The following is a 127,968-nucleotide window of genomic DNA, read 5'->3' as shown; positions in this document are numbered from 1 at the left end:
CTGGCAAGGGGTCCTGGTGGCACTTGAGGAGCAAGTCCATGATGGGACACGTATGGTTCCTTAAAGCCCTGCCGGAGCCAGTCCTGCTGGGGTGAGCTCCCCAAAATCAAAGCAGGGTGTTCCAGGTCCCAGTCCAGCCAAGATACTGTTCTCTTGACATGGAATGAAGAGCATCACTGTTCTGTCAGAGCAGTCAGTCACCGTTTCATGATGTTAATCCATGCACATCCATAGGAGAGTACAGCATTCTAGAGCATGTCACCCTGGAATGCTTTGGCATCCAGTGACCATCAGAGAGGAGATGACTAGCCAACACCACTGCTGTTTTAGGAACACGCAGCTCCTAGCACACTGAGATGTAGGGCTTTGCTTTGGGTCTTCTGCATTCTGTCATGTGGCCTCTTGCAGACAGAGGTGTATATAAAGGTTTTTTGGCCTTATTAGTTCTTTGCAGAACTCTCAGATGTTCCTCAGCCATGGGTCCACGTCTCCAGTTCCTGACCCCTCGTTGGGTCTCAGGAAGAGAGATCCTGCATATTTTTTATTCCACTTCTTTCACTCTAAGGAGTCTTCAGTGCTGTCCACTCCCTTCCTCTCTGCCACGTGTGTTCTTTGCCGTGCGCTCTGTGGGCTGGTGGACTGTGGCTGTTTTGGAGCAGAGGGGAGCTGAGGATTGCTGATGGAGCAGCCTGGTGTCTCTGGCAGTAGCCTCCTCTCCTCTGGTCCTGCAGCAGCTCTTTCACTGCCCAGGTCTGCTGAATTCTTGTTAATGTCCCGATAGCGAGGTAAGAGCTGGGGGGCCAAGGACAATTGAAATTTGTCCTGAAAATTCATGCTTTGGAATTAACCTGCGGAGGCACGGCTCGCGGGGAGTGTGACGTGGGTTGGGATTGCAGCCAGGGACTATCCCAGCTGCAAACCCAGCGGTGCGGCTGGGGTGAAAGAAGGGGGATGCTGTGAGCAGTATTACTCAGGACCCAGCACAGGGCAGCTGCTGGCGAGGGAGTGCCCAGGGCTTCATGCAATCCCTCTGCGTGTTAAGCGCCACGTACTGCCCATCAGCTCTCAGATGTGGCTTCGTAACCCCCCAGGGGACACCCTGGGGACATCATTGTCTCTTGCAGTTTTTGCTGCCGAGTTGCGGGCGTCCTCCCACTGGGTCAGTGGGCAGCACCGCTGCGCAGATGTAAGAGGAGATCTTGTTTCTCTCAACCTGAAACCATTTCCTTTCCCCCACTGCCCTCCCTCCACTCGCCCCCTAATTCATCCCTCGGGGTTTAATATCTATTTCTCCAAGTGCCACGGGCCAAATTTACTGCTCGCATAACTCCACCGACTTCAATGGAGAAGAGCGTTTAGGGTGCTCCAAGGAGGCGTAAGTAGGAGTGATGTGATGGAATTGAGTAAAGGAAAATATAGTCTGACTGTCAAGAAGAGTTTCCTACCAGTGAAATCTATGGACTGTAGAAGTTTCCCATGGGAACAAGCAGAAACCAAGTTGCTGAAGTCATTTTAAAACAGCACAAGAGAATAGGAAATCAGCCCGGTGACTGGCCAAAAGGAAAGGCGAGATGACATAATGCTACTTCTCTTTCTCTAATTTCTGTGCCTGCATTTCTTTGTCCATGCAATTATTTTCATGCAACTGGAATTCTCCTTGGCTTTTACCATTGCGATGGCCCTTGCTGCTTCTGAAGAGGCTAAATCGTGTCCTGGATTATAGCGATGCTGCAGCCCCCATTATTCCTGCTGCTCGCAAACCTATTCTGGGCTCCTTTCAAGCTCCTTCTTTGATTTACCTGAGTCTTTGGCTCCGGTTCTGCCCTGATGTAACTGTACAGGATGAGTTGGCCTACTTTGGGAACAGCGACCGGGCTCATCCAGGCCAATGCGGAGCCGTGCCGGGCTGCAGAAGCGGTCGGACACGGACCTGTAACACTCCGGCAAGCAGGACAGAGACCAGGGATAGAAACCTTCCTGTCTGCAGGGATCCTTCAGGCAGATTCCTGATAGATCATCTACTGGAAAAATCATAAAGGCCACTGGGCTGTGGTTAAATGCTGCTTTCCCTGTTGGTTCTGATCCTACGCTGCCTATCCCGAGCTTGGTACCTAAAGCCGGGGCCGCACGCTGGCTTTGGCAACCCCTTGCCCACAGAACCTCCTCATATATTTATGAATGACTTAACATTTGCTTGCTCTCTCACCATTAGCAACTTAAAGCTCTACTGCTAGCAACCTCCTGCCTTGCACAGTTCCCAGATAATTACAGATTAGAACCGGCTAATTTTTATTTTTGTAAAGCTGTCAGAGATCTATGTTTGTTATTATTGTCTCCTAGGCTGCCAGTTGCATAAATACATATGTAAAACCTGCTTTGATCTCTAAGTATAATGACACAGATTTATCAAATGTTTGCCTTTTTCTGTCTCTTTGAAAAGGCTGATTTATGGAGTGCAGTCCCTACCTCCCTTCCTCTCTTGAAATATGAAGTGTTTGTGAGCAGCCAAGGTAATATTTAATATCCTGCCAAGAATCCTTTGCACTTCCTAACAAATGAACTACAACCTAACCAAATGGTTCACATCTGTTTAGCCTCTTCTCCTTTTTAACTAAACAAATTAGCATTAGAATACCTGGGAGGCGCACAAAGTCCCTTTCTAGATGACAGAACACAGACAATTATTAGCAAGGGGAGTAACTGTACTGAAAGGAGCAGGCACGGACCTAGCAGATGTTTTCACATCTCCTGTAGTGGCCTTGAATGGCTCACGCCCAGCGGACACGCTGCCTTGGCTTTTGAAGAGGGTGAGGAGTCCATTCACAGTCCCCTCTGAATGAAATTAAGGGCAGCGGCCTCAGCTAGTTAAAAGTTGCGTTTAAACTGCTTCCAGAGAACTTTGGCTGGGGTTGGGGTTTCCCTTCCCCCATAAATGGCTAAAATCAAGCTTTTTGCCCCATGCACGGCAGCTTGGAGGCAGCATGTGGGCACGAGCACGGGTGCAGCCTCACCCCGGGCCATACACACCCAGGAGTGTCCTGGGAATCACAGCATCATGGAATTGTTAAGGCTGGAAAAGACCTCTGAGCTCATCCAGTCCAGCCGTCAGCCCAACTGTGCCTGCTAAACCATGTCCCAAAATGCCAGCGCTACACGTTGTTTGAACCCCTCCAGGGATGGAGACTCCTCTCCTGCCCTGGGCAGCCTCTGCCAGGGCTTCACCACTCTGTCAGTAAAGAGATTTTTTTCCTGATATCCAGTGCAACCCTGCTGCTCAGGAGACAGCGGGCAGCTCTGGCTTTATTTCTGGTTTCAACAGTGGTTTCTCACCCCAAGAGCATCAAACTACTCAGCCTCGTTGCCCTTTCTCTCCGTGAAACAAGGTATAAGGGGTTATTTGGGGTTTAGGGGAATCACAAGGCAAAAACTAACATCTGCAAAGCATATTTGGATTATTACAGACCAGTCTGCACACAGGCAATTACAAACTCACACCCCTTCGACCACGTGGGGCCTTTCAAGCACCTCTGCTCCCGCTGGAGCCTCCAACACCTTTGAATCAGAGGTTGAGGAGGGATTTTGGGGCTGTGACGGGACGGGACCGGCTGAGAGGGGCTCTCTGCTGAGCGCTGCTTTAATTGGATTCATCACGGGAGGAGGGAGCCAAAGGCAGCACTGGCTTTATTTGGGCTAACACAGCTTTGTGGTAAATGCTGTGAAAAAGAAAACCCCCCAAAGCCTAACAGAGATACCGCTACTGATACATCATCTGAATAACGAGTGATTAAACCAACAACAGCTACTATGAAAATGTGGCTTTGTAGTGCTGGACCGCATGGGATGCAGCGGGGAAAATCATTATGAACACACCAGCAGGGTGCAGTTATAAATAAAACCAGCTCAGTGCAGGCTCCAAAAGCAGCAATAATCAGCACAGTCTGAGTTTAGTGTGAGCATAAGACGTTTAGGGAAGGTGTTATTTGTTACCAGGGCCAGGGGCACTGCTGGGTGAAGGGGTGCAACTTCAGGATAAGTCAACAGAGGGAGTTCATTGCCATCCCGGCCAAGGGAGACACAGCCTGTGCATCCGTGCCAGAGGCCTGGATCGCTGCCTGTCTGTCTGTCCATCTGTCCAGCGTGGCTTTCTGCAATCCCCACTATAAGCAAAGCATCCGAAGGGCCACTGGTGCTGGAGCAGGCTCCTTGGCTCTGAGCTGTGGAATCACACAGCATCTTTCATCGAATCATAGAATCCCTAGGTTGAAAAAGACCTTTGAGATCATCAAGTCCAACCGTACTTATCCACTACTAAATCATATCCCTAAGCACTTCATCCCCCGTCTTTTAAACAGCTCCAGGGATGGAGCTCCTCCATGGGCAGCCTCTACCAGTGCCTATGAACAGTTTCAGTGAGGAAGTTTTTCCTAATGCCCAACCTGAACCTCCCCTGGTGGAGCTTGAGGCCATTCCCTCTCGTCCTGTCCCCTGTCACTTGGGAGAAGAGCCCAGCTCCCTCCTCTCCACAACCTCTTTTCAGGCACTTGTAGACAGTAATAAAATCTCCCCTCAGGAGCCCCTGTGAGAATGTGGGCTTGGAGATGCTTCAGCTACGCCCTTCCCACTGCCCATTTCGGAAGCCAGGAGGGTAAATCAGCCTCCTTCCCAATACATTGCCTGCTCCTGCTGCTCCTTGTTCCCTCTGACAGCCAAGTTCATGTAACAAGCATCCCTTGCCTGAAGCATCAGGCAAGGGATATTGGGTGGGGAGAAGAGATCTAAATAATGTTCGTCTCTCTGCTGCAGGGTGACCAGATGGCCTCAGGTGCCCTGCATCCCCTCCGCTTGCCTCAGCTTCCCGTCCACACTGGCTGGGAGTGGATCGGTGCAGGGATGTTCAAGGAGCAGCACATTGGTCACCAAGCCCTCTGGCTGCTCTGCAGTGCGAGGATCAGAATGAACCTCTGAGTTCAGCTGATAAACTCAGCCTGTTCCCTTCCCCGGTCTGGATGCCGTCCAGCAGCTCCCCTGGAAGCACAGCGGAAATTCTTTAATCACCTCGTTTGCAACTCTGTTTCAAGTTTAATTTGATATAGGGCCTGTTCTCCCCAGCTAAACAAAAAAATCCCAAACATCTCCCAGCCTTTCTCCGCAACACAAATCCCGATCTTTCTCATTGCTCAGAACACAAAAGACAAGTTCCAGTGCCAGCCACTTCTTTGTGAATGAGCATCGACTGCCGTGAGCCTGTCTGCATCTGGGCAGGTGGTTCCCATGCATGGGGATGCGATGATCGATGGTGGAGCCCATCCTGCCCAGCTGGAAGCTCTGAGCTCCCCTGGCACCATGGTGTGATCTCTACCCCACCCCACCTGCAGGGATGCCCCTTTCCCACTGGTGGAGGAGGAGGATCATAGAACCAGAGAATAGTTTGTGTTGGAAGGAACCTTGAAGATCATCCAGTTCCACCCCTGCCATGGGCAGGGACACCTCCCACTGCATCAGGGGCTCCAAGCCCCATCCAACCTGGCCTTGAACCCCTCCAGGGATGGGGCAGCCACCACTGCTCTGGGCAACCTGGGCCAGGGCCTCCCAACACTCATTGTGAAGAATTTCTTCCTAATGTGTAGTCTAAATCTTCCTCCCTCCAACATAAACCCATTCCCCCTCATCCCATCACTCCATGCCCTTGTAAAAGGTCCCTCCCCACCTTTCCTGGAGCCCGTTTCTGTACTGGAAGCTGCTCTAAGGTCTCTCTGCAGCCTTCTCTTCTCTAGGCTGAACAACCCCAACTCTCGCAGCCTGGCCTCGTATGGATAGAGCAGAGCCCTTCTGTCTCCTGTTGCTCCGGGCAATTTCCCACAATCTGTGTTTCTGTTTAAGAAAAGTCCAGTTACAGCTGCAGCTCGGGTGTACAAGCAATGTGTTTTTGTAGCACGTATTTAAGGAAAAAACTGCATCAAAGGGAAGCTGTAGCTACAAGAGAAAGTGTTAAAAAGGGGAGTAGGGAACAGGAAGGACCTTGGCATCGGTCTTGGACAGCAAATCCAGGGGAAAAATCCTCAGCCACCAACATGCCCCGGTCTCTGGGCCACACATGCCCTGAGACACAAGAACACCTCCCTTCGGGCATTGCGCTCTGCCTCGAGCAACAGGCAGGACTGTGCACAGCTTTGAGAAAAATGGTAACACAGGTATGAATTTGGGGTGACTTTTCCAGCTCCAGTGGGAATGACCTGGCATCCTCCTTTCCAGGCACCTCTACTAGTCCTTGTGCTCCCTTAAAGGATCGCGGCAGCAGCTCCCCAGGAGCACCCCAGTGCAGTCAGTGCCTACTGTGCTCAGAGCATCCCTTCGGAGGCGTCAGCAGCAATATTCCAAGAAGCATTTGGGAGCCATAACCTTTCAGGGATGCAGGGAAACACGTGGCGTCTTCCCAGCACGGATAAATGCACCAACCTGAACCCACATGAGCCTGCTGCCAAGCCGTCAGTTCTTGCTCCAAGGCCTGGAGGTGCCAGAACTGGTTAGGAGCAGTAGGAAAAACATCTCCGCATTGTGGGAAAAAAAGCTTGTTTTGCCAACCTTGTTCTGTGAAACGGCTGAACTGTGCCTTTGTGAAGCACTGGAAACGATACCCAAGCCTGAGGCGCTGACCCGGGCTGGAAAATCTTCAACACGAACAGTTAAAGTCTGGAAGCAGAAAAGCAGAGGTGACAGAAAGCACACAAGTAAGAGTTGAAGCAAGATGTTCCTGCCAGCTCTTTTAAACAGACATCCTGATGGTGGTCTAAGTGGCTTCGGGACACTGGACACACGTTGTGCTCAACAGACGCCCTTGGATCAGAGAGAATTTGACTGCTCTGGACCCAGCAATGCCATTTGGAGGTGTGGGAATCCTTGCGACATGGCAATCCAGACCAACGCAAGCTCCAGCAGAGCACAGGAGCTCTCATGTTCAAGGAACACTCCAGGCTCAGCCAACAGAAGGGTTAGGGAGGCAGCTCCAAAGCTTGCTCAGCTTTGTGTTGAAGCCCTAAATGCCTGGAATATTTTCATTTCAGAGGGGACTAAAAACCTTCAATGTGAACTGCCCTGTATGTCACAGTCTGAAGGGGTCTCACAGGATGGTCTTCACCAATGACACTTGGAATCATAGAATCATGGAATGGTTTGGGTTGGAAGAGACCTCAAAGCCCATCCAGTTCCACTCCTGCCATGGGCAGGGACATCTCCCGCTGGATCAGGGGCTCCAAGCCCCATCCAACCTGGCCTTGAACCCCTCCAGGGATGGGGCAGCCACCACTGCTCTGGGCAACCTGGGCCAGGGCCTCCCCACCCTCACAGCAAAACATTTCTCCCTAAGATCTCATCTCAATCTCCCCTCTTTCAGCTGAAAACCATTCCCCCTCGCCCTATCCCTGCACTCTGGTAAAAAGCCCCTCAACAGTTTGCCTCACAGCTCCGTTGTCATCTTTGACTGCAAATTAACAACACGTTGCTTGGGAGACAATGAACTTTGGGACCAGACTGTCCCGGGCAGCGCCCAGTGCTGGACACGCACCTACGAGAGACGAGCCCTGCAGGACTGACCTCCTCCACGCCTGGGAGAAGGCAGAGCAATCCCAAGAGGAGAAGAACCGACCCACGGGCACCTCGGCAGCGCGAGGGCATCCTGCGTCCCACAAGCCCTTCCTGTGGCTGGCGCTTTGCCTGCTTATAAAATACCATGACTAGAAATGCCATCAGGGACAGCCTGTGATGGAGCCTCTGGTATTACCACCTCCTGCAGAGCTGCTTGGTAGAAAAACAGCGCTGATATTTCTGTTTTGAAAGCAAAGTGTTCTGTAGACAGCCTGTATTTCCAAGGAAAAGGGAATATCTAATCACCTCTGGAGAGCAACTGGGACAACGTGCTTTCTAGCTGTAATGATAATGATTTCTAACAGTATCACACTGTTTCCATTCCTGCTCTCGTGGGATTGTTGGAATGGAGATGGATGTGTGTGTTTTGTGTAAGCCTTGAAATGCCGTGGCCTGGTGGAGTGGGAAACGCTGCTGGAGCCAGGAGAGTGTGAATGTGTGACTCTGCTGGGGCAGATTATATCGGAGTTTGATACAGGAAGTGAGAAAAAACACCCCAGCAGGGGAAAATGAGAAGGGAAAGAGCTGTGTGTGCAGGGATTGGGTTTCCTCATCGATGCTGGAACAAGGCGCGGAGCCTCTCCAACTGCCTGGTTCCACTGAGGCACCACCAGTGGCTTCACACAGGACCTGGGGGCTCCTCGCCATGGCCGGAGAGTGGGGTGGTTCATGGTTGCAAAGCTCAGCTCCTCCACAATGCCGGAGATCAGGGTGATTCACAGTCACATGCCTGAGCTCCTCACCAAGGGCAGAACTTGGGGCAGTTCAGTCACACAGCCCAGCTCCTCGCCAGTGCCCGAACTGGGGCAGTTCAGGGTCTCACAGCTCAGATCCTCACAAGGGCCAAAGCTCAAGGTGATTCACAGGCGCGCAGCTCATCTCCTCGCCAATGCCAGAGCTCAGGGTGGTTCACAGTCACGCGTCTCGGCTCCCCACGCGAGGCCAGCCCTGGGCTGAGATGAAGAGACGTGCTGAAGGTCAGAACAAAGAGCAGACGCAGGGTGCAATCTAATCACCAGCCTCCGCTCTCTTTTCAGGGTCGTGCAGAACATAGGGTGCAGGGCTCACAAAAACACGATCTGTTTACTCATCTAACAAGGTGAAATGTCCTCATCCCTATTTACAGATGGAGCGCGTTTCTTCCATGGGGATCTGGAAAGAATGAAGCTCCCCTGGGCATTAGGGCGCTGTTCTAGTCTTCAGACCCTAGGCAGGAGGGTGGGGAGGCCCTGGCCCAGGTTGCCCAGAGCAGGGGTGGCTGCCCCATCCCTGGAGGGGTTCAAGGCCAGGGTGGATGGGGCTTGGAGTCCCCTGATCCAGTGGGAGGTGTCCCTGCCCGGGGCACGGGGTGGAACTGGATGGGCTTTAAGGTCCCTTCCCACCCAAACCATTCCATGATTCTGTGATTCTACGAAAATCACACAAAAAGTTTAAAGCCCAAACAGACTAAACTCAGGTTTGTCTTCTTGAGCTGCTGGCTCAGATTCGTCTGTGAGCTTCAGTGCAAACTTCTGGTGGTGCAGAGCTGCCCACTGAGACAGCAGCACCTCCATGGGACCCGCAGACCCAGGGGCTGGGGGCACCCGGCACAGTGCTGATGCTTTTTCACTGCCACATAAACAGCAGGTATTCTCCAGGAGATCCCGAGTAATAGAGACAACAGAATCATAGAATCATAGAATCACAGAATAACCAGGTTGGAAGAGACCCACCAGATCATCGCGTCCAACCATTCCTATCAAACACTAAACCATGTCCCTTAGCACCTCGTCCACCCATCCCTTAAACACCTCCAGGGAAGGTGACTCAACCCCCTCCCTGGGCAGCCTCTGCCACTGCCCAGTGACCCTTTCTGTGAAGAATTTTTTCCTAATGTCCAGCCTAAACCTCCCCTGGCAGAGCTTGAGGCCATTCCCTCTCGTCCTGTCCCCTGTCACTTGGGAGAAGAGCCCAGCTCCCTCCTCTCTACAACCTCCTTTCAGGTACTTATAGAGAGCAATGAGGTCTCCCCTCAGCCTCCTCTTCTCCAGGCTAAACAGGATGGCAAACAACCTATACTCACATTCTCCAAACCAGAAAAGGGAAAATACATGACAATTTGATGCAGGAACCACTGTTTCAGATTCATGGAGCCCAGGGCAGAGAGGCAGGAGGCCCAGGTTTCACTCCCAGCAGTGCGATGCCAGCCGGACGCCGTCGGGCGTGGGCAGTGGTGTCCCCAGCGCTGCAGCGGGGACGGCTGGTGTGAGCCCACACGTGCTCCACAAACATCTCTGGATGAAGGCAGGCCAGAGGTTTCTTTTTCATTTCCATAGTGGCACCAGGATAGTGAAAAGGGCACCCAGGAGCACCTTCTGTACTGTCCGTCCGCAGCCAAGGTGCCCACTTGGCCAAGTTTTTATTCTCAAACCACAGGCAACAGCAGGAATTCTTAAAGGCAGTAAAATGACAGTGGGTGGACTCAGTCTGTACCTGATACCTGGCTATTGTGGAGCACAGCAAACGCCTTCTAGGTGAAAAAAGCTCTTTTTAAAAATTGTTATTTTTAAAAAAAGAGCATTTCTTACCTTTAAATCCCATCTCTGCTCATTCTAAACCATGCTCCCTCTCCAGACCAGAGCAACTGGGTGTGGAGCTGTTGGTGCAACTCTGTGACCTGCCCTTTGCAGACACTTGGTGATGATTACAAAGCTCCTGCCTGGCCCTAAACCCTGTGAGTGTGATATGTTATGGCCCAAGAAATGAAGATGGCCCTTCAAAACTGAACCACAGGCATTTCCCCTGGGCCCTTTAATCAGAATTGACTCTGCCAGGACAGCGCCCCGTGCTTGCAGGCCATCCCAGAGCCTGCAGTGACTCAGGAGAAACCCACAGACCTCCTGCTTCACCGCCGCTTTCTACCTCTGAGCAACACGCGAGGGTTTCGGTGAGTGATTCGCTCTTTTCAGGTTCCTCTCCCAGCTAAAGGTTGACCAAATGCTTTCCTTCTGCACAAACACTTCCCACTCACCCGTAACTTTTGCACAATAAACCAGCATTGCACAAGCTGCCCCTGCTCTTACAGCTTTCGAGAACATCATCGTTGCTGTGAGAAATGCCACAAAACTCTCCGATACCTTTGCAATGAGCTGAACTGCACCAGAGCTGCCGTCGTAAGCAAATTGGTTAAAACAGATGCTGAGCACTCACCTCGGGGTTTGTACAGAACACTCTTTATTGCAGAGCAGACTGGATGCGGTTTGAAAACAAATTCAGGAGTTGCACAGTTTCCAGACAGTTCTGCGAGGTGTTGCCCACAGTAACTTGAGTACAACGGCGTCCGTCAGACAGTGAAGAGGGAGCTCAACCCTGACATCTGCAATTACTTGAGGGAGGCAGAAAGCCTTGCAACTGGTTATTTTAGAGCTGGGTAAACCAGGAGGCTTGGCTCCTGCGAGCACCTCTGCCAGCAGAGCAGAGGTTAACCGTGTCCCTCCTGATCTACACCAGAGTAACCAAGACCAGAAGCTGAGCTTGGAGCATGAAAGCAGCCAGTGAAGATTTTATGTCAGCGTGATACACGCGTGGTGGCAGATCCATGACGTTTCCTGATGGGCTTTACTGGGGATCAGATGAGAGAGAGTCTCCATTTCAGGTATCACCGTTTCTTTGGATCGATGCAGAACCGTGCTGCCCAGTCCCTCTCCACGTGGGAAAGGAATCTTGGCATGAAAACACATCAAGTCCTAACGGGCACCACAATAACTGAAACACTCGTCTGCCCTGGATGTTGCTGTGTTTGGATTCATCCCAGCGGGACAGAACCAGCCCCAGGCAGGCTGAGGGGCAGCCACAGCCCCTGGGGGGGTCACAGGCACAGCAGATTATGGCTAGAGCTGTTCCTCAGTGAATCAGTTAACAAAGATAAAGTGTTCCCCTAGTGAGACCATCCTCAATAACTGCTTTTGAGAGACACTGGCTGCATCAGCAATTTGAACATTACAATATTAGATAAAAATCCCAACATTTCTATTCCGTAAAATGTGTTTCCTTACCTATTACACGGCGCGAGCGATACCCCACCCATGGTGTGATACCAAACACAGTTCAAACTGTTGATGCAAGCCCAGAGCTCATCTGGGGACACCAAGACCTAATGGGCTGCCACAAGACACATCAGCCTTAAAACGCCTTAAAACTCCCAGACTGAGATCTGCTTCTCACCTCCTGCGCCTTTTCAAAGCCGTGCTGACATAAGCAGCGATGGCAACTCCTACCAGCTGAGGATCTGATCCCCAGGGCTCCAATTCCAATGACATGAAACCATCTGGGAGCCAGAAACTCCCCATGATGGATGCGCAGCAGAACAGCTCCGAGCGTGGTCAGGGTTTGTGCTGCAGGAGAGCCAGTCAGCTGGATGCTGCTTGAATGCTGATGGGCTGAAAGAGTGTTTTATTTACTCTAGAGTTGGGCCAGCTGCATGAAAGCTAAAAATCTACTGGGGTGAAAGGGACCCTTGGGAAAAGCAACTGATTGGGAAAAGCTTCAGCCATTGAAGGCTTCTGTGTAATATCAGGGCAGGAACGGCACGGATTGAGACCAGAGGGTTTCACCCAGCCCACCGCGTGCCTCAAAGCTTAATTTGGGAAGGATGCTTGGGGAGCAGGGCGTATAAATCATTCATTTGTCGCTTCCTGATATTTTGCCAAGGCTACCAGTGCTGGCGGTCAGTGAGTGTGCGCATGTGACATGCTGAGTGAACACCTATCCACGAGAGGAGGGACCGACTCCCGGAGGCTTTGGAAGGCCATCCCAAAGTGATGTGCTTCTGACATAGGGTAAAGTTTAACCCTTGAAGAACACGTGACCCAGAGGCCCGTGAATGCTTTAGGCTCTCCAGTCTATTCCCTTTCAGAAGGAAAGAACAGAAAATTATCGCATGAAGTGGTCGCTAGGCACAAATGATTCTTCTTCAAACAGACCCCCACAGGTTTCCCCCTTGTAATTACTAAACCACGCTACCTTGTCACGAGGACGACAAGTAACTGACATTTAAGGCAATCTCATTTCCATAGCCCTCCCGTGACTTCCACTGAGCAGCTCGCCTTTGTCCTCCTTCTCTAGGAACGATTTCTTGCAGGAGAACATGACGAGCAGCAGCATTGGCAAATGCCACAGGCTGCAGAAGAAGAGCTTCCTGGAGCTGCTGCGGTCCGCATCCCTGTAGAACCGAAAGCCGAGGTAGGAGATGTAGAGGTTGATAGGGAGTGAAATGATGGGGAAAGTCCACGTGGTGATGTCGAGAATGGGAGCCGCGGTTGAGAGTCCGATTAAGGCCAAGCAGTGACGCAGAGCCACCCGCCGGCACAGTGCCGGGTGGGTGACGGACATCATACAGTATCCTCCTCGGGAGTAATCTTCCCGCAGACCCCAGCTCAGGGCATTGAAGTGAGGGAACTGCCAGGAGTAGAGGATTCCTCCTAACAGTAATGCACCTGCAGAGGAAGAAAGAGAAGGAAACACGCATTAGAAGGCCAACTCTATGTAAAGATCTCTGTGGATTCCAGCTGTATTTGCTGGAGAGCAGCGCTAGGAATCTTTTACACCACACAAGGGGGAAGATGAGGAATGCTCTGTAAGATAAGGCAGGCTCTGTTCTTAATGGCATATACAGAGGGTTGTGCATGGCGGTTCTTCTGGTTTTGAAGCGCTTAATTTGAACAGTGTTTCAACAAGTCATGTCCTCTTAATGAACCCTTGCTAATGCGTTTCTGCACCAACCCAGTCTCTACCTGAGGGAAGATGGGTGGAAATGAAGCAAAGTTGGGTAAGAGAGTTGAGGGTTTGAGCAACCTGATCACCTGAGGGAAGGTGTCCCTGCCCATGGCCAGGGGGGCTGGAACTAGATGAGATTTAAGGTCCCTTCCAACCCAAAACATTCCCTGATTCTGTGATTCTAAGAGACTGTTTTTCTGGAAGCCTTGAGCTGCCGGTCCCAGAAGCGTCCAGAGCAGTGTCACAGACACAAGGAGCTCTGCTCAATGACAGCAAACAAGGAAGACAAGCTGTTTTCGCCTGAGAACTGGGAAAACGCCAGCAGCCTGGAGCATGGCTGAGCTCTCTTTGCCCTTTGCGTGAAGGGAGGTCACTGCTGACTGCACGGGAGCACCTGGATCATGGGCAGCAGGCCGGCGGCAGAACTGACAGAAGCTGCTGCTGAGGTTACAGAAGATGAAGAACTTTTTACTCCTTCAAACCAATTCTAGGAACCTGTAACTAGTTTGATGGAGTAGTTCTGTTCACACCAATTTGCTTCTTCTACATTTAAAAAGAAGCTACGGAAGCACAGTTTTCACAGCTATCCTCAGGACACGGTACAGGGCTTCTCCAGCTTACATGCTGATCTTGGCGAGCTTCAAGGAGGCCCTCAGATGAAACTCCCTTCACTAATTTCGTCTGATGACACAATAATCCCTCAAGGCTGCTGCATATTATGAGCATTCCTGGATTTTCCTTTTGTTTCTCCAGCTCCCAAACACTGTGCTCAGGCATTAACACTTTCTTTGCATCTCCCTGTCTCCACAAGCTCATTCTTTATGAAAACGACTTCCCAGTTGGAGCCAAGAGTCTATCATTTTCTTAATGACTTGATAGAGACAGAAACACTGACGCTTATCTGCACACAGGTTAATGTATTTAAATTCTTCCCCAAATGCTCCCTTCTTCCCCAGCAACTGCTCAGGCTCTAACAAAGACCCAGTCACCATCTCCTTTGAACTGATTCATGGTTTAGAGCAGCCCTGAAGAAGACTTGAGGGTGTTGGTTGATAAGAAGCTCCACATGAGCCAGCAACGTGTGCTCGCAGCCCAGAAAACCAACTGTGTCCTGGCTGCATCCAAAGCCATGGGACCAGCAGGGTGAGGGAGGGGATTCTGCAATTCTGCTCTGGTGAGACCTCACCTGGAGCCCTGTGTCCAGTTCTGGAATCCTCAGCACAGGAAGGACATGGAGCTGTTGGAACGAGTCCAGAGGAGCCCATGGAGATGATCCAAAGGCTGGAGCATCTCCCAGGCTGAGAGAGTTGGGGTTGTTCAGCCTGGAGGGTAGAAGGCTGCTGGGAGGCCTTAGAGCAGCCTCCAGTACTGAAAGGGTCTCCAGGAAAGCTGGGGAGGGGCTCTTGATCAGGGAGTGCAGGGAGCGGATGAGGGGGAACGGTTTTCATCTGAAAGAGGGGAGATTGAGATGAGATCTTAGGCAGAAATGTTTTGCTGTGAGAATTGAGAGGCCCTGACCCAGGCTGCTTGGAAGAGTCGTGGCTGCCCCATCCCTGGAGGGGTTCAAGGCCAGGTTGGATGGGGCTTGAAGCCCCTGATCCAGTGGGAGGTGTCCCTGCCCATGGCAGGAGGGTGGAACTAGATGGGCTTCAAGGTCTCTTCCAACTCAGAGCATTACATGATTTTGCGGCTCACGTTTTCCCTCCATCTGCTGTGGCCGTGCCCTCCTTACGGCAGCCCATGTCCAGTCTTGTCTCAAACAGCAGCCCCTGCACTGCTGTTGTCACACAAATATCAATAATCTAAGTTTGCAACAGAGACTTTTTATTGCCCTGCCCCATCACCCAGAGAAGGACTGGCCTGCTGGACTTCACGCGAGTTTCCAGTTGCTCTTATGATACAGCAATGATACAGAATTCTTTCTCATTACTTATTAGAATGAGTAACAAACACCCCGGTAGGTGAGCACCTGCCTCTGAAAGGTGCTTACACGAAGCGTGGAGGCAAACTCTCATCGTTCTAACATGCAGCCTTCAGAGCAACCTTGCCTGTTATGAATTACAGGCCATTTCCTGGACTACAGCCCAAGGCACTTGCAAATCCTGCCATTCGATCCCGCTAAAGTCAACTTTCAGGGCGTGGATGCATAGCACCTTCTCTAAATGGTGCACCCCAAAATTGCCATTAATTTCAGAAAATTGTGGCAACATAAGCAATTTTAGCCCTGACAAACCAGGATTTGATTCAGTTCTGCTGAAACCCAAGTGAGCAACTCTACTGGAACAAACTGAAATAAAAGTTAATTGAGGAGCTGTGCTCCCTGCACCAGAAGGAACAATGGAAAATGTCCCTGTAATAAGATATTCCTTAGCTTTTTCCCCTTGTGAAACACCTCCCTGGAGGCGAGAGCCTGGCTGTGATCAACCTGAGGCAGGAATAGCTTTCAAGTTTCACATCTGAAGTGTTCAAAGACGTTACCCTGCCATGTTGCAGGACGTTGGAGAGGGCAGCCACAATCATCCATCCCCTAAGGAACCTTCAGGAGATGGAGCCAGGGCTGGGATGCAGAATCACAGAATGTCCTGAGTTGGAAGGGACCCAAGGATTACTAAGTCCAGCTCCCATACCTGCACAGGACACCCCAACATTCACACCATGGGGCTGAGGGCCTTGGCCAAATGCTTCATGGAATATTGCCAGGCTGTGACTCCTTCCCTGGGAGCTGTTCCAGTGCTCTACCACCCTCTGGGAGGAAGAACCTTTTCCTGATTTCCAATCTAACCCTCCCCTGACATCTTCCTGCCATTCTCTCGGGTCCTGTCATTGGTCACCAGAGAGAAGAGCTCAGCGCCTGCTCCTCCTCCTCCCCTTGGAGGGAGCTGTAACTGCAATGAGGTCTCCCCTCAGTCTCCTTTTCTCCAGGCTGAACAGACCAAGTGACTTCAACCACTCCTCATACAACTTGCCCTCTACACCCTTCACCAACCACATAGAGCAGAGCTGTCCCTGCTCCCCACTGCTGTGGACCAGTTGGCTTTTCAGGTGCGTCTCTGTGTTTTAGATGTTACACAGGCTTCAGTTACTCAATTGTTCAAATGCTGAGTGCAGCCAAGCTGAAAACACACCTGAAACCTCAAACACACAAAGCCCTTTAACAGTTCCCTAACCATAATACCAGGAAAGAGAAAAAGTCATCTGGAGAAACTCTTGAACACAAACAGACCAACCAAAGCACTCCAGGCTGGATTCCCACTGACAAAGCTCTGGTTTTTACATGCAAGCCTTTGGAATTTAATTACTTTGATTACATTACAGCCATTGAGATAATTGATATTTTACAGAGAAGCTGAACAGTAAACAGCCCATTACGAGGGTTTTAACTGACCTGACCTGGTGGGTTGTTTCCCGCGTGCCCTGGCCATCCTGCGGTTTCCTCTGTCCCGGCTGCCGGGTTGCCTGGGATTTTTGAGTCCCATACGGCTGACGACGGGCAAAGCCCAGCACATGGTGCAGTGTAATCTGGCATCACACAGGCGTGGTGATACTCATTCATTACTAGGTGGACGTTAATTATGTCATAATTAGGTCAGCAGCGTTTTTAAGCAACGTTACAGTGAGACTGACCCCGGAGAAAGACCTGCTTGAAAATCATAGAACGAGGGAATTGTTTGCGTTGGAAGGGACCTCAAAGCCCATCCAGTTCCAACCCCCACTGGACCAGGCTGCTCGAAGTCCCATCCAACCTGGCCTTGAACCCCTCCAGGGATGGGGCAGCCACCACTGCTCTGGGCAACCTGTTATCCAACTTAAATCTCCCCTCTTTCAGCTGAAAACAGGACCCAGGTCTCCATTCTTTCACTCTTGAGTGCAAAATAGGTATAAAATGTTTTCTTGTTGAGTTCCTATTGTTTAATCACGTAAATCCTCTCAAAATTACAGGATTGCAGAGAGCCAGGTAGGTCCTGCTGCATCCAGAGTTAAGGATAACTAATAGGTTTTATTGTTCATCATTGTAAGGTTAAGCTATTATTTCTTTTCTTAAATTCTTCTAGAAGTGTTTAAATAGCAATATATCTTCTTTTTAATAAGCCAGAACAAGCTGAGGTTTTCATTTTATTTTAATACCTAAGATAAAGCTAAAATGTCAACAGGCATTGAAGGGGGCCGAAATTGGTTCTTTCTCTCTGTAAATACATTTTTATCTAGTGACACAGCAAAGCCTTATAAACTACACTTTTCCTAAAACAAACAAGACACTGAATTCCCCAGCCATTTGGAAACTGGCAAAATGTTTTGAGGTTCAACAGATTTGGGTAAGACTTTGAAATGATTGTGAGATGAGACTTCCCAGAGCAACGAGCGGCTCTGTGCTGGCAATCACAGCAGCTGGCAGGCTGATGTTCAGAATTACAAGAGCGAGGAGCATCCCCCTAGGGAGTATTGCTGTTCACGGTGTGAAGAAAAAGAGAGTTGGGGTTGTTCAGCATGGAAAAGAGAAGGATCCGTGGAGACCTCAGAGCAGCTTCCAGTACCGAACGAGACTTGAGGAAAGCTGGGGAGGGGCTCTTGATCAGGGAGTGCAGGGAGAGGTTGAAGGGAATGGTTTTCAGCTGAAAGAGGGGAGATTGAGATGAGATCTCAGGAAGAAATGTTTTCCTGTGAGGCTGGGGAGGCCCTGGCCCAGGCTGCTGCGAGCAGCGGTGGCTGCTCCATCTCTGGAGGGGTTCAAGGCCAGGTGGGATGGGGCTTGAAGCCCCTGATCCAGTGGGAGGTGTCCCCGCCCATGGCAGGAGGGTGGAACTGGATGGGCTTTAAGGTTCCTTCCAACCCAAACCATCATATGATTCTATGAATGCCATGTGGTACATCTAAATTTAAATTAAAATTTCATGGTTTATTCCTTTTGAGGCAATTTGTGATGGAGCAATCTCAGCACCTGAGCCCTTTGAATCCTCGCCTCTCTGCTAAGAAGGGCAACCAAGAGCAGGAAATGAGTGGAAGCCCTTGCAGGGTATGAACTCAGAGAGGAGAACAGAGCTCAGGTAGCAACAGCTTCCTGTACATTCTGGGCTTGTGCTGGGATCAATGATCAGGGATGAAATGCTCCAGACCCCAGTATGAGTCCTCAAACTCCTCGTGTCCTCTAAAGGATAAAGTGTCTATGCAAGTCTATACATTGCCCACTCAAGAAAGCGTGGGCACGTTCAGCTGCTGAGCTATCAGTGCCAACAGAAATCATGCCTGTAGCACCGTTCTGAGCAGAATGTTTCATTCATTTGTAGCAATCTGAGGACTGCAAGCCTATTTTCTCACTCACTAAAGGGCAGAAGCAATGTTTGGATCCTGCTTGACTGTCTCATGATGACAATGCCGCTCTCTGAAGCAGCGATTTGCAATGCACCTCTCCTGTTGGCACCTCATCATCAAAGCCCTTTATGGCTTGCACTGTTGGCACATGGAGCAGTGCTGCAGATTCCACCTGTAGCTGAATTATTTCAGCTCTCTGCTTTAAACAAAGCACAAGTAGTTTGGGATGATCCAATTGAAACTCTCCAAAGAAACTGTGAAGGCAAGTTCCTCCAGGGCATAAAAGGCTGCGAGCTACAAGAGGGCACAAGCTGGAGCACAGCACGGGTGGGTGGGAGCTCCAGCCTGCAGAGCAAAGCCAGATGGAGTCCAACCAGCGCGGACTGGCAGCTGGACGTGGACCTGTCGGCACAAGTGGAGGCAAAGAGCTCCAAGGTTATTTATAGAGCCTGCTGCATCAACATGGTGTTCCTGAAAACACACTGCAGATGAACAGCTTATTATTTCTTCTTACCCTTCCAACAGAACTGCAGGCACCACACAGCACCTTCCCTCTACAGTGTTCCACAAGTGTCCGGTATCACTTCCCAGCTCCAGACAGGACAAACACCTTTCGGCTTCAGTAGGAAAACAACAAAAGGAAGGGGGAGCTGCTGTGCAGCACCAGTTCAAGAACGGACTCGCTCCTTCTGCCTTTGCTTTGGGGCTGCTTACAAATGACTGGGAAGTGGCCAAGCAGGCATTAAAATAAACATGGAATGGTTAAAATATCAGCTCCGAAACAGATGCTGAAATCGTCCTGCATTTCCCAAAGCCGGTGTTTACTGCCTTGGCAGCCTCCAAATGCTGTTTTGCTTAAAGCACAATTTTAGTAATTCCTCTGCCTTGAATAATGTGTAGGAATCTTAAAATTACTTCCAGACCCTGGTAGCTCCCTGGCTCTCAGCAGCGAGCACCGGCCTTTGTCTCTAGGAGACGGGCAGGAGCTTGGCTGCTGTCAGCAGGGGAAGGCTTTGGTAGTCTAAGCTCAGGCTTTAATGGATCCGAGTCAGGAAACAACCACACACCGTTCTACTTGATAGCACACAACTGGCTCTCCTCCCTGGAAAGATGTTGAACAAATTACTCCTCTCTAATCCAGACAAGGTAGATTAGAGCTCAGAGACTTGACTTGGGCCAGCTGTATCCACCTGCTTGTGAGCAACTGCACTGGCTCAGACCGTGTTCTTCACCTTTCCTACAGGAAATTCAACACAGCCAGCGCAGGACTTTTCACCGTGGCTCGACACTTTTACAGGATGTCATGCCTGCAGGAAATGCACTGGATACGTCTCCAGAGCTTTTATTTTCTAGCTTTTCTTTTGTACTTGTCCACAAAAAGTTTAGCATGGTATTCTTCTCGGGGGGTTTCTAACTATGCACCAGTTATGGGGTAAAGAAAGATTTGGAATTCTTATCCCAGCCCTGTTGCCCATGAAAGATTCAACAGCAGCCACTGGATTATTTGCAGGAGTTAGAATCATAGAACAGAATCATGGAATGGTTTGGGTTGGAAGGGACCCCAAAGCCCATCCAGTTCCAACCCCCTCCCATGGACACCTCCCACTGGATCAGGAGCTCAAACCGTGTGTTCAACACCTCCAGGGATGGAGCAGCCACCACTGCTCTGGGCAACCTGGGCCAGGGCCTCCCCACCCTCACGGCAAAACATTTCTCCCTAAGATCTCATCTCAATCTCCCCTCTTTCAGATGAAAACTGTTGCCCCTCATCCTCTACCTGTGCACACCTGATCAAGGGCCCCTCCCCAGCTTTCCTGGAGCTCCTTTCAGTACTGGAAGCTGCCCTAAGGTCTCCCTGCAGCCTCCTCTTCACCAGGACGAACAATCCCAATTCTCTCAGCCTGGCTTAGTACGGGAGGTGCTCCAGCCCTCAGATCATCTCCGTGGCCTCCTCTAGACTCACTCCAACAGCTCCATGTCCTTCCTGTGCTGAGGACTCCAGAGCTGGATGCAGAACTCCAGGTGGAGTCTCACCAGAGCGGAGCAGAGGGGCAGAATCCCCTCCCTCACCCTGCTCGTCCCACTACTTTGGATGCAATTGGTACCAGTATGCAGAGTGGCTTGGAAAGTCACGTCCATAACACAGCCGTACTGTCCAGATGTGTAAAGGCTGGTTTGTTAAGCCAGTGGTGGTGCTTTCTGGCTGTGAAGGAGAGCTGGAAGGTGCCATGACTTCTACCTTTCCTTCAGCTTCTTCCAGTGATGGAAGATGACTGTTTGGGTACATGAATCGACCTCTGGTTCCAAGCGCTCAAGTTACTGCCCTGATCACTCCTGAGCAAAAATATTACATACTATTTAATTTCTCCTGTTGTCTTTAGGAGTAGAAAAGGGATTAACACCACAAAACGTAAACATCAGTTTGTGACTATGAAGCCTTCTCAGACACAAAGGCGTTTGGGAAGTCATGAACGTTAACCAAACTGATGGACTTGCTCTTCTCCTCTCTTTTACCACTGGCGCATTTCCTACATTAGCACCACAGCACGACAACACCCGGTACTTCTGCTTCCCCTGGAAAGCAAAAGCAGATGCTACCACTTGTGTCGGATGCCACGTGAGTGGCTGAGCAGCCTTGAGAGGGAGAAAAGGAAAAGTATCGCTTCTAAAGCTTTGCACAAGGTCTCGAGGCTGCAAACAATGGTCCCGGCTGTCAGCGTGGGCAGCACGGCCCCGCACGGCCCTGAGCGTGCGCTGTCAAGGTTACGCAGTCATGTCAGTGAAGGGCGAGGAGGAAAACACTGGAAAGCTCAAAAGCTTCATGGTCATGGGTTTCAATGGCCAGTTCTTTTGAAGGACGGTACAAAAGGCTCGTGGAACAGGAGCGTCTGGGGCTGCGATAGACTCCTCTGTGGCAGCGCATAAAGGGAAGGGGATGTTGGCCGTGTGTAGGGCTTGTCTGCCAAACAAAAGGATGCTCCTGGGTGTCCACCATGAAAGGGAAATGAAGTTGGCAGTGGGTTTTTCACCTCAAAGGAGCATTCCTGGCCACTGCCTTTGGCAGGAGGAAACCAGATGTCCTCAGGTACACTCATCACGTGGAGAAAAGCTGTGTGCATATGGATACACACAGGCATGCACACTTTGGTATGACACACAACAGGTTATCACAGCCACAACCTGCACAGGGAAACACCTTCCACTATACAGGCGAGGCAGAGAAAAACAACAATGCCGTGCATCATTCATCTGAGCTCATCCAAGCTACAGATGCCATAAAAAAACCCCAAGCCTGTTGGGTAAGATGAAAAAGATTGTCTCTGCAGAGACCATTTGTTATGTGCAAATATGTTTAGAAAGCTTTTGGCAAAGAACCAGATTCAGCAGAGGATTGAAACCTGCAGTGCCACGCAGGGGCTCCTCATCCACTGCCTCTTCCAGGCTCCCCCTGGGGCTCTGGCAGAGCACAGAGGTGGGAGATCCTCCTGCAGATGCTCCTGCGGGTGCTGTGTCGCACATCCAGGGTGTGGGTTCTGCTGCACAGCCCCATCTCCCTCCAGGCCCCAGAGTGCCATGTGCAGGGCAGGCCACCAGGTATGGGCCATTTCCCTGTGGATTCATGGACCTAGCCCCACAGGGGTCCCAGCGGTGGCACTGCCATTTCTTTTGTCTCTTCTGAAGACAGAAATGGGGAAAAACGTCCCCCACTGGCTTTTGTCCTAAATGCAGACCAGCTGCTTACTGGCGTTGTCCCTTGCCCTGGGTTTTTACAGTTTTCAGCCCCCCAAATCCCACTCCTGGGCCCCAGCTTCCAACGCTCACATGTCAGTGACATGAATACCTCTGCTTCCTCTGGAATAACCACAAATTCTGCTGGCTTTCATCAGGACAGTGAACCCCCGACGAGTGGAGTTCACCAACAAGAGCTGATGGCTGGAGTCCCTGTGCTCCCCAGCAGGGTGCCCCCTCGAACCCCCCACCCCTACTTGTACCCCAAGGGGCTCTGAAAGCTTCACTGGAAGGGGCACAAAGATCTCCAAGCTCATTTTGCTTGTGATTAAGCTGTTGCTCTGCTCTCCCCACCCCTGGCCGCCAAGTGCTCCATCAGGGATGGAGTGAGAGCCTCCAGCCCGACAGGTTGGGGGCAGCCCCCCTTTTCCCCATCCCCCCTTTTTTTTTAACTTGTTACTGATCCCATCCATCTGCCCAATGTCACCACCTGATAAGAACTGCCCGGCTTTAAATCCCCATTTGTAAATAGATGTTGGTGACATAATTAATGTCTCCCATACAACACAATTTGAATTACAAAGTAAAGGCAATTCAGCAATGAGCCTCCCCACATCACAACTGATACTCAGGCTATAAATTCCATAACCCCAGGAATTACTTAAATTTCCGGAAAATGAATGAAAATCAGTCCAAGATGTCTTTCAGGAAAGTGAGACCAGAAGTGGAGCATCTGAGATAAACTAAATGGGCTCTTGAGATAAACACTCTTTGGAGCACTAATACCTACGGCTCCAGGCCACCGGGGCTGGGATGTCGGCTGTGCCGTTATCGGCTCTGCCACCACCGAATAAATCCCCTTGGCTGATAAGCATGTTAAGTTGAGGAGCCCTTCTTGTCACTTCCATCTAACTGGTGGTTTATCCCAACACCAGACACTGAATCGCTCCGTTCCGGGACACCGACACCGCTTGCCGGCTGGGATAGAGCCTGCGATGGAGCCGTCCGTGCACTGGGAGGTCGGCGGGAGAAGTGCTGAACTAGTCAGGCAGAATACGGGCTACGGCACTGGGGAACATTCATCCCCGATTCATTTTTCCTACTAATAATGAGTTTAAACAGACAACAAACATGGCTAATGAGCATTAGATGGGGAGAACGACCAGCAAATTATGAGCAATTACAGCACGTACATGTTGTGCCTCTTCACGCCAAAATAAACAGGTCTGTTCCTTCCCAACATGGGCTCAGGAGCAGAGTGCAGGGCCAGGAGCTCGCCTGCACATGGATCCTGCTCAGGAGGATCCAGCACAGAACAGGACACGGCCCAGCTTTAGGCCATTAAGGCTTTAAGTGAATTTCCTTATTTTCCCACTAGTCCTTCCTTAGCAAAATCAGGAGAAATCATTTGAGGGTGTCTAGATTTACTAGAAAAACAAACTTCTTCAGAAAAAAATCGGCCCACGAAGGAGGAATGAAATGTGCTTTCAAGGAAGCAAACGTGTTGCTGCGAATCACAGGCTGGCAGTTCACTTCATACCCAGATCCGGGCAGTGATACCCGTGATAGATCACATTTATCATGCACCTCTGACCAGCTCACCTGCACTTGCTCCCCCGCGAGGACCCTGGAACATTCCCCATCTTTCACCAGCTTCAAACAGCTGCCAGAAAAAAAAAAAACCAACACAAAACCCGCCAAACCCACAACAAAGAATTCCACATCGTCCTGGAGATAACCTTATCTTTCCCTTTTGAACGGTGAGGTCTTCCCTAAATTACGTGTGCACAAAATCTAGGGCTGGGGGCAGGATGTTCAATCAGGCTTATGAGCATTTAATTAAAGTTACGAATCAGGGCAGAAATGGAAGCAAAGAATCGCTGTAAGACCTGCGAAGGATGTGTAGTGTGAGAAATACCAGTGGTGTTTGCATCACTGGGAATGCAAGGGGCCCAGATTTTTGCCTGCAAATACATGAGACTTGGTTCTTATCCAAGAAACTGTCAAGGAGTTAATTTTTATAAATAAGAAAGTTATAAACAAAATGAGGACAAGTACATGGAATCCTGCAATGGTTTGGATTGGAAGGGATCTCAAAGCCATCCACTTCCAACCGCCTGCCGTGGGCAGGGACACCTCCCTCTGGATCAGGGGGCTCAAAACCCCATCCAACCTGGCCTTGAACACCTCCAGGAATGGGGCAGCCACCACTGCTCTGGGCAACCTGGGCCAGGGCCTCCCCACCAACACAGGAAAACATTTCTTCCCAAAATCTCATCTCAATCTCCCCTCTCTCAGCTGAAAATTTTTTCCCTTAGTCCTGTCCCTGCACTTTCTGATCAAGAGCCCCTTCCCAGCTTTCCTGGAACCCTTTTCAGCACTGGAAGCTGCTCTAAGGTCTCCCCAGAGCCTTCTCTTCTCCAGGCTAAAGAACACCAACTCTCTCAGCCTGGCCTCGTACGGGAAGTGCTCCAGCCCTCAGTTCATCTCTGTGGTTTCCTTCTTCTAAGGGCTGCTCCTAATCCACTCTCCACCCAGCCTGTGTTTTTGCTTGGGATTGCCCCAACCTTACACTTGGTCTTGCTGAACTCCATGGGGTTCGCACGCACTCACCTCTGAAGCCTGTCCCGTTCCCTCTGGAGGGCATCCCTACACTTTCCGGGGTTCCACACAGTATGGCGTCATGCCTGGTACCCTCTCAAATGGGAATGCAAGCTCCACACCTAGATGTTGTTTTCCTTACAGCCAGAAACAGGTACAACTACACGGCTGCTGCAGGAAGATTACAAGGAGAGAAAACCCACAGGAAAACGTAAACCCGAGGAAACAGCAGTGAAGCAGTGAGAAGCTTCCTCCTCCTTGGTTTTCTCCCTCTCTTTGTTACTGGGTGGAGGGAACAATCTTTTTTTTTTCTTTAAATGAGGTGCAAATGCATTTTCACACCTCTACTTAAAACCAGGCTAAGTCTCTAAGCTAATTACACGTTATTAATGAATTCATCAACTGTGGTAGAGCAGGTGTGGGTCTGCACTCGGACGCACGCTTGTCCTGTCCGTGGGTCTGATGCTGCCAGTGAACTCTCCTTCTCCTTTGTGAGGGTTCAACACTCAAAATCATAGTTTACAATGCAATCCTCTCCTTTTATTTCTTTTTTCAATTTTTAAAGATGTTCATGATGAATGGGTTTTATTAATACTGAATGCACTACGATATTCCACTCAAGTCAGCATTTTCCCAACGCTCTCCAGGTCGGCTCATCACGAAGGGCAGTATCAGCCCAACAACAGGGCTTTTGCTGCTCATCAGCTGCCTGGCCTCCCTGACACAGAGCGGGAGGTGACTGTTCAAAGTTTCAGTTCCCCACCCCAAACAGTACAACACCAGGTTCTGCACCAGTGCAGACCATTGTGTTCTGGCCAAGTCTGCTCAGCTGGTTTGAAGTTCTCATCTTCCACTGACGGCATCGCTGCCAGGACTATCCCCTCCACAGGAAAGGGATGTGTAAATGTGTCTCAGTTGGAAATTAGATCGGAAGATCTTACTCGGGACAAAGAGGCTGCTCTCTGCCATCTGCCCTGCTGCCTCGCAGGCCAGCTGAGCGCTGTGTGAAACGAGTCTCAACGAGCAAGCTGTAACTCCACAAATTAGGGATAATGCAAACCAGTGCCGGTTCACTTTCCTGTGCTGGGCTTTCACTGCAGCAGCACGGTTGTCATTGTAAAACCAGGGGTGAAGATTTGAAGTGTGACAGCCTCTATAGCAAGGGCTCTTGGTGGGAGGGAGCTCTTCACCCCAGCTCCTCCAGGCTGGATTTTGCAACACGGGCACACAAGAGCCATCTTACAGCACCAACTCTGCAATAAGGAGCCAAAACCAACACAGACATCCCCACATAAGATCCACGGGCTAAACATCAGCAACCAGAATGATAAAGTTCTTGAAAATACACAATTTGTGTTTTTAACTACTTCTTTTCTCTTTAGAAATACAGAGCTTCTAACAACATCTGGCACGCATGCGTTAATGTGAGATACACACACAGAGATATCATTTAGGGGCCTAGATAAAAGAAAACCTCTCAGAGATGTAAATGTTTGTACTGAAGTAGCACACACAATTAAAAACTCCCAGCTCCAGATTAGAGCTGAACACATGCACACAAAGCCAATTCCAACTGCCTGTTCCAGGAGCCCGTGGCACGAATGAAGAACTGCACTGTGGCCTCTGCACAGACCCCGATAACTTCTGGTTAAAAGCCCTGTCGTGGAAAGTCTTATTCAAGCCTTAAACATGCCAGACAGTGGGGTGAGTGTGTGCTAAAAAGATTCCTAACGGATCTGTTAATTGAACTTCATGGGCTTCTTCAGAAAACGACCGTGTGGAGTCACTTGGGTTCTGAAGTTTCAAGCTGGCAGGAAAACCAAGGCCCTAACTGTATCAGAGCTGCTGAGGAGATCAGTGTTTTATGAGGGGTGTAAAAATGGTTCACAGTCACTAAAATAGAACCCTTTGTTTGCTTTTCACGAGGACGGGAAGGAATATTTATAACTTAGGAGTTAAGAATCGGGCAATTAAAAAATGCACCAGTAAATTTCTCTTCCTGGGATATTTTCTGGCTTATGGAGAGACACTAACAACCACATCAGGGGATTCTCTGGAGATTCTCTTGACTTGGAAGCTGGATCTTAGTGGGTATGGTTTTAACCCTGAAATTACATCACTCTCTTCCACAGGAATCCCAAAGACATTATTTTCCTTTTAGATTGCTTTTTAAGATGGCCTAAACACACATTCAATAGGATAAGGTGTTTTATCAGTTCATGTTTGGTCCTGAAAGGCCCCTGTAATGGGAATGATCAAATCATACAATCATAGAATCATGGAATGGTTTGGATTGGAAAGCACCTCAAAGCCCATCCAGTTCCAACCTCCCTGCCATGGGCAGGGACACCTCCCACTGGATCTGCTTGCTCAAAGCTCCATCCAATCTGGCCTTGAACACCTCCAGGGATGGGGCAGCCACCACTGCTCTGGGCAACCTGGGCCAGGGCTGCCCCACCTGCACAGCAAAACATTTCTTCTTGAGATCTCATCCCAGTCTCCCCTCTTTCAGCTGAAAATCATTCCCCCTCATCCTATCCCTGCCCTCCCTGATCAAGAGCCCCTCCCCAGCTTTCCTGGAGCCCCTTTCAGTACTGGAAGCTGCTCTAAGGTCTCCCCAGAGCCTTCTCTTCTCCAGGCTGAACAACGCCAACTCTCTTAGCCTGGCCTCGTACAGGAGGTGCTCCAGCCCTCGGATCATCTCCATCTCGGAGATCTACTTCTTCAGTTCTTATCATACCCCACTCTAACAGAGGCTGACATCACATATCTACCTGCATTTGAAGCAGTGTCAGGTCAACACACCTAAAGAACAAGTTTTGCTGCCTTTTGAGTAGGTGCTTTTCACCATCCCGAAGGCAGCGCTGCCCTCCACTCACGCAGCCGCCCACGCTCCACACTCACCAGCGTCGAGACTGCCTGTGGCCGCAGTCCAGCCCATGACGGGCGGGATCGCCCCGACAACAGCTCCCACCCACGTGTTGGCGATGCTCATTCTCTTCATGGGCGTGTAACAGCACGTGTACAGGAAGATGTTGAAGGCTCCCAGGGCGCCAGTGAGAGGATTTACTCCGAGCGTCAGCAGGGCGATTCCAGGGACTCCACAAGAAGCAGCGAAGCAGACGGCGAGCAGGGGGCTGCGGGGAGAGCAAGAGGCAAGGCTGAGACATAATCTGCCTGAAAGAATGAACCCCACCTGCTCTTTTCAAGTCCTCCCAAAAATTCAGATTGGATTTTTATTGTTTTCACTTGTCTAATGTTCCCAAATGTTCCCATCTGAGCCCCCATCCCAAGAAAAGCTGTTCTAAAAAGTTAAGACAGTCCTAGTACAGGTGTGGAACAATCACGATCCTGGATCTGGTGAACACTGAGTCCACCAGAGCAATTCAGCTTCTGCAGGCCAAGAGCCCTTCAGAGATCTGGTGCTGCCGGAAGACCCTTCTTGTTCATTTTAATCTCAACAAATTTTGATCTCTGGACAAAGCTCTAATGGTTCAGAGCAAATGAGAATGGCAGTAGCTTGTCACGTTTTTAATTATTTACAATCATCCAAAGGATTGCTTGATTGAAACGCAAGAGACATAAAATTCAGAAGCATTTACAAGCAAAAGAGTACATTCATTTGTTTTGAAATCAGGTCAACAATACCAAAGTATTTTCAGGCTTTACGGAAAAAAAAAGGCTGAATTTTCTACATTCCCCTTAACTCATTCTCTGCTTCAAGCAGGGGTTGCACAACAGTAATGCTGAATCAAATTTAAAGCTTATTATCTTCTAAGTATGATTGGAATGAACTGAACTTATTTTGGGTTTGGCCAAAAGCAGCAAACACCAAAGATGCAAAATTATTTCTGTTGATTTCTACTGTCCATCAGCTATGAGCTCGGGGCAGGCTAGGAACTCCTGTCAAGATATGTAAGAAAGTGGTTGAAGCCATGTAAATAAATGCCTGCTAACATATTCCACAACTAACATCCAAATACGATGAACAAGCATTTTTTGTTTGGTGACCAAACCCACACTGTCACAGAATCACAGAAACATTAAAGCTGAAAAGGACCTCTAAGCTCATCCAGGCCAACCGCCAGCCCAGTCCCACCATGCCTGCTAAACCATGTCCCCAAGTGCCATGGCCACGGGTTCTTTGAACCCCTCCACGGACGGACACTCCACCCCTGCCCTGGGCAGCTTCTGCCAGTGCTTCACCACTCTTTGGGTAAAGGAATTTTTCCTAATATCCAACCCTTGGTGCAACCTGAGCCCAATTCCTCTTGTCCTGTCACCTATTACTTGGGAGAAGAGCCCAGCACCCACCTCACCACAACCTCCTTTCTGGGAGCTGGGAGAGCGATGAGGTCTCCCCTCAGCCTCCTCTGAGGTCCAGGTGTCTCCTCCTCCTGCACTTCACAGGCAGCACTGTGAGGCAACCCGCAGGAGGCTTTATTTGTGACCCCTGACACAAGATCAATGTGCAGAGATCTCTTCACATGTGCTTCTTTGAGGGTGTTCAGTGCAGTGGGGAGAGAAAACGAAATGCCACTACTAGACGTGGTGTGCGGGACCTCTGGATGGGAGGAAATTTGTCGGTTGGGCTGCATGATCTTACAGGTCTTTTCCACCTTCAGTGATCCCATGATTCTATGAAAATAGCTTTCACTGAGTTGCCCAGGGAGGTGGTTGAGTCACCTTCCCTGGAGGTGTTTAAGGCACGGGTGGATGAGGTGCTGAGGGACATGGTTTAGTGTTTGATAGGAACGGTTGGACTCGATGATCTGGTGGGTCTCTTCCAACCTGGTTATTCTGTGATTCTGTGATTTAAAAACCCCTATGGCTCAATACACACTTGTGGTTGTCCATGTCAGTGCAGAACATGTGAGCCAGCAACAAACGCCTCTGTGTGAAGTGCAGCTTTACACGTTTTTCTAATTGAAAACTACTCTGCTTTTGTATTCCACAACCACTCTGACCTCTGGGCAAAGCCTTAACCCCAAAGTATGTGTTGCAAGCACAGCTCCAAACCTCTTAAGAAAAATTTGCTGGTGGGGATGAATTTTATGGGAGTTTTATCAGCAAAAAATCCCACCATTCAGATACAGTTTTTTAAGACTTTTGTTGGACCAATAGGGTATGGAGATCCGAAAGAACTGGAAGAAATAAAAATGAGCAAATCTCACACCCAAGATCTGCCTTCAATTTAAATTAAAATGACTAAGGCATTTCATCCAGCTTTTCAAAGCCCACAGCAGATTTTGGGTTACGAGGCGTGCGCAGAGCAAGCTCACACGCCAGCATCGCCAGCATCGCTGGGAGAGCAAAGTCCTCCTTGATGTTGGAGTGAGTCCAACAGAGGCCACAGAGATGATCCAAGGGCTGCAGCACCTCCCATATGAGGACAGGCTGAGAGTTGTTCAGCCAGAAGAGAAAGCTATGGGGAGATCTTAGAGCAGCTTCCAGCATGGAAAGGGACTACAGGAAAGCTGAGGAGGGGCTCGTGATCAAGGAGTGCACCGATAGGATGAGGGGGATGGATTTTGAGCTGAAAGAGCGGAGATAGAGATGAGATCTTAAGAAGAAATGTTTTTCCTGTGAGGGTGGGGAGGGAGTGGCCCAGGTTTCCCAGAGAAGTGGTGGCTGCCTCATCCCTGGAGGTGTTCAAGGCCAGGTTGGATGGGGCTTTGATCACCCTGATCAGGGCTGGAACTGGATGGGCTTTGGAACTGGGGGTTGGAACTGGATGGGCCTTGAGGTCCCTTCCAACCCAAACCATTCCGTGGTTCTATGATTAGGTCTGTCAAAATTCAGGCATGTGGTATGAGGCTCATCGATTTGATGAACTCTTTGCCGGGCTGCCTGTATATCATCAAAGGAGCACAGGAGATCCAGATCTCTTTCTGGAGCAGGAGAAAGGCTGTGATGCTATCACTGGATTTACTCCATCACCAATGTCCATGCAGTTCGTCCCAATAAAGCCTTGTCCTATCACATAGTCCAGCGTGCAACACAGGAGCATCAGTCATGGGTAACGCAACGCCAGGGAATTCTCACGTGGTGGTCAGACTGTGGGGTCTCAGCTGGTTTCCTTCACCCTTAAACCATCCCATGCACTAAGTGCAGGCTGGTGACAGATGCTGGTACATAAACCTCATTTCAGGTGGGCGTTCACTTCTGCTAAGGGAATCGCTCCCATGGGAAAAAAAGGGCAATATTCTGTTAGAAAACTGGCCAAGGAGCTAGCTCAGAAAGCAAACACTGAGTAAGAACCTAGGGTTTATGAGGGATTCTTCGGAGGAGTTGGTTTCAGTTACTTGGCTGATTAAAATCAGACTTTGGAAAAATACTGCAAGTGCCAAATGAGTTCTCTTCAAATTTCAGCTCTAAAACACCCAATATGTCAGCACATCAGACACCTCCTCAAGGAGAACCAAAAACCGGTAGTTCTGCCTTGCTGGCCTTCTCTCCTTCACTGAGAGTCCACATGCCAGAGTCTGCTTGGTGATGCTGCTAAAAGACGTTCACAGTCAGCTTAAAGCTGCTGAAAGAACTTCAGCATGGAGAGTGAATAACCAAACCTCTCAGGATCCAGAGACAACGTGCTGACATTTCTCTCCCACAGAGTTCACCCTAGACGGGCCCTCCCCAGTTACGCTATGCTGAGAGCATCCAAGAGGAGGAGGAGGAGGAGAAGAGACACTCAGGTTTCTTGTTCACTTCAAAGCTTTTGCTGACAGAAGTTTCTGGGGAGATGGAAGAGGGGAGATTGAGATGAGACCTTAGAGAGAAATGTTTTGCTGTGAGAGTTGGGAGGCCCTGGCCCAGGTTGCCCTGAGCAGTGGTGGCTGCCCCATCCCTGGAGGGGTTCAAGGCCAGGTTGGATGGGGCTTGGATCCAGTGGGAGGTGTCCCTGCCCATGGCAGTGGGGGTGGAACTGGATGGGCTTTGAGGTCCCTTCCAACCCAAACCATTCCATGACTCTGTGCTGCCAGTCAGGCTGGGGAGGGCTCCTCAAGGACAGCCCCAAACTGTCAGGAGGGAACGGGGAGCAGGCAGGAGGAATCCCACAAGGCTGATACTCAGAGATGCCTTGCACACACGACCATGAAGTGTCCCTGTGGACCCTCATGCATCATAGCATTCACAGCAACTCTGGACAACACAGCAGCCTTTTAATTCCTGTGCAATCACACAATCTCTGAAACCAGTTGCCCTTTACAGCTGAGCTGGTTACACGTATAGAATGATCTTACACATGTGTGCATGACCTTACACATGTGTGTATTTATCTAATTGGCTCCACAGCCATGGATAACAGCACTGATTGACTCACAGCGTTACCTGGAAAAACTGAGAGAGGAAAATGAATTAATGCATTTGCCCATCTATATAACTAATGAATTATTGCATCTATTCCTCAGCAGCAGCTTTAATGCCTGTAAGGATCAACAGCACCACTGCCACATATGATTCTCTATGGCCTCTTCGGCAAAACACTTTGTGAAGACAACCATCGCAGCACAGTTCCAACCACAATATAAAACTATTGTGAAAAAGGGGAAAAACTTTAAAGATAATTTTGTTTGGAAAAAAAAATGAAGAAGCTGGACAAAAGTCCCTCTGCTGTGGTCTGAGCTAGAGTAAAATCAGTTCCCCACTTCAGCTCAGCCTCATCCGAGTAACTTTATTTTATGAGTGTTATCTGCATGTTTTTTCACAGTGATCCTGGCAGAGATCACACGTGGCACTGGGATGCAGAAAGGTCATTGCTTACACTTATCCCTACGGAAACCAAGGCCATCCTGGAGCTGGGGGAGGGGTAAGGGAAAGGGGTGGAAAAGGGAGGCACCTGCAGGGATGGGGGACAGGAGAGGAGACCCCAGAGTGACCAACAGAGGATTCCATCCCATATGATCACAGTTGGTATAGAACTGAGAGATCACGAGGGTATCCTCTCTCTTCTTTGATGGCCAATATCCAGTGAGGACCTCATCCACCTGGTTGTCCCTGCTCATGGACCCATCTGTTCCTGAATCCAGTTCCCAAGCCCAGCTCCCTCCTGGCTTCTGTCCGTCTCCCTGTGCCTGTTCTGCAGTGTCTGTGGGTGTGGGGTGGGATTTCTTATAATTGAATAAATTTTAGTATTTAATTATTATTATTATTTCAATAAAACTGGACTTCTAGTTTCCAACCCACAGATCTTTTTTCCTCTTATTTCCCTTTCCCCAGAGGTGGAAGGAAGGTAACTGGGAGCTCAACAGCTCAGTTTTAGGTGCCGAAATTGCCTGGGCTGGGGCTGAACTGTGACAGCACCAGAAAACATTCCACATTTCAAAATATGCAGAATTGCTGTATAGGCATCACATGCTCTGACCTCTGTGTGACTGTGCTGACCCTCACACAGACAGAGCCCACCCGAACCCTGAACAGGCACATTCACACAATCCACACTTGGATACAATTCACGTTCCCACATTCTGTAAATACATAAGAAACTTAATTTGTGACCTTGTGTTAATGGGAAACAGGGCTCACAAACCGTATTTACATACAAGCGTAAGCGTGACTCTAAGTGGCCACTTAAGACCGCCAGTGTTGTTTTCAGGTGTAGCGTAAGTACTTACATTTGAAAATTAGATTCAAAGCCCAATACAAAAGGTAACAAAACAAATTCTGTCTTCTCCCTGTCTGTCAAAATCCTTTTATAGAAACATCAACTACCTCTCAAAGTGCAAACTAAAAAATAACCCAACCAACGAACAATGCTCTTTTGTTTCGCTGCAGCACGCACAGAAAACCTTAATGGGATTGGAACGTGGAAATTACTGGTTGATTATTTTGTGCTAGATCTTATTATTATTGACGACTGTCCCTCAGGCCCCAAGGCCGGGGATGCACTCTGCCAGATGCAGGGTGAGGACCAAAAAGGGGCAGGATGGGGCAGAGGGAGAGCAAAGTGCGGAGGCTGAACCTCCCCTAATCTCATCCTCCACAGCCAGGATTTGGGGGAAAAAGAGAGTTGGAAGAGAAGGAGCTTACTTAGAGTCATTTCCACTTCCAAATAAAGCCAAGTTGCGCATTCTTGCTTTCCTCTGCAAGGGATTTAATAATGGCAAATATTCTGCACGGACTAACCTTTAACTGCAATTTTATCTATTTTTTGATGATTTTGGTTCTATTTGGTGAGATTTCTGTTTCCTTCAAGACACAGGTTCAGCAAGACCACAACACTTCCTCCCCACACTCTGCTGCTGCTGCCCACAGAAATGGTCCTAAATTATCCCCAACTCCAGCATCTCCCATGTCCAGGTAAACAGTTCTGAGACAATACAGGTGAGATTGATGGTGCAGATCAATCCCAATATTGCTAATTTAGGCACAAATTCCACCTGCATACAGGGTCAAAACCATCTGTCACAACAATAAGAAGAGCAACCTGGGCCAGCTCGCACACAGATGGGCTGAAAACAGTGGGAGCTTAGAAGGTGCCTGGCAGACAAAGGACATGAGTGTGATTCCCATCCCTGCAATCTGATTCTGCCATTGTGGGCTTAGACACGAGTCCAGTGCATGAACACTGTTCCAAAGCTATAATTAAAATCAGATTTTGGGAGTAAGCATCATACGTTGTTTATTATTTCTGGAATCAGTAGGTACTAAAAATGTCTCCAGACTCCTTGCTTGTACAAGTCTGCAGGAGGAAGCCCTCTCCACTTCCTAATTTTTTCCAGGTCATCAGTAAGTTATTCGGACTTCTGAAGCTACTAACAAACTCAGACAAAAACATCAGCCCAAGTTTTTGACATTTTTCCAGCAGCAACAAGAGGTTACACAAACTTAAGTGCAAGTCACATACCTTTGAAGGGCTCTATGGCCATGAAAGCCCACGGCCATTCCAAGAGGGGAGGATCCATGGAGATCCGCAACAGAAACGCACCCAACCTACCGTTTGCACAGCTGCTGAGTTACAGGTTTGCTCATCTCCCAGAATCTTCTCAATTACTGCAGCCAGGAAACACTAGGAGTTGCTGAAAACCAGTCCCAGGGTCAGAGTTGAGCCTGGGATCACCATGAGTGTCATACCATGTCACATCATGAGCTATGCCTTGGTCACCTCCTTCAGCTCGAGGAGCATCACTCAAGTGATTTTGTTTAACTTTGATATATTTTTTTAAAGATCAGCACCCAAGATCTACTGAACCCTCCTCAGCAGCTTTTAGAGACCCACCAAGCAAACCAGGAAAGTCCACCAACCCTGGAACTCACACCAAGCAATCCCATCCCTTTTGGAAGACTCTCAAGGAGCTGAGGACATTACACACTGCAGCAACGTATGTACATATGGAAGCCCTTCCTGCTCCTGCAATTTAAGCCATGGGGAAGAAAACCCCTCTCCTCCAAGCAGACATCTGGATTGCACTGGTGTAGTTTCCAGCCCTGTTTCCCCCGATGGACAGATGCCTGATGGCAGCGGCAAGGTCAGCTCCTGGCCCAAGTGCCAGAGAGTTCACTGGCTGTGACAAATGAGCCAGAAGGCTGCAAAATGCACATTTAGCCCCAAACAGCAACAGTAGCATCCCCAAAATTATATTTGGAAGGTTAAGAAAACTACTTGTACAGCTTTGAAGCTCAACGTAAGGCACACAGTGTTTAAACTCAATCAGTAATCACGGCAGACAACGGGATGATGGCAATCTACCAGCAGTGAAATGAAATTCTAGCTTTCCACAAGAAGCCTTTCAGGCTGCGTACGTACATATCCACTAATGAAAAACATATTCATGATCACTGTAAAATCTCTGCAGCAGCAGCAGCAACATCATGAATGGAAACTGCAATTGCAACGGCACCGTCTGCACACGGAGCTGCACTGCTGATGACTTTTAGAAAAGGAGCCTGTGTCCTCGGCTGCACCAAAGCAGAGGGACCAGCAGGGAGGGAGGGGATTCTGCCCCACTGCTCCACTCTGGCGAGACCCCACCTGGAGCCCTGTGCGCAGTTCTGGGGTCCTCAGCGCAGGAAGGACATGGAGCTGTTGGAGTGAGTCTAGAGGAAACCACAGAGATGAACTGAGGGCTGGAGCACCTCCCATACAAAGACAGGCTGAGAGAGTTGGGGTTGTTCAGCTTGGAGAAGAGAAGGCTCTGGCGAGACCTTAGAGCAGCTTCCAGTACTGAAAAGGGTTCCAGGAAAGCTGAGGAGGGGCTCTTGATCAGAGAATGCAGGGATAGGACTAGGGGGAAAATTTTCAGCTGAAAGAGGGGAGATTGAGATGAGATTTCGGGAAGAAACCTAAACCTTTCCATGATTCTATGACCTTCCACTGGTGCCCTGTGACTGCACATTAGGGAAAGCCCAAGAACCTGCTGGTTGAGGCCAAATCCTGCCAATCACCAGAATTCTATTTCTACTAATGAGCTAAACTGGTGCTCTTTTTAAGGAAAATTGTACTGAAATAACTTAATATATATTCATTTATTCTCTCTCAGTCACATAAGGAAGATCAGGATTCCTGGCGAGGATGAAAGATGAGGTATTTTAAAACTAAAACGTGAAGCTAAATTACACTTTTAATTGGGAATTCATTTTTTTCCCCATCAACTCCAAATACTAGAATCCACGGTTGTCCATCATTCCCCACTGATGACTAACAGTAGGTCTTAAGGAAGCACAAAAAAATAGGAAGCTATGTCAAGACTTCTGGGTATTTTTTTTAATGAATTCTTTGACTTTGCCTTCCCAGGTTAAGAAGCATCCACATTCTGTCAGCGTCCAGTATCTTGTCCTCAAAAAATGTGTTGCTGGGGCAGATCGGGCTCTGCATGCCCTAGAAGTACTGAATTTGGTATCAAGTTCCCTTTAACTGAGCGTAACACAGTTTCTCAGCACCAGAACACACTCACTGCAGTTCTGCCTGCTTACAGCTTTGTAACTGGCTTTTTGTGATTTGCTTTCTGGTAAGAAAGAAGTCAAAGGTGTTGATGATCTCACACTGGGCACTACTTTTCCACAAATTTAAAACAAAATAGTGTGGAAAATAGTGGAAAAGTTCTAAACGCAAATTGTTGCACAAAATGGGAGCTGAGGGGGAACTCTGTGCTAGGATGGGGCGCGAGACTTCTTGGTGCTCCTAAAAACCCTTTGGAGATGGATTAATGGGCAGAATTTAGGCACATTTAAATCAGGAGCTCATCGCCAGGCAAAATGTTTACAGTCCTGAACCTCAATAAACCTCTTTAAAATGCAAATCTGTGAAAGAAGTCATCCCAAACACCTTTCCTTTGCCCGCAGGGCTCAGCCAGGCCCAACATCACCAACCTGGCTGTGGTTTCCAATGACATCCAGACCATCAGCAGGGAAATGGAGTGGTGTCTGAATCTCTCAAGGAATGTCAGACAGTGAGAACCTCACATGTATGGAGCTCAGCAAAGGAGAAACACCGCATCTCATCATGGAGTTGCCTTCTGCCACTGAATTGCCAGCCCACCTCTCACTTTGCTACCTAACAGACTCGTTTAGAAGTGTAAATAAATGCAGACAGGGATAAAATATTCTGTGTCAGTGTCAATTAATTTCTCTCCCAAGGAAGAAACAGCCCATGTGTGGAGCCCAAGCCACCCTGCCATAGTTGTGTTGTATAAAATGATCACCAATACAGCATTTTAACCAAACTGGAGGCAATTCATGCCCCTTGCTGCTCCAGAACTTGAGCTGCAGATGTTCTGCCTCCCCTGTCAGAGCGAAGGGCTTTAAAACCATCATAAACAAACATGGCTTATTTAAAAGACTCATTTCATCTTGAGAGGGACACATCCCTCATTTTTACGCTTTCGTAAATCAAAATTGGCTTGATCAATTTTGCTGCAAGTTTCCACAAAGACACGACAGGAATGTTGAGATGAGGCAAGAGAAATTCCAACTCCACTGGAAACAGAAGAATTGGGTGTCCTGCTCTCAGCATAGAGCTTTCTCCTAAACAGATCCTGCCCTCATTTTTTCCAGCCTAACTTCACAGAAACAATGCCAGGATCTGGTCTTCATTGTTCATGGGTTCAAGAGTCTGCTGAGACCAAAGCGACTACAGGTTTGGGGTGAGACAGCTCAGCAAACCCTGGAACTTGCAGTTAGAAACACAGAATCATGGAATGCTTCAGGCTGGAAGACACTTTTACAGGTCATCTGGTTCCACCTCCCTGCCATGGGCAGGGACACCTCCCACTGGATCAGGAGCCCCAAGCCCCATCCAGCCTGGCCTTGAACACCTCCAGGGAGTGGGCAGCCACCACTGCCCTGGGCAACCTGGGCCAGGTCCTCCCTCACCCTCACTGTAAAAAATCCTTCCTTATATCCAGTCTAAATCTCCCCTCCCTTAGTTTAAAACCTCCTTGTCCTGTCACAATAGGCCTTGCAACAAAGTCCCTCCCCACCTTTCCAGGAGCCCCTTTCAGTACTGGAAGCTGCTCTAAGGTCTCCCCACAGCCTTCTCTCCTCCAGGCTGAACAACTCCAACTCTCTCAGCCTGTCCTCATGCAGGAGATGTTCCAGACCTTGGATCATCTCCGTGGCCTCCTCTAGTCTCACTCCAGCATATCCGCGTCCTTTCTTTGTTGAGAACACCAGAACTGGACTCAGGGCTCCAGGTGGGTCTCACCAGAGCAGAGCAGAGGAGCAGAATCCCCTCCCTCCCTGCTGGTCCCTCTGCTTTGGGTGCAGCCGAGGATCCAAGTCTAGGACCTTACACTTGGCCTCATTGTACCTCCTGAGGTTAACGTGGGCTCATTTCTCCAGCTTGTCCAGGTCCCTCTGGATGACATCCCAGCCTTCTCACGTGTCAAGTGCACCACTCAGCTTGGAGTCATCTGCCCCATGTTCACAAACAACGTGTTGAAACAGAAACAAAACATTTTAGGATGCTCTTTGGTATTGAACAGCAGCTCCAACTGGGCCTTGTCACTGTGCTCGATGTGAGAGATTAAAAATGCTCCCTTACAAACGGTTTCTGCTCTTCTTGCCCTCGCTGTCCACCCCAGGCTGCTGACCCTACCAGCCCCAACAGCCCCGCGGTGTGAGCGCGCTCCCTGTCGTACGGCTTTGTTAGGCAGGAGAGAGGGATGAACGATTGCCTTCACAGTCACCAAATGTAAATATTTTTCTGAAGTGCTTACAGGACAAACCCACAGTAAATGTGAAAGATGTGCCCTGTCATATTTAAAGTAAATCTTTCTCTTTAACCTAACACACCCCTAGAGCACAGCAGTTAAGTGAGCCATCCATTTGATTAAAAATCCCAGTCGTCCCTCTGTTTAAGAACCAGGGATCAACAGACAAACAGGACGGATAATACGGCATCTCCAGAAACATCTTTCCATAACCGACAGTGATCCATTCTCACAGGGGATTCTGCAGAGCCCCCGGCCAGCGTGTGGAGAGCAGTGGGTAAAGAAGTCTCAGGCCAGTTCTCGATCTCATTAAGAGGGAGAAAACTGAAGTCCTGGAGGATTTATCAAACAATTCAAAAGTAGAAAAGAGAAAAGAGAGTCCAGCCACTCCTGGGACAGGACCACTGACTCCAACTATGTTCTCAGGAGCAATGGCAGTGGGAGGAACAAAGTTATTCCTTACACTCACAGACAGCAGGACAAGAAGCAGTGGTCTGCAGTAAGGTCACAAAATTCCAGAACGGTTGGGGTTGGAAGGACCCCCTGGAGCTCATCCAGTCCAACCCCTGCTAAAGCAGGGTCACCTTGAGCAGGTTGCACAGGAACATGTCCAGGCGGGTTTGAATATCTCAAGAGAAGGCGACTCCACACATCCCTGGGCAGCCGGTTCCAGGGTTCCATCAACTGCACACGGAAGAAATTTGTTCTTATGTCCAGGTGGAGCATCCCAGACTCCAGTTTGTGCCCAGTGCCCCCTGTCCTGTTGCTGGGCTCCCCTAAGCAGAGTCTGGTCCCATCCTCCTAACCCCTACCTTTCAGAAATGGATCAGTGCTGATGTGCTGGAAGGAGGGCCAGGCTCTGGACACCATGAAGTGGAAGAGCAATTGCACAGACGAACCGATCACATTGCGATTGAAGTCACCTCCCTCCTGCCCATCTGCAGACTCCTCCGCCACACTGCAAGCACCCATTCGATATTCAGGTCATTTGAACATTCTATAGAGTTGCTATGTTTCACCTGAGAGGTGAAGCAGATGAGGATGCTTGTGTTTGGGGATTTCTGCATTATTATTTGTTAGTTTATCCCCAATCAGCATCTGGAGTTATATTTTACAGAAGTTTGGCAGAAAAGAAACCAAAACCTAGAAAAATCCCTTCATGTACCGTCAAAGTGCACAAGTACAACATAATCACTGTCACACGCGGGCAGGAATACAAGTTGCCATGGCTCACAGTCCCCTTTACAGAGTGATTTATAACACAATATTCCTTGTGATTCCAGTCCCTAGCAAAATCTTAAAGATATCAAAGAGGTTCTCCATGTATCTCAGCCCCAGGAATGCGGATTTTCCAGTCATAAAGCAAGCATCTGTGTTAGCACAGCTAATTAAACTGCAAGGAAAACCTCTTTCATATCTCACTTGTGAAGCTGATAACATGTAAGTTATAACTTGCATAAGGCCTGATAAACTCTGTCCTTTGCAGGAGGAAATGCACCTCCAACACCACTCACTGTAAACAGATCTCAGGGCGTAGCAGCTTTCCATCAGAGGCAGCTCTGTAATGGACTTGTTGAGTGGTGACATTGCCTACAACACTTTGCTCGTGTTGAATAATGATTCTGCTGTAGTTAAACCAGATAAGGTTCAATACTCATCCAGGGAACAAAGTGTGGGGATTTTGATCGCATTAAGCCAAAATTTACAAACACCGACCTGAAATGTTTGACACACAAGGGAGGAAGAGCCACCAGGAGAATACAGCACTCGGCTGGGGAAAGGATCCCAGGCTTTGAGCTTTAATTGTGCTGTTAGCGCAGCGTAAGGGGAAAAACTCACTTCAACATCACCTTTGAAGAAAACAACTCATCACCAGTCAGTTAAAAAAGAAAGGAGTCAATGGCTACAACTGATGTCCAAGGGGCCGTTGATACCAGACACAAAGATGGACGGATTAGTGTACAAAGGCTGAGCTGCCTCCAGCGCGCGGGGCTCTACCCCCCGGCGAGGAGCTGACATGAGCGGATAAGACAACTCCATTAGGAGCCCATATCGCCACTCCACAGTGCTTCCCGCAAGCAGATGGAGCTCCTCTTTAACCAAATGCACCGTGACTCCGGCTTTATACAGGAGCATCTGGGATGGTTCCTGACCGGGGCGATGTACAATGCACTTTGATTTATCAACTGTCCCACGTGCAATTAAAGATTTGGCTAAATAACTCGTCGGTAAAGGCTCCTCGGGTGAAAGGCAGCAAGGCAGGAGGGGTCAAGTGTTCCTGCAGGATTTGTGTTTACCAAACAGAAACGCCTGCTAAGGAATGGCTCCACGGAGCTGCGGCAGAACTGGGTCCAGGCAGGAGGAGGGAGTTGAAGGCGCAAGCTGGAGAGCCAGCAATTCCTTCGTTTCGATTGAAACGAATCTGAATGTAATGTCAGAGTTATTAAAGCAACCCTCTTTATTGCCCAGAGAAACAAAATATATGTGCAGTTAGAGCTGTATAATTCCCTGCTAATACGCATTTTGATCGCAGGATAATGTGCAGCATCCCCATTCCTCAGCGGATTCTACAGAATGACTCTAATACCTCCGAACCATTTAATCAACAACCCGTGCAGGCAGCGAAGAGATAATTGAAATATAAGTACTGTCATCCATATCCCCTTTGGGAAAGCAACACAGTAAGCATTGTATCATTCCATTAGTCCATCCTTTGATGTGGGTTTTATCCTCATTAAACTCTGTTTTAGCCTCAAGGTTTCAAACCCCCCCACCTCTCCCTGATGTGGCCGTGCCAGGAAGAAAATAAAGAATATTCTACTGTTTGAAAGGCAAGAATTGCATTTTTACACGCAATTGTACACATCCAGAATATAAAGCTGCCTTTTTAATTTCTTGTTTACCAAATACAGTTAATGACAGCTTCTGGAAAACACAGGGCAGGAAAAAAAAGGCAGGCAGGAGGGTGGTGGTGGGGAAGGAATGCATTGACTTGTTTTCAAATAATAAAGCCTGAATACAAGCAGGATAAAAAACTGCTTGAAAAGGCTGCGGTGGTGAGGTCTGCTTTGAATTATGCCCTGTTTAAACAAGAGGAAAGGCTCCTGCTGAAAAAAAAAAACATTTTTATCATTCAGAAAGATCTCAGGGCAGCCCCTCTAAAATAAGGTATTTTCTAAACAAGATATTGGAATGTTTCCCTGCAGGGAATGCAGATCTGATCCCTTCACAACGATTATTCCTGTAGCACCGTCACTTTACGGAGGTTTTGTTTGATTTGTTTTACCTTAAGTTGAATGAAACCTGTCCAAAATGACCACCCAGGGGAGCAGAGCCACCACCTTAGAGGAGCCTGATCCCTGAGTGGGAATCATGGTCATTCCAGAACGAATTGGGAGGGTTAAACCACAGGCTGTCACAGGGGCTGGCCAAATGCTTTCTGCAGGTTCAGCAAGAGATGAGTACATAGGTTTCCTCTCACTCACATCAGTGTTGCTCTGCTCACACCAACAGAAATGCTCCTGATTTACATCAGTGTCAGCACACGGAGCATCAAGCTCATGACAAACAGGTTGCCCAGACAAGTGGTGGCTGCCCCATCCCTGGAGGTGTCCAAAGCCAGGTTGGATGGGGCTTGGAGCCCCTGATCCAGTGGGAGGTGTCCCTGCCTATGGCAAGGGGTTGGAACTGTATGGGCTTTACGGTCCCGTCCAGTCCAAACCATTCCATGATTCCATAATTCTAGGTATTATCAATGATTATTGGGGCATTTCTTCTAAGTGCACATGAAGATTCTCAGCACGGATCGGTTTCACTACAGTTTGTAGTAGAAGGTCAATCACAGTGGAAAACTCAGCTTACGTTGAAATAATCTTGAACCACAACGTGTTTGTGAATCACCACGGGAAGTCGGACGTGTTGCTATTTTCTATCAGTTTATGAACATCCAAGATACATTTGCAATTCTAACTACAATTCATAGTCATAAGCAATCTACGGAGCCATTTCTAACCTAGGAGCTCTTTTTGGTCTGATTCTTCATGAGTTTGGCTCACAGTTTAACCTGACCAAAGACAGCGCTCCACTCTGAAATGTCAACAGTAGGGAGAGCGCTGCTGTCTCCATTAATTGCAATCACTATCAACTGTAACTATAAGAACTGAGAAGCTCATCTACAGAGCACAGCTCCTTCTGCACTGCTCCATAAGGAGGTTAATGGGATTCTAGGAATAAATATTTACCAAACAACACAACAAACTATTTCTTCTGAAGTACCCCAGGTTAAAGCACCCAGTTACCTGTGTGACTATGTGTGACATAAACCACCTTCTGCCAAGTTAATGGACTTCAGCTTCTCAAATGCGCAATGAAAAGCAAGACTGAGAGCATATTCTGCATCAGGAAAATATCATTAAATCCCACAGCTTTTTTTCTTATATTGAAGGTTCTTGAGACAAGCCTGGACAAAGGCTGGAGCAGCCAGGCCTGACTTCAGAGCTTCCCCTGGCATCCCTTCCAGCTGAAGCCAACCTCCGATGCTGCCTGTACAATGCCTCATGGCCCGAGTGACATGAATCCCAGAGGTAACGCAAGGGGGAGATCCCAGCTGTGCTCCCAGGTCACTCTGCAGCCCTGCTAAGACCAAAGACAAAGGAGCTGGCACAGAAAACAGCTACAAACCAGCTACAACGGGAGCAGAACGGCAAGGTGTCTACATGGTCGTGAACAAGTTCTTTTGCACATAGTGTTTGATGAATTAGCTGTTCCTGTACAATCACTAAGTGTTTTATGAGTGCCCAGCACAGCAGATCCATCAGGACTGCAAGTTCATAAACCAGCCGCTCTCTAACGAGAGTGCGTGCAGCTCTGGGTAGGGGGCATCAAACCCACCACTACACAACACAACGGAGCAGGACACTTGTCACCCTCAAGGCCAAGCTCATGCAGATAATGCAGAGATTTATTTAAACTCACCTGCAGGAAAATTAAATGCATTATATTAAAAAGCAAGGGAATAACTCATACCAAACAGGAAAGTGGGAAAAGCTGCGTAATCTCAGTAAAATCTAAGATTGTGTGGGCACATGAAATTTCTCCTCAACAATGATACCAAAACAATTCCTAGCAGGAAAAATAACATCAGCTGTTGTTCTAATGCAAAATGCAAACACTCTCGATGAGTTCAACCGTGCAGCCAAAGTATGAGGAACATCTCAAGCTGTTTGCATTTCCAAACACGACTGGAGGGGTCAGAGTGGGGAGCAGGACACGTGGGCAGGCTGGAATGATGGGTGGCATTTGGTACATGCTGCGTTTGGGTCTACTCAGGTTATTTTTGTGACAGGATGTCTCTGATTATTCTCTGAACAGAGAATAAGGATGGTTACACCTCACTGCTCAAAGGGAAAGCTTTTTCCAAGCCTTACAAATTAATCAGGACATCACAAAGCAAGTGGTCACTGCACAATCAGGTGCTGTTTGCCACAAAGCTAGCAACAGGGGCAGGAGATTCCCTGAGAGCATCAGCGGTGGGTTTGGGGCTGGCAGATGAGGTGTATGTCCTCCTGTGCTATGTTCAGCAGTCCCTGCTCAGCAGAGCCCTCTGTGTCACTGCCAGTGTGGTTTGGTCCAAGCCAAATGACATAAAGTACACACAGGAGAGGCACGCTGAGCCTCTAGAGAACTAGTTCAGCTTTAAAGTTAACAAAGTATGGAGAGGACTTCACAAAGCACAGAAGACAACTGCTTTACCGAATCCCATCCTTCCAGAGATCGCTGTGGAACTGGCTCCTGGCTCATAGGTGCTGACCGCAGGGATGGTTGGGCTAAAGCCACCCAACTTATACATTCCTTGAGTGCCACTAGGAAGACAACAATGTCTTGTATGTCACCCTGGACCTCAGCAGCCATGATAATCTCCACAGATGCAGCCCCAGCCCTGGAGCATTTCCTTGAAAGCTACTGAGGCTCCTCACTGATCACAGAATCATGGAATGGTTTGGGTTGCAAGGGACCTCAAAACCCGTCCAGTTCCAACCCCTGCCATGGGCAGGGACACCTCCTACTAGATCAGGTTGCTCAAAGCTCCATCCAACCTGGCCTTGAACACCTCCAGGGATGGGGCAGCCACCCCTGCTCTGGGCAACTAGGGCCAGGCCCTTCACAACCTCACAGCAAAACATTTCTGCATAAGCCTCATCTCAATCTCCTCTTTTTCAGCTGAAAATCATTCCCCCCTGTCCTGTCCCTGCACTCCCTGATCAAGAGCCCCTCCCCAGCTTTCCTGGAGCCCCTTTCAGTACTGGAAGCTCTTCTAAGGTCTCGCCAGAGCCTTCTCTTCTCCAAGCTGAACAACCCCAACTCTCTCAGCCTGTCCTCGTATGGGAGGTGCTCCAGCCCTTGGATCATCTCCGTGCCCTGCTTTGGACTCGCTCCAGCAGCTCCATGTCCTTCCTGTGCTGAGGACTCCAGAACTGAAGACAAGGCTCCAGGTGGGGTCTCACCAGAGCAGAGCAGAGGGGCAGAACCCCCATGTCAGTGCAGTGATGATGGACCATAAAAGGATGCCTCATTTACACTGGATATCATAGACGCAACACAGCAGAATTAAAAATGCACCAAGCATTTCATGATGTGAGGCAGCTGAAGATAGGAAAATGTCAAAACTCAAATGCCAGACAAAGTTTTGGCCAGAACTCTGCAAACACCATAAGCTCTCTGGGTTCCTTCCCAGAGCCATGACACCAGTTTCTTCCACACAATTTATCCAGCTCTGTGTCACCTGTCTCTGATTTGTTTTAGCAAAACTATTTATGAGGCTTACTTAAGCAGCCAGGAAGGAAAGTGTTCAAAAAACACCCGGAAATATGTGGCCAAAGAGAACCAGGTCATATTCTTTGCACGGGAACATTCTCTTCCGGCACTCTGCGGCAGAAACAACCCTGGCCAAGGGCTGGATGCTCAGCGTCTACGGGGACCGAGGCCGGCATTAGTCAAGGTAAGTGACACTTTAAAGAACTTTTAATGAGCTGTTGACAGCCAGGTAGATAGATTGATGAGCAATTACCCCAAGTCCCCAACATTACCGTTTTGTGGTGAAAGCAAATATAAATGTGGGGGGGGAGAAGTAAGAAAATCTGTTAAATGTGGTTTTCCCAATCTGTGCTGCAGTCAGACGATGGTGGAGTTCATTTAAGGACACTGGAAACATATAAAACAAATCCCCTTCTCTAAATCAAAAGCTGACAGCAAGATTCCTGGCTATACTTTTGACTCCAGAAGCCCTGCAAGCCCTGCTCATGGACTACGATAAACAATTGAAAAAGTCATAGAATGACAGAACGGTTTGGGTTGGAAGGGACCTCAAAGCCCATCCAGTTCCACCCCCTGCCATGGGGAGGGACACCTCCCACTGGATCAGGTTGCTCAAAGCCCCATCCAACCTGGCCTTGAACACCTCCAGGGATGGGGCAGCCACCACTGCTCTGGGCAACCAGGAGGCCAGGGCCTCCCCACCCTCATCATGAAGAATTTCTTCCTAATATCCAGTCTAAATCTTCCCCCTTTCAATTTAAAGCCATTCACCTTTGTCCTTACTGCATGTATGACAGCTGCCCTCACAGCAGTGTTCCCTAAAAGATGCTTTTAAGTAAAATCAACTCAACTCAGGAATGTGCAATTAGCGCTATCCTCGAGAGCCAATCACAAGTTTATTGAAGTGCTCTCACTATTTACAACGCGAGGGAATTTACCCCCAAGGTTTGCTTTAGTATTTTGTCTCAATTTTCCTGTAATCTCATCCATCACGTTTTTTTCAGCTCTCCGAAGGTGATGGATAAAGCACAGAACTAAACAGGACCAACTGCTCGCAGACGCCTCAGGGAAAACGGAGTTTTGTTAGAAATAATCCTAGGCACAACCCGTGGAAACACAATACTAAAATTGTTTGTTGAATCATTTATGAATTGGGCCTTCAGTTTCAGTTTGCAAAGAAGTTGCAGTTTTTTGTTGATGTTCTTTTTTACTTTGCATTTCAGCTGGAAAACAGCCTTGAAGAATCCACACTGATGGAGAATCCAGAAATCAGAGTGAAGGAAGGTTTTTTTTTAAGGGAATTCCTTTGCAAATAACAGGGTGGATTTTGTCGTTGGGGAGGATTTACATACGGATGATGAGCCACTCAATGGTGACAAATTTGTCCTGTATTTTCACCATTTCGAGTTTCCACCCCATCTTTGTGCTAAAGGAAAAGCAAAGCCACACAGTGCCTTACAAAACCACTACAAAATCAGTTGCAGACACCTCTGCCAGGAGGTACCAATGGAGGGCTATGATCGAACAGATAAATGTGGCCTCCAGAAACTATTTACACTGTTGTGTTTGTTCTATGATGTAACATTTGAAGATTCACTGTTATAAAGTAATACAAAAGCTCAGTGGAACGCGATCACACGCTACCACGGTGTGTAGTCAGCACATGCAGAAATGCACAACACGAGCTGTGTGTGGAAATTCAGAATTCTTGAAGGTAGCCAATCCCCTAGACTCCTCAATGACAGCTAAAAATATGAAGAAACTGCAAAGGACAGAGAGGTGCATGTCTTTCTTAAGTCTTTTGTCTGACAGTGCTATTTTCTGTCATCTGAAGAGAGACAGGAGCTTGGCGATAGATGAAAGCATCGCGAGGCCTCCTTTCCCGTCAGCCGGCGCGGGGTGCGGAGCCTTACCTGATCTGTCCTCGCACCAGCGGCCTGTTCTTTGTCCTGTTCATGTTTGAGTCGAATGGAACCTCAAAGAACTGCAATAAAAAAAAAAAAGAGGAAGAATGAAAATGAAAGGATGCCGGGCAGGAGGCCATGCGTGGAGCGCACGGGCTGCATCTGCAGGTGCTTTCATCTCCAGTTTTGAAGGTTCAGAAATACTACGAAAATGGCAAACTTCTTTTACCAAGCTTTGATGCTTTTGGCATCCTCTTAGAAAGAAAATTACCTGGAGGACAAATCCAGTTTATGCGAGTCCTCCCTGGTTACTCATTTGAAGTGGAGTTTGATTCCGAGTCCTGACCTCTGCAGGTTTGACACCGCTTTTCTCCAAACATAGACACGCAGCCCTGTCCCCAGTTTCCTATGAACACAACCCCCCCTTTAAAACATTGGGTTGCTGGTATTTAAAAGAAAAGCATGAGATTCTTCTCAAGACCATTGAACTCCTAAGAGCCCCAAATCCACCCCAAATCAATCAGCTTGTATAAAACACGGCGCTGAGCACCCAGTACTCAGAATCACAGAATCACTAGGTTGGAAAAGACCTACAGGATCATCGAGCCCAACCATACCCTACTCACAGCAGGGACCCAACATTCCATAAGGTATGATTTAACGTGCCAACCCAGTCTGACTTCAAACACCAACCATGGGAGAATCCAGGCCATGCTGCCTTCACACGAGGAATCTCTGCAGGCTTTGGTGTCATCTGATTTATAAAGGACGTTACACAGTGAGCTGTACAGGCATTTAGCTTTATATGTACAAAATAAAAATACAAATAATCAGCATATCTTTGCTTATAGAACCAGCAGGATGTATTTGTCAATGTATTTATCCTTCCTGACATGACGTCTGAGGTTTTGGGGTAGGATGCCAATTCTGGTGAGCATGTAGGAAAAGAACCCTAACCAATCACAACTTCAAAGCAGACTGACAGCTCGGAGCGGCCAAACTGCAGGTAGATTTGAGGTGACCACAGGAGGAACTCCCTGTTGTTCCAGCAAGCTGGTGTAACATTTCACACAATAAAAGACAAAATTAACAAACAACTTCATTTCAACAGTGCCACAGTACTGGCTTGGCTACTTAATGGAGCTGCATTCCCAGGGGAATGCCAGCTGGCGGGGCCACCAAGGGCTCCAGAACCGACTCCTCAGCTTCTCCGTGATGGATCCCAAACTACCACAGTGTCACAGTTCAGCCCCAGCCCTGCCAATTGCACAGCTAAAACCGAGCAGGTGGGCTCCCAAATTCATTCCTCCTCCTCCCCCAGGGAAAGGGAAATGACAGGAAAAGACTTGTGGGTTGGAAACTAAAACTGAAAAAGCTTTAATGAAATAGTACTACTACAAATAAAAATACTATTAATAAGAGATTAATAATAAAATATATACAAATACACAAACTTGCACCCCTACCCAACCCCTCGATGACCGTGTATCATCACAGAGGCTTCAGAGCAGACGTGAGAGAAAGGTTCCATGTGCAGGAGGGAGCTGGGCTCAGGCGCTGGAGTCGAGTACGCACAGATCTGGGATCAGGGGCAAACAGATGAGGGCCTCACTAGACATCAGCCATGGAAGAAGAGAAAGAGATCCTCATAATGTCTCGAGTTTATCCTGACTATGAGATGGAATACCCTGTTGGTCACTCTGAGGTCTCCTCTCCTGTCCCCCTCTCCCTGCAGGTGCCTCCCTTTTCTGTCCTGTTCCCTTACAGCTCCCCCAGCTCCAGGATGGCTTTGGTTTCTGTAGGGATAAGTGCAAGCAATGGCCTTTCTGCATCCCAGTGCCCCGTGTGATCCCTGCCAGAGAGGAACACTGTCGAAAAACATGCAGTAAACCCCCAGAAAATGAAGTTACTCAGATGAGGCTGAGCTGAAGTGAGAAAATTGATTCTACTTTAGCTCAAACCACCACACACAGTTCTTCAGGGAAGGAACTCTGCATTGGTCAGTCTGCATTAAAGGCTGCAGGTTTAATGTTCAAAAGATAAGGTGTATCAAAGCATGGGAATTGAAATCATCGATGCAGCTCTTAATTACTAATTCCCATCCAATCCACTGCGATTTCTCACCTCCATCTGTGCGGTGGAGCTGGCTGGGGCTGCGCAGCCTGAGGACGCTGCTCTTGGGGAGCCTCCAGCCGGAGCAATGGGATGGAGACCCCATCCCATTCCCAGTTCTGACCCACTCTCAAAGCCTTCCAGTTTTATTATCAATATCAGTGAAGCAAAGTGAGGTTGCTCGGCTGAGAATTGCTGATGTGAAAGTGAAGGGACTTCAGGAAGAAAAAAAGTTTGTTAATACATACCCCAGTTTGCCAAAGGATTCTGGTGCAGCACCAGGCATCTCATTCCTTTGGTTTTAGGTAGGGAGGGAACAGATTATTTCCCATCCATTGTTTGTTTTGCCTGATCCACAGCAGCAAGGGTCACTCCCAGCTCCATCGAAGTTGGTGGAAAGACCAGTTTAGAGGAAAAGCAGAGAGGAGCGCATGGGGCAGGTACGAGCCCCAGCACAGGGAGCCCAGCCGCTCACTCCAGAGGGATAGGATCTGTCTGGCTGAAGGGTTGGATGCTTCACAAAGCACCCCCTGGAGGAAACCGCAGCGAGTTCCTTCAGAGAAGGGGTCGAAAGCAGTGATTGCTTCTGACAGCTCAGCACTTTGCTAATGGCTTGTTTCACTGTTAGACTTCAGAGACAATTATGTTAAATGAAGACAAAACACTGTTTGACACCAGTCTGGTGGAGCAATACACGGGAAAAAATGCTGTGGAGCTGAAGCCTTCTGTCCTGAAAATATTCTGGACTCTGTTCAGTTTGGCTTTGCTTTTTAAAGACACAATTTTCTCTTTATTTCTGTTCGCAAAGTCTGACTGCTTTGAGCTGCTGTCCAGTTTGAATTTGGGCACGTGAGGAGATGCTGGCCCACTGAGCGTTTGAGCTGATGGATAAGGGTAACAATGTGTGACAGAGAACATCAAAATAATGCGCCAGTTTTAAACCCTGTGCATCTCCAACATAAAATGACAGGAACTAAGAACAGCTGGACACTCAGTGCTTGGCAGAATCTTACCTTAAGGAACTGAGTTATCAGTCTATCCTGACAATGCCCAAATCAGTGCACGAAGTATCTCCATATACTGAACAGAGTAGCCAATCCCTGAATGGAATATAAATCTTAAACAAGAAACTTCTCTTGAGTTAAGTAGTGAAAAACAGTCCCTCTGTGTTGTATGCAGACACGGCTGCTCCCTAAATTCAGATTATAGCATGACTTAAGCCTGAAGTTTTCCACTGTTTTAAACCTGACAACATGAATAATCCGTTAGTGCCAACCGTGCGCATGAAACCACATTTGTGATTGAACACAGCCAAGAACCCCTTTCATCCACAATGGCCTGGATTCCTTCACTGAGGTGGCTGCTATTCCATGTCAGTGAGATGCCATTAATCAAACCTTTCCCACTTTGCTCCCAGATGTTGAGTAAAAATTCTCTCTCCACTTGGAATGATTTTCCCTTGATATTCCAGAAAAAAATGACAAAAATGTGGTTCTCAAATATCCATAGGAATGAAAGACAGAGCGCAAACAGCTCATCGTATGCAGGCCAGTGCAGCCCTGCTGCTGAAGGACACTCGGTAAGATGAACCCTGGATAAATAAATAAATATTTTAGAAGCACTCAAAGAGGCTTCTTCTTCAGGAAGTCTGAATGCATTGGTTCAGTGGGACAAGGAGGAACATTATCTGCCCTGGGTACATGGGCAGCCAGACACTGAAAGGACAGACAGGGTTAAGTCCACAGCACCCCAATGCCCCTGAGTGACAAAACTTGGCAGCAGCTCTCAAGACCCCAATCTAATTTTCAATCAGCGCACGTGAACATTTAAATTGTGGTGAAAGGAAACAAGAAATCAGGGCAGCCCCTGCTCTGTAGTTTATTCCTCTGGCAGGCTCATCAGGCTCTGTGTGCAGATCTCATCTACTTAATACATGGTAATTATATCCTGAATGTCTAACAACGCCTAGATTTGCTGTCACTTTTCTGTTTGTAGCTATTGACACTCAGGGGTCCTTCAGCTTCTTCATGTTGGTTTCTACTTTGTTTTTAGCCTGGAGAAGAGGAGGCCGAGGGGAGACCTCATTGCTCTCTACAACTACCTGAAAGGACGTTGTAGAGAGGAGGGTGCTGGCCTCTTCTTCCAAGTGTCAGGGGACAGGACAAGAGGGAATGGCCTCAAGCTCCACCAGGGGAGGTTTAGGCTGGACATTAAGAAAAAATTCTTCACAGAAAGGGTCATTGGTCCCTGTCCGAGGCTGCCCAGGGAGGTGGTTGATTCACCTTCCCTGGAGGTGTTTAAGGCATGGGTGGATGAGGTGCTGAGGGATATGGTTTAGTGTTTGATGGGAATGGTTGGACTCGATGATCCGGTGGGTCTCTTCCAACCTGGTTATTCTGTGATTCTGTGATTCTGTGATTCTTCCAGCCACCTCCTGGAAAAAGCAGTGAGTGTAGAGGACGCCTGACCATCCACACCTCCTGTGGATGCAGAGAGGAATAGCTTATTCGGACTAAGTAAGATTCCCATAGCTTCACCTTGCGGATGCCAACACCATTATGCTTTGCTGGCACCTTGAGGACTCGCATGATATGGAAAGACTGGGAGACCGTCCCATGCCTTTTCCATATCCTCCGTTAAACGCCAACACCACCGGTGCAGATGTCAAGGTCAATGCCTGACTGCCTGCAGTTAAGGAAGCCAGTGGGGCAGATGGAAAGCGAGTCCACAGGAGGCCACAAAGATGATCCAAGGACTGAAGCACCACCCACACAAGGCCAGGCTGAGAGAGTTGGGGTTGTTCAACCTGGAGAAGAGAAGGCTCTGGGGAGAACTTAGAGCAGCTTCCAGTACTGAAAGGGGCTCCAGGAAAGCTGGGGAGGGACTCCTGATCAGGGAGTGCAGGGAGAGGATGAGGGGGAACAGGTTTCATCTGCAAGGGGGCAGATTGAGATGAGATCTTACCAAGAAATGTTTTGCTGTGAGGGTGGGGAGACCCTGGCCCAGGTTGCCCAGAGCAGTGGTGGCTGCCCCATCCCTGGAGGGGTTCAAGGCCAGGTTGGATGGGGCTTTGAGTGACTTGATCCAGTGGGAGGTGTCCCTGCCCATGGCAGAGGGGTGGAATTGGATGGGCTTTGAGGTCCCTTCCAACCCAAACCATTCCATGATTCTACGATTCCATGATTCTGTTAAAGCCCAGAACACGGGCTGTGTTTGCCATCCGTGGTCATTCCTGTAGGAGAGATTTTAACCACTGCATTGTGACAGCTCAATACCTTTACTCCTGTCACACAAATCCATAAACAGATCACAGTACGAGGAACAATATGTCACATAGTTTACCAAGTGGATCACCCACACTTGGGCTGGTAAACACCTCTGCCTCAGTGCTCCAGATTTAGAGTGCACCAAGCTCCAGCCTGACCCTGTCCAGGGCCAGCTCTAATCTGTGACACATGGTGGAAACAGTGTCGGCTGGAATAGGCACCCGGCCTCTCCTGTGTTGACATAACATTTTCCTCTAATGCTAAACATGCATTTACATCAGAACTGATAATCCCACGAGTCTAAAGACAGAGCAGAACCCTGCTATTAAAAGACAATTTAATTCAAGGCAACTCAGAGGTCTTCCCATTGCAAACCCACCCCTGCATCTGAGCAGGCTTTCACGTGCTTTTTGGCAGCAGAACTGCCCCCTCAGTGTGTGTTGTTGCTCTGAAACCTCTCTGAAGGGTAGTTCAGGTGAATCAATGGCACCAATGACCAAATGAGGTTGTTGCCAAAAGCAGTCACCTCCTCCTGCACTGAAGTGCTGCTAGTCTCCAAAATCCTCCATGCCTTGCACGACTGTGGAGGTGGAGATGAGCTATGGGGATGGGAGTGGGTGGTGGCTGAAGCTGTTCCTCTGTTAAAATCTCTTGCTGCAGACCAAGCAAGCATTTTAAGCATTTTTAACACTAGGTAAATAACAACGAGTGTGACTGGACTTGTTCAATGCCATGGGTGAAATCAGGCTGTACAGGGCAACTCTTGCAAACGCTGGTCTTGTGGAATTAAATGCTTCTGGGTTTCTCCCATTTCCCCTGCGCTGCACTAATCACAGAATCATGGAATGGGTTGGGTTGGAAGGGACCTCAAAGCCCATTCAGTTCCAACCTCCCTGCCATGGGCAGGGACACCTCCCACTGGATTCAGGGGCTCCAAGCCCCATCCAACCTGGCCTTGAACATCTCCAGGGATGGGGCAGCCACCACTGCTCTGGGCAACCTGGGCCAGGGCCTCCCCACCCTCATTAGGAATAATTTCTTCTTAATATCCAGCCTAAATCTTTGGCATTGCTAATGGGCAAGCAGTTAACCAGAAACATCACTGAAAAACAAACTGGAGACCAAAAAGACTTAAGAATCAGGGACAAACAGGTGGACCAATACCTGGTGGGGAGTGCAGTGGCAGAGCGGACTCTACTTGGACAATAACCTGAGTTTTCCTGGGAAGGTGACATTCCTTGCAGCTGGCCATGCGGCCTCCAAATTTATCAAGTTTTAGCACCAACTTCTCAGAAACAAAAATAAAATTCATCCAGTATGGCATCTCCAGATGGGCGAGGGAGGGCATAGTCCCATGCTGCTCTGCACTGGAGTGGCCACACCTCGAGCACTGGGTACGGTTTTGGGCACCACAGGATAAAAGGGATCTAAAGCTGCTGGAGGGTGCCCAGAGGAGTTGGTGAAGGGTTTAGAGGGAAAGTTGTTTAAGGATTGGCTGAACTCACTGGGTCTGTTGTTCAGCCTCGAGAAGAAGAGACTGAGGGGAGACCTCATCACTCTCTGCAGCTTCCTCACTAAGTGAGGAGGAGCAGGTGCTGAGCTCTTCTCTCTGGTGACCAATGACTGGACCTGAAGGAAAGGCAGGGAGATGCCAGGGGAGGGTGAGGTTGGACATTAGGGGCAGGTTCTTCCCCCAGAGGGTGGTGGAGCACTGGAACAGCTCCCCAGGGAAGCAGTCACCACGCCCAACCTGACAGCAGCCTTTGGCCAAGGCCCTCAGCCCCACGGTGTGAATGTTGGAGTGTCCTGCGTGGGGACAGGAGCTGGACTGGAGGGGTCCCTTCCAAGTCAGAACATGCTATGTCTCTACGAAAGTTGCTGTAAGGAGCACTGGAAACCCATCCAACCATGAAGAGCCGAGTTCCTTCCTATGACAGTACTCTTCCCTTCCACATTACCTCATCATTTCTGATTTCACGTCTTCAGTGATTTATCTTACATTGCGATAAAGCAGTGTATAATTACATAAAAGGAGAAGGAGAACATAACATATAATTTATGGTAAATAAGATCAAAGTCAAGATTATTATTAAAGGGTTTCGTCTGGTTTCCTTTCAATCACTTTTATATGAAAACAACAAAGAATAACTAAAGTCTATTACAAAGGTCGTTTTAGTCAATCATACACAGATGTGACTGAAAGAAAAAGGCAATGGGAATGATTTTCCAAAGCACTCATGGGCTGGTCTAACCCTGCTCGCCATGCAGTCGGTTCCAGATTGACTTCAGTGGGAGCAAGGACAGACCCACACGGAGCAATTCTGAAAATCCCCCCTAATTGTACAAACAAGGGAAGGCTTTAGAGCTCGCTGGCTTGGAGATTGTATGTTTGAGAATCATAAAGGGCACACAGCACCTGTTTGTCTTCAAGATATGAAAATAAAGCAAGGCAAATATTTTAAGGATTAGAAATGGCTTTTTTTTTTTATGGCGGTATCTGACCCCCCCGTCTCTGCGGTTCCCAGCCTGGCCAGAAAGCTGCTTTCATATTTTCCATTTCAAAGAGGATTCTAATTAAAAATGAGATTGATGCAAGCCTGAACAATGTTACTTACAGAGAGAAAAGGGCAGCAAACCCCCAACCTGTCGTGTCCCAGCAAACCCAGGGAAACTCTGCCAGGTACGGCAGCTGCCACAGTTCAATTCATGATTTAAAAAGCTTCTGCTAATGGCACATTCTTCTCATCAGCCACTCTGCAGAAGCCCATTGCTGCATACAGGGAAGGGAAGAGGTGACTGCAGAGAAAATGTTGATACCTGTCATTTCAGAAATGTATTTTCAGGATGGACAATGCAAAGACTCGACTTCAATGAGCACTGATTTCTCCCCCCAGACTAATAACCTGCCTGTGGGCTCTGCTTCAACTACCCAAGAGGTGATGTTGCTATTTCCTTTGCCACTTCCAAGCGTGTAACTTCTCTAAGGATCCTCAGGGACACCCACCACCCCCAAACCTGAGAGTCATCTGTTTGGAGCTGTCCCACCGCACGCATTGCGCTTTGGCAAGAGCAGCACCCCAAGCCCCTGCACCCTGTGCTCTCTTTGGTATCAGCTCCCCCAGATCCTTTTGGTGGCTCTGACCAACACAACAAGCAGTCCTGGAACTCCTGCAGCACCATATCCTTTGGCGTTATCAGAAGAACCATCACAAGGAGCTTGGAAAGCCCAGGACCGTGTTAAGACTCAGGGGTGTCAAAGTGCTGCCCTGTCTGTGGGTCCCATCATGAAAACGAGGAGTTAGGATGGAGGTGAGGATGACGGAAGCATCCTGAAACATGATGCCTGTACCTGTGGAAGCATCGCAGGATGAAGCACAGCTGGATACAGCACAGCTGGATATAGCACAGCTGGGTGAACTGATGTAACTGCAGGCATGGATGTGCTTGTGGTATTCACCTGGGTAAGAGCAGTGAGAGTGGAAAGAGCAACCCTGGGTCTGCATGCGTACATCTAAGCATCCTGCAGGGAGCAAGGAATTAATGAAGCAGGAAAAGATAATTAAGGACTACATGCGGTCTGCAGTTGTATGAATATGAAATAATGGGCATTTGCACCAAATGACTTCAGCTACTTTAGCCAAGTAGCTAAACTACTAGTTTAGTAGTAACAAGTAGCAACATTTGTCTTATCTTCATCTTTGAATTGAATTTGCTAGCACCAATGCATTAAGGAAAAAGAAGAATGTCCAGAGGGCTGGAGCACCTCCAGGACAGTCTAAGGACACTAAGGACAGTCTGAGAGAGTTGGGGTTGTTCAGCCTGGAGAAGAGAAGGCTCTAGGGAGACCTTAGAGCAGCTTCCAGTCCTGAAAGGGGCTCCAGGAAAGCTGGGGAGGGGCTCCTGATCAGGGAGTGCAGGGAGAGGATGAGGGGCAATGGTTCTCAGCTGAAAGAGGGGAGATTGAGATAAGATGTCAGAAAGAAATTCTTCTTGATGAGGGTTTGGAGGCCCTGGTCCAGGTTTCCTAGAGCAGTGGTGGCTGCCCTATCCCTCGAGGTGTTCAAGTACAAGTTGGATGCGGCTTTGAGCCCCTGATCCAGTGGGAGGTGTCCCCGCCCACGGCAGGGGGTTGGAACTGAATGGGCTTTGAGGTTCCTTCCAAACCAACCCATTCTACATTTCTATGATTCCACGATTCCATGATTGCATTTTTTGCAATTCACCTGATGTCCAAGACTTGACAGGAGAGAAAAATGGGAATCTCCTGTTTTAGTAAACAGCCAATAGACTGCTCTCCCCACTAAAATCATACTTTGTTTTGAAGCTACTGTAAGAAAAATGAAATAATAATAAAAGCAAAATGAGGCCATTCTTCTAAAAGCGATTCCATCTTGCAAAGTGCTGACATCGCAAGCCACCTAAACACCACATTCCCGAGGCCGCATGGAGGGCAGCCATGACTTCAGGGGAAACATGCTGGGTTCCACAGACAGGCTTTCACCTTATGTGATCCACCTCAGAGAAACAGCTTTCACAGGAAGAAATACCACTTTCTGGCCAGCTGCCAAAGACTTCTGATGATATTAAACATTTACCATCACGTCTTTGTTATTTCAAACACAATTAATGCATCCACAAAACTCCTCCAAGTGCTCCAAGACGTCCTCCAGCCCCTCTTCCATTCCAGGAGGGCACTTGCCAATCAGCGCGTCTGGGCTCACTGAACCAAAGGGAGCAACTTTCAACGTGTGGGACATACTGCACTGAAGGCCTCCCCATCCTTTGCTTTTGGGCATGGACTTGGCCACCACTGGGATCTGGCTTTTCATCTTTAAATGAAAATTGCTAAAAGATGTATCAGGTCTGAGCCCCAGGTGGATAAACATCTTGTGCCCTTCCCTTGTGCTGACTCGACTGCACCCACAGAATGACCTGATGTGGCCAAAAATGTAGCTGATTTCCCCCTGGAATCCTCCATTTTTTGGTCTGTGTCACTGGACCAGTGCACCCAGGTGATGAAACCAGGAGTGGGAAAGGCTGAAGTTGTGACTCAGCTCCCACTGCTGAGTGGGTGCACCATGGACCCAGGGCTGGAGTGGTGACACATGAATCACAGAATCATGGAATGGTTTGGGTTGGAAGGGACCTCAAAGCCCATCCAGTCCCACTCCCTGCCATGGGCAGGGACACCTCCCACTGGATCAGGGGCTCCAAGCCCCATCCAACCTGGCCTTGAACCCCTCCAGGGATGGGGCAGCCACCACTGCTCTGGGCAACCTGGGCCAGGGCCTCCCCACCCTCACAGCAAAACATTTCTTGCTAAGATCTCATCTCAATCTCCCCTCTTTCAGATGAAAACCATTCCTCCTCGTCTTATCCCTACCCTCCCTGATCAAGAGCCCCTCCCCAGCTCTCCTGCAGGCCCCAGGGGTTAAGTTGCTCCCTCTATCCCAGCTGATGGAGAGAGACAATGAAGAAGCCCTCATCTCTGTTGTCCTCGTGAGATAACGGAGAACTTAACCCACCCACCTACACGTCCATCACCTTCCCAGGCACAATTGCTGCCAGTTTTAACTATTAATTATAAGTAGGTGTTGGGTGCAGAAGTCCATAACTTTCTGCTCTTCAGGAACTATTTCATTTCTATATATTTTAGGAACAATTATCAGAGTTGAAGAAAAATACTGCCTTTCTGGCTACCAAAATAGCTTTGAATCACTCCACAAAGCTGTTTTCTGGAAGAGATTCCTTTGCATTAAATCATGTTTGTCGCGATGCCAGCATGCCATGAGTGCAACATGTAATTTAAAAAACAAACAAAACTTCAAGTAAGAATCTCTTTGCTGAAGACAGGAATTGCACAAGGTCAGTCTCTGGTTTAAGTTACTGTATTGTCCTAAAATACACACAGCCAGGTCCTCTGGACACTGTGCAGCTGCTTTGAGCAATACTGGAGATAAAACCTGATACTGAAGATGGCTTAGACAAATTCCTGGGGGGGAATAAAGCTGTTACTCAGGAACTCTTGGGGAAGGATTTCTGCAGCCCAGTGCAAGGAGATCCAGAGTCAACCAGGAGACGCGTGTCTCCTCCAGGCAGCAAGCACGAGCAGACAGAGGCAGGAGCCAGTCTCAAGGAGACACAAAGCCAGCACCCACAGAGGGACCCTGAGCTCCTGGCCTCAGCCAGGGCAGCTGGAGAAGGGGCAAGGAGCTATGGAGCCCTCCAGATACGGTATTGGCTGTGACTACAAAAGCATCATAAAATAAAGCAGCCTCACTTTTGCTCTCTTCTTGCCCAGGAGAAGTGAGCAAGGAAGTGGAAAGGTGAGGTTTAAATCACTTCCACACATCTCCCAGCTCCAGCCCATGTGTCCAGGATCCAGGTCATTTTAATCAGCTTTGTATAATTTGTCACTCAAATGACGGGAATACGAATCCACTGCAATGTGCTTCCTGCCAGGCTCCTGAATATTAATCCATGTGCTGTTCCCTTCCATCACTCGTGGGTGTGTTTGCATTAACTGCTCATGGCTGACATGTCCTGTTAGCGATACTTTTTTTTCTTACAAAACTCAAAAGTACACAAAGCAGCACGCTCAGCTACGCTCAGCTGGGGAAAGGTGATTTCTGGAGTTGCATACATAGACATTATTCAAACCATCTTTTAGTTTTGTAATTAAATTACCCTTTGATTCAAAGTTACTGGCACCTGTGAACAAGGATTTCCTAGAATCAAGGAATGGTTTGGGTTGGAAGGGACCTCAAAGCCTTTGAGGTGTCCCTGCCACGGAATCAGATTGTTCAAAGTCCCATCCAACCTGCCCTTGAACACCTCCAGGGATGGGGCAGCCACCACTGCTCTGGGCAACCTGGGCCAGGGCCTCCCCACCCTCACAGCAAAACATTTCTTCCTGAGATCTCATCTCAATCCCTCCTCTTGCAGCTGAAAACCATTCCCCCTTCTCTTATCCCTACACTCCCTGATCAAGAGGCCCTCCCCAGCTTTCCTGGAGGCCCCAATTTGCTTTGGTTCATCTGTACTTGGCAAAAGCAAACCCTACAGCTTCTTCTGGTCAATATATTACATCCCTTAAACCAAAACTCAGTGTCCCGTCACTGAATGAATTCTAGGAGCATTGTAATAAATCCCCACCAAAAATCCCCACCCAAAATTGCACAAGGATGCAAAGTGGGATAAGTGTTTCCTGATGTCTCGGAAACACAAACAGTAACACCACCTAAGCGCCGCGGAATGGATCTGCTGGCCTTACCCCCACAGCTCCAAGCTCTTCATATTAATAAAGTAATTCCTCAAGAATTATTCTGGCAAAGTGTTGGTATCAGGAAGAGTTTCAAGTCACATTTTCACATGTGGCACATTTAGGCAATCTACCAGGACTAAAAGAAAGCTGAGGAGGGACTTTTTACCAGGGCATGGGGTGATAGGATGACGGGGAATGGCTTTAAATTGGAAGGCGGAAGATTTAGACTGGACATTAGGAAGAAATTCTTCACCATGAAGGTGGGGAGGCCCTGGCCCAGGTTGCCCAGAGCAGGGGTGGCTGCCCCACCCCTGGAGGGGTTCAAGGCCAGGCTGGATGGGGCTTGGAGCCCCCGATCCACTGCGAGATGTCCCTCCCCATGGCAGGGGGTGGAACTGGACAGGCTTTGAGGTCCCTTCCAACTCAAATCATTCTATGAACTGAAAGGAGAGTTTACAACTACCCCCCTTGACAATGAAATTATAACCCCCCTTTTTTGCTGTTGTTCTGACGTCTGAAAAGGGAGCAACAAATCTCGCAGGTGATTCAATCATTTACACTTCACTGGCAAGAGCAGGGCCTCGTTCCTCCCCTCCACCATGTGCTCTCAGGGCCCAAAGGAGTCTGGTTTCTGACATTATGAAGATCTTTAAATGTTAATTGAGCACCTTTATGAGTGCAGGACTGTAACTTTGTATGATAACATTGGGGTTTTTGGTAATAAAGGAGATGAAGAGAACTCGCTCTCCTCTCTCCCATCTGCACTGAACTCAACAGAAAGCTATCAGGGTAAGAGAAATGTGACTTTATATTATTAATTTCTCAGACCACAAGGAAAGCCAGGTCTCTGCTGAGGAACATAACAGCTACAAATCTCCCCAAAGCTACAGACAGGGTTGTGGTTCCGGGAGCAGTGGGTTTCACCCCAGGGTCCTTGCACTGCACCCAATGGGGTTGTTAAGGATGATTAAGAGAAGCAAGCTGCACGTGCAATCTAGCTGGCTGTTCCCAAGGGATTCTCCTCCTCTGTGAAGCTCTCACAGCTCTGCTGATCAAAGGACATGGAACAGATGCTCAAAAACTCCATGAGGTTTCTGGCCAAGCCTAAGGATTTCAACCACAGTGAGTTATTTTGGGTGAGTTCTCTCTTGTCATAATACCACATTTTTATACAGAATGTGTAAATCTGCCTGATATGGTAAGTGAGGTACAATTCAGTAACAGATATCCCAGGTGTATTTAGTCTCTTAGCATCAGCTTGGCAGGTAGAATCCAGTAGGCATGTACTTTTTCCTTCTTTCAAAGCAAAATGCACCAAGCAGGGCCATGAACGGAGATGGCCACCGTTCTGCGGATGACAAACCTGTACATTGAATCATCAACTTACAGACATCTCTGACCAATAATGAGGTCTCACCTTTCCTTCCCCTTCATTAAGAATGAAAGTGAAGCACGAGTCTCACAACGACCCATTTGAAAGCCCAAACACCCAAACCTGTCACAGGGGCATCGCATAATCCATCTTTCTAAAGCTGTCAAGAAATGTTTGTCATTCCAGCACTGCCTGCATCTCGCAAATGCTGAGATAACACGGCCATCAATCTCAACCGGAGTTAAAAGAGGAGTTGAAAAATAAATAGTTCTGAGTCATGTTACTAACAGGGATTCCACACGCTATTAATTTTAGCTTGGAAACCAATTAACACACCAAATCAGCATTACCTCCCCCTGCTTTGTAAGGTAGAATGACCTGTTCACTTGCGTAAATTTATTTATTTTGTGACAGTGATCCTTCCAAATGTTTTAGAAGTTGAAACACCAGTCATTTTAGTCCTGGCTTCTCGCAACAGGAAAATTTCAGCCAAAAGAAGGTGAAAGATATGAACAAGTCAGCAGAATTCTCTCTATTTTAGAAGGCTATTCTTGAAATAAAAGAACAATAATAAGAAACACAATGACATATAAGCAAAACTTGTCCTAAGCTCGGCTTGAGCATCAATAGGGAGGGATAAACTGGTGCTTTCTACTAAAAACCTGCGGCAGCCTTCATTCCCTTCAACCCAACCACAGCTTCTTGCTCCTGAGTGCCCCGAGCTCCGGCAGCGCTTCTAAGCATTGAAGTAGCAAATGAGTGACGCCAGCATGCAAAACTGCACACCCCTTCCATGAAAAGATGGTTATCAGAGCTCCCTGCCACCCGAAGGGCTCAGCACTCCTGCCCTGCCCCTTCAGCTCCACAGTAGATATTGCTTCAACCTAGGTGGGAACTTGCAGCAGCCTTTTAATATCGACAAGGAAATGTCACTCGTGTCAGGTTTGTCTTCCAGGTGCCTCAAATGTCACCACTGTTTGCAAAGTGCAGGTCCAATATGAAGATTTCTGAGTATCTATGGGGAAAAAAATCATCAACCTTGCACCCCAATGCTCTTATTTTCCCTGGGCTCCAGGATCTACCCGAGGGCTTTTTTGGGACTGTTACAAACTCCCTTCTGCCTGTGCAGCACAAGGATGTGGAAGCTTTGACCAAACAGGCCTGACTGAATCTGGAGAGCTGGGACCAGTGCTTTATTCAGCCACAAGGGACAACGAAAACATTCCTGGATTCCATGGGAGAGTTGAGTGAGGGTCTTCATTCGAGGGGTTAAAGCCAGACTCCGTGCCGTGGGAATTCTCGGTGTTGTGTTCATTCTCCACAGAACTAACCCTGATGAAGTCTCTCTGTGACAATGGCAGCACCTTACAGATCCAGTATTGGATCAACAATGGAACATCTTCATTCAAGAAAGCAGGAATACATCATGAGGACACAGAAGGCTGGAAGCCCAGCACTGAGGTCCCATTGAAGAGAGCAGGCTGTCACTGCTAGCGAGTAGGAGATAAAGCAAAGCATGTACTCTATGTAATCTGCCCATTCCAGAGCTCAGACCAGCGTATGATGCCCAGCTCAGGTCTGGAAAAGCACATAAAATCACAAAATCAGATGCTACCCCCTAAGCAGGGACTGTAATATCAAATCCACCCCTCTCATGGAAACCTGAAATTATAATAAAAATAATTACATACTGGAACTAAGGTGAGCATTCGGGTATTTCTATGACAAAGAAATAAACTGCTGAAACATCTCCTTTTGGGCCAGATTCTTCAGGGAGGAAAGTGTTTATGAACACCTGAGAAACAGCATCTGCACAATTCCAAACCCAAGCTTGCAACAGAAAGTTCTTATTCCAAAATGAAAGAACCCACAAAAGTCACTCTAGACGAAAAATAAGACTGCTTTAAAATTCACATCCTACTAAAATTCAAATGAATTTCCCTGGGTAGGCAAGTCCTTAAGCGAAAACCTCCCGTTAATTACACTGTGGTTCCTGTGCTGGCACGTCCCAAGACGCTCTTCCCTGATAATCATTAAGTGGTGAAATGAATTGCAACATTGAGTAATGCTTCTTAGGAGAGGAGATTTAAAGAGGAAGCATGAAAGAAAACTAAAAAAGCACATGGTTACCGTGTCTGTGTGTTGTACTGGAAAAAAAGAGACAGGTACGAAAATAGGCACTGGGAGTTGGGAATGGCCAGGCACCAGGATGCCTGCAGCAGGGAGAGCTCAGCTCATTTAATCCACGTAAAAGGTGTATTAAAATCAGAAATAACTCTAACTACACTTTACAAGGCATTTAAACACTGAACACAACGTGAAAACAATGGTACAATTTAGCAAATACATTTTTCTGCTTAGCTGTGTCCTTCAGTGCCTGGTTAAACCGAGTGGTGAAGGGTACAGGTACAACATAAAAATCCCAGCTCCACTACAAAAAACAGGGAAAAAAAACATCCCATTTTGCGAAACACTCGTCTGTTCACAGCTGCAGAAATGGCCCAAGTGCAAAGCACCCCAAACTGTGCTTCCAGAAAGAGGAAAAGAAGAATAAGTATAAAATAACTGCAAGCAGACAAAGGAAACTTGGAGTGCAAATGCCTCATTCCAGGGAAGTCCAGCTGGAGATCCAGCGCCTTGATAGGTTCTCTCTAAACATTCCCTCATACAAATAAAAGGTTTAAAATACACTTTCTGCACTAAACCACACACACAACAGGTTTGGAAGCCGCTGGCAGGGTTTCTAAGCAGTGCATTTACACACCAGCATCTGCATTCCCTGTGTAAACACGGACGGTTCGGCAGTTCCCTCTCCGCTCCGCAGGGTTTCTCAGCCAGGCCTCGCCAGGGGCGTTCCCTCCGAATCCCCCATCTCCAGATGCTTTGCTCCCACAGCCCTGACGGGGAACAGTTGTGCCCACCAGCCGACAAGCTGCTGACAGCCCCGCTGAGCTTCTAAAGGCTGGTGGGGAAAGAATCTGGCACCGGGATACGATAAGCGCAGAGATGAGGCACCGTGGCCTGCCGACACTGAAAAGTCAGGGGAGAACCTAGTCTAGCCCTGGGCCTTTTCTTAGGATGCCTCCAATCGCATTCCCAAGTATTGTGTCCAGTTCTGGAATCCCCAACATGGAGCGGTTGGAACGGGTCCAGAGGAGGCCATGAAGATGATTGTAGGGCTGGAGCACCCTTATACCAGGACAGGCTGAGAGAGTTGGGGTTGTTCAGCCTGGAGAGGAGAAGGCTGTGGGGAGACCTTAGAGCAGCTTCCAGTACCTGAAAAAGGCTCCAGGAAAGCTGGGGAGGGGCTGTTAACACAGGCTTGTAGTGATAGGATGAGGAGGAATGGGTATAAATTGCAGAGGGCAGCTATAGGCTAGACATAAGGAAGAATTTCTTCACCATGAGAGTGGTGAGGCCCTGGCCTGGGTTGCCCAGAGCAGTGGTGGCTGCTCCATCCCTGGAAGGGGTTCAAGGCCAGCTTGAATGGGGCTTGGAGCCCCTGATCCAGTGGGAGGTGTCCCTGCCCATGGCAGGGGGGTTGAACTACATGATCTTTAAGGTCCCTTCCAACTCCATCTATTCTATGATTCTATTCTTGATCAGGGATTGCAGGGATAGGACAAGGGGAGCTTGTTTTCAGCTGAAAGAGGGGAGATTGAGATGGGATCTTAGGAAGAAATGTTTTGCTGGGAGGGTGGAGAGACCCTGGCCCAGATAGTCCAGGGAAGTGGTGGCTGCCCCATCCCTGGAGGGGTTCAAAGCCAGGTTGGATGGGGCTTGGAGCCACTGATGCAATGGGAGGTGTTCCTGCCCAAGGCAGGGGGTTGCAACAGGATGGGCTTTGAGGACCCTATCAACCAAAACCATTCTATGATTCTACCTCAGTCAAACCAAGTACAAATCTCCTCTATCCTGTCACCCAGCACCACTCAGATCAGGACACACAAAAGCCTTCAATTAAAAAAGGAAAGAAAACGTTGCTCCATGAAGTTCGAAGTCTCTTAATTTGTTTATAAATACATTTAATACAGAGATATTTTAAAAGGTTTGTTTCTCCTGTTAAGTCGTTTAAAGTACGATTAAGAGACCTCCCTCCCACCCCCGATTTATTCTGCCTTCCCTCCTCGCAACAAGCACTGTTGTGTGATCACAGCCGTTTTAGAAAAGATGTTACTTTGCAGGAGGAGAAAAGGCAAACACATCAGGGAATGTGGGAGATGTGTGTTCCCACCTCTGAAACACTCTGAATATCCCTGTTATTGCCGAGCAGTGGCACCAAGGGGCATTTGGAGAGCAAGGCAAACCAAGGGTGAGCCAGCAGGGTTATCCACGTGTCCCCACCGCAGCCCCCTGGCTTTTCGCCTCCTTTCTGGCACAGATTTGGACGCTGTGCACAGCACAAGGCTAATGAGGTGCAGAAGTGCCCCAGTACGGACTTGCTTTCACATCCAGGGGAAAAACAGAATCCCAGTGTGTGCTTGCAGATTGTTTTCTTAATCTCCTGGTCACCTCTTTCTAAGGGAGCTCCAGAGATTGCAGGGGCCTTCAGCTTTATCCCAGCGTTATCCCGCTAGGGCAGGTCAATGCGACCGGCGCCGGCACGCCGGGAGCCCGTCCTGGGCTGGCCCCAGCAAGGACAAGTTCAGGCAACATCGTGCTCTGTCTATCCCAGCAGTAATGTCATCGCAACTTCCCGAGGGATGAGCTGTACCAGTGCTTCCCAGTGCTGTGCCAGACCAGACAGTGGTTTTCCTCAGACAGCGATTTTACTTTAGACAGCACTGGAATCCTTCCAGGGGAGATAAAATCTGAATTCTTCCATGTAAAGAACTAAAATACTCATCAAATACATAAGAGCTCATTTATATTCCCATACTCCTCCTCAGGCATTCTGGTTTGGCCACGGTTAAGAGGCGGGATTTCTTTGTTCTGACCCCAAATGACTTTCCCAATGCATCATCCCAGTGATGGGGATTCCCTCCCTCTCCTGCAGCCACCCTCACACCCTCTCCTCAATCAGAGATGCTAAGGGCTAACAGAAACCATCGCACAGACTGAAACCTGGCTGTGGTGCACGAGAAAGAAGAATGCGGGTAGGTTTGGGAAAACAGAGCATTTGGGATAATTTTAGTGTTTATTTAGAATCTTTAAAGTGTCTTAAAATAGGAGAATCCTTGCAATTCAACAATGAAGAAAAGGAGAAAAGCACAAGGAAGCACTTTTTTCACTCCCAGATAAAGCCAGGGACTGAGGATCTTGTTAACAATGCATCTAATTAACAAAAATCTTCTAGAGTAATAGGGAACTAGAAATGCTGTTCAACCAGACCTATCTGAGTTCACAGCACCCACAGAGTTGGGCCCAGCACCCCAGTTTCGATCGTGAGCACCTACAGCTGCTGTTCCCCAGGCCACCAGGGCAGCAACAGCCAAGCAGCCTCCGCCGCCAGTTTCACCCAAATACTTTTTCCATGAGCTAACCCAAGAGGCATTTATCAGCTGGAAGAGGAATATGCAGACCTAAGGGGGGCACAGGGGAGTTTCTCCCTTCATAAAGAATCCTGAAACTTATAGTCCGGAGGTCTTAGGCTGTCCTGGCACAGCCAGCCGGGTACAAAGCACCCCTGATGTCTAGACCAAATGAAGATTAGCAGGTCTGCTGCAGAGCTGATTACACAAGGCTCATGCTATTTTTCCAGCGGATGCTTTCCCTAATTAAATATCAAGTAACAGGACACACTCGAACATTTATGTCATCCTCACCTACAAAAATAATAAAAAGCTTTTTTTGCCTTAAAAACTACAAAGAATTAAACCCCATTCCACAGCTCAAAGAGCGACTTGCCAGGCTGCAAGAAGAAATCTTGATTTTAGTGAGGAGGGTCCCCTGGGAATGCCGTGTATCGGCAAAGCAGAACAGCAATCTCATTATGCCTGTAACTAATATGGACAGAGTGGAATGAGTAATAAAAGCCAACAAAACCCAACTTTCTCTCTGATCAGCGATCGCAGGCTAATAGGCTTCAATTGCAATTTCAAACTGGGTGGCACCATCGATCACTCAGGGCTCTCCAAGCAGTAGCCGCTGCATCTGCTAAGGAGACACCAGGGCTGCCTCCAGAGATGGGTTTCTAGTCCAAGCTTTGCCGGAGCCCAAGGTTCCTCCAATGCAGCAGTTGTGGATCTGGAAGGAGTCCGAACCCCATAGTGAGACACAGAGCACAACACAAACAGGCATCAGGGGCCGCTTCTCCAAGCTCTCAGTGTTTCTGTTTGGTTCACTGTCCTGGTCTGGGTACTTCTATCAGCTCCTTGGGATGAAGAAGGCAGCTCCGGTGCTGCATAATGCAAATACATCACATCTTAAATTCAGACAAGGCCGCTCATAGGAAAAAAATCCCCAAATACAAGATTTCATAATGGAATGAGTATTTATTAGAGAAATGAACAGACAACGGCTCTGTTAAACCACCTTCAACCTCCCTTGTTAATTGCAGTAAAATACACACAAGGGGCCAGGCTTTAGTGGTGATTGGTTGTTTTGCACAGCTGGATGTAAACCTTGAGCAGGTGACCCAGCCTTGCTGCAAACACAGCTGAGAGGGCTGCACTGCCTCTGAAACCCCAGCAACACGACAGGGATCATCGTTCAGAGAGCACTAAAGAGTTTACAACAGGTAGAAATCTCCTGATTTCCAGCTTCAATTCACACATCGCTATTTATGCCCATTTGTTCTTCTGCCCACACCACCCCACAGCCTGAGCAGGTCCTTGACCTCCCTGCACCACCCCCGTGCTGTGTTTATAGAGCAATCACATGCACATCAGCTTTGGTCCTGCCAGGCCATGCAGCCAAACTCTCTCCATCACCCATCATGTGCTTGGCTACTCGGTCCCTCCCCACCCCAGCAAAGCCTTTTCACCACCTGGTTCCACCTGAATTAATTCCTCTGGCACACAGGAGAGCAGACCAGGGCAGTTTTCCAGATGATTATCAGCTAATGGCATTAATAGTTCCCTGCCTCCATGGAAAAACTGGGCTTGAGAAAGTCATGATCACATTGGCATTTTGCACACCGTGGTACAGTCATGCTCTACGAAAAGGAGAAAATTTCATTTCTTTTCTTCCTGCTTGAGATACCTTCAGGCAGGTTCAAGATTCAAGATTCAAGAGCAGATGATGCTCTGGATTGGAATGCAAAAAAAATGGCTTTCAGCCTCAGTCAGGTATTAACTGTCCACAGAGTGATCCTGAAGAAGTTGCCTGGTGGAAAAGGACCTGGGGGTGCTGGTTGGCAGCGACCGAACGTGAGCCAGCAGTGGCCCAGACGGCCAAGAAGGCCAACAGCATCCTGTCTTGGATCAGCCATGGGGTGGCCAGCATGAGCAGGGAAGGAATCTTCCCCCTGGGCTCGGTGATGGTCAGGCTGTACCTCAAACCCTGGGTTCAGTTTTGGGCCCCTCACTCCAAGAAAGACATCGAGGGGCTGGAGTGTGTCCAGAGAAAGAAAGGGGCTGGGGAAGGGGTTGGAGCCCAGCGGTTCTGGGAGAGGCTGAGGGACCTGGGGCTGTTTAGCCTGGAGAAGAAGAGGCTGAGGGGAGACCTCAGTGCACTCTACAGCTCCCAGAAATGAGGTTGTGGTGAGGTGGGTCTTTTGTTAGTTGGTGCTCCCAAGTAACAAAGTGATAGGATAAGTGGAAATGGCCTCAAGTTGTGTGAGGGAAGGTTTAGGTTGCATATTGCGAAAGACGCCTTTACTGAGTGGTGAAGCCCTGGCAGAGGCTGCCCAGGGCAGTCTCCATCCCTGGAGGGGGTCAAAAAGCGTACGGCTGTGGCACTTTGGTTTAGCAGGCAAGGTGTGGCTGGGCTGACGGCTGGACTGGATGAGCTTAGAGGTCTTTTCCAGCCTTAATGATTCTGTGATTCTGTGCTCCTGTTTTTCATTCCCACCCTTACCTGTGTAAATCCAGAACTCACTGAGAACAAGCAGCGCCTCCACCTAAATCACCCTAGTGCCTCACATGAATCCTGACCGTGGCTGGAAAAATCTCCATGTCTCCCAGGCTGCAAAGTTTCCTGGGACAGTGAAACTGTCTATTATTGCACTGGTTTCCATTATTGTACTGGTATCCACAGTACAATACACAAGTACGCGTGGGATGGGGCGGCACTAGGAAATAACGAGAGAGCTGCTAATGGCATGATGGATCACGGCAAAGTCTGACAGCACTGCCAGGAATTCACAAGCTTTCTATGATTTTTGTGACCATTCCCATAAACAGCCATTCCTGAGCAATCTTTGGGGAGCCGGCAGTGGGTGTGAAATTCACTGAAAATGAGAAGAAAAGCTGGATTCTGGAAGACATAAATTCACTGGGAGATTTGCAAGGGCTGCTGTAAAACCAGCAGGGATGGGGACTGCGCTGGGTAGAATTACTCCGGGCTCCCAACACGCTGTCCTCTCCTAAAAATGGGATTGGGAATGGAAAATGAATCTTCTTGGACATTTTTCATTAGTTTTTATAAATTACAAAAGCTGACAGATGGGGCCAAGAATCCTCACAGGGAAACATATTGGAATGGAAATAAACCTCTTACCTAGGAGCATTCTCAGCAGAGGAATCCAACACTTCCAGCCTCGCCACAGGGCACATGAGGTCCAAGCATCTTTATTTATACACCATCAAGCTTATCAGAGACAAACTCTACCCTGCCAACCAATATCTCAACAGGAGTTCAATGGCCCCTAGCAGAGAGCATCGCTCGTACAGGTTTCACTGATGGACACAGAAAACCATACCAGAATTCAGCCAACTGCAACTCAAACCAGGTCCCCACACGATGCATTTCTAACTAAGAATGCAAGAGTAGAAGATGTAGAGTTATAGTAAAGAGAATCAGTTCTGAATTTAATTAAGTTCTAAGGACTAATAATATTTTTTTTTACCATTTCAAGCCAAGTAAAAAAAACCTGGATGGCAACAGCCAGGAAGGAGCATGGGTGCCACCCAAGTTTCTGCTGCCAGCCTCAGAGAATGAGCCCTCCTGAGGATCTGTGCTGGAAAAGCCCTCCCTTGTTCCCAGAGCTAGGCAGGGGGACTTCCAACTGCCACACTAATCATGGAACATGTGTAAAGTATCTTTTATCTTGTTATGGGAGCAAAAATATACCCTTTGTGACACTCATGTAATGCTAAACTGCTTGGGCTGTAACAGCAGGCTCCATCGGGTGCTCGGTGTGGGTCTCCAGACAGACTGGAGGGGTGAGAGGAAGATGCCTGTGGCTCTGGACGAGCTCTGCACCCAGCCTGACTCCAACACACGCACGGTGCCTTTCTAGGGGCAAGGAAAACTTCTCAGGCCAGCAGGAATGCTGAGAAAGAAACTTCACCGCTAAGGTTTTACTGGAGCCAAGGAAACGGCGATCCTGGCCCTTCTCACTTATCACCACCACAAACCCTCATTTCACAGTCACGCTGCCCCAAGATGGTGCTGTCGTGAAAGGCCTATTTTTATTGTAAAATCCATGTTGGAATCAGGTTCTCCGCCTCCACATCACATTTGCCTGAATTATTGCTAAAAAAAATAAGTTACCCAGCTCCCCATTGCTTGTGTTTATGGCTCATCTCATTCCAAGTATTTGTACTCAACCCACCCTGCTCACCCACATCAATCTCAGTGCCTGTAGGAAAGAAAAACCTGGCAAGGAAATGATGCCAAGTGTCCACTGTGGAAGTAACTGTGGTAAGGTCAAGGATGGCCAGCGGGAGAACCCACATACGGCAACCAAAAGCCAAGGTTAAGAACTAATTATGTTGCTGAAGATGGTTCAGTGGCTTGAGCAGCAGCTCGAAAATAAGTGGACATGTAGGGAAGCCAGAGGCTGAATTCCAGCATGGGCAGTCGAAGCTGCTCATCCCAGCAAGGCAGACAAGCAGGGGTCCAGAACGGTCCCTGTCGCGGGCCCTCCGGGCAGCAAGTTAAACCCCAGACCTCATCTCTGACTATTACACGACCGTGTCAGAGTCTCCCTAAGCCTACACGGGGCAGCACAACCCTGCTCCCTCAGGGGTGCAGTGACATTACTGGGGTGTGAGGATGCATGGCGACTCACATCCTAAATCCACAGGACCCCACGCCACAGCTCCACTTCCTACAGCCAAAATCCACAATTATCAGCGTATGGATACTATATATTGGCATGGCAAAGGACAGCAGGTGACTTCTTCTGCCTGCTCTTTGTATCAATAGAAAACAAAAGGATTTTTTTCAACCTGGGTCTCCCTGTTGGATCCAGGACTGTCCTTCCTTTAGCTGCTATGCAGAATCTGGCTCTTTAGCTGAAGGTGCACCACATCACCACAACCATTCCACTGTGGATATTAGCAGTGCTTAAAGGAAATTATTGCTATTCCTCATTATACAGCAGATTACCTGGGAGGTTGTTGTTGTTACTAGTAACAGCAGTTAGCATCCAACAGCAGTTTGTAATTCCCAAACCCAGATACAAACATTACCCAAACATTTGCCAACACAAAATTGTGTGTCATTCCCATTGTGGGTGAAACCAGTTACAGAATTCGAGTGATTAGTGTCTTTACTGGGAAGCTTGCAGCAGAGTTACCTCATGGATGGGACATAGGGGAGAGCTTCAGTGGGCTACAAATCAGTGTGAGACTCTGCCTTGCTCAAGCAGAATATTGTCAGTCTGAATCCTCATGGGTAGCCTCTACTACAGAGCAAGGAGAGCTGAAGAAACCACTCAGAGAAAAGACTAATAAAATGTTACAAAGAAAAATCACTTGTAAAGCCATCATTATTGAGAATTATATTTGGAGCCTGGGCTGAGCTCTCAGCTGATGTAAATCGATCCTAATGCCATTTAATTGAGTTATAGAGATGTAAACCGCAAACAAATCCACTCCCGAGCCTACCAGGAAAACAATCCCAGCTCACATTCCCTGCAAATGCTGGTCACTATAAATACAGAAAGAACATGCAGGGATGAGCCGTCATGCAGGGCTTTGAGTAGAATATTATGTACCCATAAACAACTTGAAAATGCACATATAATGCTCAGACTACAGGATGTACCTTTACATTATGGGAAAACATACTTGCCTGGGTAAGTTGCACATCCAGCCTCTCCACGTGGCCGAGATTAGAGAGGAGTCCAAGCTCTGAGAACACTTTAGAGGTGGAGGAGAAGCGGGATCCTGGGGCTGGGGTGAAGGTACGCTCCAAACACCTCTAGCACTGCCCAGGCAGATGCATACTGGCTCATCCTCCAGCGTCACCAGTGCCAGATGGAGCTCCTGGGCTTCAGATGCGCCCCATGCTCCAGCACAGCAGCACCCACCTCACCCACCACCTTCTCCTTGGCTTCTTCTCCAACACCAGAAAGCAACAGGTTACTGAGGAGGGGGCAACAGGGTTATTTTAACATCAGTCTATCGTGATACTCCCAAGAAGTGACCGCTTAAACAATACTTTTCAGACAGAAGCAAAACATTTGACTTTTTGTCTCCTTGAATCACTAGCAAAAAGCTGGATTACAGAGTAGAGCCGAGTTACAAACCCAACAACTGAGGAACAATAAGGAAAAGGCATGTACCGAGGGATTTCTCAGCAGAAGAATGATATAGTAGACAAAAATAAAAGGATATACCATATGTTGAGTAATAAAATTGGCAAACCTATAAGGTTCAAACACTGCTCTTATCCACATCTGGGCAAACTGGGGGGGAAAATCATTAAGGAATCTGAGAACCCCCAAACAAAGAAACTGTAAAATTCTGAACTGTAAAGCAAAGGAAACACACTTAATCCCTCAGGAGTTGAAGTATGTATTTCAACTGGGTTATACCATCCCTTACAAGGCCGTGGAAGCACACAAAACCCAGGGACACAATATAGCCACTGTGCACGGCCGGCACTGTGCCAACTGGCCCCAGCGCCCACCGGCCTGGCACCTGTTGGGTTCATCATCAGCAATGGCATCGCCTCCTTGGGGCGCGCAGGGAAGGAATATCCTCCACCGAGTGCCCGTTCTTCAGCAAAAGTGCACAATTGTGTCCTGTGAGGCTTTTAAATCAGGATTTCCAGCTGCAAAACAAGGCTCTCTCAGTGCTGAAGCTGTCAGGGCTTTTGTGCGTTGCAAAGCGATGTGTGGAAACACAGAACCGAGCAGCAAAACCCAATCCTGCCCTCACGAAACTCGGTGTCATCTCCAACCGCAGATGTAACCTCTTCCCCGGCCTCCCCCGAGGCCACTTTAGTTATGAATGCTGCTATTAAAAATAGGACAACACACATAGTAGCTCAGTCTCCAGCAGGACCAGGGGAGGGAGGATAAATGCAGTTTAATGAATAAATGCCTTGTGATGAGACATCCCTTTTTATGGGTCCCTGTAGTCAGGTTTGCTGTGGCTGACTGAGAACTCCACACCTTACTCTGCGTTCTCCAGCCATCCAAGAGCAGATGCCTGTGGATGGACACAGCGCGGAGGCTGGACCCTTCAAGGGGGACTTTGTGTTTTGGTCTGTTTTCAAATGCAATTAAAACTCCTGTGGCTGTATCAGAAGTTTAGAAGGAAGCTGTACACAGGTAACCTGCCCCTATTGCTTGGATGACAACAGAAAAAATAACCAACATCCCTAATCCCACATGAAAACAAATAGCCTTATTCTTAATTTTAGTTTATATTCCAAGCTCACTATTTTTGGCAACATGGAAAGGTTTGTCATTGCCACTATTCTACTCATTATTTAAGAGGAGAAGACAGCTTTTCCCAAACAGGGCAGCAAACGGCACAGAAATGGGACCAGCATGTGTGGGAGATGGTAGGGAAACCTCACAGCACTTTACAGCCTGCTTGGAATTATGCTTTGCGAAAAGGGAGTTTGGGGGACTGGGGAGAGACGGGGAAAAGCGAAAGAGCGTGGCTGTCCAAAGGGACCAGGGAATCTTCCCAGAGCATAGAGAGGGCATGTAATAATAAAAACAAAAACTGTGAGAGCCCAATATAAAGGGACACCACGAAGAGGCTCCAAACAATAGTGGGGCATGAGGGGAAGAGACAGAGTGCCGAAGGGAGAATCTCTGCCATGCTTTTCATCTCTGAGAACAGCAGCTTCTGTTCAGGGCCTCTGGAAAAGACGCCGTGCATTTGGAAAAGTCTCCAGCCATGGAGAAAGACCATGATGGAAGATCTTCATGGAGGGGATGACCGGGCAAGACCTTGACAGCTTTCAGCAGCTGTACCAGCCGTCCCAACCGCCAACGGCTGCCATCGCCCGCACTCCCTCCTGTCATTCCCAGCCCATATCGAATGAAAGGGAGATGGGGCAACCCTGGCAGCCTGCATGACAGACGGGCAGGAGTGGGACCACAGGAGGAGCTGCTGAAAGGTTGGAAACTGCTGATGCGTCCCATGGCACGAAGGACGCTTCCCATGCATAATGGATGGGATGCTGAGTATTTTCCCAGTATCCCAGTGGGCCCATGCACCACTTGCTGCCTGCTTCTCAAAAAAGGAGGAAAAAAGAAAAGAGAAAAAACTCCCTGTGAAATTCCATGACGTGGGATCAGGAGCTTCCTGCGGTTTGAAAGAATCGCTTGTGTGTTGCCACCTTCCAGAACGATGCAAGAATAACAAGGGGAAGCAAGGGGAAGCAAGGGGAAGCTGGGCATTCGCAGCAGAACCTGCCTGAAGCAGCAGGATGCAGATGGTCCTGCTGCCATCCTGGTCTGGAGGTAAACACTCAGCTTTTAAGTGCTTGAAAATACAGCACATGGACCTTTTAATTAATGCCATGTATAAGAGTTAAAAAATAAACACTGCCTAAAACACCGAACAAAACTACAGTTTACTGCTGGAAAACCAATATCCAAACAAACTTCAAAAATCTGTGGGTTTTCATAACGCTGTGCATTACCTGAGCTATGGAATTCCCTGCTGCTCATTCAGGACCTTGGCACCATCACTACAGCAAGGAAAAGCTTTTCTGGTACTCAGAATGGAAAAGAAATCAAAACCACCCCAAACAATCAAATTCATCTTCCCAAGGGGAGCTTATGTTTACCCTTCGTTACCCCAGAGCCTCACGGCAGCCGCAGCAACCCCTTCCCTGCCATTTCCAAATGAAAGTGAATCAAGATCTGAAAAATCTGGGCATTGGTTTTCTTATCCCAGATATTTGCTTCAAATGAGATTTCAGATTCTCCTTGTAACTGGCCAAGCTGCTCTCACACGTGCACATCCCGTAGTCCAGTCACACGCTGGCGATGGAGACAGGGAAACGCAGGCGGGTGAGGGTTCAGTTGGATTCCAGAACGTCTGCCTGGACACCACAGTAGTTCGGGCAAAGAACAGAAACTGTGAAAAATCGATTTTCTTCAGTTTCTACAAGTGTGGAAACCAGGATTTTTTAAACCAAATTAAGCCTCAGAATGTAATTAAATCCATAAAAGCTATAGGAAACCGAGCCGGCACCACACACTGATGCTTACATTTATAAGCGGTGGAAAAAAATCCACAGGAAAAAACACATTAACTCCTATATAGGAGTGTAACACAATAAGGAAGGGAATTCTTTAATAAGTCACGCTTTTTATGTCATCTAATTACGAAAAACAACATTTAAGACTCCAGTATTTCAAATGCATATCAATTAAAAATGACTGCAAGAGGGAGGTTTGGTTGGATCTGTGTCACAAGGTGGAATAAGGAGAGCGGCTCGTAGAGCAGAAGGAGAATAGAACAGAGTTTGAGTGCTAAATTAACACAAATCAATGAGTATCATGTGCACTGCTGCTTACAAGTTCAAAAATTTAAAGCAAAGAAGAGTGAACCTGTGCCAGGCAAACCCATGAGCTTCAGGATTCTAATAACGATGTGTCTGAATGATGCAGAAGGGAAAAAACTGACTGAATTCACAACTACTTTTGGTGAAAGTTCATTCCTTTCTGAAAACATCAAATGGGATGTTGAGGTTTTTCCCTTATTACAGAAAAAGATTCCCTCTGCTCTGCACCAGGGCAGCCCTGCAGCCGTCCCTGTGCTCCTGTGCCTGCAAAGCAGTTGCAGTTTAAGGGTAATGCACGTTTCTGTTTAACCATTGACATTGTATTTAGAGCCATTCCAGGGGAAGTCTCAGCAATTGTTCATCTGAAACAAGATTCCTTTTGCACTTATTTTCCTGAAACACTTCACCAATGTGCAGCTCTGCGGCACCATATTGCTCTCACATGGTTTGTCAGGAGACAACATTTCATTCCCAGAGGGAATATTGAAGTTGAACATTCAAGTTTATGTTAGTGTTCCTCACATTTTTTCTATTTATTTTTTCTCGTTCTCATTTTGAAAGACCTTATAAAACACAAAGGGCAGAGGATCTTACACGAAACCACAGAAGATCGCTGAAATCTCCGATGATTGTGTCCAGAGCTCTGTAATGTATGGGATCCCACTGTGTAAATACTCCTAGTGTATTTAGAGAGAGAGTGAAAAGCACTATTATTTGATTGAAATGCTGATGATTACTGAATGCAAAGCTCTGTAGGTACGTCATTAAAGACAATAATAAAACACAACTATGATTGTGCTCATCACATTCCCAATTTCCAACTGCAGGGAAGAAATCCTCAAAAATTCCCAATTCCGCATGTGATTTACTAAAAAAATCTCATCTATAAGGATTATTTCCTAGTGATTTTTTAATTCCATTAAGTTTTTAAGGATGCAGCAGCCAGATTTCTCTCCTGCATGCCCTTTGCAAAGGAGTGAGGCACAGGAAAAAGAGATCTTAGGATAAAGAGCTCAGAGCATGATCTCTAAACCAGTTCCCCACCGGGATTTCCCCAACCAAGCAGCATGTGAAAACTGAAAGAGAATCCGGTCAGTTGAGAAACCGGCACCACAGCGTGCATTGCGAGAGCCCAGAAGAACAAACAAGTGGTTATCTGATGGCTTCAGGAAAAGGAAAGTGTGGGAGGAGGAAATAATATTGGTTACCCTGCAAGGATCGCTCGCCGTCGGAGTAGAGCAACTGTGAAAGGAAATATTGCAGCTCCACCAGCCCCTGAAGGATTATAAATCTTCTGGCCCTTGGGAGCAGGTTAAAAAAAGAAAAAAAAAGCATTTAAATCATGAAATAATCCAGAGCAGAGCTGGAACCTTCCCGGGGATGGCATGTGCCATCAGGTGTTGGCCAGACGGGTGGAGAGGGATTTACAGCAGTGGCTGCGGCGGGTACAGAGATTTCTCTTGTTAATACAAAAAGATGGATCTAATTTAGGTGTATTAAAAACCAACATGTAGATTTGGATAAACTCTCTAATCTTGCAATGAATTTTATTATTTCGGGGTTCTTGGCCAACTCTTTGCGGTTTCTTAAAGAGTTTTATGAGGCGAGGGGAAAGGATGGATGAAATTTTCCTTTTGTAGGAAGTGTAATAACCTTAAATTCTGGATTCAAACTAAAAAGCAATTAGGTGAAACGTGGAACAGCCCAAAGAAAAACTGATCGGTGCAATAAATAATATCTGAAACCCACAGCAGCTCCAGCATTGAGAAGTTCTTTCTCTTAGACAGCTGGGAAACAGTTTCTGCCTTCCAACGGGACGGGCTGGGACACAGATAGCAATAATACGCGATCATTGATAAAAGAATTCAAAGCCGACAGTCAATTAAGAGATGACTTAAAAAGTCAATTAAGACATCACAACGGACTCCTTTTTGATTGGGATTTTTGCCCTACAACACAATTACAAAACTTGGAAAACAACGCTCCCAACTCCACACCCAGCATAACCCCCGTGTGTAACCGTACCCGGGAAACATGCACACAGAGAACAGACGATGGATCCCGAGCAGAACGGGATCAGCGGCCGACCTGAACAGGGACAGCAGCTTCTCAGAGAGTTTTGAGAAATGCTGCAAGCTGCTGACAGAGAAAATACAGAACAGAATTATCCCAGCCGCTAACTGAATTCCCAGAGCTCCTCAAACAGAAAGGGTTGGGTTTAAGGAATCTCTAGTTAAAGATTTTTTCATACATGTCTCTCCTTTAATGCACTGATAATGAATTATAATTTAGATCAAATTATTTGCCATTCTAATTAAATTATACTGCACTATAGGATTTGGGATATTGATTTAACTCCTCTAATGCTACACGACAGATGACTCAACTGCAGGCAACAACCTCCCCCACCTTGATTTCAGGAGGCTTTGTACATCACAAGGACCCAAGTCTTAAAATCAAACTTTGCTCCCAGTTTTTAAAGCTTACTTACAAGGGAGAGTGGTGGGAATTTTCCTCCGCAAAATAAATTTGCTTATAACCCAGTAACTTTCCTGATTGAATTGCACTGATTTTGCCAGATTTATTAACACAAATCCAAACCATGATTTCTAAAAGTACCCATGCTGGGAGCAAACACCCTCACACCCCTGCTTCCTTCTTGGGATTCCTTAAGGCACATCTCGATAGAAAAGGGAGAAGAACTAAAACAGATGAACGGCAAAGTGTTGCTGAAATAACACCGCTGGCTGGTTTGCCCTAAGAGATGGAAACGATCACTTTAAAAGTCTTCTGTTAGAGAAAACTAATGGAAACAATTTCACACACCAGCCACACAGGGAAGGCAGCTGAAGCTTTTTTTTTTTAATTCTCTAGTTTCTTATACAGGTTTTGGGTATCAAACCTCAGAAAATAACTTCGGGCTTTCTCCATGTTCATAAACTGTCAGAATAAAGTCTGGGTAGTAAAACCTCACTCAGAAAAAAAGAGTCACTGTGTTTGGAAGACTAAACCCACCCTCCACTCTGATATCCCCATGCTCTTTTGTGGCCGTTGAGTCAGAGCAGACAATGATGTAAACCATGGGCTGCTGCCGTCATCCTAAGGCACGGCGCCTTTGGTATGGAAAACTCACACATGTGTGTTATGCACATATGTGACTCGTACCAAACGTATGGAATCTCCCAGCAGTTCACAGTCATTAAACACGGGTCGGCTTGACCCTGCCTGCACTCACGTAGCTCACTCGCCACAAGACTGCTTGCCTTCGGCAGCAGGATCCCTCACCCCTTCACTGGCCGACAAGCACTCAGTGTTTAAAGACATGGCCTTAACACGGATCGTACAAAGAAAAGAGAATTTTATTTCTATGATACTGCTGCATTTCCATAAAACCTCTTGTTAGATTTACTTTCCTTTCAATACAGCTTACTTGCAAAAATGGTAATGCAGCCCCTCCCGGTATCAATTAGCACTATTACAGTGGGGGTGACCTCTCGCCTTTCCAGGCAATGATTAAGGGCAAGAAATGCCATTGATTTTCCTGTGAGCTTGGTTTCCTCCAGTCGCCTCAGCTTCTGGAAAACCCTTCCTGCTGCTCACCCTGCATACGGCCAAAGGAATGCACCTTGGCCGGGAACACCGACTGTTGATGCTGTGCGAAGCTCCGCTGCCATCAAGTATTCACAGAGATTCAGAAATTAATTTAGTCCATTCATTGAGCAACAAGCTGTTCACAAAGCTGAGGTCATTGCTGCTGGCAGCGCCTGGATGCGCAGGGCTGGGTTCTGCTGTGCCAGGACCTTCCCTGCCCTCCCAGGGAAACCACTGCCCCTTTTGGGAAGGGTTTTGAAGTAGTAAAAGCTTATCATTTTTATAAAACAAACACAAAAAGGCAGGATTAAATCACAGCAATCCAGTGCTCAAAGCACAGCAGGCATTTAATAAACAGTAGTTCATGTCTCATCCAAATATTAACTGGATAACACCGTCAGGGACAGATTTTCTCCTTCTACCACCCATCCCAACCAAGATCGGTTCTTCAACCTGTCCCGTAGTGGATTTGACTGAAAACATGGTCATGGTAGTTTCACCTATCCACAGGCAATAGCAGCTATGGCTGAAAGAGAGATGGAGCTTACACATCCCCTTCTCGGTTCCCAAAACTCTGGAGTCGAATCAGAAAAAAAGGACAAAGAAACTTGAAAAGTCTCTACTGTGTTGTCACGTGACAAGGTCACTAGAGCAGAAAGGGAACCAGCAACCAAATCAGATCAATAACTGCATTGATACCGAGAACTGGAGATACATTTTGCTTTTCCAAAACATTCTTATTGTATTTTTTCCCGAAGCAAAGCAAGAGAAAGTAAAGAAAGGCAAAGAAAATTATAGAAAATACGATAAGTTGAGTCAGATGGATAAAAGCTTTAAGCAAACTGAAGAAAGCAGACAGCAGAGAGGAAGCTTTGCTTTACACCATTCACATAGTTTAAAAAGTATTCAAACCATCGTGCATTACCAAATGCACCAACCGAGCTCCCCTCACAGGGACAGATTCCTCCTCTGCAGATCTTCATTCCCCTACTGGATCCAGATCCTCCCAGAGCTCTCTCTAGCTTCCCTACCCAAATACATTCCTGTCTGAGAAGGTCCCTAACATTCTAACAAGCTCAACGATGCTGGATAAACAGCAGCTTGCTTTTTATTTATATTACTATTTTATATAGCTTTTAAACCAGTCTAGGAGAGCTGATTGTTATTTATAGCTCAGATTTTTGTGTGTCACTTTTTTAAACAAAGGGGAGAGGGGGGAACTCTTCTGTGTGTGCGCCGGGAAGTGGAGAGGTGCCGCATCTCAGACAAAGGGACCAAATTACAAAAACAACAGCATATTTGCCTACGTTACTGACTTCGCTCCCTCCTATCAAAGCTGGAATTCCACGCTGCAGCGTAGGTTTTTCAGAGCAACACCGCCGAGAAATCCCCCCCAAACCTTCGCAGCATCTTCCCTGAGAATAAGGGATTAGAAAGGGAGACATTTGATGGGCAGTGGATAACGTGGTGCAAGAACTGCAGAGCTCCTGTAGGTAGAAGGAAAGCAAAGAAAGAATTCCTGACAGCTCTGACACCTGGGACCTATTTTCCTCCTCAAGGCACAGGTAGTTCTACAAGTACAATGCAGGCCATGCACACGTAGCAAGGACGGGAACATTACTACATGCAGCAAACCACCTGGCCATCTCTCTTTAAAATAATCTGTCAAAGAAAGCACAAAGATGTTTTTGGGAGCTCTTTGAGGTCACTGACCTGTTTGGCAAAGGCTTTAGGTCATTTGAAGTAGAAGTAGGAAAAGGCAAATGTTTACAATGCCTCAGCGAATGTCTAATGCCTAAAATCAATCACTTGTCCGCTCCAAAGATAACAGCTGAGATTCCCGTCCCCAAAGTAACAGCCCCATCAATCCAGCAGGAAGCAGGGATAAGAGGATTGATTGCAAAACTGAGATTTCGGTGACTGAAAAATATTGTTCAATAGCGGAATTACTCAAACGCCTCCATTTAATGACCTCGATGCGTGATTCCGAGAATGGAGATAAACCCCCTCATTACTCCAGACCAACCACGGGAGCTGCCAGGGAGAGCAACGGAGGCACAAGAGATCAGCTGTGCTGAAAACACCTGTACCAAACCTGCCTGGGGTTCAGGGGACATGCGTGACTCTGGCCATGAAGACCTGGGGTGGCCACCACAGCGCTGCAATTCCAGCGTTCCTGTTTTAGCCAGGCAGCACCCACAGGGTTAAACTTTCAATTAGCAGATGCTGGTGAACGTGTTTAGCTGGATTTTAGACACCCTTTCTCCCCTCAAATTATAAACAAGACCCCTTTCTTCTCACTGCTCCCCAAATCAGAGCAGGTCCCTCAGCACAACAGTTTCATGCCCAGGGATGTAGAACAATTCCTCTGGCCACCAAACTGGCACTATGAACACTTGTCACTGCTTGAGCACAGGCTGTTTTATTTTCACTGCTGCTTTCCAGAGCATTAAATATGTCCATATTTTAGATCCACCCCTATATACAGCACTAAGGTGCTCCACAAACCAGGCCTGATCTCCTCTGAAGTGGAATGCACACAAAGCAGGATCAGGCTTCTGGCAGCAGCACCTCTTCCACCACAGCTGGGAGAGGAACCAGCTCTTCATCGCCATTGCTGGAGAGCCATGGAACGCCTCTTCAACACCAGTCCCCTCTTGGGAAACTTCCCCTGCTGCTTCCCAGCACACATATGGTGCCTCCGAGACTGGGCAGGGCACAGGAGCTGCTCTCCAAGCCACCTGAAGCCCAGCTGGATTTTCATCCCAGTTGTCAACGGACCACAGGCTGAGTACAAAAGCCTGGTGGAGGTAGTGAAGACGGACATCCAATTTCAAGCCAGCAAGTTAAAAACTGAGCTCAGAGGCAATTCATGAGCTCAACATGCTAGCCTGATCCCAGGCTGCGGCTTTTTGCCACAGGACGGGTTCTGGCAGGAGGAGACCTCAGGCTAAAATGTTAATTCTTACACATCTTTAGCAGGAGATGGCAGAGAAGGCAACACCTCCCAGCCAACGGCTACGTAAGAACAGAGTCCATTCTCCAGGTGAATCTTTATACGGAATAAAGCTGAGGTTGATTAAATGGGATTTCTGTTTAATTTAAAGATGTCAAAACCTGGAGATTCATACAGCTTCTAAGTTATAGGATATATCTTCTACATTCATTAAAAATGTTTCAATGCCATCCTCTTCACAGAAGTAACTTAGATTCAGTTAATTCGTCAGCTCAAATTTTATCCTTAATAAATAACCCTTCTCAAAGGAGAAAAACAATCACTAAGGGAAAAAAGCATCCTGTGATGCGCAGTGCAACGCAGATAACAGCCACCCAGCCAAGAATGTGTAAAATTCATTTGTAAAGTTCTTTAAAATTCAAAGCAAATTCATTCTTAAAGTAATTATTAAAATGGAAACTAAATAAATAATAAAGTCGACATTCCCTACACACCCTCACTGCAGTTTTCCTGTAAACAGCTCAATTTTCTCACCAGAAATTACACCAGTGGAGACAAAGAGATGTCCTTGCCCACTGCCTGGAGACGTCAGGCCAAGGTGTGAAGAGAAAGGGGAGGAGTAAAAATACAGCAATAACTACCAAAACCCGCAAAGGGTTCCAAAATGTTTGTTTAAAATCATCCTTGGCCAATCTGGATTTCAGTGTTGAACCACACTCACAAAACTTTAAGAGCATTTGCAGTGTTTGGAATAAAAATATATCTCTTTAATGCTCTTGGGCAGAGCTGAGGCTGTGACAGGGTGGGCACAGCCAGGCTCTGCGGGGCTGGGATGGGTCCCCGCGCTGCCCACCGCAGCTCTGGCAGACACGGCTCACCCTGCCCGCAGAGCTGGAAAGTCCCGTCAGCTGCAATATCTTCCGTTGTGACTTATCTTCCTAGTCCCATCACTTAGAGGAGACAACGTGAATGAGAGAGGATGAGCTGTCGGCAGTATCCTGGTCCTGCAGTGGGCATTCCCAAAGTTCTCCTCGAGGATCCTGGTCTCCTACAGCACATGTATGGACTAAGAACAATGTACACACAAGTGTTCGTTAGTGCACGCATAGTCCTAATCAAAAATCCCTTTTAAACCATGTTCAGAATCCTTCTCCTCCCCTGTGATTAAAGGGCTCCTAAATATCTGTAAATTCAAACTCGTACGGAATTCATAAATTGAACTGATAGGAGGAAAGAGCCGAATAAGGATAGTAACAGTGGCCTCTGCTCCCACACCACGGCTGTGGTCAAGAAATGAGAGTGAGTACCAAGTGCTCATCTACAATTCTGCACTCTCCGGGCAGACACGATGAATATTTAGGTGCATCTCATATGCATTACGATGCTATCTCTCACCAAAGAAAATGAACTTATTATAAATGAGTCAGAGCACAGTTGAAGGAACTTTCTCTTCTGAAGCTGATAATTCATGTTGTTAATTTGAAGCCATGTGCTCCGTTCTGTACAGACCTATTAGTCAAGGTTTTGCTGTTAATCCGTCCCTCCCAGCAGACTCAAAACCAAATACTGAGATCATTAATTAACTACTCAATAGTCCCAGTCAGTGCAGAAACCCTGTATAAACAGCCGGCTGCAAGGAGAAGTACGGACTATGGCATAATACACGATGTCCAGTCAAACTCGCTCTGCTCCTGGATATGAGGAAATGTTGCCATACGTGGAGATGAGCACTTACATAAATTAAATATAGAAAAATAAAGTCCTTCAAGCCATCTATGCCCATGCAGGTCTGACAGAACCCTGCAAGTGTCAGGCAGTAACGCTGTTCACCGCCATCAGCTGCTCACACAGAGATTTGGCTTTATACGGTGATGTCAAGGTGCACATCAGAAATGCTGATTGGCACAAAGGCCCTTTGGCATCACCAGGCATGGCACAGAAACACAGAATCACAAGGTTGGAAAACACCTCCAGGATCATCGAGTCCAACCTTTCCTATCAACCACTGAACCATGTCCCTGAACAACGCATCTGCTTCAGCACAGAGTTCACGCAGGCCAAGGGCCAGGTCCTGCACCAGGGCCGGGGCAATCCCAAACACAATTACAGGCTGGGCAGAGAACGGATTGGGAGCAGCCCTGAGGAGAAGGACTTGGGGTGTTGGGGGAGGAGAAGCTCAGCATGAGCCAATAATGCGCACTCACAACCCAGAAACCAACAGTGTTCTGGATGCTCTTCTGCAAATGCCTGCTCAACCCATGTTATAGGGACACAAGTTAAAACCCCAGCGTCTCACAACATTTATTTAACCAAGATATCCAAACTACTCAAGAAATCACTCCTTCCGACACTGCACTCCACAACTTGGACTGTGATCCTAAGTTCTTCTGACAGAACCCTTTCAAAGCTCTCCACAGCAGTGAAGGAGGAAGCCACTTGGCTTTACATCCAGGCGCTGCAGAAGCTGGGCTATGAGCATTCTGGCTTTGCGGTTTGCTGCTGTAATTTAAAAACCACACACAGTGCTGGAGCCTCAGACCACTGTTAGAAACATGACTTTCGAATAAATTAAGAACACTCGTGGGAAGGAGAACCGACCTTTCATGTGGCTTCCTGGAGGCTTTTCTGGCACTGGAGAAAAATCAGACACTGCACAGTAGTGGATCAGCAATGAACGAACCCATCATGGCATGTAGGGCTGCATCAGGCACTTGGGGATGCGGACAGAGAACAGGTGGGATGAAATCATAGAATGATTTGGGTCGGAAGGGACCTCAACGCCTATCCAGTTCCAACACTCTGCCGTGAACACGGACATCTCCCATTGCACCAGGTTGCTCCAAGCCCCATCCAACCTGGCCTCGAACCCCTCCAGGGATGAGGCAGCCACCACTGCTCTGGGCAACCTGGGCCAGGGCCTCCCAACCCTCATTGTGAAGAATTTCTTCCTAATGTCTAATCCAAGTCTTCCCCCTCTCCGATTTAAATCTACACCCCCTCTTGTAAGAAGTCCCTCCCCAGCTTTCCTGGAGCCGCTTTCAGTCCTGGAAGCTGCTCTAAGGTCTCCCTGAAGCCTTCTCTTCTCCAGGCTGAACAACCCCAACTCTGTCAGCCTCTGCTCAGATGGGAGGTGCTTCAGCCCTCAAATCATCTTTGTGGCCTCCTCTGGACCCGTTCCAACAGTTCCATACCCTTCATATGTTGGGGATTCCAGAACTGGACACAGGGCTCCAAGTGGGGTCCATGAGAGTGGAGTAGAGGGGCAGAATACCCTCCTTGCCCTGCTGGCCACGCTTCTTTGGAATCACGGTCCTGCACTGTTCCAGAGCACAATATGTGGGCATAATCACATGCACAAACATACACACGTCCACATACTGGGCATGAGCATGGTAATAGCTTTACTGTGGGATTTCCGTTTACATCTTTCTTACTATCATTATTTACTGCATTAAAGAAAACTGTTTATTTTAAAGGACCCCATATTCGCTAAAATAAATATCTCGTTATTCAGATAATAAATGCAGAGCAGATGCATAAAGCAAATCGTAAATCTGTGAGATAGAGCAGAACTGTTCAGGTTTTCAACAGGAGAAACTGCTTGGTGTTTACCAGGCATAAAATTCCACACACCACAAACTACTTTTTTTGTAATTAAAAGGTCTATTTCTGGCAATTACCACACAGTTTTCTCAAGTTTTCCATCTCCTTGGACAGACAGTGATTTAATTCATGGTTTAATTATGCTACAGAGAAATGATTATTCCGTAACAGATAAACAGCATTAAGGCAGTCAGACACTATTTCAGTCACTGCGACTCCCTGCTAACACGGCTCCTTTTTTTTCCCCAGCATTTCCCTGTCCCATGCTCTTGTAAGAAAGACCTCCCCGATCCAATGGAAAAAAACAGTTGCGTGCTTCTCACTAGGAAACCGAGCCTGGCCACGCACCAGGCACATCGGCGTCCAGAGATGTGAACAAGGCGGGAGGAATCAAATTATGTTCACTGTCTCCTCGAACTTCTGATTGTTCAAATCACAAAATCAAAGACGTCCTCGTGTTAGCAGCGATGTCAACGGGTGATGAATTAAATTCACTTTCACTTTGAGATGGCTCTTTCTGAGGTTCCTGCCCTCATGGTTTCTAGCACGACGCAGCAATATTCCTATTTAGCTCCGCAGGGCAAATCTTAGCCCTGCGACAGACAGCGTAAAATTCACCACTGATTTCTGTACACACAGACTTTGGCCAAAGAAAATGTGAACACAATGTGAGAGAACAGAGCATAGCACTGCACGGGGCATAAAAATCTTAAAACGTCAAGAAATCCATAATTTCCTCAAAACCTTGACACAATATAATCAAATATCTCATTTAACTATTTTATTAAGATTTTGCCAATCTAAACAGTTCCTTTCCTCCCTCAAATCACTCTCAAGAGCTTCTGAAAGCTCAGACACACTGCTGTTCACAGTATTTAATGGTCAATGCCAGAATCTACCCAATTTACCTAACACAGAATGCTAGAATTTACTTAATTTACCTAAAATACTATGATATTTGTTAGAAGGCTCTTGAAGGCATGGAGGTAGTGATTTCAGATCGCATAGTCTGGAAAGGGACAAGGAATCCCCAGGGCTAGTAGGAAAAATGGGATTGCTAAGGGCATGTTGTTCGATGGGATGAATCCAAACAACCGAGCACAGATGTGCGATTAAAAGGGCAATTAAAGGAACGTTAACCTCTACCCAAAAATATAACAGGAGTTTAAATTAGTCAAAAAAGACAGAGCAAAATGTTATTCCAAACTCCTTTTCCTACGCAGACTCCTTTAAAGTGTTATTCATTCATTTGTATTTTATGAGGGCAACGCTACCCATAAAACCAACATTTCTGAGGTTAACACATGGCTAAGGGGGAGAAACAATGTTTTCACAGGCATGTTAAAAAAAGCAGTATTGAAAAGGAGCTGCTGCAGACATTTCACACAGCCTGAAATGGCGAGTTTCAACCAGGATTCGCATTTGACTGGAGTAGATTCATCTGTACGGTGCCCGTATGTTCATGTAGCAGCATTTGTCACACATTTCTAACACTCAATCCCATAACATTAAATTCTAATTTAAAAAAAAACCCCATAAACACTCAAACTCAGAGGTTACACTGCAGTTCAACAGGTAAACGCAAGGTGTTCAGCGATTTACTGCGTCCAGTTTTCAAAAGGCACATTGGCATAAACTGTGGAGTAACATCTGAAATGGAGATGGAACAGCAAAATGCACTCCAGCTGCTTAGAATAAAAACTAAAGTGACGAGAGGTGCACAAGGTACAGGGAGCACAAATCCCCCAGAATGAATCCCCAGACGCGGCTCTCACTGACCACAGCCCCTGGAACAGGCAGGTCTTTGGCTGACACGGAATCAGCATTGAACGTCTCAGTGAGAGCACAGCCCAGAAAACACTTGAATAGGGGCTGCTCGAGTGCTCGGCTCCCACTTGGGGTGGAACCAACAGGATTTCGTGAGTGCAGGGAGTCGCAGTGGCCGATACCCAGGCTCCCAGCCCACAGCCCTGCCCTCCGCCTCCTCCCGCACCTCCGAACAATGCATTAATTCTGCATTCGCCGGGCGTCTGGAGCCGGAGCTTAACATGATTAGTGCTGCTGTCTACCCGACTTAAGTGCTGACGTGTCTGTTAAAGGCTGGGAGTGGCATGGATGTCTTCTGCTCCCCAGAACATTGGATCTGAAGGCTTCTCAGAGGGCACAGAATAAAGATGAAATCCTTTCACAACTGGCATAAAAAAATGCCAGTGCTCTCGCCCGCGCTCCCTGCACACAGCTCTGCCTTGTTTCGCTGGGTTAGGGGCTTTGGGGTTTTCCTTTTGCGTTACCATTATCAGCAACAACAAAACTATTTTCCCCTAATGTGACTTTTTATTCACGAAAAAGATCTTACGCGGATGGGTTTGTTAGACTCTACCCAGCCCCTGAGTGTCCCAGCTGGGATAGCTTCTCTAGCTTCCCAAGTTAGTTCTCTTAAAATTACTTAATAACAGCAGTCATCATTTGTTTGTTATAGTATATTACCAGAAGGACTAATAAGTCACTAAATTAATGATTTGGAGATATTTAATTCAAGTAAAAGGTTAAAAATTGTACAAAACCTGCCTTGAAAGTTTTTGTGATGGTATTTTGGTATTTAATGGTGAATGTATTGCTATGGCTATTCTAAATATGACTTTTTATCTGTGTGCCTTTGCTTGCTATCGATTGCCAAAGAGACCGTAAAGATGAAGTTAAATGTTATTTAAGGTTGGCTTTTAGGAAGAAAAATCCAACAAATGTCTCAACAGTAAATTTATCATCTGATTTTTGAGGCTGTGAGCTGCAGAAATGTAGGCCACTGGCACAGATGATGGACTTGAAATTAAACTTCAAAGGGAAAACCTGACATCCTGAATTGGTTTAATACAATGAAAGAAAAAGACAGCTTCAAAAGCGAGTTTATTAATTGTAGACAAGATCCTTGAACAGATCATAAGCCGCATGCTTGGGCTGGTGCGATCTTACAGGATAAATCTGCAGCTCTGAGCCCCACGCTGACAAGATGCACCCGGTGACCCTGGGTTATGGCTTCGGGAGGACCACCCAGACAGACAACCCCATGGAATCACCAAAGAACTCTCCTCTAGCAGCAAACAGTGCACAGAAGTGCTGAGTACAGTGGCCCAAAACCGAAATACCTGCCCACAATGTAAAGCAAAACCACACATGCTGCAAGGAGAGAAACCAAACACTTACTGCTCAGTGGACGGCACTGCGGGGGCTGATGCTTGTGCTGTTCCAGTCTACCAGCAGATCCGCTCCTGCCCTGTTCCAAGGGCTCTTTGGTAACACTGATATCACTCACCATTTATATGCATGAAAACATTTTTGTGCCTCGGAAAGCAGTGAAGGCGCTTTCTAGTTGCTACGCATTTCCAAATATTTTTCATCAGCCACTGCAGGAAGGCCCTGAGCAGCGAGCAATTCCAGCTCTCCACGATATTCAGGCTTTGTTTCTACTGCATCTGTTTTAAAACATCACCGAAGACTCTATGCTGCAAGCTATTGATCAGACGAGCGCCCTGTTCTCTTCGCGTTCGAGCCTGGGTTACATTCCCACCACAGGCTGTTGTTAAAGTTTCCACACTCCCATAAACTTTCTGTTCTAGGTCTGTTCTCTTTGGGGCATCAACTCAACTCTGCAAACTCCCAAACTCACCCATATAGAAAAGCAGCAAATTTTAACAACTCCTGCAGCTGCTCCTTCAGAGCAGAAAGATTAACATTTTAGCAACCGGGCTGTTTCTGCATCCCACTGCTGGGTCCACAAAAGCACCGCCCGCGCCCGACTGGATAGCACGGGAACAGCAGCCATGGATCCATATGGTTTGACTTAACATGAACTAATTAAAGGTATTTTGACTGGTTCTGCGGTTGAATTCCCTGCACCTGCTGCTCGCGTTAGCAGCACCTGCATCCGACCGCAAACACAAGGATGCTGGACTGGAGATGGAAAACTCAGAGGGATTACGTTTCACACCTTTAGCACTAGAACCGAGTAGATTTATTTATCAATTTCACAGTTTTGTTGAAATAAACCATTTACATTAAAATAATTCTGCCTGATATGCCATAAAAATAACATACAAATACTCAAATTTATGCCTTTTTATATAAATTGTACTATTTATTTTACAATCTATGCAAAAATAATTTATAAGCTTCCAATTTGTCTGATGTATTTGCAGGTTTTCCAGGGCTAAAGCATATGAATCAGGAGAGAAAATGTTCTAATAGCTTTCATTTCAGTAACTACCCATTACAAATAAAGCCAGCTCATCTGACATGTACGAACTCTTTAATGCATTCATTATTTTTGCCCTGGTCCTTGATGTATGGGCTTTTCCTCTGCCTAAGAAAAGGCCAGCCCTTCAGTTCACAAGCCAGCCAGACACAGATTCAGCTCCACTTTTGACCATTTGGGGAAAACAGAGCAATACAAGGGTAGTGTGGGCACCAGCCTGGCAAACAAAGTGCTAGAGGCACAGAGGAACGGAAGACAGGTATCTCCAGTGCATTTCCTAAATGCCTTTAGGTTGCTACAGAACAGCTGACAGAATTTGCTGGGCGATGGAAAACATTTTATCGGGGCAAGTGACATAGTCTGGGGGCAAGGAATAAAGGCCAAGTTTCTGAGCACACCAGCAATCCTCCAGAGCTGAAACGGATGCAGCCGCTCCGTTGAGCCGGGACAGGGGAGGGGGAATTTTCTCTTTTGAGCCTGATGAGAAAAGACAGCTCACTGGCGAGAAAGATGGGGCAAGCGCATGGGTTCCCTGGCTGGCAGCTGAAGCAGATCTGCATTTCCTCCACCCAAGCAATCAACATCCCAGAACAGGCACGGACAAAGGAAAAGACAGCAGTGACACGGAGAAAGTCTGATTTCAGAAGCAGAACCCATCCTTACAGCCAGAAACGGAGCAAACTTTAGACCGCTCAGATGATGGATTAACCTTGAAATCAGAGCACTGAAGTCTGCAGAGCCTCCCTCCATCCCCACTGCAGCTGAATGTCTTCTGAATTCACGACAGCGGTTTAAAAATCAATGTTCCCATGTGTCAAAGCCAACACATCAGTCATGTGAGCAGCAGAAGCATGGAGCACTCTTGTTAGAGCGAGGCTGCTCAAAGCCGCCTGTGTCCCCTGCAGCAGCCTGGTCTCCCACCTCCCTGGTGGCTCTGGCAGCTCAGCACAAATTGCACAAGCTTCACCCATGCAAATCAGGGCTCTCTCCAAACAGATAACGTGGGGTATCCAAGCATGTGACTTCTCCCTAATTCTGACAGAGATGTCTCCTAGTGCAAAAACTGTAGGTTTGGACAAACCTCCCAAATGCCTCTGCAATACATAAGAAATTTGAGGTCCTCCAAACCAGATTCCCAACCCGTTTGGCTGGGATTCATGTGAGCAAACCAACAGGAAGGGCTTGAAACAGGCATATTACTGGGAACTCCTTCCTGTTACGGACTGAAGGGACTCACAGGATGACAAGTACTACCTGCACCAGGCTGATGGGCACTGTCAGCAATCCTATCCTAGCCAAAAACCCTTCCAAAAGATGCTGCTGCTTTTTCTTAGCACGAACAGGAGGCTGTGATGGTTGCAGTGCCTGTCCCTTTGTAACAGCCCAACACCAGGGTAATTCCACCTTGTAAAGAGGGTTCACCTACTTCCCACCAGTAAGTTCTCAATACCTTATTCCAGGCAAGAACAGGATGGGGGTAGATGGACAGACCACTTCCTATTGAGCTGTTTGGGACTTTAGCAGTGGAAGATGATGCTGAGGAATTGTAGAAGCACCTTAAAATACCAAGTGAGCAGATCTCAAATGAGAGGCCGAGGCCAGTATGTACGGACAAATGTAAATGTTCTGCTTCCTGTGGAAAAGAAAGCAATCAGCTCCAAGCTGTTTTCCCTTAGAAAGGGCACCACAAAGCAGGGAGAAATGGGGCTGTGAAAGAGGCAGCCACTGCTCAGGAATTATTCTAAAAAGAAAAGAAAACCAAAAGCTTGAGGGACCACAGCAGTGACAGCTGATTGCTGCAAGTGATTACTGTCCAGAGAGGTCTTATTTGGTTTTAATTATGTTAAGGACTTGATTAGTCAAATTTGCTCTTCTAAGTTGTAGTCACTGACAGAACATGGGTATGTGTGTACACATGCACCTGCCTGTTGAGGGAGGGAAGATCCCCACGCAGACAACGCCACTGAGAAGCTCAACATGAGCCAACAACATGTGCTCGCAGCCCAGAAAGCCAACCATGCCCTGGTTGCATCCAAAGCAGCGGGACCAGCAGCGCGAGGGAGGAGATTCTGTCCTCCTGCTCCGCTTTGGTGAGACCCCACCTGGAGCCCTGTGTCCAGTTCCAGAATCCCCAACATAAGGACATGGAGCTGTTGGAAGGGGTCCAGGGGAGACCACACACATGATGCGAGGGCTGGAGCACCACCCACACAAGGACAGGCTGAGAGTTGGGGTTGTGCAGCCCGGACAAGAGAAGGCTCCACAGAGACCTTACAGCAGCTTCCAGTACTGAAAGGGGCTCCAGGAAAGCTGAGGAGGGGCTCTTGATCAGGGAGTGCAGGGATAGGATGAGGGGGAATGATTTTCAGATGAAAGAGGGGAGATTGAGATGAGATCTCAGGAAGAAATACTTTGCTGTGAGGGTGGGGAGGCCCTGGCCCAGGTTGTCCAGAGCAGTGGTGGCTGCCCCATCCCTGGAGGTGTTCAAGGCCACATTGGATGGCCTTTGCGCAACCAGATCCAGTGGGAGGTGTCCTTGGATGGAATTTAAGGTCCCTTCCAACCCAAACCATTCCATGATTCTATGATATTCCTGTCCATACCATCAGGGAATGCAGTTTGGGTAACCCTTTCTCAAAGAGAAGCTCACAAACGTAGCAAAGAGAAGACAAAGGTTACCACAAGTACAAAACGTCTTCCATACGGTACCATCAAGACAGAGCAGGGTTCTTCAGCCTGGAAAAGGGCAAGTGAGTGAGAACAAGAGAGATGTCTATAAAAACATAAATGGAAAGGAATGGAAAACCAACAGTGGGATGAGTGGTCATTGCTTATCCCAGTGCTAAAAAGGGAAATTGGACAAATTAATGGAGGAAAGTTTTCACAGATACAAAGACACAATCATTGTTTCAAGGTGTCTCTGACACAAAACTTTCCGGAAACTTCTTCCTTCATGCCCGTGCTCATTGTAACCTTAAGTATTTATTACCACATATGTTTTTCACTGATCTTCATCTGCCAAAGCAAAATACATTTTTCCATCTCCACTCCAAACAGGTGTGGCAGGGACAGCTCAAGGGACAATGAAAAGGAGCAAGAAACTCAACAGTGCAGAGATGGGGAAGATCTGGAGGTGCTGACAGCCTTCTCCAGGAGTGCCTGCCATCCCTGCAAGCACCCTAGAAGCCGGTGAGTGCTGCCCAGCCATGCTCCACAGAGGATGAGAAGACGGACGAAGCTCCTGGGACCTCCCCTGTCAGGCATCCTCCTCCCAGTACTGCTGATAGCCAACAACGACAGAAAGATTAATGAGGAGGTTCTGTGGCCCAACAGGTCTGAGACAGGAGGAGCATCAATGAGTCCTGCTGAAGAGAGAATCTTCACACCAGACGGCCCTCTAGCCTGACACAGGATGGTCTTTCATGGAGTTGTAGAATGGTTTGGGTTGGAAGGGACCTCAAAGCCCATCCAGTTCTGCCCCCCTGTGATAGGCAGGGTCACCACCGACTGGATCAGGTTGCTCAAAGCCCCATCCAACCTGGCCTTGAACATCTCCAGGGATGGGGCAGCCACCACTGCTCTGGGCACCTTGGGCCAGGGCCTCCCCACCCTCATCATGAAGAATTTCTTCCTAATGTCTAATCTAAATCTTCCTTCTTCCAATTTAAAGCCATTTAAAGCCCCTTTCAGTGCTGGAAGCTGCTCTAAGGTCTCTCCAGAGGCTTCTCTTCTCCAGGGTGAACAATCCCAATTGTTCCAGCCTGTCCTCATAGCAGAGGGGCTCCAGCCCTCAGATGATCTTTGTGGCCTTCTCTGGACCAGTTCCAACAGTTCCATACCCTTCTTATGTTGAGAATTCAGAACTGGAAAAAGGTCTCCAGGTGAGGTCTCACAAGAGAGGAAAAAAGGGGCAGAATCCCTTTCCCTGTCCTGGTGGCCACGCTTCTTTTGTTGCAGCCTAGGACACAGTTCGCTTGCTGGGCTGTGAGCACACATTGACAGCTCATGTTGAGCTTCTCATCAACCACCACCACCAAGTCCTTCTCTGCAGGGCTGCTCTCAATCACATCATCCCCCACCCTGTACTGAAACCGTGGACTGCCCCAAACCAGGTGTAGGACCTTGCACTTGGCCTTGTTGAAGGTTCATGAGGTTCACACAGCCCCACTTCTCCTTGTCCAGGTCACTCTGGATTACGTCCCAGTCTTCTGGTGTGACAACTGCACCGCTCAGCTTGGTGTCACCTGCAAACTTGCTGAGGGCGCACTCTATCTCGCTGTCTATGTCATTGATGAAAATACCTGGGTGGGAAACTAAAAAAACTAAGCTTGCATATAATTTAAAACCAGGGAAGGCCTTTTCCAGTTGTGTGCAGATGTGCTGTTTATTCTCCATGCTGAACAAGCCCTGAAAAGTTGCACTTTCCCACATTTTTCTTAGGGAACATTGAACAAACCAGTCCCACTGCTCTCCACGTCCCACATGTGACGATGACAGAGCCTCAGCCTCAGGGATGCCCTGTGGATCTTGCAGTTACTGCCAGTGACATAAAAACAGCCTCACAGACCTCTACTGGAGTGCTCTGTGTCCTACAGTACCAACCCCTGCTGAACAACGCGTCAGCCTGGGACCTGTTCCTGCCCTCACATGTGAAGAAGTAGTCATAAATAAGTCAGAACCCATCACAATTAAGCTACTTTCAGTATTTGAGATCATAATCAGAATCAAAGGGATGACTTACTCTGAAAATTTCAAGTGACATCTGCTGAAATAGAAATATAGTTTGGAAAAAGATTGTAAAAAGATGACTATGTTATAGCCAAGAACTTCTACATCTGTCATTAATTTTCACTTGGTTTTATCTGCTCTCCTCATCTGCATCCAATTTCACAACGACTTGTGTTTTATTACACTCCCAGTGCAGATCCCATTGACCAAGAAGACTAATAATTGCCTATGAAACGCAGCAAACAGCAAGGATATAATTTCCCTTCACTTAGCAAACCGAAGGGGCTTTGAGTGTCTGGGAGAAAGAAGCATAGATAGTCTTTAAACCAACTCTTCCCAGGATGCGAGAGGCGCAAAACATGTCTGTAGAAACCAAAGCTGGAAAGGGTTAATTAAGTTACACTTAGTGAAATTAATGCGGGAGTTGAAACGGCACAGGACCCTTTTCTGGCACAGCCCACTCAGCAAAGTTCCCCCAGCGACCATAATTTAAGACCCCTTTTCTAAAAGCCTTTTAAAGCTTGGTGCCCAGAGCCTGGCTGAGTCAGCCTCCCCGCACACTCCCCGCACACACCCGGCCACAGCACTCGCTATTCAACACCCACGGCCCTACCTGTCTGTGAGGAATTTTGGTGACACAGCTCCTCAGGGTTTTGCAGTGAGACACCAACAATGCGTGCAGAGCCATTCCTTTCACCCTTACGCCATCGGGAAAAAAGATGAAAACAATCCCTACATCTTCCCTGTACAAATTCACATGGCAACGTAAGCATCCTCATCCTACAAACAGCGTTCAGCTGAGTCTCTGTGTTCTCGCTCTGGTGTGAACCTCTGATATCCCCAGGATGCAAAAGGAATACATTTTAGTACAAAGCTGATGTGTGAACAAAGCCCTTTTTAATTTTGGTTTCCTATTGAAGAACAAGATATCAAAGGGGGCCATCACCAGCCAGGCCAATGATTGACCAAATACAGCAATAACAGAGATTTTTCGCCCTTGTAATTACTAGCAACATGCTTCAAAACACGTTGGATGGGGTTTGGAGCCCCCTGAACCAGTGGGAGGTGTCCCTACCCATGGCAGGAGGTTGGAACTGGCTGGGCTTTCAGGTCCCTTCCAACCCAAACCATTCCATGATTCAAGGATTCTATGAAAGCGTGGATGACAGAGGCACCGGCTGGTGATGGGAATGACACAACCAGTGCAGATGGTGGCTGTATTCTCCCATCCTGACCATCCATCCTCAGCAGGAAAGCTGGATGCTTCCTCTGCAACTTCAGGACATGGGCAGGGTGAGGGAGGGAATTCTGTGTGAGAGCCCCGGGGAAGCTCTGGCCCTGGCCTCCATTCGCCAGCATTGCTAGACCTGAGTAACTGGAAGGCCTTTAAGGTCCCTTCCAACCTAAACCACTGCATGCTCTATAAAAACTTCTTTAACTCTTCATTTTTTTTTTTCAAATTAATGAGTTTAAACCATTTCCATTGACATTGCCGGCACAGAAGGTACAGCACCAGCTTCTTTTCACTGCATAACGAAGAGTCACAACAGTAAAAAGAGTTACAGGGTTTATTTTAAGGGCTGCTCTTGAGGAGCGAGGACGTGAACATCTGTGAAAAACAAGTGCAGAAAGCAGGCAAAGCCCTGCAGATAAATCATTAGTTATATTAAGATATGAAACAGGCACCCAAAGAATGGCAGAAAATGTAAATGAACTTTGGGATCTGGTCTCTTAATTTGACAGCTGTTTGACAACTGCAAAATGGAAAACGGACCTCGTCCAACTGCGCAGAAGGAAGACTGTTAAGCTAAAGAATTTCACATGGAATGATACAATATCCACCGCGGTAACACCTCACATGGGAATAGATAAATGCAGACTGGAATTTTTATTGTCTTTGAAGGTGGTGATGTTAAAAACACTTAGATTTCACAGAGAGGAGGCTGTGCGCTGCATTATCATCACTAATGCCACTCTGAAACAATGAGTGTCGCCCACAGTAGTGCTCGTACAGCTCCTGGGCAGCTCCAACCAGCTCCCTGTGGAGCCGCAACGGAGCTGCAGGAGCAAACGCTTTCTGCGCTGGGGCTGCAAACCCGTGGCCAGGGAAAGCACACGGTGACTGGGCCATGGGATAACTCGCGTGAGGAGTTCCTTTGGAAGTCATGGGGAGTCACAATCACACAAGGGAATATCTCCCAGCAGGTGCTGATCCACAGAGAGAGCGGCTTACGGAAATGTTCTGCAGTTTTGGTCCCCGTGGAGGGACCTCCTTGGAAAGAGCCGTGAGGCAGCAAGGGGGGAACTTCGACCTGGACTGCCTGAAACACAGTTTAAATCCGACACTTTCATCAGAAACAGTGGTTTAAATACAATACAAGGAGAAAGCCTACTCTGAGGCGCAACCAACCATTACTGCTCCTAGTTCTGCTCCAGATCCCACTGAAAAGTGCAGATCCTCCCAGGGCATCCCCAAGCATCACTTCTTCCCCTTGTCTAGCAATGCAAAGAGCCATTCCTGATAAATACGTTTCATTCCAAAGCCATTAAGCACTTGGCTACTTCCTTTATTACTCTCTTTGGGACAAATACATAAAATCAGCCTTGCCTACCTTTGTTTTTTTAACCACAAAACCCCCCAGAGGTTGCCAAAACTGCACCAGAAGAGACAAAAATCCACCTGAGTACTTGCAATGAAATCCAGCCTCAAAAAGGGAGGTTACAGCTTTTCAAGCAAGGTTTTAGCAGTGACACTAGCAGCTTTGAGTAGTCAAGTGAAGCCAAAGGGTGGGTTTGGGGACAGAAAAGCAATTTGTTGTGCAGCAACTTTAATTTTCATCAGCAGTTTGTTGAGGGAGTGGGGTTTTGGGGTTTTTTTTTCAGTCTTGTGATGTCTCAATGTCAGTCCATTTGTTAGTAATAAAATGAAACTGAAGAATAAACAAAGTGAATCCTGAAGATGTAAAAGATGACATGAGCACCAGCACCACAACCTTTGTCACCCAAAACTCTTGCAGTGAGGACCCCACTGTAACTGCACACAGCGTGAAGAGGCTCCTTCTGTTCAGTTTTCATTTGCCTTTTGCTAAAAGCTCTCAGTCTTACTTTCAGGAGACAGTAAACCACCATTTCCCAAACATTTCCCTGCTGGTTGTGATTTTCAAGCCCTTCATCCCACTCTGCCTCACTGTCACCTACTGAATGCTATCTGGGAACTAATTATAGCATTGCATTAACCCCACTGATTCATTCAAAGTGCACTCACAGGCCAGAAAGCCTGGGCTGCATCCAAAGCCGTGTGGCCAGCAGGGCAAGGGAGGGGACTCTTCCACTCTGCTCTGCTCTGGCGAGACCCCATGTAGAACCCTGTGTTCAGTTCTGGAATCCCCAACATAAGGACACAGATCAGTTGGAGTTGGTCCAGAGGAGGCCATGAAGATGATCAGAGGAAAGGTGTACTTCCCATACCAGGACAGGCTGAGCAAGTTGCGTTTGTTCAGCCTGGACAAGAGAAGGCTCTTAGAAGACCACAGAGCAGTTTCCAGTACTGAAACAGCTCCAGGAAAGCTGGAGAGGGGCTCTTGATCAGGAAGTGCAGGGAAAGGATGAAGGGGAACTGTTATAAATTGGAAGGGGAAAGATTTAAATTGGACATTAGGAAGAAACTCTTCATGACGAGGGTGGTGAGACCCTGGCCCAAGTTGCCCAGAGAAGTGTTGGCTGCCTCATCCCTGGAGGCGTTAAAGGCCAGGCTGGATGGGGCTTGGAGCACTGTGATCCAATGGTGACTTGAAGGTTTGTGCTCTACAGGTCCTCTGTTTTCTCTAACTCTAGCAGTACTCCCAATAAAATATTCTAACCCTCCCTCCAAAATCCGCCCCGCGCATCAGCCTCTGCATCACCTCCTGGCCTCACTTCAAAAGAAACATCCAGATCAGGAGGGAGTTGAAGTCAACCGTCATCATGCAGGGGAGGTATGGATGATTTCTACAAGGACTGCTCCTCATTTTGAAGACTTTAATCAAGGATGAAGAATGAGAATTCAACACAGAGATCACAGTTTAACGTTTACCCGTTAAGGCTGAAACCCTGCCAGGTGATTTTCCACATTTGTCCTTTCCAGACACTGCCCTGTTCTTACCCACAAACTCATGGAACTTTCCTCGGAGCAAGGAAAACTCAACTGAGCAGAGACAGCCGGAAAGAACCTGGGGCTGCTGGTGGGAAACTACCGAAAATGATGGTGGAAACCCTTTGGACAGAGCTGTAGGCAGCACAGGCAGCACATTAACCATGGCAGAGCCCTCCACTCCACTGCAACTGCATTTGCTGTTCCCATTCCATTCCCTCCCTGGCTTAAGACCATTCCACATAAACATTTTTATAAAGGATGCCCTCCAGAGACAGTATTTTGCTTTTACTGCCCTTTAATAAACACAAGACATTTTAAGTCTTAATGCATCTCGTAAAAGATTATTTTTTACAAGTGTCTCCTTTCAGAACATAAAGATGGGTTTGAGGCTGAGCTTCCAGCCTGCTTTCAAATGCCATCACCTTTATGATCCTCTCTGAAGTCAGAAGGGATTGTCAGGTCTCTATTCGAAGCATCACCATAAATCTTGACTGTAATAAGAAACAAGTCTTAAAATGGAGATTACAGAGACAGATTTTCATCTTCTACAAGTCTGGTTTACTTCAAAAATTTACATAACCCACAGAGATCCAAACATCATCAGCCTTCAGCAACCTGGGAATTTCAAACCCCAGAGATCTGCAAATGGGTTTAGTTTAAAGTCAAAGCTTATATTATTAAGCTGCAATAAGTCTTGCCTTTCCCTCCATGTGGCCCATTGTATTTCTTCTCATAGAATCATAGAATGGTTTGGGTAGGAAGGGGCCTTAAAGCCCATCGAGTTCCGATCCCCTGCCATGGGCAGGGACATCTCCCACTGGTTCAGGGAGCTCAAAGCCCCGTCCAATCTGGCCCTGAACACCACATCTTTTTTTCATCCATGTACATCCACAACTTCTCTGGGCAACCTGTGCCAGAGCCTCAACACCCTCATTGTGAAGAATTTCTTCCTAATGTCTAATCTAGATCTTCCCCCTTCCAATTTAAATCCATTCCCCGTCATCCTATCACTCCATGCCCTGGTAAAAAGTCCCTCTGCAGCTTTCTGCTCAGCACTTTTTTGTCCTAGCTCCAATACACTTCCAGTGTTCCTCAGGCTTTTTCATCTGGATGATGCACCTAATGATTTGGGAAGCTGAAAGAGGTTCGTTCCCAACACCACAGATCTCATAAACACAGAAGAAATGGATTCTTGCCCACAGCTGCAGTTTATGCGTTCATTAAACAGCTTACGCTTTGAATCCTCTTAAAAAGTCACTCAGTGGTGAATGGTAATTCGATACAACAAATAAAAACGTTAAAAGCATTCACTAGTTTTCTGTTCATCCAGGGTTACAATCCCACTGCTGAGGTGTTGGTGCAATTTGGACCGCATTTCCCAAAAGAATGCAAGTAATCGTGGAGCAATACGTAGATATATTCTCAGAGATATTCTCCACCTTCCCAAGCTATGTGCCACACACCCATCGACTTCAAGCAGAACAATTTTTAAGTGAAAAAAATCCAACTGCCAGCAACTGTGGGAAGAAAGGGGCTTTTAGGACAACGGACTAATGCCCATGCATTGGCAGCATCAATGTTGTGCATCCCACATGCGCTCATCCTACCACCACGCACGGATCACACATGGGAAGCCTCTTGTACAGTGTAAGACATGCTTCCAAAATCCATGCACTAAACCTTGGTAGTGCCCAGAGCAAGGTTCAACCCCATCTGTGAGCAGAAATACAGCAGAAATTACAAAGCATTTTATGAGTAAGAATTTTAATCGGCACATATCAATGACTTCCTTGTTTCTCCCACGATGTGACGCGTGTGATTTTTAGTAAACTCCAAGCTGACCTGCCAAGACAGGAGCTTTGGCAAATCTTAATGCTTCCTCCAGCACTTCCAAGGTTCTGTTAAGTCACATCCAGAAAGTAAGTGGATGGTCCTTGAGTTTTCACATGCTAAGATCAGCTTGTTGCCATTCAAAACCACTTCTCACGTGAGAATAATCACCTTCTTTGATTTCTACAGAGTCATCAACTCACTTCTCAATCCTCTGTCCATGTTGCCCTGAAAAACTGAAGTGTGTGACTTACATATCTACTAAACAATGTCCCCAAGTGCCACAGCCACACATTTTTTGAATACCTCCAGGGATGGAGACTCCACCACTGCCCTGGGCTGCCTCTGCCAGTGCTTCACCACTCTGTCAGTGAAGAAAGTTCTCCTAATATCCAATCTAAACCTCCCTTGGCACAACTTGAGGCCATTTCCTCTCATCATATTGCTTGTTGCCTGGGAGAAGAGCCCGGCACCACTTCACCACAACCTGTTTTTCAGGAACCGCACAGAGTGATGAGGTCTCCCTTCAGCCTCCTTTTCTCCAGGCTAAACAGCCTCAGGTCCATCAGTCACTCCCAGAACCCCTGGGCTCCAGCCCCTTCCCCAGCTCCGTTCCCTTCTCCAGACATGCTCCAGCCCCTCAATGTCCTTCCTGGAGTGAGGGCCCAGAACTCTAACCCAGGGTTTGAGGTGCAGCCTCAACAGAGTCCAGGGAGACGAACTCTCCCCTTCTCCTGCTGGCCACACCATGGCAGATCCAAGGCAGGATGCTGTTGGCCTTCTTGGTCACCTGGGCCACCGCTCAGGAACCTCTGTAAGTCACATCTGCCAGGATCTGCAGACTTTACTTCACAGACCTGTTACAGTGCTTTCAAAACGCAACGTTTAACTGCTGCAGCACTGACACCAGAGTAGGTGAGCACATGATGGGGAGTTCTTAAAATGGAAACAAACCCACCTATTGGGGCATCCCTTCTGTCAGAGAGCGCTTTGTCACGCTCTCGGTGAACAGCTACCCTGACAATCTAAGCAGTGCTTTTCCAACAAACGACTTACAGAGTCTGAAGGAAAAATCAAAAGAATTATGTCACTGTAGTATCTGCGTCAAACTATCAGGACAGTTAAATAAAGATAACTACAAATAATCATTGTGACCAAAGAAAGAAGAGTTGAAACAATTAAATGTTCATCCTACACTGTCGTAGGATTTTCTAGTATGAGTTACTGCAGGGGCTGCAGTGACAGTCACCCAAACACACACTGCATATGTTCCCCTCAGACCCCTGAAACCTGACATACTACTACCCTGAGCTTCCCAACTTGAAAAGGCCCTAGAAAAGAAGAGTTTCACTGTTAATAAAGCAGTGCGTGTCTTCAACCTCACAGGCGCAGCAGTCCTAGCAACTGCACAAGAAAGATCCTTTCCCTTTTCAGTAGGAAACATCCATAGCAATTGCTCCTTCACTCTTTTCTAGGAAAAGGTGTGCCAAGACCTTCCTCGTCCCCTTCCTCATCTCCTCTTCCTGCTCCATGCTCAGCTACAACAGAGAAGAGGATTCCCCTGGGACACCTGCCTGCCCCAAACCCACAGCTGAGCTCTGGCGGATCGGGTCAGCAGAAACAACTGTGTGCCAGGCATTCCCTCAAAGCCTGCAGCTTTGGCATAAAGAAGTCCAAAGCTACATCAGGAGAATAAACATCTTGTAGGCCGTACAAATGAGACCATTAGGAGTGCTTCTCCCAGCCCTGCTTGCCTTTGCCCATGCCAGTCACAAAGCACGGCCAGTGCCCTGTGAGCAAGGTCTGCCCCTCACAGATACAGCCGTAGAGAACAGGAGCACGAAACAAAGACAGAGCAGAGGAAAACTTCGTATCAACAGCAACGACAGTCATACAGAACTAAAGATGGTTGGACTCGATGATCCAGTGGGTCTTTTCCAACCTAGTGATTCTGTGACTTCCACTGCATTTTACTGCACACAAATCCTATCCAACGTGATGAAGACAAAGCAGAACCTGAGCCCATGGCATTTCCACAGTATTTTTTAACAATGGAAATTCGAAGAGAAATCCTAAAAGAATTCAAACAGCAAGGCATTGTCGGAATGTTTGTGTTTCAATGAGCTATTCCCTAATGAAATGGTATGGGGAGGCTGTTTCAGGGAACCAGGATATAATTTTCCTTAACCCTTACGAGTGTTAGACTTCCCCACAGACTCATGATTTTCCATACAGCAAGGTCCAGAATCACCAGTTTTGACACTGTGAGGAATCCAGCTCAAGGCAATGAACAGGATGACTATAACACCATTTAAATTCCAAACAGAAATGGATGTTTCACTAATTGTCTAATAAGATTAGAACTTAATACTTGCATTGCTGAAGAAATTCTCAGTGCTTTGGAAAACATCAAAACCTGTATTTAAAGACTGACAAAAGAAATATCTACCAGTTATTTTCATTTTTCCCTTCCTGAGCTCTGAAAGGCAATACTTCCATGGATCAAAAGGGCAGATAAATCTTGTTAAGTACCAGCTTTTCCCTTTTGTCTGGTGCTCTCTCCACTTTCCATCATTTCAGTCCTTTGAAATTCCTTTGTTCTGCCTGTGATCAGGGTTTCCAGGGGAAATCTGGCATCGGATCTAAAGGGAACCCCACACCACAGAAGTATTCCTGACAATTAATCATCTGGCAAATTGTTTCATTCTTTTTCCCCTCCCTCACCTTTCAGTGCGGTGCTGATGAGACAGAACTTCCCGTAGCATCAAAACACAGCATCTTGGGGATTCATGCACACACAGAAGTTAGAATCATAGAATCACAGAACGGTTTGGGTTGGAAGGGACCTTAAAGCTCATCCACTTCCAAACCCTGTGCCACAGGCAACTTCAGCAGTTTCTGCAGTTCCCACCTGCCCATCAGACTGATGTTTCAGAACAACAGGAATTGCCTCTGTATTCTCTCTCAGACCTTACCCGTCACCAAACCTAACAGTTTCAGCTGGGGAGAAGGAAAACACAGGACCCCAGGGCTGTTTCCTTTGCCATGTCCTGGCAGTGCAGAGGAGGCTGCAGTTTCCTCACTACATCTCATCAGTAAAATCCCCTCTCCCACTCTACCCACTTTCTGGTGTTCATGCAGGACAGAAGCTGCTCACCAACAAACGCAAGCAGGGAGAGAACGTGTGCACCCAACACTTGCACTGATTGCCCTGATAACCGAATAACGAACAACACGAGGTGCTGCTTGAGTGTATCCAACCCTTTAGCAAATCAGGGATCCATAAAGAAGGGGCATTAAGTTAAATATAACTTTTTACCCACTCCATTTTATCCAATTTTTGTTGGATTTTAATATACCGAAATTGTAACACAGGAGAAAGAATCAACCCAAAATGCTTGGATTTAAGACTCCTCTGAAGTCTGAAGCCTCACGCCAATAACAAATGCCACAGAGGGAGGCAAAGAACTAAAACTGAGGCTGGTTTATCTGTTTTCATTCTCTTCGTTGAACATCACATCTAGGTGACCAGGGACTATGTGACCCCTCTCCAGGATCATGGGAAGCCACCGACTTTCTTTTGCAGACTCTTCATATACAACATCCACACCATACGGATATTGGAAAGAGAATTCCTCGTAACAAAGGTATGTGTTAATTGATAACACTTTTCCAAGACTCTCTGTCCCGTATCAGTTGTAGATCAAATAATTCATGCTTTGCAAAGATTATCTCTGCATTTAAAATTTATTGGCCCTTCAGAGGTTGGTTCTCATTAGTGCTCATCATTTTCACTGCTTGTGAAATACATCTTCACAAGCCGAGCCATTCCCACTTGATATCAAGGATTCCTGCACGCTAACTGGATCTAACTGTTGCAATTATGAATCATCTGACGGAGCTGTAACTTATGATGTTCAAGGACAGCTAATGAAGGTTGCCTAGCAGTTAAAATATCAAAGCAGCATCTATCAGCACACTTCAGAGCCCCAGATAGACTCCCGGCGCTGCACTACTCTTGTATTTATTATATACTGTAAATTACAGCCCAGGCTCCTCTGACATCGACAGCCCCGTGCTCCAGAGGGAACCACTGGGGTTTAATCACCCTTCCTGACAACTTCAGGATGCCAGGGGGTGGGGGGCAGATGAAAGGCAGGGCCGCCTGCAGCTCCATCAGAACAAAGGGGACTTCAGAGAGAGACAGAGATGCATCAGGTGTTAATCCCAACGGAACAACTGGGAGTGCGAGCTGATGGATGCACTCACCGTTCCTGGCCGAAAAGGGTAAGCGCCTGCCAGCAGGCTCACCCAGGATGCGCCGGAAAGGAAAGGTGCCATTAACATGGAGTGTTTACACTGGGAAACTCAAAACTTTGGGAAGTCATTTTAGCCCCTTGCTAAATCATTTTGAACCAATCACTCCATTACCTAATTTTTCAAAGATGCCATAAGGAATAAATCTGGTTGGGATTTAAACTAAATTCTCCCAATCCCACCTGGCAGCACAGCAATCTGTGAAGGGAGGAAGAACAGAAAATAAACTTTTAGAGCTCTCAAAATGTGGACAAACCAAAACTTTGAGATTCCTCAGGGCAAACCTCCTGTATCACAGGCTGGTGGGTTGGATGAGAGTACAGAGGTTGTGTCCTCCAACTTTCTGGGGTTGTTCACCCTGCAGAAGAGAAGGCTCTGAGGAGACCTTTCAGCTGCTTCCAGGAAAGCTGGGTAGGGACTTTTTACAGGGGCATGGAGTGATAGGACAAGTGGGAATGGCTTTAAATAGTAGGGGAGAAGATTTAGATTAGACGTCAGGAAGAAATTCTTCATGATGAGGGTGATAAGGCCCTGGTCCAAGTTGCCCAGAGCAGTGGTGGCTGCCCCATCCCTGGACGTGTTCAAGGCCAGGTTGGATGGGGCTTGGAGCAACCGGATCCAGTGGGAGGTGTCCCTGCCCATGGCAGGGGTGGAACTGGATGATTCTGTGAGTCTATGAACTATTGCTGCCCTCCGGGTTGTGCTGGATTTCTTCACTGGGAAATGGAGAAAGAGCCCTGAGCCACTGCCAGGCTCCTGCTATTCTAGTTTCTCCTTCTTCAATAACCCAAGCAGCTCTTGCTAACCACTGCTTTCTGTGGATTAGCTTAACCCTTGGTTTATTTTTTTTCTATTACTTCAGTCCATATCACCGATTTTTCGATGGATTTGCTCAGAAACCCCAGCAGTGCCCTCGAAAGGAACAGAACTAGTCATGTCACACCACTGTACATTACTTTCAACAGCTGCAGAGAGAAAACCATTTACTTGGGGTATGAGAGGCCCATGTGAGTCATTTTTACTTCTATGATAAAAACTGCTGCATTAACCATCTCTCAGATGGGGAAACTGAGAAACAAGTGGTCTTGTAGGGCCTCTGATTGAGCAAAAACCAGAATATTTATAAAACTTTGAGAAAAAGAAGACAGAAGTAAAACAACTCTGTGGTTACAAGTTCTCTGGGATGCAACCACACAGATACCTTCCAGGTGCCACCTCATTCATAAAATGGAACCATGGACTGATCTGGGTTGGAAAGGGCCTCAAAGCCCATCCAGTTCCAACCTCCCTGCCATGGGCAGGGACACCTCCCACTGGATCTGCTTGCTCAAAGCCCCATCCAATCTGGCCTTGAACACCTCCAGGGATGGGGCAGCCACCACTGCACTGGGCAACCTGGGCCAGGGCTGCCCCACCTGCACAGCAAAACATTTCTTCCTGAGATCTCATCCCAGTCTCCCCCCTTTCAGACATAAACTGTTCCCCTTGTCCTACCCCTGCACTCCCTGATCAAGAGCCCCTCCCCAGCTTTCCTGGAGCCCCTTTCAGTACTGGAAGCTGCTCTAAGGTCACCCTGCAGCCGTCTCTTCTCCAGGCCGAACACCTTCAAGTCTCTCAGCCTGTCATCATACAGGAGGTGCTCCAGCCCTCTGATCATCTTCATGGCCTCCTCTGGACTCACTCTGACAGATCTATGTCCTTCCTGTGCTGAGGACTCCAGGACTGAACACAGGGCTCCAGGTGAGGTCTCATTCAGAAGCTGTGTGATAGGGCAGGGGGCTAAAGGGGAAAGAAGGGTTAAGTGAACACTTGAAAGCATTTCAGACACTGCACCTCACTCACATAAAATCATCATTGTTACTGCTTGACAACCCTGAAACAAAATGTGGAGTTTATAGGAAGGGTCCATTCAACCACAGAAGCTGGCAGCACGTCTCCCAGCTTCCCCCCTCCTCCCGACAACACAGTTGTTCTCAGTAACTGCAGGCTGAAGCAGTTACAGCCAATGTATCCTGAGAGAGGAACAAGGGGTTGGACTTCTGACAGTCAGCACCACGTGTTCTTTCATAACATTTACTTCAGATTACACAAAGCCCCTCAAACTTGTTTTTCCCTGCTCCTTCCATCCTATTACACAGCATTAAACATGAGGTAGCTCAGAAAACTGCAAAAGCATAGCAAACATCACCTCGTGAAGACTGAGCGTGGGAACACAAGCACACGAGCATGACTTCAGCTGATGGCACTGTTGCTTGGCCGTAGGTACAGAGTGTTTATCTAAATGGGATCAACATATCCATTTTATCCCAAGTTTTGCTGATGAACCCATGTTTGCAAAAACAACTGTGCAAACGCTGAGCTCAGACCATCAGCGCCACAAATCACAGCTTCATCGACAGGCAGTGGAGGTGTGATGAAGATTTCAGAATGCTACTGCATTTGTGAGCTCCAGCTGAACTTCCTCTGGATGATAGGGCAATACCATAGAATATTTGCTTCTCTAAAGCCATTCATCCTTTTTTTTTTAAAATATTTTTGAAGTTGGTTTGTGAGTACCAGTCAACGGAGAACAGCAAAGTATCATAAAAGGTGAAGAGTGCCGGTATCCTTCTAGCTGTGTAGAGATACTACGTGGGTTAAAAATGGGAGTCCCATGGTCTCTTCCACATGACCCAACACTGTGTTACATCTTTCAGCTGCTGCATTCTGACCTTATTCAGCCTGGTGCCCATCGCTGCAGTGTCCAAACAACCATTGACAGCTTCTCTTAATACGAAAGATCACATACAGGGCCCATGGGCTGGGAACTGAAAACAGGTCCTTAATTTCACTGTTATTTTAACCCCAAACCTGTCCTTCCCAGCTGTGACAGCCACACTTCTGTCCTTCCATAGGACACACAAGGGTCATCAGACGATGACGATAAGTGCAAAACACAGCCCTCAGGTCAGACCCTGAAGGGACGGGACGGTAACTCTTCTTACATTTGTTCTCTTGTTCCATTTAACATATTTGTATATACTTCTTATTTTCACCTTTATTCAGCCCAGTCTGCTTCCTTTTCAAGGTACCATCACTCAAACCCAACCACATCATTTTATCTCTCGGTTACTAAATTCAAACCATTTCAAACATCCTCCTTTCATCTTTAAAGTGCTCTCCCACTCTTTCACTGTCCTGCAGCTACAGAAGAATGTGCTTGACATATAAAATGTGCGTGTGATCCCTTTAACATTTTAATGCCGTGTATTGTGTTGTAAACATCTCTTTGTGTTTTATCTCCTTTTCCATAAATCAGAGGCGAGTATCTCACAAGTCTCAAAAATGACAGGTTGTTTCCATAATATAAATGTAAGATTCTGCTCCTTGGAACTGGAGTCAGCTTTCAAAGACCATCAAAAACCAGAGCTACAAGAAAGCAGAAGATTATCAACTAACTTCATATTTTCTCCCACTTCATTTCTACAGCAGCCTGAGTACAGTGGCAGTAAAATAAGTCACAAAAGTGGTCTTTGCCAATCAGAAATCAACGCTGTGCTGTTCTGTGTCACTTGTAAGGAACAACACTGAAGTAAAATACCTTCTTGTGTACCCATACCAACGCACAACGTTAAATGGACAGTGTGCTAAAGTGAAGTGCTAGGAACAATTCTTTGTTTAATTCATGGAGATTTACAAGATAAAACTCCAGAACTTGTTTCCATTTCCTTACCACGACTGCAGTGAGTAAGGCTGATGTCTTCTAATGGGATTTGCCTGTGGTTTGGGCTCACTCAGTACCATTACAGGACAAATGTGTTTCAGTCCGTTCCCTGCTAAATGCATTAAGTGATTAATTTTAATTGAAAAACACAATAAAATGTTGACTATTTTGACAAGATAGCACACTGACAGAGAATACCTGTCCTCAATTACTGGAAGGGACTTAAGTGATGGAAAAAAAGAACAAGGGCTGTTAGAAAAGGAGTAAAAGAGTGCAGTGCAGTTTTAGGAAGTGCGGCTAAGGACTGGTGACATATTGTGGTACAGCACCACTGTGCTGGGGGATAGAATGTGGAGTCGGGTGATGTGGAAGAGCCCCAGGGAGCACTGGATCAGCATGCCACTAAGATGCTGGATTAGGTGCCATGTATGGCTCTGAAGTGTTATGATACACAGGAGTGAAGTGGAGGTAGAACTGCTGGTCGAAGACAAGAGAAATCAAACACACTTCTCTGGCATCTTCCAGTAGGAGTGTGCTCCCTCACAGCCCACGGACCCAATTCACTATGCAGGAAAACCCCAGGACCCCCTGATATTTATCAAGATCCCCAGAACTCAAAACATTTCCTATCAGCGTGAGCATTTCTGTCTTTCTCAAACTACTGCCTAACATCAGTTATTCCAGGACACTTCTCTTGGCATTTTCTAACCACGTTTCTAGTATGACCTCACTGCAGAGCAGGCACCACGTTTCCCCGAGTGCAATCCCAAGCTCGAGCACCTTCTGTCTGTATTTCCTAGGATATTTCCAAATATAACCCTGTCTTTCTCATTTTGCAAAAAAATAAATCACTGGCTTCTTACAAATAGTTACCAGTTTCACAAAATTGTCATCAAAATCCATTATTTCCACTGGCATCAGAAAGTCCAGCCAGAATTTACGGGTGGTGAAAGTTGTTTGTAAATACCTGCCTCCGGCTGATGATCGGCCAGACTGTACTTCTGTAAACGATGGAAAACTACATTGCCAATTCCCATCGGTTTTTATGGTTCCTTTCCCTTTAAGAACAGCGAAAATGGGGCAAGAACCCCCACTCTTGCAAGTTTTTGTAACCTCCTAGCTCCTGCAGTTAGGAATAAACTATGAGATACGGCCATCTGAAATTAAGAGGTAATTAAAAGACTATTTTAGACAAACTATGGTCTCTGTGCATCAGTTTGGAAGGTCTTGGCTCCCTCCTCAAGAGTTAGTTCAGCTTAAATAGTAAATTCAGCTGAATGCAATGGGGGTGAACTGCCCTCAGCTCTCAGACTGCTAAAATTAAGCAGTTGAGGGAAGGAAAGAAACCCCAAACCACAGAATTCAAACAGTTGCAAGTCTCTATCAATACTTCCATGAATATTAGGGAATGGCTGTGACTCTTTCACAGGCCCAGGCTCCTCACATCCTGTACTAAATCACTGGGAAGAACCCTACACAATCGACACTTCACCTTCCCATGACAGACTTCAGGCTGTAAATCACAAACACAGATTTAGCAGGGAAATGAGGGGTGGGAAGGACAAGTTACCCTAAAAGCGGAAAGACGGTTGTCATCTCAACAGGTTCTCAAGGGACAGTAAGGAGCAGCAAGGGAAACATGAGTCATGAGCTGCCAGAGAGGAGGATGCAGACAGGGAGCAATGGACAGAGCAAAGTAGCAATAAAGGAAGTTCCAAGTCAAACGTGCTCCTTCCCAGAGGCTGAGACAGATCCCTGAGCACACAGTATTTACCAGAAATTAAATTCCCAGCCAGTTCTGACACAGCAAAACCAGCAACACCAGGAAAGGGATGCTCGCCAAGTGAAAAGGTCTATTGGTAAACAAGGTCACAGACCACAGGTCTCGTCTTGTGCTCCATTACCAACTCTGCTGCTTTGCTCTCCTTAGGAAGAGCAGTCGCCTCAAAGTTCTGTCCACAGTGGTGAGCGGCTGAACAGGAGCCAGAGTGCAAACTTGGAGCATTCAACTGAGATTGTGAAAGCCTCTCACCCTTTGTAAGGCTGGAATAACGTCCTCTGTCTAAGGGCACATTAACCATGCTTCCTACTGCAAAACAGCAGTGAAAAAAAGAGTGAATGATGAGCCCAAGCACAGTCACTGCACTCCTCACTTTCCTTGCCCATCCCAGTAAGATTCAAAACTGTCAAACTCCAAATTATAGCATGGGATTCTGGGGACTCCTGAGTATCTCAAGATTTTAAAAAGCAAGGTTTTATAAAGTGACTTCTAAGAGTTTAAGAAGCATCTCCTTTGGAGACCAAACTCAACATTGAGCAACACAGGGCAGCTGAAGATGAAGGAAAACCAGAGATTTGTACACAAACATAACCTCTAGGGAGGCCTGGCAAAATCTCATGGAAGACAAGTTGCTGAGGAGTCTCTAAACAAGAAATAATGAAATCTCCTAGTCCAGTACCATCCACAGCAAAGGTGAAAGTAAATATGACAGTAAATATTTTGAAGGACCAGTAAGTCACAAAAACAAATTCTTAATATTAAAAAAACCAAACAAACCTGCAGTAAAGAAAAAAAAAGGAGGGAAAAAGCGCAGCCCTAAAACTGTATCAAACCCAAGAGAGCTTCACCTCAGTTACAGCAGCTTTTCTACCCAGACCTTCTGTGAAAAGTACCCACATGATAACAGAATATGTAGCTCAGAAAACAGGGTGACTTCCTTACAATTATTTTTCAAGACTACCTAAATATTTCCAGGCAACTAAAAATCCTGCAGCATCCTTTCCATTTGGCAGAGATCGAAGAATCTTTTAGCTGGAAAACAGCTTTCAGATCACTGAGTCCAAACATACCTGTCCATTACTAAACCAGATCCCTGAACATCTTGTCTGCCCGTCTTTTAAACTCCTCCAGGGATGGGGACTCCACCACCTCCCTGGGCAGCCTCTGCCAGTGCCTGAGAACCCATTCTGTGAAGAAGTGTTTCCTCATATCCAATCTAAACCTCCCCTGGTGCAACTTGAGGCCATTTCCTCTCATCCTATCACTTGTTACTTGGGAGAAGAGACCAACACCCACTTCACCACAACCTCCTTTCCGGGAACTGCAGAGAACTATGAGGTCTCCCATCAGCCTCCTCTTCTCCAGGCTAAACAGCCTCTGGCCCCTCAGTTGCTCCTCGTAAGACCCATTCTCTGGACCCTTCCCAGCTCCATTGTCCTCCTCTGGGTATGCTCCAACCCCTCAATGTCTTTCTTGATGACAGACATGAAGTCAGCCGCCTCCCTCAGTTTTAAGCTTGGTGCAAACAAACAGTTAAGTCTGCGCAAGACGCACACTCAGGGGTGCAGTCTCACAAACACACTGGATGCATCCAACTGAAGTATGACAAGGTGCAAACATCAGAGTGTTCAACCTGATCGAGGCAATGTCAATCACAGGAAACCTCCATGCCCTGTCTCATCAGTGGGGTCCCAAGACTCAGCTCCTCAGCATCTCCCAGGGATTGCTGGAACCATAAAGTGCTCCAAAGGTGGCACTGCTACTGCCGCTTCTTCTTCCAGGCCGTAATTACAACAGGCAGTGACCATGGCTGCTCTGCTTTGTAACTCCCTTCAACCCCACAAGAGGTGTTCCCTGCTCACTAGTCAAGCTCTCCTTTGGGACCTAGGATGAGCCTAACAGCAACTTTGCTTCATATCTGGATTGCAAGAGAGCTGAGAGATCAGCACCAAGTTCCACAGGCACTTTCACACACGCCAGGAAGCTCAGGAGCAGGCACCTGGAACCTCCAGCAAGAAACAGCTACCGTATGACAGAGACTTAGTGTGTCCTATAGATGTAAGGATTCCCTGATCCCAACCTAAATGGAAGCACACAAACCCCAATGAAGTCCCACTAAAGACATCTGGAAAGGTGCTGAGAGCCATTCTTTAGACAGATTTGACAAGGTTGCACGATAACGCAGCTGAGGAACCAGGCCCATAAGGTATAGTATACCTGATGGCTATTCTTGCACCCCAATTTCACAGTTCATTGTGTCATTTTCAGTGACCCAGGCTCGGTATTACCAAGATAAACATTATTACTGGAAGGCTTAAAACCTCATCAACTCCATTCTAAATAAACGCATTGAGTCTAGCAACTATACTTTAATTCTCAACGATATATTACTCTGGCGATATCAGTTTTAGTGGCAGCCATCAGCACAGCGCTCCCAGCCACCTGTTTACACCCCCTGTTGGCGTCCCAGGAGCCAGGATGCACCACGTGGTGGAACCGATGAGGAGACGGACTGACCTGATTGATGGAGTTGGCAGCACAGGACGCCAGCCCAGTTCCGAGGGACGCGAGCAGGAAACAGGTCAGGTCAAAAGGGACCGGGGCCATGGCAAAGCCAGCAGATGCAGTGCTGACAACCAGAGCTGCAACACAAGCGAGAGCACAGTTCAAGGCACCAACAAGAAACCAACTCCTCCCTACACATCACTAGAGATAAGGGTTTTAAGCCCTAAATAACTCCTGTGCAGATTAACTTTTATGGATGAAAGCAGGTCCAAGAGCTGAGTCAATTAACACAAATACTCTACAGAAGGAAGGCAAAGGGGAGGAGAGCTGTCAGGAATGAAATGAGAAACATAAAAGCATCAGCACATTAGTAGAAGAGGTGAGAACAAAACTTGTGCCTCTGTTTTCCCTATTTTATGGATTTGCTGCTATGGATCCACTGCATCATGCAAGACGTACATGAGATATGGGGCTCCAGGAAAGCTGGGGAGAAGCTCTCGATCAGGGAGTGCAGGGATGGGGAACAGTTTCCAGCTGAAAGAGGGGAGATTGAGATGAGATCTTACGAAGAAATGTTTTCCTGTGAGGGCAGGGAGGCCCTGGCCCAGGTTGCCAGGCTGGCCCATCCCTGGACGTGTTGGATGGGGCCTGAAGCACCCTGATCCAGTGGGAGGTGTCCCTGCCCATAGCAGGGGGTGGGACTGGATGGGCTTTGAGGTCCCTTCCAACTCAAATCATTCCATGATTTGTTACAGTGACTCCAACACCATCACAAAGCCTAACATGGAAGAAAAATGGTAAAATGCCCCTGAAAAGAGAGATATGTCCCGTATGGAACTACAGCAAGAACGCAAGCTGTGCAGGAGGTCAAACAGAGCCTCAGGGCATGGAGGCTACAGCTGGTGAAGCAGGAACAGCACTGTACACGTACTGCTCATGCTGCTCCCCACTTTAGGCAGGGGGTACCATCCCCTCAGCACATGGGCCCAGCAAGATTTAAAGGCCTCAACATTTTAGTGGATCAACTAAAATGCATTTCAGTTTCATCACCCCAAAATACAACTGTAGCACAGTAGTGCAAATCACATCTGTAAAATGAAAATTCCCCAAATAACCATGCTAACATTGCCATTACCCACACAACAGGTACTACAAACTTCACTTTTGGCAAAAAATAATAAAACACAAAAATCATCTGATACTTTAGACATCAGCACATTTACTGCATACTTTGCTCATGGCCTTGAGCCTCACAATCTAAAAATAAGTTATTAAATAGAACATATTTAAATAATATTTTACATGCAATTCCGTGTCCCAGACCTCAGCCAGCTCAAATCAAAGCCTCAAAGTATTCTTATCTTCCCAATTCCTACAGTCTCCTGTTTGTCTGACACTAAATGACAAATAAATAACGTTTGCTGACTGAAAATGCCTGGATTATCTACTAAGCAGTGTTACTTGAGATGAAAAACTAAATGTCATGGCAGAGACATGCCAGCATGGATGTACATGCAAGGCGCTGATTTTAAGACCCGTGCCTGCATAAGAGCCTTTAGGATTTAATTCTAAAAAGACACTGAAGAAAACTTGCTGCTCATCACAAGTTTCCTCTAAGTATTAACTTCTGTTGGCAGCTGAATATTATTACAATAACGTACATAATGCTCCTACCAACATGACTTATTTGGCCCTTGTGAGCAGTTGAGGCAACCACTGACTCTGTCACCCCACCAGACTGACAAACGGACACGCAGGGACCGTCACTGCTGAAAGGCTGGATCCCTCTATTATGTAAATACAACAGCATCCTGCATACCTTATACCTGCATCATACCCTTGCATCCTCCTTAGTGGAGCACACAAAAAAACATGGAATGCATTGTGCTACAAGTGATAAAGTTAAAAACACTGAGAAGATGACGGCTAAACAGTGGCATTTGCATTTCTAAGAGCGATTACTTTCATTTTTTTGCATAATAAATCACCCATCCACTCCTAGACAAGAATTTAATTAAAATTTATCTTAGAGAGCATTTTACACCAATTTATTATGGGAAAACACCAGATCATTTACTGAAGAAGAAAGGTGGAACAGACTGGCAGCCAGTCAGTGTAACATTATCACCACAGACCTCAAAGAAATTCTACCCCTGTACACCTACAGCACTAACTAAAGCCCCCATTGATTTCTACAGATTAATTTTAGGCAGTCATTTCAGCATCTCATAAAAAAGGGTTGTGGTACGTCCCCTCCCTCATCCACTGCACCAGGTATTCGAATTGTTGAGGCAGCACTGTGGACACCAGGCATTTCCTGCCTGTCTCTGTGTCCAGCAATTCCAGTGCAACATGGCACAATGAAATAAGAAAATGTTCCCTTTGGATTGGAAAGTTTATTTTCTTTTACTGTGGAAGCAATCATTTACTCTTCTACCTTCCTCATGGAGGAAAAGTTTATTGAACTGTAATCCCATCAAGGGAATGAGGTCATTGACTCTGGGTTTTAATCCCAGTTAGTTTAGTGCTTCAGGGGCCAAATTAACTTCACCTGACGGCCTGATAGATGGAATCGATCCTTCCCAGGTTTGTTGATGAGGGTTGGCATTAGATACATTCTTCAAAAAGAAGCCAGGATTTAAACTTTTGATCTCAGCCTAAACCTAAATTTTTGGTCTTTCATCTTTAGTTAACACAGGATGTTCGTCCCCAACTTCAATGCACATGAAAAAGAAAAAGCTAATGGACCGGTGACAAACAGACTGAACTGCAATGGCTCCAGAACAGAAACCCATTCAAGAAATCTGTCATGTCCAGTATTCTCTACATTCCTTGTCAGCTTCATTGCACTCTGCTCTGCCTTTATAAACCCCTGGGTTTGTGTATATAGCATGCGAATCACTTTCCCATATTTTATTTTCCTCCTGCAGAAAAGTAGCCAAGTTAAATAAAAGCATGGAAAGGCAGAGAGAACCAATTCAACTTCAGATGTTGTTTCTATTCCTGTACTGGTGACATGTCGAGACCTACTGAAGGACAGAAGCAAAGGCACTTCTACTGTAATTTAAGAAACAATGCCACTATTTTACTACAAATGTTTCTGGTGTCCTTAAAGGAAACCAGCTTCCCAAGAGCTGATAGAATTTTCCTTCCAGAGTCTTCAGACCGTGGTTTCTGGGAAGGAAAATGCAGCATCAGTATTGATGTGATACAATTGACTCAGGTTTCCTTTGGAGTCTTCAGTTTGTTTGGGTGTTGCAGCTGATAACCCGCACATGAACAGCGAAACTCGGCTTTGGGACAATAACTTCAACCAAAACTTTGCACAGAACAGGGCAATGTTACAAACAGTAGATAATTCTTCATGCCAGCAAACAATTTTAAAATGTTTTGCAAAAAATAAACTGTAATAAGAGTTTATTTTTATTTCATTAGTTTTCCTTCTGGCTTGGAAAATACATGGCCAGAAAGCTGCCACGGTTATGCTTTGTTTCATTGATAAAACAAGTTTCTGTTTTAATCATCACAAAATGAGAAATACTTTGACAGGCGGACAGAATACATTCAGAATTGAGAATACATGGAGACTAGGCATAACCTAAACAATGAATCCCGGTAAATCTTTGTTGAAGTCTCTAGTTATATTAAAGTTACCATTTAAAGAACAATGGCCATAATAAATGCCATTATTCCAGGATAAAGCAGAAATGTACTGCAACTCCACTAAGGCAAATAGATTTTTATCCCTACAGAAGTGGCTGTTGCCATATTTTCAGTCTGTGAACACAATGCAGGCACTTTATCGAGTCCTTGTCACTCCACCACACAGGGGTTTGGTAACCCAGTGTCAATATGCAAAGCTGGAGAACCATCACCTTCATTTCCCAGACATGCAGGGAGCAGAGATGAAGCAGGATGGTCATGACCCCATCGCAAGTCACTGGAAAATGCCTCAGGCTTCCGATTTCCAATTCAGCTGTTGTGCTACAGCATTGCTGTCTGCATGGATATCACACACATGGAACCAGAGCAAGCATCACTCTGGTGAGATCTGAAACAAAACCTTCAGCAATCAGAACAGTAAAGTGACATTCATCAAGCTGTAACAGACTGACCATTAGAATGTACGCTGAAGAAAATACCACAAAAACTCTACGGCACCTCTGAATAGCTGGAAGGTAAAAGTGCTTTGCAATGAGATGCCATAAAAGAATACAAAGACTTTGCAGAAGAGACTGCGACTTTGCCCATATCTCTGGGTAAACAACAACCAGTGAGTGCACGACTCTGAATGAAAAAAACTCCCTAGACTCAAATTAACGTTTGTGCAGACAAATCGAAGTGGTAACTGCAGTACATTGAGAGAGAGGATAATAGAAAGATTGGTGAATGTTTGAAATGATTGGGCACTAGCATGACTTTCCAAAGGAGATGCACATGAGAGAAGCCTGGAGCCAGGACTCTGCTCTTCCAGGCACAGCAGGGATAAAGAACAGCTGAAGGACAGCCCCACCCTCAATGAGCTTGCAAATGAGGTTAAAAATTCTACCGCTGGTCACAAATCAGCAGTTAAGTTCCCATCCAAGCCATGCTGATGCACCCACTCTCCAGATGGGCGCTGTACATCAGGCTGGGTGGCCTCTCCAAAAGGCTGACACGCAGGACATCCTTTACTACATGGGCAACGATGAGAAAACATTCCCAAACCATGGAGAAATAGATGTTCGATGGGAACACTCAGCATTTCTCATAGCCTGTCTTCATTCCTCTTCCCTTACATTAAACACTGAAAGCTAATTTTCCTGTGGTTTCACATACTGCTTAGCTTTCCTCCATGACCGCTACCAAAAACGTCGCTTAAATGTAAACTTGAAGTTAAACTTAAGAAAATGGGACAACCTGGAATTCTTAATGTGTTTGCATTATAAACAGAATTTCCCCCTATTGCCACACCTTGGCATTTCACCTCCTCTTCTCAGCTACACATGAACTTCAGGATAAAGCTGAAAACAATGACATTTACAATTCTGAGAAGCATTTGCTTCCTGAGTGCTGGGACAGTGGGACATGGCAGTGGTGGGACATGGCTGTTCACAGCAGCCGAGAGAGAACTGCAGAAAAGGGAACCAATGGAAATTGAACGCAAAGTAATTAGAAGTTCCCTAATTGTTTTCTATGGCAAAAGAATATAAACACAAGCCTTTCTCTGTTCGTAAAGCAGAGCTTTAATGGCACAAAGAGCCACAGTTTACATGGAGCAGGAGGGTACGGTAACAGATAAAGTCATTTCCTTTCGAAGGTGAATTACAGTTCAGAATGCAAACAAACATTCTCTTCACTTCAGCAGCAGGGAAAGAACAGGGCACAAGGAAGTCCTATTTTATCATAATGCAGAGTTTGGGGTTTTGTTATTTCTTACTCTAAAAAGTATAAATAAAGTGTCTGCCAACAAAAATACACAGGATATGGGACCTATTGGAACTTCATGGGTGACAGGAATTGAGTTGTGTCATTTGTAACTCAAAAACTGGCCCCAGAGGATTTATTTTTCTTTTGAAAAAAATAAAACTACAGCCCCACACTCTTCACAGAAAATTAATTTGTCTGAATGATTACACAAGTTGGAAAACAGTTAATTCATAGAATCATAGAATTATAGAACAGTTTGGGTTGGAAGGGACCTCAAAGATCATCTAGTTCCAATCCCCCCCCATGGGCAGGGACACCTCCCACTAGATCAGGCTGTCCAAGGCCCCAACCAACCTGGCCTTGAACACCTCCAGGGATGGAGCAGCCACAACTTCCTTGTTCCACACACTGCTGCTGTTCCTGCTCCTGTCTCCTACACCAGCCTGTGACCAACAAAGACCAACACAACTCCCCTTGTACCAAGCCCTCTCCATCCAGCTTATTCCTTTACACTTTCTACTTCCAATAAAATCTCCCCACCCCAGATCACCTTACCTACCCAACACACAAAGTGCACAACAAGAAGAGAGAAGGATTTTCTGTATCTCTACACCTTCTCAACATGTACAAGACCACAGTCCCCACAATAGGGATATCATATTTCTCTTCTTGGCCCAGATACCAATGACACGTAGGGCTGTGGTTGGATCATTAGAGTGCCCTTAGACATAAAGGTATACATAGCACTACTGACTGGCAGAGAAGTGATTTATAGTGGGTAGGTATTACAATCACAGAATAATGGAATGGTTTTTGGTTGCAAGGGACTTCAAAGCCCATCCAGTTCCACCCCTGCCATGGGCAGAGACACCTCCCACTGGATCTGGTTGCGCAAAGCCCCATCCAACCTTGAACACCTCCAGGGATGGGGCAGCCACCACTGCTCTGGGCAACTTGGGCCAGGGCCTCCTCACCCTCACAGGAAAATACTTCTTCCTAAGATCTCATCTCAATCTCCCTTCTTTCAGCTTAAAATCATTCCTCTCATCCTATCTCTGCACTCCCTGATCAAAAACCCCTCCCCGGCTAATGGAAAACGTAATGAAGCTACAAGGCAATTGCTTAACAAATGGCTGGTCTGAAGATACAACACTGCCACTGACTAGAAAAGTAAATTATATCTTATTCGAGAAACTTTAATTGGTCAGACAAACATCTTGCTTTATAAGATACAAAATTAATTAGATTATCTTTTGTTGGCACTTTCAATGCTAATTCCTCAACAAGCAGCACTAAAGTGAAAGGTAAGGAAATAAGACAGAACACAGGCAAACTTAAGCAAGATGACTTTAAATACTTAATACAATGTCTGTAAATTCCCTTCCTAATCCAGTTCCACCGTATTTTTTGTACTCAAGCTTGCTTATAATTTCCAAAAACCAGTGGACAATACAATGCAAGGTTCTCCTCACTGTTTTTAAACGAATTTAATGGGAAAACTATCCAATGCTTCCATAAAACAATTTTTCCCTGCAGAAATTTGATGGAATTGACCCAGGTACTTTGTGTCACTAAAGCAGAAATTGTCACAATCCCCCCAGTGAAAGAACAGTGATATCAAATAAGATGCACAGAAGTTAAAAAAAAAATGACCAGCAGTACCTGTAAGCTTAATTTTAGACAAGCGTGCCAAAATTCCTGGCAAATCTTCCAGCTGCAACTTCATTTCTTTCCATTGTCTGTCATCTTTGGATTCTGCTTTTACTGGTGTGACCAAGTCTTCAGCTTCCACAGCTGACTCTCTCTCTCTCGATTCACTTTGGCTTGGTGTCTCAGACAAAGGCTGCTGAACCGGTGAAATCGGTCTGATCTTGTGTAGAACCCTTTTTTCTTGATCCAGTTGCTGAAGCTCAGAAAATGGAGATGCAACTGAGTCTGACTTCGGTTTGGCTCGTTGGCTGAGGTCTTTGTTGTATTGTGTTACATACTAAATAGAATGAGAAACACAGAAATAAATACTTATGAAGATATTTCTGTCCATTTCAGGTTATTAACGACCTTACTGCTATGTAATACATACAGTTCGGAGCATCCTGAGATGACAGCACTGTGACAGACCTGCCTTTCATGAACCCCTGTTGACTGGGCCTGATCACCCGGTTCTCTTGCAGGTGCTTCACGATAGCTCTCAAGATCACGTGTTCCATGACTTTCCCTGGCACTGAGGTCAGACTGACAGGCCTGTAGTTCCCTGGATCCTCCCTGCGAGCCTTCTTGTACATGGGCACAACATCAGCCTCCAGTCCAGTGGAACTTCCCCAGTCAGCCAGGACTGTTGGAAGATGATGGAAAGGGGTTTGGCCAGCACATCCGCCAGCTCCTTCAATACCCTTGGATGAATCCCATCTGGCATAGACTTGTGAGTATCTAGCTGGGCAAGGAAGTCTCTAACCATCTCTTTTTGGATCACGGGAGGTTTGTTCTGCTCCTCTAACTCCTGGGGATGTACACACAGCGAACAACTTTACTTACTATTAAAGACTGAGGCAAAGAAGGCATAAAGTACCTCAGCCTTGTACTCATCCTTTGGCACAGTTGTTCCATTTGCATCCAGTAGGGACTGACTATTCTCTCTCATCCTCCTTTTATTCTTAATGTATTTATAGAAAGATTTTTTTTGTTATCTTTCATTGACTTGGCCAATCTGAGTTCTAGTGGGGCTTTAGCCCTCCTGATTTTTTCTCTGCACAATCTCACTTCCTCCCTATAGCCCACCCAAGACACCTGTACCTTCTTCCATAGTTCATACACAATCAGTTCACTCAGAGAGGAACGAGTGCTCATAATGACTCTAAATGCAAGCACCGCACTTTTTCTATCTTTAAGATATAAAAGAAAATCAGAAAAGTGCCTGGATATGCCATCAACCTCCTATGCTGCAAAACCATTTGCCCCATTAGGCTGTTTCTGCTCATCCCAACCTATTGCTCGTGCACTGGACCTAAAGATTTTCAGCCCAGTTCAAATGAACACGCAATGAAAGGAGGGTCAGGAGAGAGCTGTTCCCTCATTTAGGACTGTTACAGAACAAAGCACAGAGCAAGCAAGAGAGCATTTTGCTTCTCCTAGCTTTCTATTTTCTAATCTAATAATACTTTGGAAACGAATCTAATTTCATGTTTTCCAACCGTAGACAAGCACTCTGCTCTGGAGGCCAAGCAAGGCCCTGTCAGACAGAGAGCTCGCTGCAGCAGACACCATCAGAGTGGATGCTCTCCAACCTCAGATGGAATATGTGTCCAGGTCTGGAATCCCCAACGTAAGAAAGACATGGATCAGTTGGAGTGGATCCAGAGGAGGCCACAAAAATGATCAGAGGAATTGAGCACCTCTGCTATGAGGAAAGGCTGAGAGAGCTGGGGGTTGATCAGCCTGCAGAAGAGAAGGCTCTGGGGAGACCTTAGAGCCATTTCCAGTACTCAGAGGGGCTCTGGGAAAGCTGGAGAGGGACTTTTTAGAAGGCTATGGAATCACAGGACATGAGGAAATGGCTTTAGAGAGGCGGGAAGATTTAGTTTAGACACTAGGAAGAAATTCTTCATGTTGAGGACAGGCAGGCCCTGGGCCAGGCTGTCCAGAGAAGCAGTGGCACACCCCTGGAGGTGTCCAAGGCCAGGGTGGATGGGGCTTTTTGCTCCTTGATCCAGCAGGAGGTGTCCCCGCTCATGGCAGGGGGTGGAGCTGGATAGGCTCTAAAGACCCTTCCAACCCAAACCATTGTATGAAATGTTTTCCATGCTGTGTCTTTAACTCAGATGCAATGTACAAATTTAGACACTTGGAAACGCCTGAGCTTGGTACATATGAAAAGCATAATTTTTATCAACTAATCTCCCTTTGTACTCATCACGTGGAACAAAAATTGAAGAATGAGAAACACAGGATAAAAGCACTCCCTGACTCACCATTCGTTTGAGAAAGTTAAAGTACTGAAATGTGATCAGCCTGTCACCACCCGCACGGAACAGGGGCACAGGGTGGCACGGTATCCGCTGTACTCCAGTGTTCTTCAGATGCCAGACAAATAATCCTATTTAAAGACAAAATGAGAACATCAGATTCCAGTTCCATCCTTGCCACTGAGTCTGCCTCCTGCCCTGACCACAATGTGCATTCCCAGCCAGGACAGGGCACCCTGGCAGATGGGAACCAGATGGGGAGAAGCATGAGGGCAGGCTCCAAGGGAAAGAATCACAGAACATCCTGAGCTGAAAGGGACCCACAAGGATCATCAAGTCCAACTCCTAGCCCTGCATAGGACACACCAACATTCACACCACAAGGCTGAGGATGCTTGTCAAACGCTTCTGGTGCCATGACTGCTTCCCTGGGAGCTGTTCCAGTGCTCCACCACCCTCTGGGGAAAGAATCTGCCCCTAATGTCCACCCTAACCCTCCCCTTGCACATCTCCTGCTTTTCCCTCAGGCCCTGTCGTTGGTCACCAGAGAGAAAAGCTCAGCACTTGTCCCTCCTTCTCCCCTGGTGAGGAAGCTGGGGGCTGTCATGAGGCCTCCCCTCTGTCTCCTTTTCTCTGTAACAAACCAAATAACTTCAGCCGCTCCTTAACTTGAGAGGGTCTCTCCCAAATTTCCCAGCTCCCCAGAGATGCGTTTTCACTTTGTCCTTCTGTGACCTTCACCTTCCGTTCGAGGCCAGGCTGAGAGAGTTGGGGTTGTTCAGCCTGGAGAAAAGGCAGCCGCGGGGAGACCTTATAGAGCAGCTTCCAGGACTGAAAGGGGCTCCAGAGAACCTGGGAAGGTTTTTTTACCAGGGTCTGGAGCGACAAGACGAAATGGCTTAAATACGAGAAGGGAACATTTAGACTAGACACAAGGAGGCGGCTGCCCCAGCCCGGGGGGCGTCCAAGGCCGGGTCGGAGCCCCCTGGTGCAGCGGGAGGTGTCCCTGTCCCTCCAGGGGTGGGACTGGATGGGCTCCGAGGTCCCTTGCAGCCCCACCACGCTGTGACTCCCCGCCTGTCGCGACAGGCCGAAGCGCTGTCGCCGCGGGCCCCGCTCGGCCCGGACCCTCCCGCCCCCCCGGTACCTGCGAGCGCCCGGCGCGCGGGGCAGCGGCGCGCGGAGCTCATGGCGGCCCCGCGCCCTCCGCGATCACCGCACGGGCGTCGCCATCTTGGCCCGAGACCGGAAACGCTTCCGGGTCGGCACATCCGGTGGGGGCGGGGCCAGGCGGTCCCGGTCTGCGCTGCTGCGGGGCGAGGGCTGTGCCGGTGGCCTGTTAGCGCTGTCCCCCCGCTGTCCCACTGCTGTCCCCTTTCTATAACAGTTCTGTCCCGGTGCTATCCCAGTTCTATCCCAGGCTGTCCCAGTGCTGTCCCAGGCTGTCCCAGTTCTGTCCCAGTGCTGTCCCAGGCTGTCCTAGTGCTGTCCTAGGTCTGTCCCAGGCTGTCCCAGTCTGTCCCAGGCTGTCCCAGGGCTGTCCCAGGCTGTCCCAGTCTGTCCTAGGCTGTCCCAGTTCTATCCCAGGCTGTCCCAGTCTGTCCCAGGCTGTCCCAGGGCTGTCCCAGGCTGTCCCAGTTCTATCCCAGGCTGTCCCAGGCTGTCCCAGGCTGTCCCAGTTCTGTCCCAGTTCTGTCCCAGGCTGTCCCAGGGCTGTCCCAGTTCTGTCCCAGTTCTGTCCCAGGCTGTCCTAGTGCTGTCCTAGGTCTGTCCCAGGCTGTCCCAGTTTTGTCCCGGGGCTGTCCCAGTTTCGTCCCAGGTCTGTCCCAGTGCTGTCCCAGTGCTGTCCCAGTTCTGTCCCAGTCTGTCCCAGGCTGTCCTAGTGCTGTCCTAGGTCTGTCCCAGGCTGTCCCAGTGCTGTCCCAGTTCTGTCCCAGTTCTGTCCCAGGCTGTCCCAGTTCTGTCCCAAGGCTGTCCCAGTGCTGTCCCAGTTCTGTCCCAAGCTGTCCCAGGCTGTCCCAGGCTGTCCCAGTTCTGTCCCAAGGCTGTCCCAGGGCTGTCCCAGTTCTGTCCCAAGGCTGTCCCAGTTCTGTCCCAAGCTGTCTCAGGCTGTCCCAGGGCTGTCCCAGGGCTGTCCTTGGCCACATTTCCAGGGACCAGGCTGTGCCAGGCTCTGCGGAGGCTCCTGTGGCCCCGCTATGCCTGGTTCAGCAGAGCAGAGCTCACACAGTGTGGCCCATCCACCTCGTGCTCCCCATGGCTTTGGAGTGGGCAGAGGTGCTGCCTGGCCCCAGTGGGGGCTCTGCACGGTTTGGGGGCGGTGGGGACACGGCTGAGCCTTGGGCAGCAGAGCCGATGCTGGAGCAGCTTCCCCTTTGCGAGACGCTGTCAAGCACGCAGCAAGTGCAGGTTTGGGGTGTAACGGTGTGTGGGGAGGTTCTGTAATACGTATAAAGCAAATGAGAGATGTCTAATTAGAATTGTAGAATCACAGAATCATTAAGGGTGGAAAAGACCTCTCAGCTCATCCAGTCCAACAGCCAGCCAAACCCCACTGGGCCAAGTGAACCATGGCCACAGCCACATGTTTTTTGAACACCTCCAGGGATGGAGATGCCCCCACTGCCCTGGGCAGCCTCTGCCAGGGCTTCACCAAGCTTTCAGTAATGAAAATTTTACCTGAACCCCAATCTAAACCTCCCCTGACACAACCTGAGGCCATTTCCTCTCACCACAGCCGTCTTTCAGAAGCTGCAGAGAGGGATGAGGTCTCCCCTCAGCATCCTCTTCTCCAGGCTAAACAGCCCCAGTTCCTTCAGCTACTCCTCATAAGACTTGTAATTAAAAATGAATGAATTCTTGAGGACGTGGAGTCTCATTCCCGAAAGGTCCTGAGCTTTAAAGAGCCAAAGACTTGGTAAAAAAATTGCCTAAAATCTATGTTTAGTTCCTAAAGTCATTTTTGGAAAGGAAAGCTTGGTCTCTGTAACCCTCAGAGGATGCTGGATGTTGCAGGAGGTCAGGTTGGAGAGCTGACCAAGCTGACATCTCACCCCACCTCAGACAGGCTCTGGGGTGGCCAGATCCTTTGAAAAGCTGATTCCACTTTCTGACCTGAAGGGGAAAAGATGCTTATTTTGCGGGTGTCACTCAGAACTCGCCCTGCACATAGTCTGACAGGTGATGGCAAGGCATGGGGGAGGGGGCCTTGGATGGAGTCTGAACAAGAGGGAAAGGGAATGATTAGGAGTGCTCAAGCTGTAAAGCATAATTGCACCCCCAGGCACCTTTGAAATGTTTTCTCTTAAGAGTTTAAGTTCAGGAGATGTAGGCTATGAGTTACTTAAATGCTTTTGAAAATCACTCTCAATATTTTAACATGGAAATCTTCTCTGAACCATCTTCCTCCCAGGCTTTCCTTTCTTTATAGGTCTGAAATTCAAGCAAAAGTCATCTTAAATCATTATTAGGAAGATAAAGTGAAAACACTCACTCTAATTCACCAAGAATATCCTACTTGGAAGCATTTATTTCCACTCTCTTTCTGTTTGGGGAGCTGGGGAGAAATTAGGACTTCACATTTGGTACAATTAATATCCTGTTTCACTCGGAGTTCCTGTCACTCAGCATTTATCACTTCGCAGTTCCTGTTTGCATCTCAACTTATTGTAACTTCCATAGATTTGGCTTCAACTTTGATTTACACCTGCAAAAATAAAGCAAACTTCTTGTAGCAAACACACACAATGGTTACCCAGAGGGCTGGAATGGGTGGTTGGGTTGAGGGCAGTTTGGGTCACAGGGGAAAGTGTCAGGGCAGAGATTTAGAGTTTAATGATTTTCATTGCTTTTCACTTGGGCAATAAATTGCGCCCCTGGAGAGAGGGGGTAAAACACTACTTTTCTAATTAAGGAAAATGTTATCCTCAGGCCTCAAGACAGAGCAATTCCTCCTTGTGAAACACTAATGATGATTTAGGGCACAGAATGTCATGTACCAATTTGGGTTTAACCACTAAAGCTCATTCTAGAGAGAAAAAAAAAAAAAAAGGTAGGATTTGTAGTGGACACAAGTATCCAAACGTTGTGTTTCAGCCTGAAATGGCTCTGCAGGCTTTGGCTCCTGCTCCCAAAGGTTTGGGTCTGCAAAGTGCTGATTCTGCAGAAGCTGGCTCCAATGAAATACTGAAGGCTCTGGAAAACACCTTGGTGCTTCAAGGGGTTCCGGCAAAGGGGACTGGCCCTGCTTGGAGCCCACGGACCCTTCCCCACTCAGCTCCCACAATCCAGCCAAGCAAGGACCGCGTACCAGCCTCCCAGCACCACCAAGGACAAGTGTCACAGGAGAAGACTCTTCTCCTGTCATGGGGCTCCAAGGTCAAACCCAGCTTTGAGGCAGAGCAATTCCTGCAGCCTCTCTAACTTTTTTTGCTAACTGTAAGGATGGACAACGACTCTCTTCTGTTGCTGCTGCCCCACGGC

At 47.4% G+C, this 127,968-nt stretch overlaps 1 protein-coding gene across 1 annotated transcript; it reads right to left on the bottom strand.

The window, feature by feature from the left end:
• Positions 1 to 10,822: 10,822 nt before the first annotated feature.
• COX10 (cytochrome c oxidase assembly factor heme A:farnesyltransferase COX10) lies at positions 10,823 to 124,754 on the bottom strand. Its single transcript, XM_069872346.1, has 7 exons — positions 124,634 to 124,754; positions 123,493 to 123,617; positions 121,190 to 121,514; positions 114,131 to 114,255; positions 47,909 to 47,979; positions 27,937 to 28,169; positions 10,823 to 13,115 (listed from the first exon to the last, which is right to left on the bottom strand). Exons 1-7 carry the CDS (start codon positions 124,674 to 124,676, stop codon positions 12,673 to 12,675), a joined length of 1,365 nt encoding a protein of 454 aa, XP_069728447.1. The 5' UTR covers positions 124,677 to 124,754; the 3' UTR covers positions 10,823 to 12,672.
• Between the last annotated feature and the right edge of the window lie 3,214 nt (positions 124,755 to 127,968).

This window comes from Phaenicophaeus curvirostris, chromosome 19, assembly GCF_032191515.1.
Source record: "Phaenicophaeus curvirostris isolate KB17595 chromosome 19, BPBGC_Pcur_1.0, whole genome shotgun sequence".
Lineage (NCBI taxonomy): Eukaryota > Metazoa > Chordata > Aves > Cuculiformes > Cuculidae > Phaenicophaeus > Phaenicophaeus curvirostris.
This window is presented reverse-complemented; position numbering and strand designations above follow the sequence as displayed.

Bases quoted from the DNA above. Each gene is read 5' to 3' on its own strand.
- COX10 (XM_069872346.1), bottom strand. From the start codon at position 124,676: ATGAGCTCCGCGCGCCGCTGCCCCGCGCGCCGGGCGCTCGCAG. The intron at 47,980-114,130 runs GTCAGTCCGTCT...TTTTTATTGCAG, and splicing joins CTGCCAACTCCATCAATCAG to TTCTTTGAGGTTCCATTCGA. The intron at 13,116-27,936 runs GTGAGTGTGGAG...CTTCCTCTGCAG, and splicing joins CACAGGCAGTCTCGACGCTG to GTGCATTACTGTTAGGAGGA.